This window comes from Strix aluco, chromosome 1 (genome assembly GCF_031877795.1).
Source record: "Strix aluco isolate bStrAlu1 chromosome 1, bStrAlu1.hap1, whole genome shotgun sequence".
NCBI classification, from domain to species: Eukaryota; Metazoa; Chordata; class Aves; order Strigiformes; family Strigidae; genus Strix; species Strix aluco.
Genome location: NC_133931.1, coordinates 155,260,541 through 155,401,937, shown reverse-complemented (window position 1 = coordinate 155,401,937; position 141,397 = coordinate 155,260,541). Strand labels below are relative to the sequence as shown.

At 41.1% G+C, this 141,397-nt stretch overlaps 1 protein-coding gene across 3 annotated transcripts; it reads right to left on the bottom strand.

The window, feature by feature from the left end:
• Positions 1-63,123: 63,123 nt before the first annotated feature.
• On the bottom strand, positions 63,124-125,564 carry SEPTIN7 (septin 7). 3 transcript variants are annotated; one of them, XM_074841450.1, is made up of 14 exons: positions 125,462-125,564; positions 98,777-98,973; positions 89,066-89,172; positions 84,078-84,178; positions 83,356-83,490; positions 80,290-80,407; positions 78,397-78,489; positions 77,072-77,168; positions 74,918-74,969; positions 73,899-74,024; positions 69,474-69,494; positions 66,655-66,790; positions 64,701-64,840; positions 63,124-64,146 (listed from the first exon to the last, which is right to left on the bottom strand). In XM_074841450.1, exons 2-14 carry the CDS (start codon positions 98,817-98,819, stop codon positions 64,107-64,109), a joined length of 1,209 nt encoding a protein of 402 aa, XP_074697551.1. In that variant the 5' UTR covers positions 98,820-98,973; positions 125,462-125,564; the 3' UTR covers positions 63,124-64,106. The 3 variants fall into 3 exon arrangements, with proteins under 3 accessions (XP_074697551.1, XP_074697561.1, XP_074697571.1); XM_074841460.1 differs by lacking the exon at positions 69,474-69,494; XM_074841470.1 differs by lacking the exon at positions 98,777-98,973 and having other exon boundaries at positions 125,462-125,558.
• Positions 125,565-141,397: the final 15,833 nt, after the last annotated feature.

Here is a 141,397-nt window from a genome sequence, read left to right as displayed (position 1 = left end):
GGCGCGGGGGACCCGAACGGGCCGCGCTGCCGTCGCCGTGCCGCCAAGGGCGGGCTTCTCCCTTCCCGCGGGCGGACGGACGCCGGGGCCATCTCCGCGGCCTTCCCGTCCCCGCGGCTCCCGGGACTCGCCTCCCGCCGCTGCCAGGGCGTCACTGTTCCCAGACCCCACAGACGCCTCCCCAGTCACCTCCACTGGCTTTTCGTGCTCTTGCAGGCACTATGCTTTCACACATCTGGGTAAAGTCTGCTATTTTCCCTTTTTTTTCTTTTTTTCCCACATCTTAAGAGGTCTCAACAACCTGAAAGTCCCCGCTTTTGGATGTGTTAGGTCTGCGCACTAGGCCTGCCTCAGCCCGTGCCCCTGGCCCGCTGCGTGCCTAGCCTTTCGCTGGGACAGAGTACCGCCATGCTGACCAAAATCGCCGTCGTGTATCACCCGTGTGCCTGAGCTGGCTTTAACAGACTTCGTTCGTGCCCTGAGCGCCGCAGCAGCCCACGACAGTCCGTGTTGGTAAAGCCGCTGAAGTATTTACCCGGCTTCTACTGCATCGAGTCCCATGCTGCGCTGTCTGCAATGCTATCTGTAGCCAAATTAGCTCATTTGAAACGAGCTTGGCTGTGCCCACACAGGAGTGACTGCAATGTCAATGAATCCAAAATATAATCGGTGGGTGTAACTGAAAGGAAGGGGGAGGAAAACCAAAAGAAAGAGCAACACATGCTTGCAGATGCCAGCTATGCAGCCTGATGCTGCCTGATGCTGACAGTATACATATATTTCTTTTAGCCAGACAGAATACGGTGCATGAATATTTTGAACATCAAGACTCTTGGTTAACCCTCTAATGAAAATTAAACAGCTTGTAATAGTGGTTTATACATGTATTTTTCATGGCAAGTTAATGGAAATTATTTGGGTTCACCTGAAATAAAAAGTTGCATTTGTTCAGCTTCTTGGGGAAGGAGAATGCGATGGGCAAAAGGGAGTACAGGCTGCACTGGGCTTTCAGATTGCACAGGGGCACTGCTGCTTTAACATTTACACTAGATATGCTGCTGCGGATCACACATTTCTCTTCTGTTCCCCTGAGCAATAGAGGTAGCAAATTAACATTACGGGAATAGGTACTGGCTGCATTAGGGTATTGGCTCTCTGCTGACTGTTGGAGTGGAGAAAGTGCTTGCTTAGGTGATTAAATGCTTCCACGTCTACTGGAAAGTGCTCTGTGTGCTGCGATAACAGTGGCCAGTGCAGCAGAAGTCATGCTGGGCCTAATCCTGCTGGGATGATACCAGCACAGAGCTGGGAACAATTAAGCATTGAAATGAGTATTCTTTGAAAGGCAATATTATCATGGGGCAATAGCTCCACAAGCTGTTATCTCAACAGAGAACATACTCTTCTGCTTTCTACAGCAGGTTGTTTCAAATTGCTTCAGGCTCATTAAATAAGTTTTGAAGCTGAAAAGCACCAAAATCCATCCAAAGCATCATCTACGTAGCAGGCAGTACTAGGTTTTCCATGTTTCAGAGAGATGGCAGGAACATCTCCAGAAAGAAAATAACAGATGTCCCTCTCGTCCAGCACTTTCTATTGTCAGCAACTACTCAACACTTTTTGAATCTGCAGCACCAAGATAACTTGCGAGACTGGATGCAGCTGAGGAAACGGAGCTCAGAGGGATGCAATGAGTGTCCCATCACCTAATCCAGAGTATGACCCATGCTAATGTGGGGTGTGGGGAGAAAAAGGGGGGTTACTACTCCATTAGCCCATTACCCTTATTTTTTTTTTTGTCAGCACTCTGAAAATGACAGTTACGGGGAGCTTATTGAGCTCTGAGTCAACTTTTGACACATTTTGGTATTTCGGGGAAGTACCAAAAGCTGTGAAAAGGTACAGGTTTGGTTTATATTTTAAAAGGTTAAAAAAAAAAAAAGATGAGTCGACTGGCTTGACATCAGTGTTAGGCAATCCATTAACATGAGAAAGCTAAAAATGGGGTACCGTCAATAAATGATTGAAACAACAATGGCGCAATTATTGACAGCCAGTGTAGGCAACAGAAAATAAATCGTGTGACACCCGGATAGATACTAGATTTTATCTTCGATCCAATCCCAAACTCAGAGTATTTAAGTTTATTCAAGAAGTGATTGATCGTGGTCTGCTGGTGCTCACTGGCTGGCAGGTAGCCTCCCCGGGCTGCCCAGCATCTAACGTGGCAAGTGGCCACAAACCCGGGATTCCTGGATCTCTGTCAGCCCCAACAGGTTAGAGGCCTCCGAGACGCTGTGGGTGGCTTATTCCTCAGGATCCGCAGCTCGCTGCCTACCGAGCAGCTGGCTGCCTGCCAGGGCTGGCTTAAAAACCTCTCAGCAAAGGCAAAATTGAGTTTTGCCGCTCTGAGCGTGTAAATCTGGGGAGGACCTCACAGGGCCACAGTGAGAGGAGAGGGGAGGACCCCCGCAAAACGGGAGCAGCCATCACCCATCACACAGAGTGTTTTCATGTATCACTGAATAGCAGTACGAAGGAAGCAGCTAGGGAACAACGGTTTTATCACTGCTTAGCAGACATTTGTTGATCTTGGATTTGCTTTGCCACTGTCTAGAGCCCTCCTCGGCTGAACAACTCACACCCCGTCCCCCCAAGCAGCTAGTGAAACAGGTTCCTGGACAGCTGAGTGGCACTGGGTCAAGCAGTTGGCCACATAAGAAACAAAGAGGTAGGGTAGCATCATCTGCTTGCCAGCTCTGGAGGTCTCAAACTCCTCTTTCCTGCAGGAATTGTTCAAAGAGGAAAGAACAAACCAGCTTTTTCCATAGGAAGGAGCTTCTGCAGCATTTAAAGCCTTTAAATGCAATGTGCAAGGAGGATATGGAATTGCTGGAACCCATAACGATGGAGTGGGTGCAGATACTGATGAGCAATGTCTTTTGGCTTTATTCATGCAAAGAATCAGCCTAGAGGCCACTACATTTTAAAGGCGTAACTTCTCAGCATTTTAAGATGGTCTTACAAAAATCTATTAACCTGTTTTCACGTTTTCCAAAATGCACTATCTACGTTGCAGAGACTCTAAACAGATAAGCTCTGTTTCATGATGAGAGCTAGAAGGAGTCAGGAGGTGTTGCTCAACAGAACACCACAGAGTTTGCCTTCAGTCTTCAGGCAGTAATCGCAATTCCTACCAGCCCACCATGTGATAGCAGCGCCTTTTCCAGCTCTCACTCACGTGGCCTTTGGGCTTGGTGCTGAGGAGCAGTCACGCTCCTAGGGACTACATTTTCAGACCTGCTGTACTGGGCTTTTAACGGGCAAGGACTCAAAAAGGCAGCTGATTAACTGCAGTGCCTGTATTTTTATTTAAAGGAGCTGTTAAAATAATTGTTTTCCTTCTGAGAGGACATCTTCAGTAACACTTGTAACCAATGCCTGGGGCAGAAGACAGGCAGTGTCTTTATGAAGACAGGTAATAACAAGTAGGAGTTAGCAATTTCATGAGCGGTGGAACTTATAAAATCTGATTTCTGATGGCTCTTTCATCTGTTAATTTTCTGGTGTATAATAATAATGCTGAGTATCCATTAGTCTCTCAGTGGGGTCACTAATTTGGATGCCTCTTGTTCTATGTGGCCATCAATTTTTGTGGCACTCATAGGAACTCTGCATTTTTGAGACATTTAACCTCTCAAATTTGCTTGAAATTAGCCCACATGCTAATAAAATCCATGGGGAGGGGATGACTAGCAGAATAGCAGAGCACACAATGACATGAGTTTTTTCTTAGGAATCCAGTGTCTATGGTGTGAGCTCTTATTCCTGTAAGGCATTTTCTATGGCTGCCAAACTTGTTGCAAAAAGATTAAGTGATGTCACCAGTGCTGGGTTGCCAAGTTACGAGTGTCACATCCTACAGAGAAATAACAGTCAGAAGGGTGAGCAGAAGTGACTCATCCTTATACCTTGATTAAGGCATAATTTTGGTCAGTGTTGGGCCTGGAACCCGGACCTCTCCCTCCCACAGGAGATCCCAACCACTGGCTCACTGTTTTCTCTCGTTGGTGCATGGTGGGACAGCTCATCCTGGAGGGAAATGAGAGGAACCCGTGCTTCTCCAACAGAGCTTGGGATGTGGTTTTCAGTTTCCTTAGACAGCAGGGGGATTTGATCCTCATCCCCCACATCTGAGGTGACACTTATTTACTCAGATATCCCTTGGGTCACAGAGCTGGAAAGGAATGAAAAAATCTAGTCCTTCCTTCACCCCAAGCAGAGTCACCAAGGCCATGATTACAGAAGCTGGCCTGTTCCAGGCCTCCAGTGGTGGCATCACCTGAACTTCTCAGATGAGAAACATGGATACAGCGGACCTGTGTCACAACTCATGTTTTCTTTGAGGCCTAGTCTAGCAATCCTCTAGTAAAAACACCCACAAATCACTACTTCGTGAATTTGGCAGTGAAAATTTGTGACTTGTGAGCTAGGTGTCTGAGCTATCACCCTGGGCGAGCTTTCTATGGTTCCACCTGATGCGTCTGCAAGCATCAAGTGGATTTTCATGAAAAAGGTATGGGCAGTGAGATTTTAGGCACCTCAGGAGTCAAGCGAGAGGAGAGGGAAGGTAAGCCAACATGCTGGAAAGGGACGTTCAGTACAGTGTTCAGCTCTTCACACGGTGCTTTGGTTATCAACATTTGGTCAGCCAGCCTCTCAAACATTGCCTCTCACATAGGCCTCTTACCTTTCAAATGTCTTTAGGTGATGCCTCTTGGTGGCAGACAGGGATTTAAAATGCAAGCAAGTCAGGTCACTAATTTATAGTGAACCATGGACTTCACAGGGAATGTGTTTATTTGTCCTGTCTAAACATTTGCATTTCAAAAGCAGCGTAACTTGTTGATGTTAAGTGCCAGAAATAGTTATAAATATTGAGGCCTGTCTCCTGATCATTCTGTTGTTTCACTGAATAAATTATTATTTTGCATTATCTGTCATTTATACCTTACTTGTAGTTACTAGGTTACCTTCTACTACATGAAGAGTTAAACATAATTAATTTTATTGTTAACAAATTGTAAAGAAATGTTAAAAAAATCCATTTCATGTTTACTTTTGACTTTTCAAAGAGTTTAATGAACATTAGTTAACTCATGCATACAGCTTTTTAACTCAAAGTGATTCTGCAGTCACTGTAGCAGTCAGTGCAATTCTGCCCAGATTTATATATTACTTATAACTTCTGCAATCTGAGGGGTTTGCTTTTGGGTTTTTTTTGGTATAAAAACTTAAGAGCTCAGTCTCTACTTCTCATTCACATGAGCAGTTGTGCTTCAGACCTTGATATTATTCAGAGAGACAAAACCTGGGCTCAGTTGTCCTAATTTTCTCGGATGTAAGGAGAGGTCAGTCAGGTCTCTGTGTTGTTTACTTGTGCTAAGATTCATTTGTTTCTTGTCTTTGCCTCTTCATGTATGAACTTCTGTTTGTGAAGAAGAAAATAAACCACAAAGTGGAGTCAATTTTTTCCTTAGCCCCAGATTCTCAGAGGAGATCAGCAGAGGACAGAGCCTCAGTATAAAGCCAGAGGTCTGTTGAGGATCTGGTCATTGGTTTATGAAACAGTAAATGTTTTATTTAAGACTTTTCACACAAAACATAGCATCTTGCGTAAATGAGCATCTCTGCAATACTCTCTTGAGAAAACCTGTGTCTCACATTTCAAGTCCTGTACCAACAATTAAAATGGTTTCACGACCTCAACCACTCCCAGCAGACTTTGAACTTCTCTGAGGAACCTCCCTGACAAGTGACACCTAGCTGCCTAATTATTACAACATCTTCTGTGAAGGTTTGATCCAATTCCTATAAAGAGAGAGGAAGGATACCCAGAATGATTCAAAAGGGTTCTCTGCTGACCTACACGAGCAGGTGGACCTGCACTGTTGATGGAACTGACTTGCATGGTTCTCCATCTGAAAGCCAGGTTTGTTCAAATGAAAGCATAAAGGAGGCAGGAAAGCAGGACACTGTAGAGGTCTTCCTCTAGAACCAGGTCCTGTAGGGTGGCTGCTTGGAAGAGACAGGTGAACTCAGGTCAGCAGCATCTGGAGGAACGGGCAGCAGAGCACCTGAGTGATACTGGACCAATAGAGGACAAGCAAGTCCCTAAGCACCTGGAGATGAATAGCACTGAGCTATTTAAAACCGTAAATGAAGGACCCGTTAAACCTAGCTTTGATCCCTGGAAAGACCCTAGCACAAATAAGGATTCTAAGTTCTTGAAAAATAATTACGTGTTCAAAAAATCTACCAGCATGGCTTTACCAAACTCACTTTTTTCTTTGATAGGGCAACTGCTTGAGCGATAGAACAGAAACAGTTGATTAATGACAGAGGGGGTGGAAGAGAGTATACTTACAAAGCTTGTGGGTGGCACTGAGCCGGAGGGTCTGCAAGGACTTGGGCAGGTGGGATCAAAATTCAGACTAAGACTATTCACATAAGATCACATATATATAAGATCACAGGGAAATTCCAAAACCAACAAGGTGAGTTTTGGTAGAGACCTAGGGAGGAGAAATCCACAGCATCTGTTCAAACTGAGGAATAACTGAGCCACAGATGGGACAGGAATGGCTCAACAATGTAAACAGGAATCAGCAAGGTGGCCCATTAGGTAGAGACCAAAGGCTATTTCTAGCTGATCTCATGAATCCTAACAACATGATTAGGAAGATAGCTATGCAATGACACAATTACAGTCAAGAACATGATGCTTAGAGCCACCATACCAGAGTATTGATGAATGACTGCCAGATGTTGTACAAGTTGCAAAAACCAAACAGTTCCCCCAAAACAAAACCCACAGCCCTGCAGTGCTTACTGTTTTAAGCCTAGATCCTAGTCCTTGCTTATGCCAAGTAATATATACTCTGATAAATGGCCTAATTGGAATCACAGGGACTATGAAGTACTGTTGGACAGGAATAAAGCTTGCATAGCCTGGGGTGAGGAGTTTTCTGGCTGAATAAGGGCTTAAATTACGTAAGAAGTCAGAGTGTTCTTTTTACTGTATGTGATGTTATGGCTGAGGTCATGTCCACAGCTCCAAACCTTGTTTTAGCCAAGTATCATCTGCTTTGGAGAGACTTTTCCAAAGCTTGAAGAGCCATGAGGAAAAATAGCTGTCGCCATCTTACACAGGCTTTTGCATTATGTCAGCAGCACGAGCTCCCCATGCTCTGCAGGACATTCATTCCTATTCACGTGGTGTATTTATTAGCGTGACTCAACATGAAAACAACACAGCAGATATTGGTTGGCTGTAATTTCTATGCAAACGTTGTTCTGAATATTGTTCGACTTCTGTTCTTCCTGTGATGGATTCTCAGACTTCACTGTGGTTCAGGAACAGCTCCCAACCCCTCCTGCTTCAAAAACATTCTCACTATGTATCCTGAAATCAGATTTTAATCCTCTCCCAAGTGTCCTGAAGCACGCAGTTGATTAATCCTGATTTCACACCACAGATAGCCATGTCACACTCACACACCCTTGCCAGCCAGTACTCGAGCCACATTCTTCTAGTGTTAGTCATGGAGCATGTCTGCCTTTAACCTACACAGTGGCAGACAATTATGGGACACAGGGTGTTCCTCCCGTGACTCAGGAGACATTCTTGTCTCCTGGCACTGCAAGGTGCTGGGCATCCCTATACTGCCACCAACGAAGTGATGTCAGGGGATGCTGGTGTCTCACCAGTGTGACTCCTAAGGAAGATGGGACACTCAGCAGGGACAATAAGCTCAGAGAAATGGTTGGATGAATGACTTGCTTAAGCTGACTAAGGCTCCATCCCAAAGGTGACAACTGCTGAATCTGACTGTTTCTCATGCGCACACACATGCAGGCTGTGGCAGTCAAACACCTCCAGGAAGACAAATGCTGCTCCTTCAGTATATATACCATACTGCCATCCCAAACTGGATGTGAACTTCACACTTAATATAGGGCTGGCTGTGTGGTGACCTCTGTGCCTTGGGCTTCAGGGTGTCAGGTACCTCTTTTGGATATATATATACTGATTCCCTTGGCCTGTCTGACATCCAGCGCTCCTAGACAAAGTCATCAGGCTGCTCACCACCTCTCAGACTGTTAGATTTGCCAGGTATGAGTTACCCAAACTAAGCAAGCAGTTGATATTAGGTGCACTATCACTTTCATGCTGCACAGGGATGGGGAGACTGGTTTTTGGCAAACCAAGGCATCACTCATACTATTTATTTTTTTTCCCTGCAGCTTTTTCCACTGCATTTCACTGCTTTCAGGCATTACTCCTAATAGCACAGGACAGTAGGGTTTTAGAAAGGCAGGTTGAAAGAGAACCCAGAATGGTCTCCATTTATTTTAGAGAGCTCCAATATAGTAGCTATCTATCATATCAATGGGGTTTGAAGATTTCTAACGGCTGCTGGCCCAGCTCTGTGAGGTCTTTGGACCTGAGCCTGCCATTGCGTGCTGTGCATGAGGATCTGCCATCTGCACTGCCCTCATTGAATCTAACTTTTTGTAGCGTGATTACGACTAGCTGGAGAGCAGGGGATTGCCCAACATGAGGAAGGGTATCAGCACGTGGCCTTCACAGGGTGTGTTTGAGATAGGCAGCCATGCACGCTAACAGTTGGCAGGGACACTAAATTGCATTGACATCAATTGATCTCGATACCATCTGGTTCTGAAAGGGCTAATTCTGCCAAAGACAAACACTTGAGGGTTCTTGCCGTCTTTGCGATCAATTGAAAAGAAATGGGGAAGGAGTTTTACTCCGTCTGTATTCTTTTGTCCTCGCTGCTTTTAGATAAGGCAACACAAATTTGCAGATTCCCTTTGGATTTAAGCTGGTAATTGTTTAAGGCACAATGATGACTCTGTATCACAAGAACAAATCATGAAAGAAACATTGTTGAATCTGGGAAAGCACTGTATTTTCTCCTTTGTTAAGCTCTGAATTTAATCAGGTTTTGCTGGGACGAGGCTCTGGCGGGTGTAATGTGGGGTGCACTGCCCAGCAGAAACATTCCACCAACTTACTGCAGGATCATAAACTGAGGTAAATACTCAGAAGCAAGTTCTCTGTGGTGTTTGCAGGTCCCTCAGCAGAGCCAGGCGCATTCTTTCCCTTGGATTTCAGGAAGCGTTAGATGTTCCCAGGAGATCAGGCCAGGCGTGGTGCATGAAAACAAAAAGGCAAGTCAAGAATTGGTGTTACCTTAAACCAACTGGGGAACAAAAACAAACCAAAAAAGAAAAAAAAAAAAAAACCACAAACAAACCAAACAACAATAGAACCCAATACCTGGTTATATAAAGGCCTAAACAGATCTCTTTCCCACACTCCAGGAAGTTCTCAGTGCATTCTCTAACTCACATTTTTAAATCAAAATGTTCAAAAAGATTATATCAAGTAGTTTCACTTTCCAGAACTGGAACATTCAATAAAAAGTCAAGTATAATCTTGATTTTAAATGTTGAATTAAGCTTTAAAAAATAATACCTTAGAAAATGGTATCTCCCAACAAAATTTCCTTGATTAGAAAAGGCAGTCTTGCGAAAAGTTTCAGACACTTGTGATGTCAAACAATTGTTCGAAGCTCACTGTTAAAAACAAAACAACCCTCAAACTTTTAAAGGGTTTTTTCCAAAAGGGCTTGAAAAATCTGTAATAGTTGACTGATCTACGTTGTGAAAGGAACCAGCTGTAAAGGGGTTCACCTCACTATACTGTCTCACTTTGTAGGGTCAGATATTTAATGCTCACATATTTTAATCTTTGCAGAAAGCACAGGGTCTGCCCACAGATAAGATCCAACACTTTCCATGCTCTCTTCTAAGCTGCCTGTGGATTCGCTTAACAGCTCCCTGACTCATATGATGCCATCGCAAAGAGGCTCATAGTCAGGCCCACTAAGAAGCATTTAAGATCCAGGAGCAAATTATCCAGGAGAAGCTATTTTCTTTGCTTCCCACCTTCTGTACCACCTACTTGCCTTTCTCTTGGCATCCACTCCTACTCTTTAGAGGCATTTGTGACTTGGAGCTAGCAATGGCAGAGGAGCAGCAGCAAAGGCTGAGCTGGGTGAGGAAGCACAGGATGGCACAATGGTTTCTCTTGGCACCCCAGCATCCTCGTGGTTTTATCTCCCCTTCACAGCTCTGTGCATAAGGCTCTGCCAGCCCACTGCTGTGGGTTTTTTGTTCTCCCTGTCAACCAAGAGACCCTTGCCGATGCCTCTGAAATGTTAAAGCTGTGTTAAGATTCAAACTCAGTGCTAGGATTGCTGAGATAGAAGAGAGGGGCTCTCATGTCTGGATGCAAGAGGAGAAAATCTGTCACTCCTAACAATGGCTTAGTTATTAAGACTAATAAAACTATGTTTAATAATATTAAACTCTTGAAATGTATTCAATTTCAGCAGAAAATTCTGAGCAATCTTTCCCCCAGAAATATCCCCATGAGGATGGTGCAGCCCTGGGGCAGGAGTCCAGAGAAACTGAGGAGTCGCCATCCTTGGAGATATTTAAAGCTCAACTGTACGTGGTCCTGAACAACATTGACCAGAAGGTCAAACTAGGTGATCACCCTTCCAATCTAAATTATTCTGCAGCTTTGTAGAAGATGGTGGTCTTGGACTTATTGCCTTGGTAAATAGGAGCTGGGGGAGGATTTGGTGAGCTGCAGACAGCATGGCTATGAGAGGGAGAGGAAGGGAATAGAGACCAGGTAGTATGGGACTAGCAGTGTCGTATCCATTCTTGGCAGATCCATGGGGATAAACATCCCATTTTAAACTGATGAAGTAACTTACAGTTGTATGCTATTTTTGATAGTTAAAGAAGATATGTGATCTAAACTGGATCAAAAAACCAAGCAAAAAATCCTCATCCATCTGCTCTCAAATAATTAATTTTTTTTTTTTTCTGATTCTGCAGGAATGGAGATAGTAGTTTGTTAATACTGTACAGGTAAATCCATGAGTCCTGAGTCAAAGCTCTGTTGAAATGGTCCAGCAGAGAGACTCCCTAGTCAAGGAGAGGTGCTTTCTCTGGGGAAGGGGAAACAAGGCAGCCTTCAACTAGCAGCATCACAAAGCTTTTATTCTGCTGTCACTCTGCATGATATATGGGGTTAATTTTAAGAGAGAAAAAACTGGCAGACTCTTTTTGCCAAATAGGGAGAAGTTCGATCAATTCAGAACAATGGAAGCAAAGAGAACTCAAGGGAATTACTCATCTTGTAAATGGAATTTGATTTTCTAATGCAAAGAGCAGGCTTTAATTACAGCAAATTGAAACAATAGAACATTTCCTTACTAAAAAGTTTGAGGGGATTTTTGTTGCTATGATTACTGTGTGAAGGGGACGTATGTGCTTAGGGTTCCTAGCAATTATAGTAGGCCTTAACTTCAGCAAACTACTTTGTAAAAATTACCATAATTTACAACAGGAATGTTTTCCCTTAACTTACTTCTCTTAAGGACCAAACACAGATACTGTGATGTGCTCATAGTCATTGTGCAATATACTACATCGGCACAGAAAGGGACAATTACTTCTGCTTCAGGAAAGGAACCCTGTCTTCATTTGAGAGCATGGCCCAGAAGAGAAGTAACACAAATGGATCTCCATCTCCCGCAGTAAATAGGATCTGCCATCCCACAGAATAAAGACATCAGATACTAAAATCACATTGAGATTTTGCTCAGTACTGGATGAAACAATCCTTGCTAGGTTGTGGTCCTTATATTTGGTAGCATCTCTAATAAATAATCAGATTATGACTAATTGCATTAATAGGATAGCCCAGAGGTCAACGCGCATGATACGATATAGCACTCTGTCCAGGTTTTCAGATTTAAAATGTCCAGTTTATTCCATAGCTACATAGTTCTTCACTTTCATGGTCACATCACAGGCTGGGGACACTTGCAGTGGTTCCTGGCATCACTTTTGGAAATATAGATTCCAAAACTTGAGGAAACTGAAGGAAAAGAAGTAAACTCCCACACTCCTGTGAGGCTTTCTGAGTATGAAAAAAATGCATGCTGTGTTTGTTAGAGGCTGCAGTCAAATTAACATTTAATTACATTAACATTTAATGCTTAAAAATGTCAGGAAAGGACTTGGGAGGGGCAGGGAAAATAAATCAGAACTCAGAATAGAGACAGATGAGATGCACACAAGTTTAAATACCTGATTTGGATTCGCAATAAAAAACAGTCTCCATTTTTTTTGCTTCATGCCATACTGTAAACAAAAATTTAGTGTGTTCAATCTTAGAATCCTCCCACCTCCAGCTTTCTAAACTAGTTGAAGCTAATCAAGTTTAACTACTGCTTCCAATTCATTTTGTTCCCTGGAACATTGTCAGATAATGAAAATTGTGATGTGGATAAAGCAGATCATGCTCTTCTGAGGTCTCAGGACTATCAACGATGCTCCTTTTAACCTTAGCACTCACCTGAGCAGCAACTTCAATCTTTTGCGGGGAGTAGATGCACTCAGGTCTGACGTAGCAGCTAATACTGTGCCTGAACAACAAGGAGCAACTCTAGAGAGCTGCTGCTCATGTTCAGCACCTTGTTTCTTGAGTCATGTAGCTCAGAAGCTTGCACTTTCGGTAGACCAGTGATCTGTCAGACTGAGAAGAGTCTACACTTATAGTCACTTCATCCAGCTGAGAGAACACAGAAGCTGGATATATGGACAGTCCCTGCTAATGGAAGAAGTCCTATGCTGTCATCCTTTTAATCATGAGATTTCTTCAAGCAGCAGCTGTACGGAAGACTCTGGTCCTGGTTATCTCCTACATAAAGGCCAGATGGAGTATTTTTCAAGGCTCTTCTTGAGGAATATTTTTTTAAATTATTATTAACCCCTCAAATCTCAGTGACAACTCCTATAACGTATAAGCTGTGCAGTCCTAGAAGGTCTAGTAAAGGCCTGTGCCTTTGTGTTGCTTGGGGAATGATAATCCATCGGGATCATGTTGCCAAGAACTTGGGATTTCATAGCAAAGTGAAATTACACACAGAAGAGAACATTCATAACTTACATTCATTTTTAATGAAGACATTAAACAGAGCTTTGTCTCTTCAATTCTATGACCAGCTTACTTTCTCTGTAATGAACCCCTCTAGCCTTGGAAGAACAGAGATGCCTCAGTGTCTCTCTGCTAAAGAGATTTCAGGTTTTTCATCTCTTCACTTAAGAAATTATTTGACAGTAATGGATAATAATGAAATTAAACTGCCTGTAATATTTGAGAATAAATGTTTTTCTGAGTGGGGCAAAGGACTGTGTGACCTTGATGAGTCTTCTCACCATACAGAAAGCCCCAAGAGGGATGTCTCTCTCAGACTCTGAGAGGGCAAGTGGCCTGGAGGCTGAGGCAAATGAAGCAAAGAATGATGGATCTCTAAAAATGGCCAGAGGGGTTAATATAGCATCACACAAAGCATTTCATCTCCTCTCCCTTCTCCTAACAGCGAGGTTCAGACCTGCTACATATGTCTTCTGCATTTCCAGGATAGAACATGCAGGAAGGAAACCCTTTGGGAAAATACTAATGAAGGTATTTCCCAGAGAATTCTGATGATCCTAGGTCACAGAAGAAAAAGTTCAGAAGTACTTGTTCTACCACACTTTAAGAGGATCAGGTCTGAAAAATGAAAAACTAACAATGTGGGATTGAAAGTCATCTGCTGAGGTCCTTTCCCCAGTCTTTCTAATCAAAGCACCTCAGGACCATCATAGAAATCTTTCTTCATAGCATCTTTGTTACAGTTGGAAGTGTCATTAACCTCTTTTTACAACTGAAAAATGAGGGAATAAAATGGAATTCCTGAAATCACAGAGCCTGATCTATTCCAGGCTTTCCTCTTTCTCCTGAAAATACTCCATCACATATGTGACATACAGACAATCCTGTAAAGTTAAGCCAGACAGGACAGAATATTGGGAGAGCAGTTTGTTTTGAGAAACATCATCCAGACGGTGCATGTATACTGTATGAGTCAAAGGAAATATTTTCTTCCTTCGGTACCCCCTCCTGCCAGCTCCCCAGTTTTCCATGGCAATATCCATAGAGTGGAATTTCTGTATGGACATGAAAATGAAACATTACTGTACTGTAATGGCTTTTGGCATAGACATGTATTGCATTTGAATGATTTCTCATGATGTTTTTATTTCCGAAATGTGAAATCTTGGCCACCTGACTCTTAGATTAATATATTAACAAGAGGAAACTATATAACATAAGGCTTCTTAGATAAAAAGCTTAGCTATGCAAGGACTTCCTATTATCCTTTTTATCCTTCACTATGTCAGAGAGAGTTGTAGCATCTAATTCTTCAGCTAAACCCCCTATTCAATACTTAGTGCTCAGCAGAGAGGACAATATTTATTTTATTTTGGGGTTTAATTTTAGATGAGGTGACATGCAACAGAATGGAGCACAGACACTGGAAAACAGTCTCCCGCAGTGTGATAAATGACAGAGTACAACTGAGTAATGCAGAAGCAATTAAAAAATGAATATACCCCTAGAAGTTGGCACCCTATAGCCCCATGACTAAGTAGCCAAGCAACCAAGTGAATGCCAACATCCTCAGCTATGTTTATGCAGTATGCTGCTCACATCTAACCATACTGCAGAGCGTGAGGGGGAGTAGCCCAGCTGAGGAGAACTTCGGGCTAGTTCTGTGACAGTGGTTATTTTTCTGCACAACACAAAGGGACCCTCTATACACCAGCCATATACCTTCCCGTGCCATTATCTATGTCACTCAAGATCATGCAGTGCAGCTGACTAAGTTGGAAGACCTTGTCTTGGATGAGACATCACTCTGTATGCAATTAAGGCTTTCAAGCAGCTGCTCCCCTTGCAGCATGTGCATAGTCCCATTGGCTTTACTGGCTTAGCAGTCCCGCATGCATGCTCGTGTTTCTTTCGCTGGAAGAAGTCCTCTTCAGATGTCTCTATTTGCCTGGCTTTTAAGAGGCTGCATGACCTCAGCAATGTGACCTACTGAGTTACAGGAGCTGGGATTTTCACCAGCGTACTTTAAGCCAAGCAATGCATGCAGCAGTTGTTGGCACTGTCCTCTGGGAGAGATGGTCTACACTGAAGTTACGAAAGGCAGAGGGAGAACTGGGGGACAGGTGGATTAAAATAAATAAATAATAATTTTTAAATGTCCATGATGATAGAGCAAGGAAAATGTTAAGACTCCTCCTAGCTTAGACTGCAGGGTGGAAAAGACATTTGACAAAGTCCATTCCAGAAACACACAAAGAGCTAAGATAGGTCTAACTCCAAGTTTCATATCTGTTACCAAGGCATTGTATAGCCTTAACTGTGACAGCATCTAAGTTATCACACCAAGGCACTGAAATTAGTCATAAAACAGAACACTATAATAATTCATACTGTCAAAGCTATTTTTGTTCACTTGGAGCTGTTTTTACAGACTGACATAATTGGACAACAGGTATGACAAGCCTTTACTGTGATGTTATCTTCACTGAGCCAGAGACTTTGTCGTAGGAGAGGATGAAAAACAGGGCTCTGCCAAACAACACAGCATGGAGAAAGCCTACCTAACCCGGGGAAATCAGGAGGCCGTGTTTTTCTTCCTCTGAAGATAATACCAGTCCCACCAAAGTTACCTCATTGTAAGACTCAAGACCTGTAGTGATGTTTCATGCTGGCACTTTCCTAGAAACCGGTTCTAAACAGAATACATGAGTAATATGGGGGAAGAAAAAAAGGAAAAAAAGAAAGACGACATATTTTTGATCTAAATATATTCACCTTTCATCAAGCTCCTGCCCTAGGCAGCTGGCTTCTGTTTCCACATTCCCCCTCACAATCCCACCTGCAGACCTGGCCATACACCTTCAGAGCACACAGGGCATGAGGTGTCAGCATAACAGCACACATTCATCCCTTTTCCTTATCTGTGAAGGAGAACATATATGATAGCCCACACAACTCATCTTTACTGAGCCAAGCAATACTCCAAAAGAACAAGAATTTGTCTGTACTTTATTATTATTCGTGTGCTTTAGTAGTATCTTTTTCATAGTGCTTCCCACCTTGCACACAGACTAACTTCTTGTATTGCCCTCATCATGGAAATTGTTAACATTCAGCCTCATCTCACCAAATGGGCAGCTCTAGCAGAGAAATTAAGCTAGAGCTCTGTGGCCCCACAAGGCTACAAACTCTACTGCTTGGCACAATAGACTGTGTCTCAGCAAAGCAGCAGTACCTCTACAGACATAAGACAACAAAACCAAAATGAAATATTTACCCCCTCCTGACTTCAGCCTAGTCTGTGCTAAAGAAGCCTTTGCAAACCATTCCTAGCTCTACTCTCAGAGCCTCTGCTCAAAAGGACCTGACAGCTGAGGCTTAAAAACCACATTGATTAGAGATGGCCTGTGCTGAGTTAGAAAACCTGATGCTTAAAAAAGGCAGCAAGTAGCTAGCATCCCATGTCATTAGGAGATGTTTTGCCCATAGCACCTAACAAGCTAGCACAGCACTGTCTTTCAGTAGGAGCTCCTCATCTTGCTGAGATTGCCTGACAAGCTTCCCTGAGCTTAGGCTACTTTGTCATCCTTCCTGTGGTGTTTAGCCCTGGCTAGGAATAACAGAGGCTGCTATAATATGAATAAGAAAAAAAAATCCCACTGTGCTGCTGACACTGGGAGAGCTGGCTGCCTTGTGGCAAACAAGGCGATAATAATTCTTCCAGTCCTGATGGGGATTACTGAAATGTCAAGGCTGGTAGCTGCCCTTTCCTTTCTGACATGATAGTTAGTCCCTGGGAAGGAAATAAATTACTGAGCCACTTATCACCTCATTAGAAGCTAAAACTATATATTCAGCATCTCCAAGTAAATGTTTAAAGCAGCTTGGGTGTTTAACAGCAAGCTGTGAAGTTAGCTCTGATGGTATACAGCACCATCTCCTTAAGGGAAGCTTTTCCTTTAAATGACTAAAAATCCCAGGCAAATAATTGTTTCCATTCTTGCTGCTTAGCTGTCCTGGTTTGGGTTGTATAATCTGTCTGTATTTATAAATAACCCACTTTGTTTACCAATTATTTTAAGTATTTTCAGGAAAGGGAAGGAAGAAAACTCTGGGAATATTGCAATTGCCTGTCTGCCCTCATTAGCCCAGTAATTATTTCACTGTAATTCAATTGTTTCTTGTACTCAGTTCAAGATAAGAAGACTGCAGCAGCAATAATAGCTTTAGAAGTTTCTCTTATCTTTTTTTTTCTTTTTTGCTCTTTTCTCCAAGGCTGTTTGTCCCTGCCTCTGCATCACTCCTCCCTTCTAGTTTATGATATATGGGGGACTTGCTGCTGTGCATTGAATCAGAGCTAAAAATATTTATCTTCCTTTCTTTTTTGTAGGTTTTGGTTGTTTTTAAACCCAGATTGGTTGGCATTTACATGGTGGGTACATTGTGAAAGCTCAATAAGATTTATCTTATTTTGTTCCAGTTAACAAAATCTGCAAACATGGTGTGACCTATTACTGAAAACTAAGATATTTTAATACCCAAATCTGTGAAGACTCAAGACTGCATCAAAGCAAATGGTTTGAACTATACACCAGCTTTTTGATGCTCTTCACTGTAGCAATGGAAGTAGGAGGCAGAAACATAGATCCCATGTGTACGAGTCTTCCTTTCGAAGTTATCAATGGCACAAAATATTCATGTAAGTCTGGAGTTTCCAGATGGGACCAGCTTCCTTCTGCTGGGGGCTTGGACTCGCTGGTTGAGATGAACAGACAACCTGGGCTGCTCTGCAGAGGTGCAGTGTTTTAGGCTGAACATCACCTGCCGTCTTCACGGATTTGCTGTGACCAAGGGTACAACCACAGCGGCACCTCTGAGGGGGAGGGCGCAGAGCTCTTCTTCACTGTGGGTTCACAGCAATGTCTCAACCATCCTCTCCCATAACCCCAAGGCTTTGGCTCAGTTATGAAATCACAGTTGTCATCCACAACTGGGTGTTCTTCTGTCACTCACAGCATTCCCTGGCTCGAGAGAGTATAATTTATTCTCCGTTCAGCTTCACTGGCAAGTTGGATCGTCTCTAAAGATTGTCACCCAGTTCATTTGGTAAGGGGGTCTCCTTTCGCTGACAGATTCAAGAACAGATTTGGGTTGAAGAAAGGTGACTTTATCCCACTACGAGGAAGGTGTGTGTGGGGGGTGTCTAAACACAGCTCCTCCTTTTTTAAAAAGCAAGTCCCTGTCTAAACTTGGTTGGTGCAATTTCCTCAGGATATGTTGGACAAAACTGGTTTAGAATTGTATCTTAGCCCAATTGTAAAGCTAAAATTATTAATCCTTCCACTGCTTGACCCAGAACTGTATTTCAGAGCTTAAGGAGCTTTCCTTACATGGCAAAGAATTGTATATTACTCCTCCTGATGCATGCACTCCAGCTTGCACCTCATCAGAGAAACAGTATGGAGCTGCTGTGCAAGAATCTTACTTTTTCAACCAAATGGCAGCCACCATTCTTCCTCTGCTTGATGTTCAAGTCTGTGTCATTTAAGTTACCCTTTGACAAGTTCCAGCAATCTCTGTGCATGCCTGAGCCCACCACAACAGCCAGGTGCTCAGATTTAACCTGTGAAGGGCAATGCACCAGAGCAGCTAGAGCATCAGGGTCCACGGATCAACTCCAAAATGGAGAAATAGCTCTGGCTTCACCCAGACTAGCTGCATGTAAGGAGCTGTGAACTTTGCTCGAGTTTCTCAAAACATCCGTGTGTTTATCTTGTTCATCAGCATGGCCCTTCTCAGAGAAGCCAGGATGTTTTGGGAACTGCACAAGAAGGAGAAATTTCCTATTGGATCTCACTGATGTCTCCCAGATGGGAACAACGTGCATTTTGGTGGCCCAGTCAAGGCTTTCTGATTTGCCAAATGGTGACTGCCTTACCTCTCATAAACACTCCATATCCAAAGGGGTGGAGAAAGAAGAGAAATAGATAAGGAAAAATTGGGGAAAAAAAGACTGGGAGGCCTCTCCAGCTACAAAGAGTGACTAAGAACTGATTTATGATAATCAGTCTCAGGGCCAAATCTTCCATTAGCATCTGTCTCCCCAGAGGCTTTTCTGGGGGGTTATTTTTAACCCCCATCACTGTTATGAACAGGTAACCCATGTCCTCACAAGCAGCATTACCAGCCCCACCAAGAGGGCATGGGGGAAGTGTAACCTAGAAGAGGAAGAGAGGGTGGTGGATTCTGCTGAGCCTGGCTTAAGCAGACCAGGCCACTAACAAGGACTTCCGAAAGGGGATGGAAATGCTTCTTTAAGATAGTGTTTGGAAACTGCCAGGACCCTTCAAGTCAGCCTCAGCCCTTACTCTGCATCTGCATCCAACATCAAGGTCTGTTCCAGCCAGTGCACATGGCTTACTGCTGCATTGTTTTGGGTGCAATTTGAAGTTCTCCTCAGTGCTATGTATTTTCTTAAGGGAAGGACTAGACCTTGTTAGCTTATTGCAATTGTCTTTTGACACCGTGTTTCCAGAAGGAGTTAACACCCAGCATCAGGAATGGGAACGGCTTATCTTGCAAAGGAACGAGAGGGGCAAGGGCCTGCTGCTGTCCTTGGCTGGGGGGAGTCAGTGCTGTTCAGCTCCTTGCCTTCAGTCCTACCTTGGCAACAATGAAGGAAATTATTCTTCATGTTCTGAAACCGCAAACATCAGCTCAGTTTGCAGATTTTCCTTCATGCTTGGCAGCAAGCACCAAGGCCCGGCATGAAGAAGAGAAACTAGCTCCAATGGCAGCAGCCTGTGCCTTTGAAAGCGGGGAGAGCTGCTTTTCCCCATCTGTCACTGGTGACTTTCTGAATGACCTTGGCATGCAGTGGTGTGATAACCATTAAGACCCGGCTGACTGGTTTGTTACAGCAACGCCGTTTCCAGATTTACTGCAAGGCGAACAGAAAAGTCCAACACAGCGTCCTTCCCAGAGAGGGGATGACTAAAACACGCACCCCCAGCAGCAGGACTGCTGCTGGTTTTCCTGTGCATGGACTGTCTCAATTTAATACATGCCCAGTTCAGTCCTGCAACCATGCCTCCTCTCCAACAGGAGCCTGTAGCATTTGCAGTACATCCAGCAACATTGTAGAGTAGCAGGATTATCCTGTAGGGATGGGTGGACTTGTCTGACCTCATTTGAGATCCCCTCAGGTATGATGGATTGGAAACTTCAGCTCAGATTCCTGCATTTCTAGGTGCAGAATGAAAAAAGTAAAGAGGAAGAAAGGAATGCAGGGGAAAACGGTACTCAGCCTATGAAGCAAACAATATAAAAATTATTTTGAAGTCAGAAGCCGTGAGGGGAAAGAGATACAGTCTAAATAAACCCTGAACAGCCTGTGCCTTGTGGAAAACATATTGGCTCTCAGAAGGAAAAGGGAACATTATTTCATCCCTGGATCATTGTCTGTCCTCTAGCTACAGCACGCTTTCAATCTAGATTAATGCACCACCATAGAAACCCCAAAATATAACATTTTGAAAGCTAGCTAGGTTTGCAAACCTCTTCAAAAAACATGTTGAGAAGTTTGTAAATCCCTGTGTTCCTAAACATCTACTTTCAGTATCAGGATTTTGGGACACCACAGCAGATGAAACCATGCTGTTACGATGAAATACTTACTCCTTTTTTAATGTTATTTTTTAATCAGTATTCCTGAGACTCTTCCTCAGCAACATCTGCAGCCCCGGGCCAGCCTGCTTCCCCATGGTGTCCTGAGTCAGGACACTTACTCACTCTCAAATCACAGATACCTTCTGGGCATTTCTTCACCCCCACCAGGGGATGCAAAACTTGGTCAGGTAGGTTTTGCAGGTGTAAAACTGAGTTATGGGCAAGTGAAACCACTTGCCTAAAGATACAGAGCTGGTCAGGGACAGAACTGGATGTCAAATCCCAGGCTTTTCAAGTCCAGGTCAGTGTTTTCTGCTCTGAAATGGAACTTGCTTCAGGACAGCCAGCTGCACACATCCCTCTGCATGGGACCCTTCGGCAGGGACCCCTCAGGAACACAGCCCTTCCCATCTCACACCAACCCCAGGGCCTAATAGCTCACACAGGGATGGAGAGGGACCTCAGAGCTGCTTCTCTCTCCCAAAGCCGTGGTCTAGCCTCTGGTAATACCCTGGCACGAAGACCCTCTCATCTGTCAGCGTGGAAAAGTAAGATGCTATTTTACATTCCTAGATAGTGGGAAATTCACACACTGCCAAAATTGTCAGCCTGGTACAGCACCACCTAAGTAGACAGCCATCTCCTCTCATGGGAGACGCTCTGAAGCTGTAGCAGGATGCGCTGCTCAGGACTGCACGGTGGCTTTGGTGAGGCTACAACGATGGGCTTTAGCAGTTCGCCAAAGCTGCTCCTCTGGGGACAGAAGCTGAGAAGAAACCTGCTCATTCTGTTCAAAGACATCCATTAAATTCCCATTTTAAAATGTCTTCAGACATAATTCAGCATTATCTGTAAACATGGATTACTGACTTCGTGAATATTTAATGATTTCTATTAGTCATCTATATTTTTAGAAACATAGGCCGTAAAAAATTGAAGTAATTTTGCTTCAGTTCTGCCATGCCAGAGATCTTTTTCTCCAAAATATATTTTGTTAAAGCCTTGTATGTCTGATGAAAGAAATTGGAGTGAAGTAAAAGGGACATCTGTCTGGTCTCTAACACTTCCCTGAAATATGGTCCTACCTGGGCAGATGGCAGTGTATAAAGTTTCATTAGGCAGTAGGAAATTCTCCTCTCCAGATCCCCTCCCAGCACTGACTGTCCCAAATACCTCCCTTTTCACCCAGTTAATTTCCCCAGGGCTTACCCTTTTCCTAGATAAAAACATACCTTTTCATTTTAAGCCATACATTTGTGCTCCATTATATTTAAAGTCCTACTTGCTTTTCTAATCACTCACGGTGCTCTGATGGCTACATGTGTCCTCCTGAAGCCACCCTGAGCCTTATGCTTAGCCCAAGGGCTCCTAACACTGCTCTAGCCCCAGGGGTTGAGCAGGACCACAGGCTGCCTTCCTCCTATGTGGGCACACTGCCCAGAAGCTCCTATGGGGAGCCCAAGTAGCCAACCTGCCTCTGGGTACAGGCTCTGAGGGGCTATAGGGGCTGGGCTGTGACCTGGGGAGCTCAGCAAGGATCCGAAGAGCAGGACTAGGCTCTCTGAGGTCAGGATGATCTGTTAGCACATCTCTCTCCAGCGCCCAATCACCCAGATTTTGATGATGATAATCTCCGAGCAAAAGGATGGCCTGTGTCTGTCAGCATTTGGATCAGCTGTGGCTCTGCACAGATAACACAGTCCAAAAAGCGTGAGCAGCATTAACAATGGAGTCTGAGGGCACAGCATCCCCCCGTGCAAGCTCCAGGGATGAGCTATGTTTGAGCTCACTTTAATGTCCTCAATGTCAGAAATGTTCACTTTACACTAAATAAAATAAATCCCTGCGTTATCTGTGGCTGGCAGCCACACGAGGTTGGGACTGATGCTGCCTGTCACCTGCCGTGTCAGGAGTGGGGAGGCAGGAGAGCATGAAAGCAGGAGCAGAGGGTGTTTCTGCACAGGGCCGTGGGTTTGCTTCCAGCTTTCAGGCAAACCAGACCAATTCTTTTCATCATGTGGATCCTACTCAAATACAATTTATCATGTTTTAAAAGATTTTTTTTTTTTTAACGTGGAATTATAAAATTCAGCACTGACTTTTTTGCAGTTGGTAATCTGCTAGATAGGATTTTTAAATTTATTTCCCCCCCACCCCAGAGCCATGCCTTTGTAACTAGGGTTTGGCTCCTCAGAGCTCTTGGGCTCCATTCGGCATCCCAGTGCTCACAGTCATCTCAAGCATGGTAGGTGTCACAAGATCACCACAGACCTGACCCCACCAGTGGTACCTCACCCTGCCAGACTGACATCCCCCAAAAATACACATTACTCCATTTCTTGTTCATATTTTGCTCCTGAAATTTTAAGGTCACAATGGGAAATGAAAATTTGCTTTTCAAGAGGGGAAAAAACCCAATGCCACTGAAGTCCTAAAATTCATTAATGATGTGAGAATGGGCTCAGAACAGAGCTGCAGCAGTGTCCCTGCTCCAGAGGTGAATGAGACTTTCTGACAGCAGTTGGACTCTTTTGGCAGCATGTGGCTGTACGTTATCAGTACACCCTGCAAATTTCTAGCTGGCCCCTAAGTTGTAAATGAAATTTTGGAGCCGCTGCAATTCTTACCCTGACTGTTCAAAAGCACGGTGCCACTCCAGGCAGGCTGGAACCCATTAAGTCTTTTTTTCCCTTATAATATAATTGCTCACAGCTGCTGGGAGTGCACATACTCTGATTTCCAAATATAGAAAGCTGGGTAGCTTCCACCTCACTCCCGTTTTTCCACAGCTTGCTTTATAGCTTCCAGACCAACATTCTTCTTTGAGCTTTACACAAATTTCTGAACCTCACTGAAAGACCCAGGAGGCCTGTGATGGAAAGTCACCACTTCTTAAGCTCAGCATGTGTAAGGTGAAGGAAGACTCAAACCACTGCCAGTTATTCCCCTGGAGCGCTCCTATTCCTTTCATTTGGCACTGGTAGCCCAGTGAAAGTAGCTGGAAGAGAAAATGTTTAACATAGGAACAAAGGGAAATTAAAAAAATCACGGTCTTTGCCGGCTTTGCCTGATCTGGCAGATTGTCTCCTTTTTTAAATTCTTTATGGCTTACACTGTTTTAAAAGGAATCTGATCTACAAGCCATGGATTGACAGATAATTTTAAGACTCATGTTCATCCTGTAGACCTTAACTTCATGGTACAGCATTAAGGGATCAAAGACAGCACAGAGATACAGGCAGGTTACGATTTCCAGCCATGTGTATCTCCCTCCTGCAACTCCAAGGACCAGACTCAGAAACATGCCAAAAGGTGAAAAGCCCTGCAACCACTGATGTCTTTGCAGTCCTTTTTCTATGAAGCCATATCAAGTGACCTCTCAAGGTAGATATTGGTCCTGCTTGTACAACTACAGCAACCAGACAACAAGAGGGAAAGTAATTTGGTCATTGATGTCAACACTGTGGGGCAGATGCTGTGGGACCACCCCCACAGCCCCTGCTCTCCTTTGCCCATTTTTTAGTCACAAGAGACACAGGGCAAGAAAGCTACTCTACTTTTTTGTTTGTTTTTAATCTCCTGAGTACTGCTCCACACATCCATGAACTAGATTTTACGAATTCTGTTACATCTGACAGAAACTACACAAAAAAATATCCCTGCACTTGATGAGATGCCTGAATGCTGCTTTCCCGTCAGAGCTAAAAAGTATCCGCTGGCTTCCCTACACTCAAGTTTACTCTCATAATTTGTGCCAAAAAAAAATCTAGTTTCAAGTTTTTAGTTTCGGGTTAGCTGGTCAAAACCATGGGGTCAGTCCCTCCAGCCTCTGTCACTCAGAGCCTCTGCCAGGAAAGGTACTGATAACAGAGTTTCTTCATGTTGTTCTTCTTTTCATCATAGTTTCATTGGTGGCCCAAAACATTCGTGTGTCAGCTCCGAATTAAAAAAAAAACTACAAAAAACCCAAACTGAAGGGCAGAGACATGGATGAACACACCAAAAGCCCATCTCTCTGGGAAAGTTTTGCCACTTATACTAAATATGTTTAATTTTATGGATAAAAGTTATACTGGTATAACTGTGGAAAACTTATTCTATGCGTTTCAGAGCAGCCTAGTTATGGTTTTTCTTAACCCCGTTCCAAAACACCACAGACTGGGAAAAAAGCAGTTTCAATTAGATATCAAATAAGCCTATGTGGGTACCTATGTAAGTATGCACATCGCTTCCGTCCGAAGGCAAAACCTGAAAAATGTACTAAATAAGGTCCAGGAAGAAAGTGCAAAAAGTACAGAATATGAGTGGGTGAAAAGTCTTAGATCATATAGGACTTGGGACAAAAGGGCAGAATAAATGGACAGTTCAAGCCTAATCCATTGCTTGCATAAAGTGGCAAAATTCCCCTGGAGTTGAAGTAGCGACAACTGCATGCACAAGAGATTTGATCCACTGGATCAGCCAGGTACATTTTAACAGTAATTTTCTAGTTGCAAAAACCAAAGTGTAATTCATGATTCAGCTGGCCATAAAGGCATCCCAGACCACCCCAGTGCTGGGGTGCCTTTCCCTCCCTCTCAGGCTGAAGTGGGAGGAAAAAGACTCAGTCTCCTGAGGCAGTAGCTCCAGCACTGCCAGGGCTGCAGGGGGACAGGCATTAAGGCTCCTTCCCCTTAGGGCATGTTCATTTTGCCTACCTCACGCTCATCTGTGTTTTTTTTAAAAGAAAACTAAAGATATCTCTCATTTTTATCCAATGTTTATTAATTCGTTATTTAATTTTCCTTGTTGTTTTGCTTTTCATTAGAACATTTCCTTAATTCTTCAAAGATTTTGTAAAAAAAAAAAATGCTCGTTTTAGTTTTTTTGTTTTTAATTAAACCTACTCACCCCATTAGCATCTCACTTTCCACCCTCCCAAACCCGAATCCTTCTCCTCAACGGCAGTCCACAACAGCTGTCAGAGATTATGCCGTTTGGGCTGATGGAGTGCTGCTTCTCCCTGACCTTCAGCAGCAAAAATATCTCACCAGAAACTTTTAGTTCCTTGAAGCAGGGACCTTTTTAAATTACTGGAGAGTAAAAGTTCAAGGACCAAGCCTGTGATGTGGCAAACTGCTGTTATTACCAGGCTGAAATCTGAAAGCTTTTTCCCTCCAAATCTGTCCATTGGAGTATTTTGGTGTATGCTGGATGCATCCCACCATGGGACCCCATGTCTGGCTAGCATGAGGCTCAGGTGGGACTGGTAAGCCCTGCAACATTTGTCCCAGGGTTATGTTTTCCAGATGCATGCGATAAACCTTTTTGTGCCTGTGAGACTGTCCTTACTCTTACCTTTCAATGTCTCAGAAAGCTGCACAATGGAAGTGGGAAGCATCTAACGGAGCTGGAGCTGCTGTGCTGGCCCCACTAAAAACCATCTGGAGGGCCTTAGTCAAAATTCATTGCCTTGTCCTGCTTCAAAGCAGAAAGTATCAGAGAAACCACCTTCTGTTCCCGATTCCTACATCTGCTCTGTGACCTTAGCAAAGGCATTTCACCTTTTACTGCCTCTGTGTCCACATCTGCAAAGATAAATGGTAAAGAAATGCATGGCATATGAACATTGAGTGCTGTAGCAAACTTAAATATCACATCAGGGAGGCACTAGTGGTATCAATCAGCAAATGAAGGCAGAACAAGAAGTGACTGTCTCTGCAGGACTGTTATATTTTGCAATGTTTCTATGCTATTTTTCTTCTCTTCCTGCAATTTCTCTCCCAAGCAGTTGAGCCTCTAGCAGGGAAGTTTGCAGCCCTCCCCCAGCCCACCCATCTCTTGCCTTTCCCAGAGAGAAATTACACGTCTCCAGCAGCAGCCCAGAGCTGCAACAGGCAGGATGCTCGTATTTCACTCTGTGCCTGCATGACCTTTAAAAATATAACCTACCAGTGATAGGAAACAGGTAAAGGAGAAATGTGTTTAACACAAAGCACAGGTTTTCATAGCAGCACAGCCTTCGTGGGGCACATGTGGTGGTGACCAAGCATGGAAGGGCTAGCAAGACAAGCAATAAGAACAGCTGTGCTGTGTGCCCACAGCTAGAGAGACACCCCGACAGAGACCCTGAGGGTGCAGAGTACAAACACCCTCACTGCCTTCCTCATCATGTAGGTTGCCAGTCAGATCTGCCTTGATTGACAGCCCGTTATAAAAGAGGATCAACAATGGGTGGGGTGACATTAGTCAGAAATTACCAGGTGAGAAGAGGGAATATTCAGTCACATACTGAAGAAGAGCCACCCTGGGAACCTGAATTTACAGCTAATAACATCACCTACTATTAATCCCCTCACTGCACAGGAGAGGTTTTAGCAGATAAATCCACCATGTTGTGGGACTTTCATCTGATGGCTTCTTTGCTGCATTCAACAGCAGCAGATAAAAATAGGAAGGAGGTGCAAGAGACATAATTAACACTGTTAACTTTCTCTACAATCAATTAGAATGAGCAACAACTACCTCATCTTTTAGGAAAAAAACTTAACTCAAAGCCTGACTAAGGAGGAGAACCAGAAGGATAAGCAGACCATAATGCTTCTGATGTCCTCCAAGCCACATTCATGGAATTGTGATAAATAGCCACGTGGCCCAGTGCACAATTCCAAGTAGTATTATCTATTTCAGTAGAAGTTATAATACTTTTGAGAATCCCAGCAGCTGCTTTTTGGCAAGTGAAAAATCCTCAAGCCTTAGAAAAGATGTCCTTCAGTCATGGGCTCCTGGTTTTCTCTCTTCATTGGGTGCTATGAGAATCAATTTGGGAAAGTAGCTGTCTGGACAGTGCTCAGGCTGAGATGGGCAGAGCAGCTGCTGACTGGCTATTTTATTCCAATGCACCAGAAGAGAAGGATGTTAAGAAATTAATTCCGTCTTGCCCAAGCTCAGTACATACCCATTTAACCAGAAATGCTGGAGATGTTTTAACCCAACAAGAACAACGTTTTCCACTTACCAAAAAATCCAATTTCCCAATATATGAAAAATTTTGGAAGAACACTTAAAACACCTTGAGTGTTTTCACAAATTATTTTGTTGTTTTTTGTTTGGAAAGGAGATATTTTTAAGCAGCAAGATGTTGCGTGAAAAATTCAAATCGTCTGTAATTGAATCCAGCAGTGGGACTGCTACAAAACCTTGAAAAGAGCTTGCCAAATATGTGTATCCTATCATATTTTCAGTTTATTGCTAGCACGTTTAAGAAATGGAAAGCAAGCAATTACTACAGTTGTATTTGACAAACAATACTTGTGAGATGTAAATTAACAATGCCTGTTTCTGGGATCTGCATCCTTCTTATGCCATTTTATAATGCAGGCAAAGTGCAGCTTGTGCAATGTTGGCAATGAAATATTAAGATGCACCCAGCAGAAAATTGACTTGTCTCTTCTTTCAGCTTTGGCTCCAGATTAGACGCTAGCAGAAGAAGATCATTTTCCCGACAGGGCCAGTCTGGAGAGCAAAACTCGGTCATTGACAGCAGAAGAAAACATCGCTTTGAAATCTGTAGACTCACATGAGCCATCCAGCCCCTTTGCTACTTTTTTCTGGATGTTAAGTGAAGGTGGCAGCTTTAAAATGAAGGAAAAGCAGCAGTCCTTCATGCAAAGCTTTGTCAAGCCTCCTGGTGCCTAATGGTACAGACCCCATCAGTTTGCCCTCTCTGACTACCTGAAAGGAGGTTGCAGAGAGCTGGGGATGAGCCTCTCTAATGAAGTAACAAGTGATAGGACAAGAGGGAATGGCCTCAAGTTGCACCAGGGAAGGTTTAGACTGGATATTAGGAAGCATTTCTTTCCAGAAGGGGTTGTTGGGCGTTGGAATGGGCTGCCCAGGGCAGGGGTGGAGTCCCCATCCCTGGAGGGGTTTCAGAGTCGGGTTGACCCAGTGCTGAGGGATCTGGTGGAGTTGGGAACAGTCAGTGTTGGGTTAATGGTTGGACTGGATGATCTTCAAGGTCTTTTCCAACCTAGATGATTCTGTCAGTTCACAAGTACTCAAGGGATGGCTAGATAGACCGTGAGACAGATCAGTTGAGAGCCATGAACAACCCAGAAAATGCCTGAGCGTACCCTATCCTCAGGCTTGTTGATGGGCACTCATGCCAGAGATGGGGCAGTGCAAATGGGGACCGTGCCAGCAGCCAGCCACTGGCGTGGGCACAAGGAGAGCAAGGCAAACACTGAAACACACACAGCAAGACATCAATGGTTAAATGGACACCAAAACTCTGTGAAGATCAGCCCTGAGCTTATCAGGGGCACAAGAGCTGCCAGGCAGCTGTAGCTCTGGGGGCTGTTTGGGCCAGAGTGACACTGACCGAAAAGATATTTGATTGAATTTTGCTTTGGTGACCTAAGTACCTGGCTGCAGCCCAGTTTTTGACATCTTATCAGCCTTTCTTAAACTAGAAAGGAAATGCTGACCTATGGCCAAAAAGCAAAGCCAGGGGGGACATTGTTTTGGACAGGCATTAAAAAAATAAAATAAATATATATGTATATTTTAGAAGAGTCTTAAGCTACTGGATTAAGGAGACCAGGAGGCTTTCATATTTCATTGAATCACTTCTGTAGTATCTCAGTGACAAACAGGTGGATGCTGGGTCAGGATTACCCTGTGATTTCCAGTTCAATTTCAATGTTTTACTGTTGCCTTACTGCTGGTAAAGAGATAAAGGCATCAGCCAAGCACTGGGATCCTTCTTTGTAGAAGCAGGTATAGGGTCAGAACCCAGGTTTGTAACAAAACCTAAAAAAAGGAAAAAAAGTCCTCAATCAGAGTATTTCTTCATAAAGAAATAAAGCTGACAAAGCACAACCAATTCAAATCATAGTGCATACTCTGCTGCAGATGATATCTGTGCCCCAGTTCAGGATTATTCCTCTGCGGGAGAGCATAGTGTGAGGCATCCCCTGAGCCCCAGCCCCTGTTTCAGTCACTGCTGTGAAAGCATTTAGACAAAACCAAGAATCCAAGTCCCCAGGGCACATCATTTCCATAACCCAGAGAGTGGGTCTTATGGAAAACTTATGGAAAAACTTTCCGTTTCCTATAGCATATCACTTTGTACACACTGGGATTAAACTTCTCTGGGGGTTTGTGGCTCTCTGCAGGTGACATTGCATATACCAGTAAGATTTTTTTACCCTCAGACAAGCTCTTGGAGGTATAAGCCATCTTTTTCTTCTGCTTGCTGAGGGCACTGGCACAGTTCCCACATCCTACTGTGACACATGTAATAAACAATAAACTTTGAATTTTTAAGTAGTAATTTAATACTGGCTTGGGAGTTTCCTTGGATCCTGTGGAAAGGACTCAAATCCCACTGCTTTTGCTGTCCTTTGATTACAAATGGATGTCTGCTCCAGGGCAGCATGTCCCCACTATGAGGGATGCCTTCACCCCTGCTGCAGGGATATCTCTGTAGCGTACACACCCCACACCAGTATTGGGACCCCTTGTTTCACCTTTTTCTAATATAACTCCCTGTCAGCAAACACCAGGAAATATCTGAAAAGTGCATTCAGCCTAGCTAGCACTTCAACGCTTTTTTCGCTATTTTTTTTCCCCAATGATTTTAATTTCTCTAATCCCTAGGAACGCTCAGGTGAACAAGGTGCGCTGCCAGAGAACAGGCTTTAGTGGGGAAGACTAAAGTGCCCAACTAATGTCCCAAATATGTCCTTCTCTCACAAAGTGCTTAATGCAATTAGAGATCTCATCTTCAGAGTGTCCAGAGATAGAGTTGTAAGTGCCAAGTTTCCTCCAGCACGTGCCCTGTAGGGCATCATTCATCTCTCTTCCTATGCAACTTGCTTCACTTACCTACACTACATTTTGTCTCCCGATTTTTGCAAACATTATACAGGATCAACATAAGAGGCTCTGTTGTGCTGGACTTATAGATCAGTACTGGTATGAGCACTGACAAGTACCAATTTCAGAAGTCATTTGTTGCTAGTACATGTGTATAGATACATTTTACTCATTTATAAACTCTTAAGAGACACATTTATCTGTGTGCATCTGTAGGTGTGTCTATATATAGTTCTCTGCATATATCTGTCTAGTTGGCACCTCCATTAATCTCTTCTTAAAAGCATGGTACACAGTTTTGAGGTCCCCATTTCTTTATCCTCCCACCCATACCTCCTCCCTTTTCGCTTCACCTCCCTGTCCTTATCCCCCAGTTTCTCTCATTCGCTTCATCCCTGCCTAGGCTCCCGTCTGTTCACCTCTCGTTCCCCTTTGCATACAGCCCTCAGTGATGTGTGCCCAAAAGCAGCTCCCTACACCTGTGGCAGAGGCAGCAGCCACAAAAGAAAGAGAAAATAAAGATATTGCCTCCTGCCAGCTTGCCACAGCAGCTAACCCGCTTCTCACTTGTCAGATCGAAGCACAGGCTCTCTCACCTGATCCAGAAGCCCTAGGGAAAACTACACTTTGCTATTAATTTTTTCCCATGACATATATTCTCAGAAAGGCCAACAAAAGCAGACCAGACAAGCACAGACATTCTAAGCCAAGCCAAAAATACAGTTGAGCCCCAAACCCAACAACAACATAAGGAATAGTTATATTATTATTTTTCAATCATTATAACTTCAGAATACCTTCCATCATTTTTAATAAAAAACAGATTAACCTGCATGGGTGAACTAAAGAGAAAGAACATGTCTATTATTGGCAGGCAGCTTTGACTTCAACTATAAGAAGAGCTTGCCTCTCTTCTTAACATCTCCTGAAACAGTCACCAAGGGTACAGAGAAGGGGGGCAGTGAAACAGCTCTGGATTTGCTTGCATATGACTCATTCACTGTTGAATTCTTTCCCCCCTCCTGCACCAGAGGTGGTGGGGACATGTGGTCTCCCCTTCTGCCATCACTTCCTTGTGAACCTCTTCAGGCACCCCAAAAACCACATTCCAGGGAGAGGCAGAGTGTGTAGGAGGGCAATATAGCTTCAGTCTTTCCTTTTAAAACTAAAACTTGGCAAGCTTCACATGTAGCAGGCCCTTGCTGGCATAGTGCAGCCAGAGCCAGCTGTGTGCTAGGATGAAGTCCTGGCACTTGATGGTAACAGATACCAGTAAACCTTACCAGCAGCTTGCTGGGAGGACTGGCATAGCTCACCAGGGCAGGGGGGGAAAGGTCTGCCTCCAAGCTATAATTAGCAAGTAATTCAGCATGATAGGAATGGATCAACGGACCAAAGCAGCTGGTGCTCCTGTGCTATAAGTAGTTCAGAGGTTTTATTTCAGATGAGGTCTGGTCTGGTCCCCCAGACTGGATGTCCCCGCCACAAGGACTGAGAATTGGTCTGGGCCACCACTGTACTGGTTTTGATGTGCACATGGAGGTGGCTTCTGGCTTGGTTTCCTCCCCAGGTGCCTGGGTCATGTATGCCAAAGCACCTCACTGATGCATCCAGTGTTCACATCCTGACACACAGCTGCTCTGAACCTCAAGATGAGCGGAAGGGGAGGAGGTGCAGCCCCTGGCTCTCAGGCTTGCACCTCTGCACTGGAGGAAAATGAGAGTCAAGCACAAAGAGAGCAGCCCTGGCTCCATCCGGTTGCTAATACACAGCACGGGCAGATAACGGTGCTTCATCCGCAATTAAACTGCAGGCACAGACGTGCCCTCTCCCAACTGCTGGTCCCTCGGTCCCCCCCATCTCCCAGATAGACCAGGTCTCATTGGGGTGGTCCTGCAGCTCTCCACACCGCACATTGCATGAGACCAGCTGACACCATTGGTACAGAGATGGGGATTGCTACAGACCATCACATCCTTAAACTGGAAATGGGAGAAGGAAAAAGAAAAGGCAGACAAATTGTACAGTGCATTACAAACCTAGGACTTGCTATTGACTTTTACCAGGGAAAAGTCACAGGTCTGGACAGCCTTGTGCCTGAGGTGACAGAGGGACACATTCATCACAGCTTGTGGCATCGCTTGACCTTTGGGGTAGGCTTGGTGGATTTTTCTTTCCTTTTTTTTTTTCTTCCTGCTTATCTGCATGAGATAGTTTTAATTAGCTCTGAAATGCCATTAAGAAATAAAGCAGACCAAGTTCATCAAGGGGGTAAGTCTCCTCAAGTCAGCTGCGTTACTTCATGCTTTTCGTGGTCATGTTATGAAATATGCAGAGTAACAAATAGATGTTTTGACTAGAAATAGATTTCACCAAGGAAACATTCCCCAGTTTTAGCACCCATTTGACCTAGGACAAAACCAGCAGCAGCCATGCCTCCCAGTCAGCCACAGAGCAAAGCAAAGCCAGAGCAAATTCTTGTAGCAGTTTGCATAGCTGAGGCTCCAGATGGCCACTGCCATCCCTGTGCTATTAATAAGGACTATTTTGGAACAAATGATCATTTCGCATGCAACCAGTCTATTTATTAGCCTTATTATTATTACGGCCAGCTGCAAGGTGTTTCAAATCCCTCATGCATTGCAGATGTAGCCTAACCAAGAGACACGATGGTGCAAGCGAGTGTGATGAGCTGGCCTCTTTGTGCAGTTTTAGCACTTGGAAAGCTGATGGCACCTGTCTGCCTGCTTGAATGTTTACAGTAATGACCTGCAACAGTTATTTTTCATTGCTAGTATCAAAAGAGACAGTGCTGCTCAAATTATCTGGGTTAGTCCCCTCAGGTACTGCTGTTTCCCTTCCCAGCACGTGCTCTGCAAATGGAGTTTGATAACTGAGAGTGGCAGAGCTGCTCCCAGCTGAGGCAAGGCTGCAGCGTACTTGTTGCTTTTTATAGATTAAGTTCTTGCAAAATAATGTATTCTGCATGTTGAAGAATAAAACCACGTTAAAAAAAGGGAAAGCAGGGAGGGTGATGATGCAGCATCTGCCTACTGGAGTACCCCAAGGGGATCCCTGCTTGGAAGCTGTCCTGAAACTTTTACTAATTCAACTTTCTGTCACATGAAAAAGCAGCAGTGGGTTGGGGCTTTCTTTGCTATATGCTTTTTTTGCTATATGCGTTTGATTAAATGCTAATGCTGTCATTGACTTCTATTCTCAATTGAGTGTCTTCTACAAAAGGGTCTTTTTTCCCACGTGGCTCTTAGTCCTCCTCACCAGCATTAGGAGGACAAAGGTAGGGCAAAAAGCTTCGGTAGGGCAAAGCCCAATTTTCAGACGAATTTTTCTCCCATCATCATTCTGCACAGTGAGGGGTGTAACATGGGATGGGAAAAACCCATCCCTTGTTCCAGGGATAACAAGCTCTTCCCAGACAAGGTGGCCAGCTTGGTCCCTGGTCCAAGGTTGGTCCCTGGTCCAGCAGCCACCAGAAAGGCACACGCCAGGGAATGATGCTCCCCATATCTGGGCTGCGCCATGCACCCCGCTTCAAAATTTAGCTACAGAAAGCAAAGCAACTCCCATACATCCACCCCTTCCATCCTAAAGGCTGCCTACCTATGGATTTTGCAGCATCTATGAAGTCTTTCACAGTTTTGGAGAGAAGCCAAAAAGCAGACTTACAATGGAAACTCAACCACAGCCTTCAGCGTAGTTTGGCAGCTCTGATCCTATAATAAACCCAAAGCACACGTGAGTCTGAAAACCAGTGCAGTGAATTCTCTATTCCTGTCCTCAGTATTTTTAGCAACCAGGGTCATTTTTAGCCTGTTATTTTTTCTCTTTTGGTGTAAAGATGTCAAAATACAGGCGTTGCTCACAGTGCAAGCATCAGTCAGTTGATTCAGACAGACATGCCTGACATTTCAAAACAAGGAATGCTCAGCAATCAAATTCCTGGCATGCTATAAAATACAAAAATGTGAAACTGTTACCTATGGCAAACATTTCTTCATCGGATGTATCATAGGACTGGTGAGGAAATCGTTGAAAGAGGAGGGAAAAAGTCAGAGTTTATGTTTTGCAGATAGCTTAAGGGAAAGGAATCGTAAATCTTGAGCAAATGTTTGGGTTTGCATTGTGGCAAAAATGTTTGTTTCCTTAACACGGGGTGATTACAATGCAATCTGCATTTTTGTTTAAAAATAATTCTCCCACTGTCTGGACTGCAGTGTAAACAGGATGCACTGAAATGTCAGCCCATCCGCGGGCTCTGCCGTGGCAGATGCATGCAGGGAACCAACATGCTAGCACTCAAATCTGACCTGCTTCCCCAAAATACATCTCCATTACCCTTAGAGTCATCATTGTCTGATTTCAGTTGCCGGGCGTGGGGGAGCACAGGGGTGGGTGACTCAACGGTTGCAGTCAGTGGTACCGAAGGAAAAGCTGGGGTATGAGCTGGGGGGATGCGCAGCCAGAGCCGAGCTGTGTGGGAAGAGGACCTCAGCAAGGAGCCCAAACCTCACTGCTTTTGTTACCTCTCCTCTCCATGCCATAAGATTAAACCCATCCTGGCTGATTCCCAGCAGTTACCAGTACCTGGCTGCCCGTGCATTGTTAGCTGACACAGATCTGGTCCGTTCGTTAGGTGACTCATTACCACAAATGTCAGGAAGACACCAAGATGTTTGTTTTCAGCTGCTATTCATATCAGTACAAACCTAAGAAATAGCTAGGGACTGTCTTATTTGTTAATTTTTTCTCCATTAAAAAAAAGACAGGAATCCTGCAAACCCCTCAGGCACAAACACCATCTTTGCCAGCCTCTAGGCAACAGTTTCCCAGAACCAAGTAAATTAAAATTTACACAGTGAAATGTTGATAGTGCTGGATGCAACCTTTTCTTTTCTGCTTTCCTCCATCAAAAGTTGCACACATTTAATCTTCTTAAAAGACAGGTATGTGTGATCTATGAGAAGCCTCTGCTATTATACAACCAATGTGCAACAGACTGCCTGTGACAAGGCCACTATCCCTTAGGTGACACTGATGTCTGGCCTGCAAGAACTAACATTTTCCTTACCAGAGTCATGAGCTTCGTACAACATATTGCACAGTGTAAGCACCTTCCCTGTAAAAAGCTACTGCAACAGGTCTTTAGTAGGAACAGGTCTTCAGTAATAAAAATGTTTTTTCTTCTCCATTTTCTTGAGCCCTGACACAACACAGCACTTGACGACAAGGTTACCTATAAGGATGCCTGTGATCACACTGAAACCAAAAGGACTGCAGTGGCCTCCCTACAGACAGGGACTCTGGGTTTCCAAAGGTCTCTATTCAGATTTCTTAGAAATAAATGTTTCTTGAAGGCCTCTTTGACATTAACCACAGCCTTGCATATTTTGACCAGTAAGACTTGGGTCAATTATCATGCTCAAGCGCTTCAGCCCTCCAAGACCATACTCAATTCACGAGTTACACACAGATTAACAAACCCCAAATCTTTTCCCATATCCCAAAGCTCTGGCAAGAATAGCAATAGGTAGTTATGGTGGGTGCAACCACATTAAATTGAACTACTCATTATCCCACAAGCTCATGTGTCTGTAGGGATTCTTAAAACTCTGCTGAACAAATTTGTTGTCTCCAGTGATGGTGTCCAACCAAGATAAAACTGGAGAAAGGGTTTGGGAAAGCACATTTAAGTGTCATCTCTTCACAAAAGATTCCCAGAAGACCAGCTGGGCTTTTATGGAAAAGCCATTTGCCATTACCTGTGTTGTGGGAAAATATTTGTCAGCATATCACAACTACAAGGACTAAGGATGAAACTAATTGCTTGGAAAATTACTTCACAAAATGAAATAAAGGCATTTGTTTCAACTCAGTGAGCATACACTGCCTCTTGAATGAACAAACTTCTATTTTGTTTACTTCTTTCTGGTTAACAAATGTCCAAATAGACTTGTTTTTCAGTATGTAGCCAACTATAAACATCATGGTCCCTTGAACCAAATCTTTGCTCTCCATATTTCAGCCCAGAAATCAGTGAGGAGCATAAGCCTACCACTGATTTTCTTACAGGCAGCTGAAAATCCTTTACAAAAAAGGTTTATCACTGAGATATTCTTGGTGTCTCTCCTCTCAAAAGCTGCCTTATACTCCAGAGTATTGAGTAACAGATCTGTTATACTGTCTGCAGCTCAGTTCTGTATACAAAGGTGGTCTGTAACATACACATGCATCTGCTAAAACACAAGCACACGTTGAAGGTGGTGAAGAGGTGAACAGTGCCCATATAGAAACAGTTATAACAGACAAATTTTTAGGTGCAAGTGGGACCCAGATTGCACGTGACAGTTTAGAGCCCTCTTGCCTTGTCCCTGCTGGCAGGGAGTGGGAAAGGGCAATGACACACTGTTAAAAACCCTGCGCTGGGGGCACAAAATTGACCATTAATGCCTTTTCAAAATGGAGAGTGTTGCAATGTTGAACTGTTTCTGGAACTACCAAGAAACTCCTCTTTTCCCAGTGGTGGGGGTTTTTTTTTCCCCAATAATTTTAAGGCATGCACAGGTGTCCCATATAGGCATAGATGTCCTGTCATCAACAGAAAGAGATTTATCTGCTCCGGTAAGCCCTGGATGAAGGTTGACGAAAGCCAGCTGGGATGGCTAGGATGTTTCGGGTGGGCTGGCAGGTCAGGAAGTGCACTTGGACTTCTGCTGACAGATTTTGGTTGAGCTGGCAGGTGCTCGAAACATAAGATGAGGAGGCGGCGGTGGCAGGGAGGAACAGTTGACCAAGCACAGTGTTTACTGCTAAGAAACAAAATACAACAGGGTGGGTAGGCCCAAACACATGAAACCCCCATCCTCATCTCTTTAGTTTTCATTGAGAGCAAAGAGAAATTTTAATACAAAAAACCCACAACCCAGTCAAAACTTGTGTTGGTGTTACTAGCACAGAAGTGAAGCCACATTTCTCCCACTCAACACAGCTTGGAGTAAAACTCTTAAGTCATCTATAGACATACTATGTCAGACTTTTAAGTTGGGGCCATCCAAACCCAAGAAATCCAAAGGAAATGTGGAAGGTCTGGACACCAATGTAACACATACTGCTTGAAATCTGTGCTGCCTCCCCAGCTGACAGGCAGCATCCCGGCAGCAGGGACTTGGTCCCCACAACTGCTCTGCGAAGGCATCAGCTCTCGCTCATCACTCCTGTGTTTCTGGCCCTCTTGCTTGCAGAGCAGTGCTTGAAAACATGCCCCTACCCCACTTCAGAAAGACCCAAGCATTTACTATTGCTTTTTTGCTGAGGAGATTAGGATGCTTTTGTGGTGTAAAAAGAGCTCATGGTTCCAGGCAAAAGATGGGCTTCCTCACGACTTTGAATGCTGGGAGCTGGCAAGGCAGCAGCGAAGGCAAAGAAACTGGCAGCTAACTCTGAGAAATCAGGCTGAATTTTTCCCTTCTCCCCTCCCACTCTTTCCCTGCACCAGATGTCAACTGGGACATGCCGAAATGCCTGCCATACTCCCAACTCCGTGCCTGCTGGCTTATGGCACAGTGCTCCGTGCAGCAAGCCTTTCGCCAGCTTCCCAGCACTACCTGCCAGCTGGTCCTCTCCAGCAGAGCCAGCCACCCGGTGCACACGGAAAAGGCATCTGTGCTCATCTCTCTCCACCCTCCTCCTCTTCCCTCTTTCACTCACCTGATTGTTACATATTGCAGAGTTGCCTTTCTGATGTGGATAGCAGATACATAAAGAGCACATTAAAAACATGCTAAATGAAAATCAAGGCAGGGAGGAATAGCCCCAGAGGAGCTATAGCAGCAGGGGAATATTAATCATTTCCGATTAAATAAAGCCCAGTAAGACTCTGCTTTCCTTTCAAATATGCAGGGTTTCCCCTTATTTCCTTCCCGTTCTAGTCATTGCCTTTGTTGGGTTGGTTTGCTACCAATAGAAATGCAATGTTAAAGGAGACTTTCAGACCATCCCTGTCCCAGATGAAAATGGGTGTGTTCAACAGCATGGGGCAACCCACTACCGTGAGAACCTGATGTTTATTGGGAAGATTTTGGCCATACAGCAAGCTCTCCATGCTCTTCTGGACACGAGAGCCCCAGCAGCGGTTCTGCGCAGAGCCTGTTCAGCCCCACCAGCCACGCAGCACCCAGGGCTGAGCTCTTGCCGCGCTGCATGGAGACAAGCCCATAAGCCCACCAGCCTCGAGCGTTCCCATGACTCTGGGGACCACATGTTCCTCACCATTCTAAGACTGGAAAGGCTTGAATGACTTTCTGTGATGACCAGAGATGCCCACAATGAAGATGGTTTTAAAGGAGTGGGATTTTTCAGAAATGCTGGGCATTGGCCTAACACCATTTCCAGGAAGGTCAGCTGGAGTTTTACACCTGGCTGGTGGGACCACAGTCAAGCCAATGCTTTGTGCTTTCCAAACTCTTCCCTTGAGTTTAGAAACATGCTACCCTCCTGTCTTTATACCCCAATATTGAGACGTCTGCACAGCACGGCACTCAGATAATGGGGGTTTATTCCCTCCCTCCAAGGCAGTGAGAAAAGGAGTTAAACTGCTGAAGTCCTCCAGGACCAAAGCTTAGATTGAAGCTTTGGCTTGTGAAGCAATCCAAACCCAGTACTGGAAATACCAGCAAGGGAAAAACTGAGTTTGACAGATACTGTGGCTGAGGAACTTCAGTTTCTTTGTCCTTTTGTCTTAGGGGAAGAAACCACACTTTGTGCACAGCTCTGAAGAGACAAGGGAAGAATGCAACCTGAGTGTGCTGGGGTTCTGCCCACAGGGAATGCAAAAAAGCCCTAATAGGCAGAGCAGGGGGAAAAAGTCCATCTCTGAGCTCACCCAAGATGGGGGTTATGTTAAGGAGCCTGTCAGCATTTTATCTAGGTTTCCTACTCACTCTGAATCAAGTCTGAAGTCCAAGCCTGGATGGCAATACAGGCTGGGTGAAGAAATTGCTTCCTCATCAGATGTCAGACAGTGACAGAATTGCACGGAAGAGTTCAGCACTTTCTCTTCAGGTATCATCACTGCTACCTTAAAACAAAGCTTCTCTACATTACACAAAGACTTTTCAGAGTTATCTACTGCCACACAACCAATCTCCACCTCCAGCTTTTTTGGTCTTTCTTACCACACAGTTTTATCTGCCCATCAGCCTCTCTGCCACCTCATACCAGAAGAAGCCAAGTGGCTCTGCTCTGTGCCTCAGCTGCGATGTTTTCCCACCAGTGCTTCTCCAGGACTGAATTACTAAAGGGCACCTCCTGAATGTATGGAGGCTGAATTTAGCCTAGGAGACCAAGGCAATGATTTAATCATTCTTGTTAGAGACTATTTTTAGTCATTATTATTAAAGATTATAATTTGTGAAGAGAAAAAAGATCAGAGCATGATTTTGAGCAGGACTCATGTTCAGAAGAAACATCTCTCCATCAGCTAGGGAGGGGACCTGGGTATGCCCTGTGCCTAAAGGCAGCCTGCAATGAAAACATTTGCCTGGGAAATATTGGCACAGGATTAGCAACAGGTATGTTCACTCACACATATAAAGTGTCAAGATCAGCCAGCCACAAAATGCATCAGGGCCATCATGTGGAAGAAATATCATATACTGTTTGCTCCCAAGAAATAAAAATCCCTCACAAGGAAAAAGAATGAGGGAGGGAGGGAGAAAGCCCATCTGGGTTTTGCCATTCTGCTCCAAAAGAGGTAGGGCAGCCTCACTCCTGCAGTTGTTTTTCCCCACAAACAGCAGCTCAAGGGCTTTGCAAGGTGGCACCTCCTGCCTGACACAAGCCCAGTTCCCACCTTGCAGGGGCATGGTGCGCAGGTGGAAAGGCCCTTCATCGCACAGCTCTTCCTTTTGCCAAGAGGAAACTGTCACACTGGAGAGTTGCTCCAAGCAAGGAGGTAAGATTAAACGGGCTACATCCAATTCCCCCCACCTCCATGCAGCAGTTGGTGGAGCAGAGCAAGGAGAAAGTGGGAGAAGCAGAGGGGCCACGGAGGCTCTGGAGGGAGATATGCACCAGTTACCATGCCTGCTGCCGGCCATGTCTGCTAGCCACCACAGCTTGGCCTTTGCTTTCCAAAGAGAGCAGTGATTTAAGACGATGCCATTTTGGGGGGTTCCCAGCATAAACACTGCAAAAAGATCAAAGTTTCAGGGGGTGCTTAATGCTTTGAGAAAGTCTCCAGATGGCTGCCCAAATGGAAAACTGCAGCATTTCCCCTTTTCTTACTTCATCTTCACTCCTGGCTACCCAGCAAGACCAGGCAAGGAGCAGATGCACAGAAAAATGAAAAGCAGTTGGGAAATCACATAAAAATAGCTGCAGCAACCATTTTGCAACACAGAAAGCACAGCTATGTGAAGAATACATTTCAATGCCAGCAGAGAAACTCGGACAATTCTGTTAATTAAGAAACATCAATACCCTGCCCCACTCTCCCACTCCCATGACAGGCAACAGCTGCTCTTGCTTTAGAGCAGCAGTCAGCAAAAGGGCCCATCAGGCAGAGCAGAGGATGGAGAAGTGGGAGAGATGAGTTTAGTGACCCTTGAGCACCAGCTTTCCCACCTGCTTCGGCTTCCATAGCTGTGAAATGCACCTCTTCTTCTGCAGCATCTCCAAGCTCTGCTGCTGCAGAGCTACACATGGCTAGTAACTTTGGAGGATAACCACAGTAGCACTGATAATATAGGTGGGTCTTCCTTGCAAGAGTCTGGTGTGCTCCTAACTTATTGCTCAGACAAGATAGCATGTGGTTTTTGAAATAAGAACTCCTGAAACACAAGCTGGCTAAACCTTGTGGTAACACAGGCATCTGGCTTCCCATGTAGCTTTATACAGCCTGAAGGGCCTTTGCTCCCCCGTATCATGTTTGCAGATCCAGTATCTCACCACTTCTGATCCAGTCCTCTGGGAAGCATGAGCTGTCCAAGCTCTGCCAGCTGCACTCAGAAAACCCTCTCGCATATAGAGCCAGCAGCCACTCTTTTCGGGTCTGTCTCTGCGTTTTTGGTTATGCCAGTCATGCACCACCTTCTGTGGGACTGAACTTTCCTCACATGAATGCTAAATAATGCTCTGGCCGGTCACCAAATGGCACCTTTATCTCCTGAACAGCTCACTCGTCATCTGCAGCTGACCACTGACTGCTTCAGATCAAGGGCAACAACCTCCCATGTTATTGCAAGAGTATCAGTTCTCTGTTCGTTGTTGGGGACCTCGAGCACGGGTATGTATGAGGTAGGGAAGCACATTCCCTGTGAGCCTCAGGGTCCCAGTGATAGCCTGAGCAACCACCTCCATGCTCCCTGCCTCAGCCATTGACAGGGAGCGTGCCCTGACATCTGGAGGCTTTGGTCCTGGAGAGAGGGGACAGCATGGGCTGGCTCTTGCTGCTGTCTCTGTGGGCACCATGCCCCCAGATGTGTCACTGCATTTGCCTTTTTCTTCCTTCTCTAACTCATGTGAGTTTTTCCTCTCTGAAGCAGCACTTTGGGAACTAAACCCCTTTCCTGCTCTGCTGAAGTCGCAAACCACACAGTGTGGTGCTGGCTGGGCACCAGCAGCTCTGCTCTGCTCACGAAGAGGAGTTGAAATACTCGTTTGAGAAATGTCTGATTCCTCTACCCAAATCACACCATAGCTTGTTTTGCCATACAATTACACATAGGAAAATTTGCAGGACTAGATGGCAGCTCATTTCACCACCGCTGCCACAGAGGTGGTGAGTGGGGCAGGTGGATGCAAGTGGCAATTTTCCCTCAGCAGAGCAAGCCTAGTGGTGCTTGCTAGTAAACACCACATGAGCAGATCAGCCTCAGCCTCCCCAAGAGCCCTGCCAGCACATTGCCCCATACGCCACCCCACAGTCCCTGCCAGGACTGCCTGTGGGGTGGTGCGTGAGTGTCCCTGCGTGGGGCTGGAGGTGGACAGATGCACCCCAGCTCCCTCTCTCTTTTTCTAGGAGGGTTTCTAGAAGCCCCAAAGCTGAGTTTTGACCGAAATGATCTAGGGCATGATGTGAGAGTCAACAAATGAGAGTGAAAGGAGTAAACAACATTTATCAAGACAAAGCCAAGGCAGAACAACAGGGAAAAGGGCTGTGCAGGACTCATGATGGGGGAAAGAGTAGGGAATAAAGAGAAAGCCTCAGATCAGACAATAAAATGGTAAATGAGGCACAAAGGACAAGTGAGAACAGCTAGCTTGTTGCTGCTAATCCAGCCACAGTTTTCAAAGCAGGATCATGAGTCACCAGCCCCAGCAGGGCTGGAACAGAAGTCTCAGTTTACCACATGCAAGAGCAGAGCATCCTTTTTTTTCCGCAATGCCAAGGGCTCCCGTTTGTGGCATGTGGGAGGCTGGAGGTCTGGACTCAGGTGCTGCAGGTACACATCTGTGGTACAGAGGCTGCAGGAAGGCTGCCTGGCTGGAACACTCGCCTGCACGGAGGGATGCTCCGGGGGAGTGGGGCTCTCCTGCCGGTTCAGGGCTCACAAATACACCACTGGGCAACATGCCAGGCTGGGGTTGTGCTCTGCATATTGGGGTTTCAGTCTTGCTAGATAAAAATTCCGGGACTTTTTCTGGGGTGGTTGTTGTTCATGTTGTTTCCTTCTTGCACCAGCAAGACACAGCACAATCTGACCTCCCACCCAACCAGTGGTTTGGGCTATTTCCACAGTCCCTGAGTCACACTGGAGGTTCTGATCCTGCTGCTGGTGCCATGGGGAGCTCTGTGCGCTCCCCAGCACTGTCATGGCCATCCTACAAGAGCCATCAGCACCTCCCCAAATCCTCTTTGCCCATTACAGGTGTCTTGTAGGCACTTCCAGAGAGCAAATGAGCCCATGCAGCTTCCGCTGTATTTTAGCACACCCGTAAGGAAGTTGTGCCTCTGTTTTTGTGCCGCTCCATGTGGGAAGCCTAAAAATACATAGGGCATAACACTGCAGTAGCACACAGCCCCAGCAAAGAGGCACCTGCAGAGATGCTGCCACCATGCTGCTTCATGAACCCAAAAAGGATCTGAACTATGAGCAAAGAGTTGTTGGTCAGCTGGGAAGGGCTTTGGGTTTGTTTCTCCCCTGCCATGCACAGCAGGTCCTGGGTCCCAAAGAGGGACAGGGGAGCAGCGCTGCCTGACATGGCGCAAAGCAGAAATTTGGGCTTGCCCCAACAGAAAGCAAGAGATCTGTCCCCAGACTGTTGGGGTGCTTGCTGTTGCAGCAGGCAGCAGGTGCACGTGTGCGTGCATACGTATACATGTGGAAGCGTAGGCGTCTGAGAAAGGTTTCATTTCCCTGCAATGGCTGCTCAGAGATTCACTGAAGGTATTTTTGGGAAGTCCAACGTCCCCTTGGCATGCAAATCAGCTGAGCAGCCTGGCAATGGTCAGGGCAGCCAGTCTTTCACTTTTCAGCCACAGAACACAACCACTAAATTGGGCTCTGCAGCAGGGCTGGAAGGCACAGGGACTGCCAACCCAGCAAACACATCTCTCGCGAGCCAACGAGGTGTATTGCATCATCAAAGCTGTGGGGCTCACTGCCCAGCATAGCCTGCTAGCTTCAGGTGGCTCACTCTTATTTTAAGCCCAGAAGTCATTATCATCAGGGGTCCATTAGTTATAAACTGCAAACAAGTCTTGTTATAAACTGCAAGCAGAAGTCTTGTCTGCACGATCTGAGAGATGCTGTTGAGCTGAGGCAGCTCTTTTTGGGGTGAAAAGAGCAGGATGCTTCACCAGTACCAAAGCTGCCTGATCTCTAGGAAGTAGTAATAGTGCCCAACAACATTAGGAATTATTTATGTATCTATAAATAGCGAACACCCCTGTGCTAGTTGATGATACTTCTATCTCATGGATACAGCCCAATCTCTCACCCTAGGTCTCAGAAAAAGGCCCATCCCAGGTATCCCTATGCACTTGGCAGAGGTTTTATTTCTGGCCTGGAAGATGGGAAAAAAGAGACTTCCTCCAGATTATAAAAGCTGCTGGGTGAGACAAGGAGGGTCACAAGACACAGAGGAAGTCAGCCTTGTCCTGGGAACAAGGAGAGAGATGCTCTGGTCCCGACTCTAGCACAAGCCTCTCCTGCCTGCAAGTGCTCAACAGTGCTGTTTGTTGTCATCTCCGAAATGGTTTTATTTAGAATAAAAAACAACTATTACAGGTCCTCTGGGGACAGGTCACCATGCAACCTTGGACCACAGGACCAGGCTCTTTGTTTGCCCCCCTGCTGCGGGGGTGGGGGGGGTGGTCATGGCAGCAAGGCTCCTGCTGCTGCCTGCACCCAGGGCATGGGCAGGCCAGGGAGACCAGCCTTCATTGTAAAGGTCGCCCCAGAAGTCAGGAGAGATATAAGGTTCATTGACTCGTTAAGCAAACAGGGTGAAGCTAAGCTCATCTCGCATCACCCACGGCTAGCCAATACCTGGGTGGAGGCAAGAGCAGAGAAGATGATGGCTATTCTCCAATCCCACAGCTATTCAGGTTTGGGCAAATGACCCCTCTGAGGGACATGGCTGTAAATTGCTTAAGCAAAAGCAAAGTTCAGACAACTGCAAAGAACTTGTCTCACTTGCCAAAAAAATTACAAAATGCCAATTTTTTTCTGAAAAACAAGTCTGTGCAGCTCGCTTGTAAGAAAGGTGACAAGATGCCAGGAGCCAATGAGCAGGGCAGATGGGCAAAGACTCTGGTTCTTGCCCAAACAAGACTTTTGGCATGCGGGGCTTGTTTTGCTAGTATTGCAAGAAATATTGTAAGAAAACATGCAAGGTCACCTGGAGCCCTACACTTGTTTGTAGGGAAGGAAGGGGACAGCAGAGGTCCCCTGGGCATGGCGGGTGAGGCAATGTTTGATCACAGCCTCCCCGGGCAGGCTCGAGGGCAGCCCATTTCATCACCCGCGAAGTCAGGAGGTGACTCACCTCGGCACAGGGGCTTTCAAAGTGCCTTGTCCTCAAATCAGTAGCAATTTCCCACATCCCAAACCACTTTAAGGAAATGGAGTAATCTGGTCAGCATCTCCCACCAAAACAATTCTTATGTGCCCTTGTCCCCCAGTGAGTGGGGCAGGCACACGAGCATCACCTACCACAACAGTGAGATTTTCCATTGCAATGTTTGAATAACAGACAAACTGCTGCTCCCTTTTCACTCCTTCAAGGGTGGGCAAGGGTCAGGGGGAGGGTTTCACTCTCCACAATACCAGAAGCAGTTGGTAGTTGCTGCTATTCCAAAAGCAGTTTAAAACCATCACCCAAAACCAGCGTCTAGGACCTGTACACAAGCTTGGTGAATGAAAACTTCAACAACCGAAGGGACACAGCTGTCAACACCAACACAACTGCTTGTGTCCAAAGGCTCAAACTGGTAAGAGGATCTCTTGTGCTGAACACTGCAGGCATACCCCATGATTTCCACAAGTGTCATGTAATTCATAGCATGAAGACAGGACCATGCCTTCCCCATACAATCTATCCAAAGATAGGAGACAGTGACCACAGATTACTTTCACTCCAAAATCCCACCCAGGACCCCTCACTCACCCTTTGCCATTCAATCAACTATGCTAGAAGCTGTTCTTTTACTGGTTTACTATGGGGAAAAAAGAAGCCTCCAGAGGACAGAAAGCCACCAGGAGTTTGCACAGCCACATGAACCTTCTGGGCCAGGTCATCAGAGCAGATGAACTCATGGCTTCCAGAGTTCAGCTGCACAGAACTATGCATTCAGGTATGCAGCTTCTCGCACACCCTTCTCTCAGGAGTGCTGCCAAACCCTCTTCAAACACTCCTTCAACCATGCTGAGTTCCTACAGGTGGTTTGGCACATGAAGAAACCTCCCATCCATCCCCAAAACCTGTTTTCTGAACAATTCTTTTCAGGCCCTCTCACAGGCAGAAAATTGTTACTCTTTACATCTGTCTGAAATGGTTTCCTGGCAAGCCACAGAGCACTCCATCACACCCTTCGTGCCTCCCTTCCAATGGCTGCCCAGACAAACCCTTTTGCTCCACGTGGGCCAGGCATGGAGCTGCATACCAGCTGCTCCACAGCAGGGGGGATTTAAAACCTTAGACCTCACTTCTTCATTTTACCACCAAACCCCATAATCTGCTTGTGCTTTGGTTTCCATTGCAGGGATAACAGCCCCCAAGCATATTTAGGGGGTAAAACACACCACATAAGGAGCTTTAACACAACACCTTAGATCCCAAATCTTGCATAAAGAAGCACTTAAAGCAGGAACATAAACATCTAAATTTTTAGGGTTTAATCTATAGGGAATAAACATGGGAAACATTACTTTTGGCCCCAAACCCTCCTTTTCTTCCCCACCCCCACTTGCTGCAGCATGACATACCTGCTATCTTTGCTCTTGGATGTTGAAACATCTCTTCTGATGTACCCAGCACAACAGCATGCTGAGCAGACTGAAAACTTGCCCACAGCACTAAAACAACTTCCAACACTCCCTCCCACCTGAGTGAAGGCCTTCAGGTCCCTATATAACCTGACCCCACAACTGGCAGTTGCTAGGGATTAAGTCCCAGCTGATGGAGGTCAACAGTAATTCACAATTATCACCCCAGAAAGGTGCTGGGATCTCTGTGCCAGGAGCGGATGCCCTAAAACAGAAAGTAGCAGGGGAGCACCCTAGCCTCAGGGGGATGGGATGGGATGGGATGGGATTTCTCCTTGATGTAACTCTGCCCATCCCCTCTGCAACACCTGGAGCAAAGCCCAGCAGGAGGCAAGGTTAGCCTTTATTACCTGATCAGTAAAATCAGATAGATGTAATGGCAAATCATAACTGGCACTGTGCAGAGACATCTGCATGCTGGGCTGGGACCAGGGCTGCTGTGCTGCCCTCCTCACCCTGCCTGCATGCAGTGGTTACCCCAGACCCCATACGTGCCCCAGCCAACCCTGGGGGTAGGGGAGGAGCAGCTGTGGGTCCCCTCTGCTGTGTCCCTGCTGAGGAGTTCATGCCCTCTGGCCCTGAGGAGATGCTCAAATGCCCTGTCATGCCAGGGATGGGTGTATGGAGGTTTTCTAATGGGGCAAGGCTCCTCCAGAAAGAGAATAGAGAGGAAAAGCAGGGGGCTGGGGGGGGGGGGGGGGGAAGGTAAAGCTTGCTATTGCCTGCTGGTGAAGGGAGAGCAGGAGCATAATCCTGCCATGGGACAGAGAGCAGGATGCTGCCTGGTGTGCTCCCTGCCAGCTCTCATGTCTTGAAGGCTTTGCAGAGCCCCTGCCCTGCTCAGATTGGGAAAGGTGATGTACAAGGCTTAGGAATGCCATCCCTTCCCCACTGCTGAGCAGGTGGGTTAATTAAACAGGTTGTGCTATTAAACAGCAATGAAGATGCATGGTCTGGAGCAGCATGATAACCTCCCAGCAGGGCCTAACACATCGGAAAATTATGATTGCTTTTCCACTTGTGCCTAGAGAGAGCATCCTCACAGAGCCTCCCCTGCTGCCGCCTGCCACAGGTGACTGAGGGCCAGCGTGCGAGCAGCTCCTGCAGCCCACACTCACTTTGGCTCACTGCCCCTCACAGACAGGTGGGAATGGAGATTTGGGGACATTGACAGTTTCAGGGGGATAATTTGAACTCTTAGCAAGGTCTGATTTGAAGAAAGCTGCGATCAGCCTCACTGAGGATTAAGCCCTTCAGGCTAAGTGTGGGCACCCAGAAGATGGAAGCAACCCACATCAGTAACCATGCCAGAGCCCCTCGTCCTGCTCCTCCCTGTGGCAATGCAAGGGCTTATTCATTGCTTTTTATCTGCCTGCAGGTCACACTGACCGAAGCCATAACATCACCAAGAAGGAAGTCAACAGGAACACAGAGGAAGAAGAAGAAATTCCCGTAAACATCACTGGCTGCTGCTAAAATTAAATGGGGAGGGTGCTGGTCTTTCCTGTGATTTCCCATCCATCGGGCTCATGCCTGCGCTGTGCAAGAGGCTCTCTGGGATGGACGGCTTTCTGCAGCAGCTGTTCCCGGAGAGCAGTGAGCTGACGTTGCATGGCATGTAGATAGATATTTTTAAAGTTACTTGGCTTCCCCTGTCCTTACACATTAGCTAAGATAACACGTGCAAGTGCTGGTGAGAGACCTCACATCTGAGCGTAGAGGGGGTTGGGGTGCTGTCTCCCCCTTGCCCCGTTATGGGTATCTTGGCTACCTCAGCTGTGAGAATAGACTTTTTTCCCTGTGTGCAGAGCCACCAGCTCAGCTCATAAGGAGGTGGTGGAGGCAGAGAGCGGCAGCACTGATGGGAGCCAAGCACCATGCAGCAGCACTGGCTACACCACCAGCTCACTGAAGGGGAGATGCACACTTGCTGGGTGAGGGTCAGCGGTGGTGAGCAGCCCTGGCACTTAACCCCAAAGCAGGTGACCCAAGCTATGTTTTGCTTCACCTGATGGTTATCTGACGACTGCATTTCAAAGGCGTTTTTCACAGACTGATGCCTCCCTAAGGTAGTAACTCAAAATTCAGAGCTGCCAAGGACACAGCGTTCATTGTGTTGTTTCCTTGGCTGCAGCTCTGCTGCTTTTCCCAGCTGGGGAAGGGGCCAAGCTCCTCTTCCAGGAGTTAACAAGAAGCTGACTACTAAGAAATCAGCCTCCCAGTGCTTCTCATTGCTCTGTGCTCCCTGTTGGGCTTGGGGAAGTGACCACAGAAGATGCACCAGTATCACTGGGCAGGGGCTCAACAGCCATTACTGGTTTTGGGCAGCACTGGTGAGAGGCAACGCCTCTTGCCGATGGCCAAGCCTCTGGGCTCTCAGCACAGCCCAACTGCTTCAGTGCTTATTTGGCCAAGCACCTACCAAATCTGTTTGTGTTTATGCTGGGGAGGAACATGGCTACTGCGGGGCTCTGAGCAGCTGGAGGAAGCATTTGCAGGAAGCCAGGGTTAAGCGAAGCCAAGGCCACACCGGGGTTTCTGCTCTATTTACAGGACTCATCTGACTCAACGCAGGCACCCAGCCTCCCCACCACATCCAGCCCCGGGCCTGAGGGCAGCTGCCTGCAGGCGCTGCCCACAGCCGGGCTCCCACAGGTCCCCCCGCACAGGGGAGCCGAGGAGCTGCGTCGGGGGACGGGGGCTGCAGGACAGCTCCTGCAACTCATCGGAGTGGGATCACGCAAGTCTTTCTGCCTGCTCTTACCCCGTATTTTTCAGAAGCTGGCTTTCCTTCTACTGCCATCTTCATTTTAGTAATGTGGGAAAGTAGTTACAACTGAAATCAACATGGATGAAGCTCGTTGTTTACGAAAGACTATTTATACACCAGGAAGGAAACCCCACAGCGCTCTCAGTTTCTCATGTAAAAGATTTTCCCAAACTTTTACTCTGGATTTGCCTGTAATGGGCATAGCATCCCTCATTTTTACTTGTTTTAGGGAACATCCTAGAGATGCTCAGCCTCTGAGTTTGCTAGGCATCTTTCTTCCCAGGCAGAGCAAGCTACCCCTCACCCCGGTCATCTCCTGGGGGGTGTCCCAAATTGATGTGCTGCTCCAGGAAAGTGCAAAGTACCAGCAGCTCTGGGAGGGCAGAGACTCCCCCACCTCCCCCACCCCATGGGGAAAAAACGCAGCTTTTTCCCCACTATATTATTTCCTTGGAAGTTGCCTTTCATTATATGCATGGGATGAGTCTGTTCAGACCATTCCTAACCATTAAAATGCCCTTTCTCATATAAAACATTGGTGTGTTAGACCAGCTGGGGCTGGTCCAGCCCTGCCTCTGCTCTGCTCCCAGCCAGCCTCATGATTTCAGGGCACCCTTTTTGGCCATGAAGATCTCCTGACAGGATATGTTAAGGCAGCAAAAAAGCTGGAAAAAGGCACATCTCCCAGTGCAGGTCCCTGTACGCAGCCCCAGGGTAGCACTGCTTTTCCCCAGCCCTAACCCCACACCTCTATGCCAGTGAAAAGCCAGGAGGAAGACTGATTGCTGACAGCATTGCCAAGAAACCCGACCTGTCCAAAACAGCCCTGCCGTTTTTAGCATCTTCTATCCAAGAATCTCACAAGTGTGTGACTGAGGAGGTATTTTTACCTTCCTCCCTCAGCATTCCAGGCAGGATAGCTGGTGCCTCCACAGCCTGAGCCGGTCACCGGAGGCTGCTGTGGGCTGGGAACAGCAGCCGGGCTCACCACCTGGGTTGGCAATTTCCAGCTCCCTACGCCCAGGGACCCGGTGGCTGAACCAACCACAGCATTTCTCCACGAGGTTTAGTCTTCAGGGTCAGAGCCGCAGCTGGGTTCTTGAAATCCGTCCCCCCGACCCAGTGCTTCTGTAAACAACAGCAGAGAAGATTAGGAGGGACAGCAAATGTAGATTGAGGACAAAAACAATGCAAAATCATTGTGGTTTTTTTTCAGATAAACAATATGTGAAGACTGGCCACAGCTCTTCTGCTGTGCAGAGTCCTTTCCCATGCAGGCCTGAGCCCCCACACCCAGAGCTGGGCTCTTGAGGACCCAGCCAGATGCAGAGCTAGCTAAAAAAGCAGCAAATGAGAGGCAAGGGGATGGAGTTCTGGCTGCATTCAGCACTCCAAACCCAGCCTCCCCATCCCCATGCTGCTGCCCTCCCTTGGGTGACAGAGAAAACAATGCCTTGGGGGGGTTGCTGCAGGACTGATCCCTCCCAGACAGCCACTGGGGCCCTCACATGCATTTTTCTCTTCTGAGTTGGTTTTCATGCAGAAAAATCTCCCCAGGCATCCCTGGCATGCCGACATCAATATTCAGGGGAGAGCAAGGATTTGCATGCCTGGAAGAGGCAGGTGGGTGCTTGTGGAAGCTGCTACACCTTCCCATGACAATCCATGACCCAATGTGGCCAAGCCTTTGGTGAAAATCACACTTTGGTGAAAACCCACTGGCATTTCTGAACCTGGAAAATCTGTTCAGAAGTAACTTGCTCTAGTAACACGGAAAAGGGGGCAATTGAAACAGAGTGAGACATGTGGCAGCAGTACCCTGCCTCCGTACAGAAAGAAAAAATACCTTCAGCTGACTCCCCACACAGGCAGAAGAGACATCATTGAGACTGGGATTAGGCCAAGGCAATAGTCCACTCCTTTCCTCCTGGGAAAATTAAATAAATTGCTGTCATATAAGAGTCAAGAGCAAGCAGAGCCTTTAGCTTTTCACTTAACAGGTGATTTTGCATGTGACAGAAGACTTAATTTCCAGGCGTTGGTTCAGCTCAGAGTCAGAGGAGACATCTGAAAGTCCGGAGCAACCTGAAAGTCACTGGCACTTCTGCCCCTTCGGTGCCAGTGACATTTTCCCTGAGATCCCACACCACCCCGTCCCTGGCGGCGCTCGGAGCTTGAGCTGATCCCAGATGCAGTGCAGGCAGTGAAGGCAGGTAGTGCTTTAGGCACAGCTTATTCATCAACTCTTGCCATCTGGAAGTAGCCCAGGTCGGAAGGTCCAACTGCATACCTACTCCTCTGTGGGTGCCACATAACTCATTAACTTTCTTAGGAGGCATCAAAATAAATTCAAGGTGTGTGAAATCTCCTGGGGTTTCAATGAGCCCAAACTCTGACAAAGCGATGGTCATCTGAGGAAAAGGATGCAACCTCCTGACTCTCCTTTGGACAAAGCCAAATGCTGGCAAGGCCGTGGTAGGAAGGATGGTGCTTGGCGTGTGGGAAACAACATATTTTGCTAGAGAGCAAAGACCTTTTCAACCTTCAGGACATATTTATAAGGTTATCTCTGTTTTTAAGACACCAGTGAGAGCCACTTGAGGCACTCAGCTTGAACCAGCAGGGAGTTAATATCCCTGACAGAAATCCCTCCTCTGGGAATGCAGCCCTCAATGAAAACCCAGCACGCTGTCCCTTCACAGTGTGCAGTAAATCAGCTCAACACATTGAAAACAAAGTTGTGTGCCCATCTTCCAGCTCTCAGCTGGGGCCAGAGCACAGCTGACACCTGAGGTGGAATGCTGCCGGCTGCAAATTTGGGCACTGCTGCCCCGTGCAGACACAACCAGCACAGCAGTGCCTGGAGATAAGGTGCTCTGCAGGGTCCCGAAAGTGAGGTGGATGCTCCTGCCTCCGGCAGCTGGTGCTCCAGGAGAGCAGAGATGCAGGTGCCAGCCCCTAGATCCTGAATTAGATCAGTGGAGTTGTAACATCTGGCAACATAGCTGCCTTTCCACAGGGATTAGGCACAAGCGCTACTCAGACACTGTGATGTAAATACCCCGAGATGCGGCTCGTGGATGCTGGTGGGTCCAAACATCTGTGCTCTCCCTCCACCCAAGGGACTCAGGGGCTGCTCCGGGGGCCTGGAGAGGAGGGAGCCTGCAGTCACCCATCCCATGCTCCTCTCCCAGCCTCCCCAGAGGGCATTGCCCTCCCCAGGGGTGGCTGCTGGGTTGGTCACCTGCAAGGCATCGTGGTGGTGTGGGAGGAATCGCAGCAGCAAACGTGAGCAAACCTCCCCCAGGAAACCGGGAGGAGCTGCCAGTAATGAGGCAATTATCTGAAAAGGCTGAGAGCTACCCAAGGAGCTCAGGAAACCTGGCTCAGTCACAGGATGAGGCCAGGGCCAGCAGGGACAGCAGCTGCTGAGGCACATTCCCGTCCACCATGCAAAACCAGGGCCTGCTCTTATATCCCACGTATAGGCACATGGTATTTCTACATAAGCTCGTGTAAACAAAGACATACAGAACAACTTGCTGTTTTGGAGACTGGTCTCAACTAGCACTTCAAGCAGCATTAAAAATCCTTGTTTCTGAGTCACAAGATACCTTTATAAGGCAATTAAATTTTCTGTGTGGTTTTTATTTCTTTTAAGGGCACACAGGGGCAGCAGCAACACTCTCAGGTGGCCCCTACTTGGCATTTCATGATGCTCTCACCAGTCTGGGATGCTCCACATGGCTGTGGATTTCAGACCACTTTAGTTCAGGGTTTTGTCCTTTCCACTGCCACTGGAGCCCCCCAAAGGACACAAAACAATTCAGGTGGGAAGGGACTGTGGGGGTGTCTCTTGTCTGACCTCCCGCTCAGAGCTCAGAGCAGGGTGCTCAGGCTGTATCCAGCTGGGCTGCAAAACCTCCAGGGACGGAGCCAGCACAGCCCCCTGGGCACCTGCACGGCCACCCTGTGGCCTCCCCTGAACTCACTGCAGTTCACTGACATCCATCAGGTACTGGGGGGCACACAGTATCCACACGTGGTCTAATGAGTGCTGAGTAGAGTGAGATAACCCCTTCCCTCAATGTACGGGCCATGCTCCTGCCCACTGGGGTGGGATGCTGCTGGTCTCCATCGCTGCCAGGGCACACTGGGGGCTCATGCTCAGCTCCTGCCCCACCACCCCCAGGCCTTTCCCAAAGAGCTGCTCCCCAGCCAGCCTCTCCCCAGGATCACTGTCAGGGGTTAACCCTTCCCACGTGCTGCACTTGGCACTTGTCCTTGCTGAATTGCATAAGGATCCTCTCAGCATTTTCTGAAGCCAGGTGTGCCATTTGCCTTTTTCCAGTCACTGGGACCTCCCCTGATCTCCAGGACCTTCCAAAGGTGACAGACAGCGGTTTTGCAAAGACAGCGGCCAGGCCTCTCCGTGCCCTCGGGTGCAGGTGCAGCCCAGCTGCTCGGGCGGATGTGCAGGGGTCACAATCTCTGCCGTAAGCCTAGACTTGATCCAGTTCCTCCAGACTCCCACCAAATGGGACCACCACATCCAGCCAGGACTATGGATTACAAATTCTGGTGCGGGAAGAGGAACTGCAATCATCAAGTAGGAAGGAGCAGATGTTAAGCTCACGCCTTTTCTGGTCATGGAAAATTGAATTTCTAAGTAAATGGGACGGTTTGTTTGCATGTTTTCTCCATGCAACCGCATTTCTATAGCTTCACATGGGTGGGGATTGTCCTTGTAGATAGAAAGATGGGAAGACACATAAACCTGGTATTTAGGAAAACAATGTTAACAGTAAGAGCAGATTTTAAAAGGAAGAGTTTGAGGCTAATGGAAAACTGATCAAGGAGTAATATGAATCACATGCCAGAACAACAACCGTGACAAGAGCAGAAGATGAAATAGAAAGTGGAACCATGCTTATTGCCAATTCCCATAACGAACACCACTTTGTGACTTAATAAACTGGCCTCCTCATCCATATGAAACGAAATCCCCCAGGCTTTCAGGCATCTACTGCTGACCATCTGTCTTTACGGACAGAAATATTTTAGTATCTTAAATCAGTGTCACGTGTGTCTCTTCCACAATTTCCAGGAATTTCTGGGCTAGCATTTACTGTCTGCACAGCTACAGAGATGATCTTTTGTTGTACCAAAACCTTTTGATCTGACTTAATTTTCTGGCTACTTTTCTCCATAATAGGTTCCCTTATTTCGTTAGTTCTTCTGTGTTTAAAACAATGTAACCTTACCTCTGGCCCTCAACATTATCCATCAATGACCCAAACTAGATGGCTTTACAGAATGTATTTTTTACAGAATATTTTTTTTGTTTTTTAGACCTCAACCTCACTATGTAGGTTTTGCACCATTCCACACAGCAGCTCATCTTCTTCACCATAAGCAGCTACTCACAGATTTGAAATGTGGAAGTTCCAGACAGAATTGCAGTACAGTCAGACGGCAATTTAGTCAGGGGTTTGGGGTTGGGTTTTTGTTTGTTTAAAATCACTGCATTTTTGGACATCACCAGCTGCCTCATGCTTCATACCCACAACTGTTTTGGTTTTGCTAGCCAGAGGCATGGAAGAGCTGGACAGTAGAGATCTCAGAAGACCAGGTGTAAGATGAAGAAGGCAGCACATAAAAGAATGCAACTAGCATTCTCTTTGATTAATTAGTAATCATAGCATTAAACCACTCTGGACACTGGGCCCTTTACATCTACCCTCCTATGCCAGGAGTGCTGTAATTTTAGGCTTCTTCAAGCAGCTTCCATTTAAAAATTTGCTTTAGCCTTTTCCCTTTTGGGATTAGTCCCAGATGTCCTTCCCTATCCCACCAGGCTGAGGCTGAGCAATGCAGTGGATGAAGCACACAAACAAACAGTGAAGTGGCTCAATGAGTTTGCAGCAGCTTTTCCTGAGGTTAAAAGACACCTGAGTTATCAGCTGCAGACTAGCTATGGGTTTGTGGTCCCAAGGATGGCAGTAAAGCCGGAGAGCCATGTCTGGTGCTAGGTCTAACTGCTGTGACAACAGTGGGGTGCCAGGATGTTTCAAGGTAAAGTTTGAATTTATATTTAAAGTGTTTTGCTTGCAGAGACGGCACACAAGACTTCAGGAGGATGCTGAGATTTAGTGGTGGGAAACAGAAAGAAGAACAGCAGCTGCAACATCCTTTAAACCAGAAACTCAATGCACCATTAACGGCAACACAAGCAAGGCACACAGAGCGATGCTTTTAAAATTCACTCAGGATGAATACCCAGCTTGCGATCTGATGCATCCCAAACACATGGGACTACAGCTCTGCTACAACCCATCTCAGCATTGGGACACCTCTCCCTGCAGGCCAGAGCAGTCTCAGATGGGACAGCTGAGCAGTCCCTGTGCCCAACAGCTGGAGAAGGCAGGCGGAGAGCTGGAGCACATGAGGAACTGCCATGAACAGGAGTGCACGAGGGCTGAACGCTGCTCATGCAGCACGGCAATTACCGAGTGGCTTTGCCTCATTATCCCCTTGCTCACCAGATCAATAAAAACCTTGGTACAAGGAGCTTTTGCAGGCACAGGGGGAAGAAGAGAGATGAGGTGAATGGCAGGAGGGGACAATGGGGAGGTGGAGAAGAACAGGATGGGTGGGGAGGAGGCAGCTCTGGGGGGTCTTTTCCCATAGACACATCAGTCACTGTAGGAGCAGGAGAGGCCAGGGCTGGTGGAGCAGGGCACAGACATGGGGAAGGCAAGCAGGAGACTGAGGAAACAAGGGCAGGATGAGGAGGAGGAAAGCCCTGGAGGTCACCAAGCTGCCCTGCAGGGAAATGCTGGGAATGGGAAAGTGGAGATGTTTTTCTAAATTGCCCATTTGAGAAGCCATTAAAATGCACACCCATCCACATCCTGGTATTCAGGGAAAGCTTTTTTCCTGCATCTTCCCCAAACCTACTAAAGCCAGAATGTAGGGAAAACATTTGTCAGTACACGTGAAGGCATTCCCTCATGTCCTCACACACCATCCACTCACTTCAGCTTATGCTCAGTGAAAGCCATTTGACCAAATGGGATAAAAACCATCTTCTCTAAACAGGAACCATAGCACTAAATTCAAGATGCTTCCCCACTGCGCTTCTGAAGACTTTCCTTTGGAGGCACTGGCAAGGTGCTCCTGAGAAAGGGAGAGGTTGCAAACAGAGCCTGAGGTTTCTCCTGCTCCAAGAGAAGGAAAAAAAAAAAAACCTTCATGAAACTGTAAATTGAATTGCATCAGGCAGAGGATGTTGCCACCTGCTGCTTAAATAGGGCAGACATTAGTTCCCCAGTGTTTGGATCATTTCTGGGGTTTGAATTGTTTTATAGCCCAAGAAGCCGGGGTGAGGGGAGGAGGGGGTGGCTAGAGAGGGGTAGTACTGCATGTTCCAGGGACTAACAGCTGGTTTTTGTGCCTGTAACTCAGGTGTCAGCGGCTCCTCTTCCACTGTACTGCTGGCAAACAATGACCGTGAAACACTCCCTCTCTGCAGTTTCTTCACTATAATAAGGTTTGCAAATCAGGTGGGCTACCACAGCAAGCAAACATCCCCTGCAAAGCCTTCAGAGGAGCCCGGGTAGGTACTCAGCTACCACTTCTTCTCTGGTGCCTCTTAGTACAAGGTGCAAATCTTTGGGGACGATGAGGATCATGGCCAGTCAAATCTTGGACACCCAAAAGCAAATTCAAGACAGAGGGGACTTTTAAAATTATTTTTAAACATCTGTAAAAAGTGCATAGCCTGAACACACTAGGAACAGGTGTTGAACTACCCTTATTTGCAATTCAAAGAATTAGATTGTAGTATCAAGGATTAGAGCATACACTCTTTGTACAGGATTAAATAAAAAGGCCTGTGTTTTCTATGAGACAGTGGCTTGGCAGTCAGAGAGAAATGAAGTAAAACTAGCTGGGGTTGCTCTGCAGGCAGAGCTGATGAAGCAGCAGCATTGGGCTGCTATTCCCCCTAGTGAAATGCCTCTGGGGAAAGATCTATTAATTACAACCATCTGGAAGAGAGCCTCAGCTGCAGACACAGTGGTGATGCTGGGGAGGGGTTGACAGGATAGAGCTGGGTTCAGGGCTGAGCCACCAGATCAGTGCTGTGGCCAGGAAGGGGCAGCACATCCATCCCTGGGGCCCAGGGAGAAAGCCCACCAGGGTTTGGTGCACAGGAATGGAGATGCAAAGTCTTGGGAATCCCACTGAGTCGATCTGAACCTACTTTCTGCAAGGTCTCTGGACAGGATGAAAGTACCCTGCTACTTATTTCCCTTCTTGGTTAGTATTCTGGGATTTCAATCAGCTCCACGCAGGGTCTAAAACCACCAGAGCAGCCCCAGAAAGGGAAGGCGAGGAGCTCACACTGCACCAGGTAGCAGAACACTCAGCCACCGAAGCTGGCCAAACCCTTTTCATCCATTTTGCCAAGACTCATACCTCTGCCTCCATCCGCTGGAAGAAAGATATTTTTTCTTCTGTGGGGAGACCAGAATTTATTTTCCAGATGGAAAACTAAAGAAAACTACAATTAAGGTGACTTTCCCAAGTTCTTAGAGGCCTTCACTAGCCAGGTGAAAGCCTGAATGCTGTCAGCACAATTCTCAGACCTGGCACGTACAAAGTAAAGCCTTCCTCTTCATGGGGAACCAGTGGTGTGCTGGTGGTCTCACACTGCTCCAATTAACCTTTGCTAAAGCCCACAGACCACAGCAGCTTTTGCTGGGAAGAAGAGGGCAATATTATATTGTTTCTGAATTTTAACAACCTCTCCTCGGGCATAAGTGAAATTCAAATCAGCAAAGATTTCAAAACTTCACCATCGCACTTGCCTTGTGAGAACCATATGGATAAGTCAAGTTTAGGGAGAAGTGATTCAGCAGCTCCCAAAGGAGAGGAACAAATTATTCTCAAGGTATCTAAGTGAGAAGTCTTGAGAGCAAAAAAGGGACTCCTTGACTCTCAGTAATCTTGAGAAACTACAAAAATCTGCCTTGGTCATTGCGACATGACTGCTTTTTCCATTTGCTTTCATTGGCTTCCATGAAGATTATTGCTAGCAGACTAAGAGGGGGGTATCAGAGAAGCCAGAGGAATAATATCCCTTTAATAAAGCAAAACCGCAAGTTTTATCTTGACTTATGTGGTCTAGCTGTCCCAGGGCAAGCTGAAAGATGATCACCTTCATTAAAAAATTGCTCTGGCTACACAAAGCAAGCATCTCGGCTGCCTCGGAGACCTCTCTGGATGACAGTGCAGAGGTGATATATTAGAGAAAGAACCAGAGCTGCCTTCCCAATCATGAGGGGAATGCATAAAAACTTCTACTTACTTTCTTATGTCAGTCAGCAGTTTCTTCTCATTATATTGCTCAAAAATCCGTTCCCTCAGTCATTCACTTCTAAAAGCTCGCTGGAACACAGGGGCTATTTGCACCTGCAGCAGCACTACCTGCCATCCCAGCCCATGTGCAGGTCCCCGTTGCAGCTGCTGGGCCCCCACCCACAGTCGCAGGTGCCCTCCTGCATCCCCTTGCTCACCTGGGAATGCCCCAGCCCACCGTGGTACCTGATAAACAGATCAAACACTCCAGTCACTCAGCTGCATATCCTGGTGACCACAGGAAGGGAAAGACCTTCTGTTCATGGTGTTTCCTCACTGCTGTCTGTAGCCAAAGATGGCCAATGGCCAGTATCAAAGAACCAAGATGACAGGAACAGGGCTTTTTTCTGGCATCAGCAGGTGGTTAGAGCCAGGTGTAGGGGAAGAATCCCATTCTTCTGAAGACCTCTGCCCTTTTTTACCAGGATATAGCGCACATTTCTAAAGATGAACATTTGTGACTAGTTAGAAGCAAAGGAGCTGCCAAGAGCAACAGCTGAGTAGTTCTAGGGAGAAGTAGCCAAGTGGCAACAGGAAGGCAGGGGTGGGCAAAACCACACCACAGCGCAGAGCTTCAGACCTGCTCCATTCCTGATGGTGCTGGTACAGGCAGCTCCTTCCAGAAAGAGCACCACAGCAGATCCTGGGCTCAGGGGCAAGCTAGCACAATGGCTGGCCACCAAACCCACCAGCCACCTGGCAGAACAGGATACTCAGCAGAACGTGGGATGAAGCAGGCATGGGCTGTGGAGAAGGGAATAACTGCCTTTGCTGAGCCTTAAACAGCATAAGGTCAGAAAACCACGATGTTGGCAGTGGAGAAACGTAAACTGCATTAAGGGAGGCTTAGAAACATTAAGGTTGAGCTGGCAGGAAACCCAAGAACTGTATGCAAAAGCAACCTCAGCAGCGAGCCCTCGGGGAAAAGCATATCCTTACTTCGGGCACCTGACACAGCCTGCCCTCGCTACCCAAAGGCAAACGAAGCTTGACAATGCTGCACAAATAGGAAGATGAACCTTTAGTATACTGATTTGCTCTACAAGTTCAGCTACACTTTCTGCTTCTTTCCAAAGCATGAACTGGTAATCCAGCCCAATTCTTGATTTCCATATTGATTTATTTGTATTGAAACCTTTAAAAGCATTAATATTTCAAGCCATTAATATTTAAATCAGATTGAGGAGTTTCTTTAATCAGTGAAGAGAAAACCAATCCTCAAACAATTAAGAATCTCTTTATGCTTACTCTGGAAATTATGAAAGGGAAATGTAGATTGCCTCATTCCCTGGGGTGCCAAACTGAGGAATGGTTTTGGTATTGCTTGAGCAGCCTGACCACAAGGAGTACTCTAGTGATACAAGGTCACCTGAACTCAAGAGGTCCAACATGTGGCCTTTTGAGGAGTCAAAAGGGGCATCAGCTGGTCCCTGACTACCAAATGGGAAAACCACAGTGAAAAGAACTACATCACCACTCCACCGAAACTTGGCACTTCATATTTCATGCCAAAGGCAGCAACATCACCATCCAGATACTTTGGATACTGAGCCTGAACTGTGGTCAGCCAGATAAGCAACCCAATACAGGAATGTATTTTATATCAGAAGGAAGTCCCAGGTTTGCAGTCTTTATTCACATTTTTATATAAAAATATAGATGCATTTTCATATCTATATATAAAAGTAAATACACCCACACCCCCATATAAACATATGGGCTAGTGTGGTTGCACATTCAGCAGGGCTGTTTGCAGTGCCACGCTTGACAAGACCAAGATTATCTTCCCTTCCTCACTACCTCTCCGACAGAACACACTAAGCGGAATGGAGATCTTCATTCTAAAACAGAGAAGCAGAAGTTCCAGCCTCATGACCTCCTGAAGACTGGACTATATTACAGTTATGCAACAGCTACTTAGCTGTTAGAGTTACGATTATCTAACACCTCCTGTTACAGAAACATGCAGCAGATGTACAGAACAGCTATTGAACACCTCTTGTTTTGTGCCTCAGTAGAGCAGGTAATGTTGCACAGCATACTGTAAGGGAAACAAGAGACAAGTCTAGAGCTGTCCTGTGAGATCTGGATGCAACAGGTTTCTGACCGACTTAGCAGACACCACAAAACCTCTGCTGCATGTTAAGTTGTGACACCAATAAAGGGAAATTTAAGTACCTATTTATTACCAAGTAAAATGAGTTTTGAATTTACAGAAATAACACATTCAAACTATGATTTATTCAGTGGAAGAAAAAAATCCTGGGCTGTATCATAGTACCTCTTCAGTTTATAGACTTTATTGGCTACACAGCTACTATATTGCAAGCTGCACCGGTTCACATCTCCTATTCTCTTTTTTTTTTTTTTAAATTAAAAAAACCCTACAACTACAGGGTACAGAAAGTCCAACAAAGAATTCTAATTTTTGGCAAACTTCTACTCTTCTGGTGTGGCCCAAACTTACATAAAAAGCCAAAGATTTAAGAAACAGATTAAGAGGTGACAAAAGTCTTCCCAAAAGGACAATGCTCCATTTCAGAAGAGAACCCACAACACTTGGTTTCTATATGCTCTAAATTTTCATTCAAATACAAATGCTGTTACAGAGTATCTATGTGCCCTCACACAAAAGATCTAACAAGAACTTATACTAGTTTCTCATTGTCCCAAGTGTGTCTGTGTGAGAGGACAGATAATGGGAGTGGAGAGAAAGACAAGAATGATTAAAGCAAGTTTTCTGATAAATACAATCCCTATTTCAGAGCAAATGGGAATGCTAAAGCACTAAGCATATCCACAGTATCCTGAGTTTTGAGGAGTCCTAAAAGCAATACAGAATCTGCAGTTTCTGGCCTAGATGGTAACTCTTGCCTGTTTTTTACATGATTCAATTTATTGACTTAAACTGAAACCTGAGGGGGTCAAGGGCAGATACAGGCAGTGTATATCCTCCATGATGTATTGAAAGATGAGATTTTGCATTTCTGTTTACTTGAAAGGGAAAGCTATGTCAACTCACTGATAATCAGTGTTTTCACTGAAGAAAGATAGGCAGTATATTTGAGATTAGTTATAAGGAGGCCTTTATACAGACTACTGAAAATGTCTTCATTTCTTTGGGAAGCTAGCTGAATAAAGGATATTTCTGATAAGCATAACTCATGCAAAAGAAAAATTAACAGAAACAGAGTCATAGCAGGGGTAATACAAGGGACATCTGCAAAAAAGGAGACATTCTTCATTGTTTTACAGGCAAAGACAAACATAAAAAGTCCCCATCAATTTTTTAACAATTTATAGGCTGTATTTTAAATATCAAGTTCCTGGCTATTACACTGATTAGAACAGGCACAACTAACTAAAACCAAAGGCAAACAAAAAACCCCACCCTTGTCAACGAGCCTAAGAGAAGTACCCCAAAAAACTGCAAACGTGTTGTTACACAACCACCTCACTGGATATGACACAGACGCTTGCAGAAGGCCCAAGACACAGTGGGAACGGCGTGACTACCGACAGGGAGCCAGCGGGACACAGCACGGCGCTCGGTGCCCTCTTCTGGGCAAGCCACACAGACCCTTGTTTTGCCCATTCGGAGCACAGCCACCGAAACGGGATTTTCTAACAATTCCATAATGCACAGGCATTTTCTATACCTTAAACTAATTCCTTCGGCAAATCAAAGACACAGGTCGATCAAGTCCAGAGGAGAGGAAGTTCAGACGTTTCCCAGAGGAGTACTTGGCTGTTTGACTCCTTTAAAATTTGACACAGCAAGCATGTTACATCACAACATTGTTTATTATGTGACTTTTTACAATACAAACAAAAATACAGAAATGCAGTATATGAATACAGCTAAATGCGAAATGGTGATGTTTTTCTTGAGGCCATATTTCCATTTCTAGTAAAATAAAGAAAGACTGCACACAGGTAGAAACAGGTTGGTAGTTAACTCCACAATTTCGCCTAGAAATGACCTATAAATGCATTTTCCTGCTACTTACCATAAAATGTAAAAAGGGAGTTAAAGGAAAGTTTTACTCACTGGTTCCTACCATATGAAAGAAGCTATATTCTATTTAGGAGGGCCAATATATGGAAAAATATCTAAATTAAATGTTATTACAAAAAATGAAGCAGTAATGAGATCCTTCTGGCTAAAGAAGTTACTAAATGAGAATAGCATATATTTAAAGAATCCAAAACATAAAAGGGTTGTTATAAAAAGCTTAGGTGCACTGTAAGCCTACAACTTTTGTTTTTCCATGTGTACTTTTAAACAATGGAAGTGTCAAAAATAGGGTCAACTGTGTTAGACTAAATTACATTATTGTATATGCTGCACTGAATGGAATTCTTGTATTATAATAATAGAGAAGCATTGTTTGCATCATATTATGGCAATTTATCCTCACTAAAAACCGTCTAGAGTCCTTGCATTTTTTAATATCCTGTAAACCGTCAAACCACCAGAACATGATTGTACAACAGTAAAATGTTTTTCTTTTGCATTAAAATGACATCTGTTTAAAAAAAAAAAAGGAAAAAAGGTACTTAGAGCTGTTATTTTTCCAAGTACACAACACCCTAGACAATTCAAGGCATCTCATTCTCCATCAAAATTAACGAAAATTTGTCATGCTGTTAAATCCATTACTATGGATACAACTGGTGCAAAATTGGTCAAACGGATCCAACAAACACTGATGTCCAGGCTGGCATATTGGCAACTAATACATAACTGGTGGTCAAAATGATGCATTTAAAATATCTTCCCTTTCTTCTTATTCTTTTCCAAGGTTCTAAAATTATATAAAAAATAAAAGTTTGTTAAATAATGCATACTTGCTCCGATTTTTAAAAAAATCACTAACATACATATTTTAAAATATGCATTTTTATAAAGCTTTACTCGTTGCAATACAATGTATGAAACTTATTATGTACACAGTACTTGTACTGGATGAAGTCAAGCAATGCATTTATCACTAGATTTCCCCTTCCAGGACTAGGAGAATTAAGCACTTTCATTCTCAAAGCTTTAATTCTTCATCCCTCAGAAGTCTGATGCTATCTAGCTTTCAAATGCAAACATAATTTTTTTTAGATAGATCTAGTTATATATGGATACAGTGATTTTGCAGATTAAAACCTGCTTTAAAAGCTATTATTAATCTTCCCAATATTTCTGATAGATGCTCATTTATAACTAAAAGCAGTTCAAGATTTTTCTTGGCTTTTAAGTGACACTTCCTTAGTAGTCAACCACCACTGACCATTATTACCACAGAAACTGACTCTTAGCAGGAAGCTACAGAACATTTACTCTGAACTGCAGGGTAAGACTCCAATTTACCTGGAAGAATTCTGTTGTTCCAAAATACGTTGTTGAGCTTCCCAGTTTGCTTTCTCGTCCTCAAACTGGCGGCGCTTTTCCTCTAATTCTTTGTGTTGTGCCTCCAAGTTCTTCTTCATCTGCTCATGGCGTCGCTGCAGCTATAGAAAAAGTTATGAACAGAGTCAGTAAGCACAGAAAACACAGCAACTTTTGGGGCTGTAGTGACAAACATCAGCAACTATACCAATGCAAGAATATATGGTATATTCTCTCTTCAGAAAAAGTAACTCTTAGACCAAAAACTCTAAGGTTACAGGTATTGCCAATAACAGAAACAAAGAAGGTATTAATCCCATGGCCTCATTTTACAGTTAACAGAAAACACCCTAAATGCTGCCCAAGTTACAAATCAGAATTGTAAGCAGCTACATGTAGCAAAGAAAAGGAAATTCAAGAATACTTTGATATTTGATACAAATGTTAAGCAAATTGCAGAGCATTTAAGTATCAGTAATGCATAAATTAGCAGCATCTTTGACTTTGTGTGGGGAAAAAACCCCAAACATTGATTTCATCCTACAGTATTAACTATATTAAGGATCTGTTTGGGAAAACATTATTATTAAGTGGATTAGTTTATTCACTAATTAAACGAATTATTATTGGTATTATTGAAGTGAACTGTCCAAGCTGATGGGACAGGCTGACAATCAAATGTGTTGTATGTGAGAATGGAGACACTGTCAGGAAAAGTGATTCTTTTTGTGTGGCATAACACATTTCTGAACCAAGTTAAATACAACCCCCTCATTCCTTACTCTCTCAAGTCCCTCTCTTACACAAACCTTTCAAAACATATTTCCTTTTACAGATATTTTAAATGCTTTATACTCAGCACTGTCTATTGCCTACTTTTCTACATTAAGAGAAATACCACAGAAATTTACAAAGTCATGAATGGTGAAGAAAAAAAAGAATGAATTGCACGAACATTTTAAAACTGGTATCACAGGATGCACTCAGTCAAAAAGTTATGAGGTAATACATGAAAAACAAAAAACCCCAAAATCTTAGCGTTTATATCCTTATCTATTCACTTCTCCGAAAGGAAAAAAAAAAAAAAATCTAGATTGATATGTTTTTTCCTCTGATCCAGTATGCCTTGGCTCCTTACACTGTCTAGGCTGCCAACTATTTCAACTACACTTCCAAGTTTCCTCACTTTACCTCAAATTAGGAGCCAAACTTTCTTTAGGAACTTTGACAGTTTTGAACTTCACTATTAGGCTTCTTGTGAGAAGCTGCCTTCTTAAAACTTACAATTAATTTTCTGCTTAAATGTAATTTTATAATAGTCTCTTAAAAAGATCACTTCAAGGGCTGCTTGAAGCCCATAAAAAACAGTTTCATTGCCAATACTTTACCTGGAGATGACAGAAACTAAATATCCAATAATTTTTATGTTCAAATGATATCAAAACACTGACAACAATGTATCCCTGACTCTTCCTTAGTCTAGTAATTCTCATGTACGTGATTTCTTATAGACATCATATCAAATTCCTGAGATGCTTTTTTAATATGCAAACCAAATTAATATTACTACATTAGCTTATGTAAACCATGGAAGTCTCAAAAACTTTTTAGAGCACATGGAAGAAAACAGGCATAAAATATTCCAAAGAAGAGGGAGAAAAAGAGGGTAAGAAAGTTAAGGAGTATTTTAACATACTGTGATTGTGAAAATAAAAAGAGAATGCATGTGCACACTGAAATTACATTTTAAGTTTGGGCTTACACCATTTCAGCAAAGACAACAAGATGAGAAAGAATAATTGAGTTGTCTTTAAACATAAAACCTAACTATGGAATAATTCCTAAGCAAAGATTATGTTGGAAAATCTTGGCAAAAAGAACCATCTCTACACTTGTTCAGCCTCAAGCATATTGGGGTTTAAGTCATTTTGATTACCTCAGCTTCAGAGTCCTTCAGTTTCTGAACTTTTTCTTTGACTTTCATCTCAAACACCTGTTCCATTTCCATTTCCATTTTTTTCATTTTGGCTACATGCTCCCTCCTTTCCTCCTCCATCTGTGCCAACGGGCTCCTGCCATAAATCCAGAAGAAGTAGTTAGCTAAAAAGAACTTTTTGTCCTGTCTGTTACATTAGGGCATCTGTAAAAACCAAGAGGAAAATGCTGAAGCATTAAGATAAGTAACATTGCTGTATGCACTGCTAGCTTAAACTCAGTTTCAATTATTACATTAACTGTTCAGTAAAGCTTTCCTCAAAAAGACATTTCATACAATATTTTTCCCTCCCCCACAACCGATTTACATTACATTTAGGCTAACAGAAACTCTTGACTTTCTATCTTTAGTAGAACCTGGTCATGGAAAGAGAGGAAATCAAAGTTACAACAACAACAACAAAAAAAAGAGCATCTTCCAAGTGATCTTCAGGCAGCTTTTTCCTTCCAATTCAAATATATAAAAAAATTAATGGACATAAAAATTTTAAGAGCGTTGCAGACAAAAGTCCCATTTCCTCTCTAAATCTTCATTGTTCAAAGTGAGCCCAAGAAGTAAGTTAACATTACAACTGTGTTGAATGCTGTGGTCATACTGCTGAAGAGATAGCAACTTTGCAAAAAAAGGTTCGGGCAACTGAACATCAGTATTTCATGAAAGTGTTAGTTGGAAAATTTTCCTTTAGAAAGCTATTAATAAACTTAATATAAAAAAATAATGTACACTATTTTTAATTTTTCTGTACACTTTATAGTAACTAATTTCCTGGATTCTACTGAATTTTTAAAGTTGTATAAGCCTGCTATCCATGTTATGGTGATACAGGTTTTAAATATCAAGTTTCACATTAAATACCCAATAACCCAGGATGATTTTGATCTAGTGATGATTGCTACATACAGTCTTGTAAGACTTTGCTGCTCAACAAAGAGCAATCACAACAAATCACCACTCTCTTGTTTCAGTTTTGAGTATGTATGGCTTAAAATGACAAAGTTTGAACTATCATGTTGGCAAAAATGAATAACTGAATATATCTGGAACTGTTACAATCAACCAGCAGATGATATCTACTGTAATGCATGCAAAAGTCACTCAGACTAGCAAATTGTAAAATAGAGGTGGCAAGCCTAAGCCCTATCAAAAAAATATTTTTATTTTCATTTCTTAAAAAAAAAAGCACAAAAATCATGCAGGAAAAGCATTCTAAAAGGATAAAAGAATTGACTAACTTTCAGTGATGACTGAAACATAATTAGCACATCTATTTTGATTCAGAATTTGCTACTCATTCCTACAGGAATGGAGGTTCAATTATAGTTAAGATTTGGTTTGACTATTAACTGTCTCATTTTATCCTTCCTGCTTGCCCATTTTCACCAGCTAACCATACAGTGAAAGTAATCAATATCATATGAACTCAAGGCCATATGAACTTTTTCCACAAATACCATTATTTTAAAGGTGACATTTTGTTGGGGGTGAAGAGGAAGAAAATGGCATTTCCATTAAAAAAATTAAAAACATAAATTGAATCTGAACTGAGATTTGCAAAGCTTGGACTGGTGAGTAAAATGCCATATAGTATATGGAACTGAAACTGATCCTCAGTCTAATGTTTACTTTAGCCCTTTAAAAAGGCCAACTGTTAGCAACTTTTGTCAAGGAAAAAAAAAAATTGTTAAACACAGGTGAGGTACAATAATACACAAAAATAATAAGAAAATGAAAGAAGAGGTGAGTAGCAGTACTTGTGGAAGCTAACCAGCTGTCAAAACAAGACTGTTTTCTTGTTACCTTTTAGAAGTGTAAAGTTCTCAAATGTATTTGCTCTTCAGAAATTAACCTAGGAAGTAGATCTGAGTACTGAGGAATCATTGCTGCAGTTTCTACAGACTTGAAAGGGGAGCAGAACTGTCCCTCTGTTGACAACCTCGTAATCTCATGGGGATGTCATGCAGCTGTATTTGAGGAAGTGGTAAAAATCAGTCTGCCCAGAGAATTTGATAAACTAACAAGTGAGCATTTACAGTTGAGAGCTTTACAACATAGGTCACAACTGGTTTTGTTAGGTCTTAAGTATGTGACATGGGTAAAAGCACATCTTCCTGTATTTCAGGATAAGACTACACAGGGGACTCAAAAAAAAAAGAGCTGAAGGGAAAAAAAAACAAACCACTAAGCAAAGATGTAAAACATTTAATTCATTTAATGGGATGTATGTTAAAACAGCCCTCTAAGTTAATCTGCAAAAACAAAAAATTATTCTAGATATGCACAAAGTGGAACCTCTGCGAGCCAGTAATAAGATAAAACCATGGCCATAAAAAGATTAAAGTAACTAATTCCCCAATTCAGTGGAGAGTTGTAAATTTACAGGTAAGGATGAAATTCCACTAATTTTTTATAAGAATCTATATAAAGATGATAATCTACAGATAGAAACTGGAGGAATTTAATAATTTATGCACTTCTACTCATTGCTGAAATTTGACCAAATTTGTCTTGAGGCTTAGCCAAGAAGTTACTAAGAGGATGGGTTTTTACAGGAGATATTTGTCACTGAAAGTATTTATAAACTCCTAAAATTTACATTAGCACAGCTTTAGAACAAAAAAACTGCTAGGGAAAAAAAACAATGCCAAGAGCGGGATAACAGGAATCTATTTTAAATTTGAAACATTAAACAGTGAAACCCTTTTTGTGTTTATAAAATTTTTGTCTTTAAGTTTTTTGGAAAAATTTAAATGACCACTTACATGCCTTCAACTGTGTCAAATCTAAAAAACAAAAAATACAGAGGCTTAGCTTAGCATGCTTAAATAAAACCACAAAACCAAAAAGCAATAATTTAAAGAGTAAATTCATTATTAATAGATTCCTAAAGCTAATTATGTGCTCCCCCAAAAGCAAATTTTTCACAGTAAAGGGAAAGACTGTTAGTTAAAGCTTGTTATATTTATTTCAAATTCAGTTAGTAAATCACTACACCATGTAATGCAGGTTTGATGTGGAGATACTTTCAGGAATAGTTTCCCTAGAATACGCATGCTTTTAAAGTGATTTTAAATATTTTAGTGACATTAACAACTACTTGCTCTAAACAAGTTTTCAGAAACCAATGACCTATCAAGGCTTATCTATTCATTTAAGAATTGACACTTAGGGTAAAGGACTAAAACCCCATGAATGTTCCTGTGCTACAAAAAGAGCACATGACGTCAGTGGCCAGCAGAGATCTCACCATGGCGGGGCTTCAAGGTCACGTCCCCAGAGCGTGACGCTTAACCCCAGCATGCCTTGGGTTAGCCCTGCACTAATACTATAGGAGGGAAAAAAAGGTCTGAAAACAAGATTCCGATATTGAGCCTCACCACATAGTAAGATAGGCTTAACATTAGAACCATTTCACAGAAATCGCTAAGAAAATAGGCAAAAGGAGTTAGAAGTAGTCTAAGCTAAGCAGAAGGGCCTATGCATTGTGTATTTTGTTACCCTGTGTGACAGGTTATTGAACGGATCAGTAGACGGATAAGGCTCATCTTTACACTGTACAACATGACTTTCAATAAGGTTTTATTTTTAAACTCACTGAAGACAGCAGCTTCATACAGTAAACTGAAAAGATTTCTCAAATTAAAAATTTTAAATTTCAGGGGAAATGCCAATTCTTTCATAAGTCATGTAGTACACGCATGAAATTACAATTACCACAGTTTGAGGAGACCAGTTATCCATATATGTGAGGACCACCCTTGACATTTTATTTTGTTTTTTTAATGGTTGGAATGATGTTGAAAAGTTGAAGAAATCAGACACTAACCCAAAATTCAAAAAGGCTACATAATCATGGAAAATACATGCTTTGGATTGCTCTTAGGTCAACAAGTTACTTGTAGAACAGTCAATTACGAGTTTCACCCAATCAAAGGAGATAAATCAGAGAGAAAATTATCAACTGGACAGAAGAAACTGCTTCAATTCATCTGCACAATATTATTAAAACTTGTAGCACATACTTCTATTTGTTTTCATGTTTGCATTTTTGTTCAAAGAAGTATGTCAACAGTTGCATGAAAAACAAAGATCTGCTAAGATCATAAAAATGCTTTAAAGGTAGAAAAGATCAACCCAGTCCCCAACAGCTATCAGCAGGAGATACTTTTGGAGAAGTGCAAGAACCACTGCATGTGCATCTTCTTACATCTACCCTCCCAGTTTACAAAAGAACAGCGGCTTAGGAGTTTCCAGAGCCAGAGGTTGTATCTGTGTTTAACAGTATGCTTGTAATACCACCAGATAACATCAGAGCATGTCTCCATTCTCATAGAGAGATACAGGATCTGTCTTCCATGAAAGAATCACATTTCCAGAGGACAAGTCAAATATTGCTCCACTTTGAGACATAGACACTTCTTTCAAAAGGCAAGCAGGCAAGCATAAAATTCCTAAGGGGATGCACAGATGAACTGTTAATATCTGGTTTTCCCTCTTTCAATTAATTTCCAGGAATACACATGGTTGTTAGGAAAATTCTTTCTATGCTCTTTCAACTATGCTAGATTCAAAACTACAAAAAACACATTGAAGCCAAAAAAGTGTGTTAAAGCTTAAAAAAATGCTGCAATTCAACATATGGATAAGGTAACAAGACAAGAATAGCATCAGCTGTTTCATAACCAGTATATGCATTCAAGATTTTTATTTACTTACTTAAGTTGCCCTGTGTTTGGAGGAACAAACTAAGGAAAGGTTCAAAATATTTCTTACAAGTTTGCAATAGATTTTCCCATCTTTCAGATGGCTGAATCAAACAAACTGCAATAATTTCTTTCTTCTCTTGAAAAAAAAAAAACAAAAACCAAAAACATGATAGCTAAGAGCAGCAGTTGTATTTATTCACCTCCGAACTGCAGTACTGCAGTATTCTGAGCAGCAGATTTCTTACAGAGAAAATGGTTCCAAAAGGTACGTTCACCTAGAAACGTTCAGGTAGGACAGCACAGTGATCTGAGATGGTAGGAGATGCAAAAGTAAGTGTGTTTCAGGAAGCAGAGTAATTCCAGACCACCTTAGTGTAAATTCTAGCTAAAAAGGAAGTCTCAGCAATGCTGTATCAGCAACTGAAGGCAGAGGGTGTGGGGGATGGCTGGCAGGAGGGGGAAGAATGAAGGACATGAAAAGAGTTCTGAAACTTTCTGCTAGATGCATTTATACAAAAATGCATCTTGTTATGTTCAAATATGGGAATGAAACAATTTTTAAAAAATCACTGCATTATAATATAAAATAACCAATCCTTACTTGGATTAGGTAACAGACTAAGTTCGTAGGGTGCAGACTAACACAAATCTAAGCAGGCACAAAAAAAATGGTAAAGGTATTATCACTAAAACGAAGAGTCTTCAAAATCTAAGGAAAACATACTAAGATTTGGAAAGGTATAAAAATTACTATTAAACAACACAAAAAAAGAAAATCTAAACAACTTCCTCTGATATCCAAAATTGCAATGAGAAAGTTTCACTATTCAGTTCAGTAATAGCAAATAATAGTACAATAAAAAGTATAGAAATAGCACGTTAGAAGTCCTGGAGGAAATGCAGAATTTTCTGTTCTGTGCTACTATTAATACACTATCACCTCAGCAAAGAGAAAGTTGGCTCAAGTTCTTGCACTGAAGCACGTTTTCCTCTCTGATGTGCCCACCTGCGCTGTTTTGTTCTCAAATGTGAAACTACCTTGCATGTCCTCCACCCCAATTTTCCCACAGTGACTACCTCATGCAGGAATTTTAGTTCTTGGAACTCCTCCCTACCATCAACACTGTGCTGTTACAACGACAAGTGTAACTTAAGACATATTTCTAATATACTTGCTATATGCATTCAGAAGCCTTGAGATGCATGTCAATATGATGGCAAGAAATATGACAGTGAGAAGGAACTACTGTGTTAAGGATACACATATTTGAAAACTTTTAAAGACTTGACCTCACTACAAACTTCATCTAAATTTAAATACACTTTTGAAAAGTGATATAACTGACATGTACTATTATATTTTTTGTCAATGCTGAGCAGGGAAGTCTTGTGTAGGCTCACACTAGATTAAACTAAATTATGTCCACTTAAATCATTCCATCACAGCCACTTTTAAAGCATTAAGTAGTATAGAATAGACACTCCCTTATTGAAAAATGGCTTCGTAGCTGTCATATGCATGGGAATAGCAGATATTTCCATTTAATTTCAGGGATCTTTTTCAGGAAGAACAGCTGTAATTTGGCATATCATTAGCTGAACAGAATAGCACCCTGTATTTGGGTTAAGAAATTTGTATTTAAATATAGTACAAATAGAAGAGTGTCACTGATTATTAATTAAACACTACTTTTGATACAGTTGATACATGCAGAGCAGAAAAAAAATTTAAATTTAAGAGCCTAGCTATTCTCAAATAACATTATACAATGCAGAATACAGTAGAGCCTACTTTTATATCTTCCAATAACTTAATCAGGTTGGCAAACAACTTGTCAGAGGTAATTAAAATGACTTATTAGGGTTAAAAAAAAAAAAGCAACAAAACCCAAAAATGCTGCATTGGAATTCTCCTCTCACAAAAGATAAAAATGTTGCAATAATCTCCCTGCCATGATAAGCCACCATAGAAGTAGCCAGGGCAGCACTTCAAAGATGACAGTAGCAGGTCTGGATTTTCAGTTTCTAAACAAATATTAACCCATTCTTCTCAAAAACATGCCTGACACTGAGTATTGAGCATTCATGCCAAAAGAACCAATAATCCCAAAAGTAGTATATAACCCAAAATGGAAACACTAATGCACAAAACTTTGCAATAAGTACCAGTGAAATAAAACTTAAAACGTAAATAGTAAATGTAAGTATTCTCTTCAGAATGGAATCTAACTAAAACCCAGTTATTTAACATGTTCACTTAAACTAGTGTAAATCTTAATGAAACAGAAAGAAACAAATAAATGAGAGGTATACAACATTCAGACCAGAACACAGCAAAGAGGCAACTGACTGGAGAATAAACCAACCACCTTGCCCCAAAAACCCCAAAACCAAAAATCCCACCACACATACACAAAACCAACCAACCAAAAAACAGAGCAAAAAGATTTAAAGCGCAATACAACCTTAACAAGTACTTACTTTGTTAGCTGCCCTTTATTTTTATTGTTGTCAACACCATTGTATGTAACAGCTGCCAGTTTTCTGCTTCTGTAGTTCTCATAATGTACATTGTTAGTGACATCCTTCAGGTCCTGCATATGAGTTCTGTCAATAAGTGTAATTTATCAGCTTAGTGCACAAATACAAAATACTATCTGAAAAATCAGTCTATGTTCGTTCTGCAGATTGACTTAATTAAATCACAGCCCTCCATTAATGTCCCATTCCCCACAATGTTGTCATTCTTCCACTTAAATTAGAGCTGTCAAGGCATCAAAGTCACAGAAATACCAGATTATTTTGCACTGAACTATCTCAAGTTTGCAATATTCCAAACATTAACTTACAGGAAAAATCTTTGGAAAATTTGAGTTGTGGATAAGCTTGAAAGCTATCTGGAGAACAGTTATGAAAACTGTGTATTACTACTGCAGTAGGTGTGCCAAAGCATGTCAGGCAAGAAAAAACAAGCCAAAACTTCCTAATTTCTACCTTTTAGGTCTGCAAAAGCTAACCAAAATACAAACATTAGCTCCCTTTAATAATTTTCCATTGTCAGCCTGGAAAAAAGCAAACTTAATAATCAAACTAACAGTTGTTACAGCAGGTGTCACTAGCTGAACTGCTGTGAGTACAGGACTCAGCACCTAACACAGCGAAGCACAGGCAGTCTTGCTTTAGACAACTGCAGCACTGAAAATTTAAAAAAAACCCACCTACAACTAAGTACATATCAGCTTTAACAGACAACTCGGGTTCCTATGGTTTAATCACATTTTTCAAGAACAAGTAATCAGAAAGTAAGGAGAACTATTTAAAAAAAATCATCACCACCACTGCTTGCTAAATATGTAGTTAAACAAGATATCAAAGTGTAAACTACACTTTATATGGGCATTAATATGAACTCACTAGCTCAAATCTGTTTTTCTCCCATATATGACTTTCCAATCTCTTGGACATTCTAAAAAACTTAATGTTACCTTTAAGTTACTTACCTTATCAACATGTTCCTCAGAATTGTGAAGTCACAGTGTTCACCGTTTTCAACTGCAAAAAGTATTAAATGTTTGTTGAGATGCCAATCAAAATATGTGCCTTACACAGAGGTAAGGCTTTTAGATGTCAGCCATCTCTCACGTTCATTCCAACAATAGATTACTTCCAGTCTTTCCTTACTCAAACAGTATGTGTGTTAACAGTAGGAGAGCATTAATGATATAACTATGTCAATGTATCTTACCAGCAAAGTTCCTGTGCTCCCCTAAGCCATAACGGCAAACTGTACTCCAAGTTAGAACAGCAGAGTAAGCTACTGCAACAGAAACACAGTTTTACCAGTGTAACTAACTTTATGATCCTTTGGAGGCCCTGCCAGCAGAGCTGTATACTTAAGGATCAGACACCTAACTAAAGACCTCAGTCTAGATCCAGCTGTATCCAAAACCTTTAGAAGACTGACTTAACACAATCTATTTCAGCCTGCCCCACCAAATGAGTTGCACAAGTCTTCACTGTAATTTTAATGTGGACTTAGTTCTTTATTAACTAAGCAAAGAAAAGTTGTATATTTAATTTGATGCACCTGTCTATGGACGAAAAGAGAATACTGGCAGTTGTCATTAGATGCCACCTATTGCACCGTGCCTATCATCCCATTACTGGAGAAGAGGCTGATGCTGAGTAGCATTGCCCTGATAGGTAATGGAATGACACTGGAGAAAAATGCACACCCCAGAACGCTGGCGTGCAAACAGAGAAGGCAACACACAAAGCTCCGAGTGCACAAAAGCAAGGCACAAGGCAGGTTCCAAGGTACCCCTGAAGCAGAGATGGACATTTTCATGGGAAGGAGAAAGAAAAACAGGATGAAGGAATTAAAATAACACAAGTTCAGTGAATCCTACAGAAAAATGAAGCACGTAGCCTCTTCATGTCTTCATCTTGTATCTGCACCTCTGCATTATTTTATTCCATGCTTTTACACAAACTGGTAAGTTCCGCTCAGATAGTAGATGAAGTCATACTCCCAAAAAAGCGTCATCTCTGAGTATTCTGTCCTTAGCTGACAGACTCAAAGCCACTTAAAGAGGTTCCTTCTAGTTAGGCTAGCTCTTCGGTTCCAAAAGTTGTACAATCACATGAGTGTGAAACACTTATGTTTGTTTTATAATAAAGAAAAGCAGCACCATTTTGTACATCTCCAAATGCTAACACAAGAGCCTTAAATAAAGCTTGATCCTCTCTTTTAACTTTCTGCCAAACCTTACTTCCTACCAGACACGCACTTAAAAATGCTACAGCATTTCTCTTTAAAGTATTGGTCCTTAAGCTGGTTGTTGGTTGGTGATTTTTTTGGTCTGTTTTACACTGCATCGAATGTATAGTCCACTGCCCTTGGAAGGCAGAAACAGTGAGAAAAAAAAAAAATCTTCTCTTTATTCCATACATGCACACTACAAGGAAAAAGTTCAATCATGGAAAAACAGTTTGATAGTGACTTTTTCACTATACAGCAGAGTGCAAGCCATGCCATGTGCCATTTGAAATATGTGAACAGCATTAAAACACAAGCAGTGGCTGCCAGAAGAACACGCAGTTATCTTCAAGTCTCTATGAAAGTAAATTTTAAATGAATAAAAAAACACCCCCAAAAAAACCACTATCAAAAGTATTCAACTCATTACCAGGTACCTTCCTATTGCTACACCCTAGCAATTAAGACTCAGATGTTTTAGGAAAAAAACAAATTCTTCCAGAAGTTTTAAATTGAATTTATGCTAGTCAAGCTGATCAAATTAACATTTATAATACGAATACTCTAGAAAGAAGAATTTAAGAAATACACAGTTTTTGTATGAAGAAAATTAAAATAAGAATGCTACCGAACACTTGTAGTCTAAGCCTCATCATTAACTGCAATAAGTTACTGCAGGTTTTACAATTCCTCAGTGAGGCTTCAACAGGAATCTGCTTGCAAAGTTACATGTTGCTGAACCTTTGCCTTGTTCCAAAACTGTCAGAATAACAAAATGGTACATTCAATAATTTCCAGACCAAGACACATTCAATTTAAGCATTTCAAACATTTCAAATACAGACAAATGTCTGTTAAGTTTTAAACAGATAAAAAAATCATGACAAAGCCTTACCTTCTGCAACACCCCATGGGTACTGCCTTCCTCGAACTCTCTTGCCATTGACTTCAATGATCGTATTACTACCTACCACAGCAAGAGGTAAACGATCCTACAAGATAAAGTATTACTTTAACAAAAGCAAAGTTTCTGCTGCCAAAAGATACTGAAAGCATACCCATGTATAAACTTGATGTAAGCTAGTCTGGTGCTACAAGACTGCAATGCAGCTTACCCAAAGTGCAAGAATAGTTATGTTTACTGACCTCTGCCTAGTTTAATGACATATATATACACGCACACCCCTCTGAAATTCCTTACACTTGTGTTTTGTAAATCTAGTTAAGAAACAGACATTACTGTTACTAATATTAAACTAAGCAACAGACAAACCATTTCCTATTTACTCAATTGCACAGTAATTATTTATCAAGTCATATTCTCACTGGCTACAAGGACTGTTGCTTTGACTGGATCTTGTACCCAGTTTTCAAAGGTTTGGCAAACTACATAAAGTCCCTGTTTTCAGCTGAACCAAAAATCCCTCCAGTGTAACAAGCAACAAAGGAGCCAAGAGCAGATTCAAATAGTTGAAACTGTGTACAAAGCTAAGTATTTTGGACTTTTGTCCTTGCTTTTATTCTGCTCTTCTCCTTTAGGCTTAGTCCCAGAATATCTTCCATTTGTGCTATTTGTGTTTATCTAGCCTAGGCGATTCCCACTGTAACAAAAAAATGTAAAAGCTCTTAAGGCTGTTAAAGCTAGTGAACAAACAAAAGCAAGGCTCAAGAAACGTATACGAGATGGACTCCAATATAAAAGAACAAACTAAACCCACAAGTAAACAAAGAAAAAGCCTTTCAACAGCCTGACAGTCTTTTTGATTTTCTTCAGTCATTCATCTCCATTAAGGTTTCAGTATATCAATTAGTCAGACAGCTATTAACTGTAATGCACACACTCCGTGTCACTGCACACCTCTGTCTGAAAGACAATCCTTACCTCCTCCAAAGCTCCGAATCAAACAAATGTGGTAGGTGGATAAAAGTCAAAAAGGGTTGGAATAAAAAGAAAGTGATCTTTTAAGAGTCTGTTAAATGAACATGTGATCTTCTGCTCTCATTGTGAACTTCAGCCATTAAAGGACTTAAGTCATGGGTCTAAGACTGGCATTCGTTATTGCCTCTGCTGAGGAACACTGACTCCTAGAACAACTTTACATTTGATTTTTATCTTCTAAACATTTTGGTGGGCTCTTCATTAACGACAAAAAGCTTTTCACTCTCTACCCTTCCCGCCCACCCCCCCCAAGCAGTTTTGTCCAGAAGAAAATTATTTACCTTTATCTTTTTAACAATCTTATTTTCTTCTTCATCATCTGTTTCTGGAAATTCATATATTTTAATTTTGTGTTCTTGGATTTCTTTCATTATCTAAAACAAAAAATGTTAATTGTTTGAGGAATTCATACTTTGTAATAATTCTTTATTTCTTGCTGCAATCTGATCATCCCTCCTTTTGTTTGATATGCAAGATCCTTGTATATTAAGTTGACTAAGTTACATCACAAAACTTGCACATGTTTAACACCATCAGGTGACCCCAAGGGATTATTAGCATGACCATCTCTCCTTAGCCAGGAGAAGACAGGATCAGAGCCAGAACCCCACAGCTAACAGAATACTATCCATCAATACAAGGCAGCAAAAGTGAACATCAGTTTTCTACAACAGGACAAACAGATTTACACTAATGGGAATTCTACCCGCACACGCAGAAACTAATAAAATACAGCTTAAATTCTGAGACTCGCAATTGAGTCCCTTAAAAAAAAATATTTTAATAGATAACTGCAGGCACACTTCAGCCCTTTGAGTTCCCACAACAGCTACTGCTGTCACTCTTATTCTTCTGTTTCTAGATCACCTGAGCATCAGTTGCTTGAAGCAGGATCACCTGCCTATTTTAATAGAGCTTGTGACCGATAGACTGACTCTAGAGGTTAGGTTGTGTTGAAAAATATTTGCAAGCACTAAAGAAAATGTAAGAATAACTGACAGTGTCATCAAAAATGAGACTGTACCATTTCGGTGCTTGATTTGTCTGAAGGGTATTTTTAAAAACAAACTGATTAGTTTTCCAGAATTTTAGAAGAGAAAAATATTAGAGCATTTAGCTGACAGCTACACTGCAGAGCCCTGGGGAATATTTCTGGTTCATGGGTTTGCAATCTTATAAGAACAGTTTCCAATTCATGCAAGGACTTATTTTCAAAGTTTGTTTTGGGAAAGTCTCCCCTATTTAACATCAACTCACTGATAAGACTGCTTATGTATTAAGAAATATTCTGTGTTCTACCATTTTTTCCCCTTAACATCAAAAAAACCATGAAATGCAACCAAAACAGACTTCAGGTCTATAGCACCTTGCTTAAGTTTCTCCAAGGCAGAAGATGTGTCTCAATTTTTAGTCTTAAATCAGTAGTTTTGCACCCAATATCTCTCAATGCCACCTTCTTTTTCAGAACCTATGCTCTTCTGCACTAGGACTGGACACAATTCAATAAAACAATCTTCATGCCTTGTTTTGTCCTGTCCTGGGTCCTCCTTACTCTCCTCATATGATACAGCAAAGCCTAAATGTTCTACTCTCATCATGCAGTTGAAATAAAACAAACCACTTGGAGACAATAATGCCAAATTTATTCTATAAATAGAAAGAAATTATATCAGTTGTATCAATGTCAAAATTATCTCACCATCTTTAAAATGCATTACCACAGACCAAGACTGAACAGGTATACTGATTCTCATCTAATACCTGAGACCTCTTTAATAAATATAGCACATCAACGTGAAAGTGAATACCACAATACAATCAATGATGCTGTGATACTGTTAAATACCTTTTTTTTTTTTTTAAATACACAACTTCTGTTAGGCACATAAATCTTGAAAGTTCCCTTCCTCCCTTACTGATTTTTATCTCAGCAGTGAATTATTTCACTTGCCAAGAACCATACTACAATTGAAACCTCTTCCCCTGAGGACAGAAACAAGATTATTTCACCAAGAAATATAATTAAATCTAGAGATATAAATTACTTAGCTTTGCTGTCTCAAGTCATTGCTTCAGGGTTTAAACTTTGCACGTAAGAAGTTAAATCTCACCATTTCCATAGGGATCAACTTACTAAATTACCCCATGTTGTAAATATTAATCTTTCAACGCACCTGTTTTTTAAACTGTTGGCATTCCTCAGGTGTAAGTGTGTCTGCTTTGGCAATAAGTGGAATGATATTCACTTTTTCATGCAGGCGCTTCATAAACTCTATATCCAAAGGCTTAAGTCTGAAAGACAGCAATACAGCTTTGCAATTTATATTACTTAAACAAGAATGTACAAATGATTTGAGATTTGTCCTGACAACTACTCTTAAAACACTGATTTATGAGTGATAGATGCTTGAATGAAATTCAAAAGGCTACGTGCAACTGCTACAGGAAATCCCCTAGAACTGTATAATACCAGAGGAGTAAGTCATAAGTTAATATTACTAGCAGTCATGAGACTTCTGCTAGGTGAAATTACATTCATTTAATCAAGTGATAAGAACTCTCCTAGGAAGGTAGTAAAGCCTGTGTCATTTAAAGCCTGACTGTTAAGAGTTTACAGTTGTGCATCATGCTCTGTTCACATACCTAGTTTGAGTTTCTGAAAGTCATGTTTATTTGTATGCTTCTTCCTGAGAGTGTGCTGTGAGATTTTTTTTATACATTAGATTGCTGAAGACAGTGAACTGTGGCCTGTGTACAAATGAAGTAGAAATATCTCATCTCTAAATCATTATGTATAACAAAAAGACCATTATGAAAGTGTATAACAATGACACAAAAACACCCACCATATGGGTATATGAAACAATCAATCTGGATCAAAGTGATCAATATTTCCTGCTTGCTAAAGTAGAACCACAGAGGTTTTGATGCATTAACACTTCAGCATTAAGCACATTTAGTTAGGTTTAAAGTATTCACTTAAAGGATTTAGCAAGATTATGTCTCATATAAAAGAAATTAGGATTAGGAACATCAAAAACAGATACATTCGGTACTCAAATTTAGCTTCTTCTCCAAACCATATATAAAAGAATGAAGAAAATGTTAAACAACATATACTTCACTTTGACATTTTCTACCTTCCACTGAATTTCTCAGCTTATCACATGTTTCCGTTAAATAGCCAACACTAAAGCACGTCTACACTAATAGCACCGGTTTGGCTATCCATTCACCTTAACATGCTTTCCCTCTCCTCTCCTCAAAAAGCTACCTAGGGCTACACCAGGTTGAAGGGCAGTTGCCAAAGCAGAGTAGTTCAGAATGACAATACTGCTAGCCTCAAGGTCTTGAGTTTATAGTGGAGACTGAAGCAGGAAGCCTTTACATAAAGATCCTCCAACTGCAGAAAGAGGCTGCAATTCATTATCACCCCCTTCACTTACCTGGAAGGCTCCTCCCACCCCTTCACTCTCTCCCCTTACCCCCACACAAACTAACCCATCAGTTCAGATGTTTATGGGGGTATCAGCTAAAAATGGTGGGATGCGTTAAAAGTAATGCGTTAAATGGAAGGCCCCAACCTGCATTTATAAATTGTAACAAGCTGGCTTTTGTCAGAAGGACAAACAGAAGTAAGTTCACCTACAAATGCTTTCATTCCGTGTAAATACAATCATGCATTAAGAGTAAGAGTACCCTACTCGAAGGGTTACACGTGCTGATGTCTGCACAGGAAACCTGACCGAAGACTGCACCACCACAAAAAACAGGTAGAAAGTGAGCAATGCCCTTTCAGAGAAGACAATTTCTTAAAAGAGGAAATGAATGCTACCAGCAGCACCAGTTTGCTCTGTGCTCTATCCATTTACTTAATTAGATGACAATTCCAAGCATTTATTCCAGTACTTGAAAAACACTATGCAAACCTAGCTTAACTTTACACTCCTTTCCCCCAAGAATAATGTGAAATACCTGTACAAGGAACATACTTTTCCAGCTTTTAGCTCTACAAATTTAGTGACAAAACTTAATTTATCTGAAGCATTACTTTTATTTTTCCTTACAATTCTGCACCTCCCACTGGTTTAGAAAGTTTTAATGGATGAAGGGGTATGTGGAGGGAAGACAAACATTTGTTGAAGAACCTGAAAGTTAGCTCAAAAAAAGATTGACTAACACAAGGAATGGTTCATCTTCCCTTTATTTAAATGACATTTTGATTTTGTACACTAGTGAAACAGTGTATGCCAAGGATTCAAGTGTTTGCATTTAAAATTGACATGTTGAACAAAAAAAAAGTTTAATTAAGACAAGTCTACATAAGAAAAAACTTTTCTCCACCCAATATTTCTTTCCAAATTTGAGGAGTCTGTATAGTTCAGAATGATTAGAACCATTCCAATGCCAGCTCCAGAAGCCAAGCATAATAGTTAGCATTTTTCACTGCCTGAGGAATATTCCTCAGAATTCCTTCATTACTCCCTTCAAGTTTTACTACTTTTGATCCATACAATAGAATAGGCTACTTATTTTCTCCTCCTTGTGGTTCTTAAGGTATAACTTAAGACTGACAAATTTAATCAGTTATAATACAACAACGATAAAATGCTAAGCAACCAATTACAGATATAGTCAATCTACATCTAATACACCCTGAAAATGCAGTTCTCTCTCTCTACCACTAGATAGAAGTCTGATCAAGTTAAAAACTAAGCAGAGGTGGAAGATTGCATAATAATTGAAAAAATCCAGAATGCCTATATTGGAATTGTCACTAGACAAAAGATTACACTCCAGGTGAATTAAAACATGCTTATAAAGAAGAATGAAACTTCCCATCTTCAACTTATCATTAAAGTCAAAGGGAGGGAGGAAAAACAGAAAGGAAAGTCCTGTTGCTTGAAGCATGAACCAGTTTCTCCTAATGTGAAGAAAAGACATACTGACCACAAATAGACTTGGCACTGCTGAACATACGTGTATTTTTAATTGTTCTAATACTATGTTGCTTGTTACGTAATTAATGTACAATCCTGTTTTCTGGTGTTCTAACTTAATACTTGTCTGGCTTGCTGATGTTTGACAAACCAAAGTAAGCTCATCTTTGAAATTAAGCATGGTCTCCAGGCCATTAAGAAAATCCTATTTGGAACTTTACATAATTAAGAATACCAAATTTGGATGTTTATCTGAGATAGGAGACAGAGAAAGGAAACATAAAATACACTAATACGAACCCATGTCCTGAAGGAGCAATGAAGTATAAACAACACTGCACTCTATTATCTGGCATCTGGCGTCTGTTCACTCGAGATTCTGCATTCAGGTAGTCCTCAAATTTACTGTCAATGTAGTCGATAACTGGCTGCCAACTGCAGAGGTTACATGAATAAAAACCTGTAAGTTACATCATTTATGTAAAAAAGTCTGTTAAGAAATAGATGCACACTATTTCCCCATGGGTTGCCTTTTTTTTTTTTTTTAATTAAGAGACTTCAGCAGAGCACATTTTAAGTGACCAGCTCCTCAACATACAACCGAGTTACATAGCTCTGAAGATACAATCTGTGAGTTCACCGAGAAGCCCTTTCAAACACAATTACCTTCATTGTAATAGCATTAAATAGAACACTTAACAGTAGCCAAAGGAATATGCTTTACCCTTCACACATCTTGTGACAGCAGAGAAGTTGGTTCTGCACACTGCATGTGTGGATAAAGAACCAAAAGCTCCATTCGCTTTAAAAAGGGAAAAGCTGATAGCGTTTCAATTGAGTTATAAAGGTACTTGCAACTACAGTCACTAAAATTTTCAGCTAACTGAAAACTTTAAAAGCATTAATATTTTAACTGAAGATCAAAGCATGCATTTAAAAAGAAGTCACAAGGTATTATCTCTCTCACACACACAATACACAATTTGGAATTATTGTGGGAAAACATTCAAAGAACGTCTTACCAATTACTATTATCCACAGCATCTCCAAATCCTGGTGTGTCAACTATTGTAAGTAGTAGCTGAACACCACCCTCTTTGATTAAAACTTTTGACTGCTCAACCTGTAAAATGAATACGGTAAGATTAAATTTTTAACAGTTTAGTCACCCATCTTAAACACTGGGAAAATCATTCAATGAATAAGAACTCTGAGAAGGAATTGCTAACTTTTCTGCTTCAGAGGGATACTGGGTCTGTGTTTTCCTTATAAAATCCCAAAGATTTGATAACCATTATATTTGATGAAATTGTGAACTTTGGTCATTTCAAAGAAAATTACACTTTTCAAAACTAATCCTCCCCCCAAGCACCTTAGACACTTCATTTCTAGTCCTGTTAATGTATTTTTAAGAATACTTTTATTCTTCAGCTAGTATAATGCTTGGGAAAGGAATCACAGAAAGTGATGGTTTCCTGTTACAAACAGATTGATATTGGAAAGTAATACAATCTAGCCGCAATCTGCTGAGCTAGACCTCACGTGACCATAATGGATTGGCTCCTTGTTAGCTCAGGTCACTGATGGAAACCTGGCTCAGAAGGCAACTGCATCAGCACAAGGCATGACGCAAGATCTGGGTGTGGGAACGCGCGCCTTGAGTTGTGACCACCCAGCTGCAGCAGAGCTCAGCCAGCTTGCAGTAAGCATGTCATCAAACAGATTAAGCACGTCACGACACAGAAAATTTAGGCTAAACAGCAAATGGACTGCTACCCACTTCCTTCTGCTAATATCTCAGTAATTACCGATAATGCCAATGTCAGGCATATCTGTCTGAGGAAAGTGCTGTACACCACTGTCCTATCAGTCTGATCCACAGCAGTAAGAAATGACAAACTCATGGCAGCATGTTGACTCTTTCCAATTGCTCACACATTTATTCATAGGTTTTTCACTGATATTAAGACCATTTCTATTAAATCACTAGTGATGCCATTTTCTAGATAAGGATTCAAGAAATCAACCATGCAAGCCATTTATTCAGAGCCACACACAAGTTGGCAGACATTGATGCCACCTTATTGCTCATTGCTTAACATTTCTTAAGCCTCCTTGAACCCTAACTGGGGAGAGAAAAGAAAGTTACATTTAACTAGGTGAGCATCTGCAAAAGCATTCAGTAATGAACTTTCAGAAAGGCTGGAAACCTCAATAATAAATCCTATCTGGATGGTCTCTTGACCAGTTCAAGATTTGAGAGAGATCGTATCAATGCCGCTTAAGCGCTTGCACATCCCTAGTTATATAGGTGAAACACGCTCTCTCACAGCCACACCTGAACATTGTTGTAAACACTTTGCAATCACTGGTTATGTGATGCAATGTAAATCTACAAAATAAATTTAACGTTCTGCAGGAAGTCAAACTAAATACCTCTTGCACAAGCAAAACACTGATTCTAATGCAGAAGAGAATATACAGAAAAACAGAAAACAGTAACTAACTGCAAAGAAATCTCCACATTTAACCTGTGAGTATGCAGGATGCTATTTTTATCTCCTCATCAGCAGGGATCCTATCCAAGCCAGATCAATCCTTTTCACTTTTAGGACACAATGAATTAACTTGGCTACACTACAGCTGTCTATAGCATGCAATCATCATGAGCTGGTTCCTCACCTAACAAAAAGACCAAAAAAAACCCAACCCCAAACCAGTAAGGCAGCTTCATAAAACAAGACTCCCCAGCACTTGGCTACCTGGATGCTAGTCACAGAAGAACCCAGGTTGGGGTGGACTTCAAGGCCAACCCAATTCAATCTCCTACTTCAGCAGGCCATACCACAAGGTTAGAAAGGTTTAAGAAAAAGAAATTTAAAAAGACGGGAATGCACACACGCCTGCCTAAGATACCACCAAGCTACCCTTTCACTAACTGTACAACTCCTATCCTTCCAAAAGCATCCAGTCCAAAGACATGAGAATCTAGGAATACATGCAGTGCTTTAGAAACTTACATTTTGATTGTGGTAAATGTATTTTTTCTCCCCCTCAGGAGTTCTACAGAGAAACTTTATTGTACACAATCGATGCCAGAACTCCAGACAGTAATCCCTAGCCACACAGTCAACTCAGCCAAGAGTTTACTACTCACAAGCTTTAGCACACAGGAGATTAACTTCTGATTCCTCGCATTCTTTTTGCTATCTTGCATATAGTAACCACAAAGTCCTCCTATAACCAAGCTCTCTGCAAGTATAAGAAACCCATAACACTTTCAAAATACTAGAAATGATAATGTTAAGAGCCGTACTCTTGCCAAGAGCTACAAGGTATCAGCTTTATTCTCCAGAACAAAAATTCCCAGCAAGAACCATTAAATTATTGAGCATTCACGGTGGAATGCTTTTACAAAAGCAGCAATTAATAAAACATTATCTTGTACATGTGTTTATAACAAAGGAAAAGGAAGGTCAGGAGACCCTCAGAAATGCCACGCCAAACATTCTTCCTGATTCTGTATGCTCGTAAAATGTAAGTGAGGCTGAATTTGTGAAGTCATCTTCTGATGAATGGTCTGCAGTAACTGAATCTCTGCACACAGTACTAATACCTTACTGGGTGGTGAGGATTTAAATTTATTCTTACTTTTCATAAATTCATGTAAGTATCTTGCTATCAGAGCAGGGTTTTCAAAAACCTACAGAACAAGAAACATTAGTTGATCAAATTAAATGTCCTATGCTTGTGTTGTGGACAATCAGACCGTATCCACCACATATTGTAAGCAGTAGAGACTACTGGTAAGAGACAGTGGGTGAAGAACCTGCCATAAAGCTTCTGTAAAGTTGCATTTTTCTAACCTAAATGGATGTGTCCATACATGGTCAAAGGCACTGAAAGCAGCAGCATCTGGAAAAGATCCAGAAAATCACTGTAAACTACTGTCATTCATAGTTAAGCATCCAACTGCATCCTATCATCCGATTTACAAGTATTCCCAAGGGATTCATGGAAAACATTAGTTCAAGTCTTGGAATTTAAAACTTTTTAATAAAAGTCTCCTCCAAACTGCCATTTTCCCATGCACTCCAGTCAACTGGGTCACACGGGTCTCCTTGGCAGTTACTACACAGCATTCGTGATGTGATGCTTGTTACAGCTTGACTACTTTTAATGGATTAAACAGGGCTTTACTATACTCCACTTAAGATAGTGAAATAGTGATCAGAGAAAACATATTTCATACCTGATCATTTCTGAAGAAGTTTCCTTTGAATTCTGACATCAAATCACTTACTATTAACAGTTTTTCTGTGTTTTCCATGAAATTAATACAAGGGACCTGCCTCACAAAACAACTTTAAACTGCAATTGTTTTCAAGCCCAAGCCACAGTTTGTATTTACCTACCCGAAACTCTCATACAACTCCTGATCAGTAAGTTATTCCCACCATATAAGAGCAGGTGATTATTACCACCAAGATTTTAGAGTGCTCTGGTGGTCTGTCTCATCTCTACCTACAAAACCCTTGACATCCTCAACCTAGAAAGGTTTACACTGACAAAGAGTACAAATCCCATGGATCCAAACAGCAACTCCCACTTTTAAATCTTTGATTTCATTTTTGACTGGAATCACCTCCACATCATATACATAGTTGCTCGCATACACAATTTTAGGTTGCAGGGGGAAACAATTTTATCCTCACTTAGACATTGACACTGAAAATAAGACAGTTTGTTTCCTTCTTAAAATGCTACAGTTACTGATTTTTCATTGTCACAGCAAGTAACTGAAAACAAACGTTGCACTACAAGTATACTCAAAAAAAACCCCTCATTAGATAAATTAAGCAACAGTTTCTAAGGGTAAAGGCAGTCTTCAGATATATTTTATTCCAATCACATTATTTGCTAAGTCATGATAGACCCCAATTCACTGCTGAAAATAGTTTTGGCTAGATCTCGGCCACCCTCAGACTTTAGCCCACACAGTGGAAGCAGGAAAAAATGCAATAGATTTTCAGCCAGAGTTCTGTTCAAGCCCTCTTTCTCTTTTTCAGCTTTACATGCCAAAAAAAAAAAAAAAAAAAAGAAAAAATTAAGTGAGGCTTCCTGAAAAGTATGGGGCTTTTTCTTCAACCAGTAAATTAATAAACATCAAACCATCTCTGAAGAACTCAAAAGGTCACAATGAACAGATCATCTAATCTTACCACCTAATACATCAAAGTACTTAATTCAGATTCCAGAAACTCCACACACACAGTTTTAGTTTAAGTTTTCTTACATTGATCCACCTTTAGCCAGGGTGGGACTGAGTTATCTTTGAAAGATGTTTTGTAGTAGCTTTTTTGTTTGTTTATGTGTAAATTCTTCCCTATGATTTTTCCCAATTAAAAAAAAAAAAAAAAAAAAAAAGAATCTTCCAATGACAGGGCATCCAACCCACTGTTACTTAAACTTTAATTCAATGAACATAACCTGAATTGGTTTATCTTTTGCTAAACCAATGTGTAATCAACAGTAATGAATCACACTATGGCTCTCCAATTAAAAAAAAAAAAAACACATCAAAAAACCACCCTTCTTCTTAGTTTTCCAGCAGTCACTGATTATTTCATTAGTAAGTACATTATACCAGAGCTTAACTATTTGCATACCTTTTCCAGCCCACTTAACATCTCTTTGAAACAGGTACATTAATTCAACCCTTTTCATCCCATTTCCAAACAGGACTGCACCCATATGAGGTTTCGAAAGTACAGGCAGCACACAAAGTATTTCACCTCAGGGCTCCCACACTTCAACAGGCTACAGTCTCAGAACCTGGAAGTTTTGAATAGCTAAAGTACACTGAAAGACACACTAAATATTTCTTAGTGGTTCACATCATGGCTAAACTTAGTTGAAGTATAGGTGCTTATGTGACAACTGTATCACCTTACATTACTAAATTGCAAGTTATATTGTTCATGCTGCAGTTTTTTCCCCTCTGACATACCTGTACAGTCTTTTTAATTCTGTGTGAAGGACCTGGATACTCTGGGGAATACAATTCTGTTAAGAATAATGAGTTGATTAATGTTGATTTTCCCAGTCCAGATTCACCTGGAAGAAAACAGAACAGTTTCAGTACAACCTGGAGTATCACACTGAGTACAAACATTATATCTACATTTCAAATACTCTTGAAACACAGTACCTGAAAACACGCACTGTGCTCTAAGGCTTTGTGAACCTATCATCTTTTCCAGCTCCAAGGAAAACCCTGCGAACCCAACTGTCACTGCTGGATTCTACAGACATTCATTTTTCTGATCACATTAAGTACTGAATGCATTTAGTACTTCTCCATTGCTCCCATTACAACACACAAAGATGATATTACCCCACATTAAATTTTATAAACAAGCTGTCTTCCTGGTATGACTTCCTATCATAATGCCAAAGCAGACTAAGTTATTCCTTTATTTCAAGTATTATTTGAGAGTCTTATTGTCAAGGAGGAGAAAAAAGAAGGGGGAGGGGAAGAAAGAAAGAAAAAAAAAAAAGAGAGAGATGGACATTAGTTTGGTCTAACTACTAAGACCACAAGAGCTAAAAAGCTAAAATGAAATTTCAGAACTACGTGGTTTGCCTGGGAATTTTGTTGTTGAGGCAAGGAAGGGGGATTGGATTTTGTTTGGTTTTTTGGTAATTTGTTCATGAACAACAATAAGACAGGCTTGCTAAAGAATCTGGAGACACTACTGCCATGACAATCCAATCAAATACAGTTACAATTCCCACAGCAAAGATTACCCCCCATTTACAGCTCTACAGAGACAGGAGCAAGAATTTTGGATCAACTATTTATTACAGTATTTAAAAAGACAAGGCTTTTGCTTAGCTTTCTGTTGTAAAGAAATTGCTTCAACACGGCAATTCACACTGGCATGAGAACTAAAGAAAAAAGTAAACCAGAAAGCATCATTTTCATAAAGTATTCATATGCTGCGCTGTTAGTGCATAGACCTAAACAGGAACAGTCACACAGAAATTTGCTCTTAAGCTAATGAATTTGGGTGCAAACTACATATTTTCACTGAGGGAGGAGAACGAACTGCACTGCCCCCACACTTTAAAAAGAAAAAACCTAACCCGCTAATGCCTCCACCCACAGTAAATAACGGTTGATTTAGAGACTAAACTCAGAAAGCTTCGAAACTTGTCTTGAGACAAGACCTGGGTTAATGCAAGTTATCGAGAGTTACAAACCAGAAAGTAGTTACAAGCCCCAGTAGACGAGACCTGGTCCCCACTGTACTAGCCGGCTGGGTTTCATACACAATCTAGCTCATACACATCAGCGGTCTCGATTACAACGGTGTAGCACAAAAGTCTCTGCAGTCCCGAACAGAGCGATCTGATTAGCTATACTGTAAATGGATTAGCAGCTGATGAAACATTGCAACCAGAGCTCCTGCAGGCTGGCTACATTATTAGAGCTGCTTGCTCTTCAAACCCCACCCTGTCTGACAGATGAGCTAACCTACGCTGCAAGCAGGGCCTGGCTACAGCTGGAAGATGGGCTAAGGCAGCCAAGAAACAAGGAGATACTCAAGTTATAACCTCAAGATATTAGTGCTGCGAACACTAACCCTGACACAACCAGCTGTATGTGAGCCAGAAGGGACAGGCCTGCTGACAAGCATTTCATCACTACCGCCGCAGATTTTGCCTTTTTCTGTGGTCAGATGCATTAGACATTTCAGAACTACACAGTAAATAACAGTGCCTAAAAGCTTCTGGTTGTAAGGGACTCACATCTTCTACTCTGCACTTGCGAGATCTTTAGGGCAGTGTCAGCTGCAGCCGAGAGGCTTCCCTACCAAGCCTGCAATAGAAAGAAGCTCTGAAAAGCACAGCTTTCCAACCTCATAGCTGCTGCCAGTTTGAAGCTTAACCTTGTCCATCTCCCAACTTTGCTCAAGATACACGTATCATTCCAGTTAAACTGAAGAGTTTTTATTCCACCCTACTGAACCCATCAAGAGGAGAGATGCAATTTTGCAAAGTACAACTCATGTCCTTTCAGTGAACATCTTTTAGTTGACCGTAATCTTGCAAGAGGCTCTCTACCGCACTACTGAAGAAAGATTTGTGTATCAGATGCTACTTGAATGATAAAAAAAGGGTTATCCCTTCCCCCTTCTATTAGGATTATTGCTGGTCTTAACATGCTACAGAATTTAAAGTGGAAAACACTCAGAACAACCACTTCTCCCCAAAATCACAGCGCTTATCAAGTTGCCATTGAAATTCAACATATGGAAATAAGATTTTTCAGCTTTGAAAGAATGTGATGGAAAACCAGCAGCTCTCCCTACATGGTTCCTGCAGCTGTGGCACTCTGTACCAAGCAGTTCCTGAGCTGCTGAAGCATTACGCCCTGATTGATTTGAGGTTTGTTTCCCCTCCCCACCTCCCTTACAGTAGCAAGGATGGGAAGGCAGTTTTGAGCTGAAATTAGTGAAGAAACTAGTATGCTAAGGATATTTATGCACCACTTTGTTCCCAAAGGTGCCCAGTCTCCTAGATACCCCTACCCGTGCTAACTTTAATCACTCAGTGCAGATTGTAACAGTTCAGGCTGCCACCAGTAATTGAGGTATTACAGGTAAGGGTTTGCATCAACACACCAATCCTGGATGCAGTTACGTGCTTAGACTGTGTAACAGTCAACACTTATGATGGTAGTAAAAGGCTATAATATCAAATAAAACAATTACACTGAAACTGCAGGCAAAAACAATAACTGGAAGATTCAATATTGTACTATGCGGAGTCATGCTGCTTCCACTGTGATCAAACAGGAATTTATCTGCTGACTACAGGTGAAGCAAAATTAAAGAAACCAAATGTATTTGAACAATTCTAGCAGCCTTTTTGGACACATTAAAATATTCTGACCTTAGCTAGAAATATGATAAGTAAAAACCAACCACAACCCCAAACAAAACCCTCCGTTCTTCCCATGTAGGAACCTGCTCAACCCAAGTTCACCTGGAAGAATTGCCTACTGGAAAGGCTGGGAATGCAGCTTCCAAGGATGCAATGGGCTATGAATATGATAAAACACAAGAGAACAGGGAAAACAAGTGGAATTTACTTTGCCTTAACATGAAAAAAAAAAAAAAGGTGCATCCCAAATAAAAAGCGTCTTCTGACTCTCAGTAAGCATTTCTGATGAGACTTTGCCCTTTCACCATTATATGAAGTGGCATAAGGATGTAATGTAAGAGAACTGTTTCATCAGTAAGAACTGCCAGTCACTCAGTGCATCACGATGCAGTTAGATCTAGCTGCCTAATTTAGATAAGTGAGTGATTTTTAGAAATATCCTCTCTTCTGTTTTCAGCATGAAATGTTTTCTTTCAAAAGAAAAAAAATACTTTGACTTTGCAGGGTAATCCTGAATCCAAGAGTTTAATTATTTTTGGTATCCAGCTACTGCTTTTACCTTGCCCTCATTCTCCCACGAAATGTTTCATATATGCTTCAAGTTCTTCTGAACCAACACACGGTTTTCTTCATTATTTTGTGTCTTATGTTTATCAGCAAACTAGTGTTTTAAAATTTCAACATCTTCTCAAGCTATTTTTCCTCTATAATCATATTCAAATACATGGAGCTGGCCACTCTTGGTAGAAATAAGCATGTACTTTTGTTAGTAAAAGGACAATCTTTTGTCAGACCTTACAGGCTTGGCAAAAGTTCCAACTCTTCTCAAGTTTATGAATTTCTAAATGGCTGCACAACTACTGGATCTTTTCTTATACACTTAGGTTAACAATTACCTGTCAACAATTAGCATCTTTACACAGATGGCCCATGGCACATCATTTAAAGTTAACCTTGGATAGCAAAATTTCTTCTGTGAACAAAACACTGATCGAGTACTTCCCTTTTTCTCTCCACAGATGAGACTAGCTGAGAGATAAGAAGGTAGACAAGAAAACCCCCAACATATTCGACTTTTTCTTTTATATCTCAAACACATTTTTGGGGGTCAGGAGAGACTACTGGCAACCACTGGAATGGCTTGTAAACTATGGTAAATAGTCTCCAGAAAAATATTAAAGCAGATAAGTATGGAGAATTAACAATTAGAAAAGAATTAACAATTAAAAAAACTGGAAAAATGAACTGCAACCCATGGGAATGGGGGAAAGCAGTACTCCAGAGATGGAAAATAAAATAAGTAACTCAGATCGTTCTCAACAGAGCTACATAAATCTTTCACCTTCATTTTCAAATCACTCCCTGTAAATGAAGCTCATTTCCAAATCACTCCCTGTAAACGAACCAGAAATCCCAATCTGTGATAACCAGTTAGAAAATCTACTCACAGCTAAATTGCAAGTGTTCAATACATGGCTTTTTTTTTTTTTTTTTCAGTTCAACTTCTATCCATCAGCTCTTGCTATGACTTTAGTACTACAAAGAAACTTAAACTGCAAGCATCTCCTCCCTATGATAATTGAAGGGAATTGTTATCCTTAAATCTTAACGATGCTGCTCTTTTCACCGTTCATTGTTGTGGCACATTGAGAATGTGGCATATTTCCAACCTCCTCCAACTTTTCAGCCTCCGCCATTCTTACTCAAATGCCTACAACAGAAATGGACACGCAGACCAGTCCAACCCAGCTTCTAGCTTTCTATGTAACTCCTATCGGGGACTCTTTATTTTCTCATTCATATATTACATCTCCTTATAACGCACCACACTACATCTTCTAGCTACCACATCACTCTGAAAATCCAGGATGGATTTTCTACTGTATTTCTAGGATCTTGTTTTCTAAAATTCAAGCCATGAACTTAAAAGCATGACTTACATTCTTAGATTTATGACCCCATGTGGAAGTTCATTAAACATACCAAGTGATCAAGATCACTAACCAACACTGAACATTCTTAGTGTGCACTCTTCATTTTTTTTAAATCCTACATCTTCATTAAATAAGAAAGAAATTACTCTTGCAGAAATCACCAGAAGTTTTTCTACTCTCCACTAACAATTACTTGGCTATCTACTAGTCAAACAGTATTTCATGCCTGTGCCCTGGGACAGTCAATTGCACCACTGGGAACGTGACCACACATGTTATCTGTACTTAGGAATTTCAAGTTGCTTTCCCAATCTCCAGGTGGGACTACAAGATTGCCTAGGAACCACCCACCTGCAAGGAAAACGCTTTTGGTGATCGCAGAATTGAAAAAATGGGACTTCAAACTACTCAAAGAGCTATGTTTCATGTATTGTCACCAAGAAGGTGACCCAAGTCTCCATTGCTGTGTCTCTTCACTGAGAATGGTAGGAACTGCAGATTCGGAAGGTGCATTAACTGCTAACAACTGCGGTGGGTGAAAGAAGGTAACTCATGCCTGTGGGGCTTGTACCTTATTAGAGACAAGCCACCAATGTCATACATCCCAGGGTAAATTGCACAATTTTCTTCAAAGCTTCCACTGCATTCTGAGTAGAAATCTGTATTTAGTTACTTCATACAAGCAGTCAAAAACAAGCTGCAGATGCTTTATCAGAATGAAGATATCCAACAACACATTTCTTCTCCAATGTGAGTGGGCATGGATTTTTAGTGCATTTGATAGCCCCAAAGAGTTATTACAAAGGGATCAATTTCAACAGAAAAATGATGTACTCCTCCACAACTTATATATACAGAATGTTTACATCAAAGCACATTTTATTTTTAGAAGGTGAGCCAGTTTTTTCCATGGCATTTTTTCCATTTTATAAATTTTAATTACTGTGACAGCTTTTGCTTAAAACACAATCCCATCAGTTTGATGCTGTTGACTCAAACAGGGGCAAAAAGCTTGTCAGAAGACATAAAAAGTAACTCATTTAATCTTCTTTCATCCTTGTACAATTCAGTTTATGTGCACGACAGCACCTGCAGCTTTATGCAAATACAACGGCTTTGATAGCACTGTAACACACAGGTTTTGGCTTTTATACAGAAGGGAAGCTACATGAATGATCAAAGAGCCTGAACTACACCAAATGGTATGATGGAACCACCCTCTCACCAAGGGGGAATGATACTCTGCCATGTCATTATAGATGGCCACAAAAACAGACACTACAAGATGCTTTTAATTTTAAGTCTGATTTTAGAAGCTTTCGTAAAGGCTAGTTCCTGCCTTCAGTGCTCTACAAAATACAAACCAACATTTCGATAAATATACAAGAACATCCAAATGAAACTCATCAGAAAGAGGGGTGGGAGCAGCACGGTGCTGCACAGCTGCTCCCATATATCTACAGTTCCATGTAGAGTGGTGCCATGTGAAATCTTGCAAAAAGTTCTACTTTGTATTTTATAGACCTTTATAAAGGAAAGAAAGCCAAAGCTCCACCATTTCACAACTTGAATTTGGAGCATGAATTATGGAAGTAACATCTGTTAGAGCCACAAAGCTGATCCTAGCAAAACAGAGTAACAGGGAAGTCTACCAGCAATTTGCCTATCAGCAACTGCATCAACAGCAACCAAATTTCTACATTCAGGATATAGTAAGACAACTCAATCAATTTTCTTACAGCAAAATTTAAGAGCAATAACTGAGGACAGACTCTTGGCATATCATTCTTGTCACAAATGTCATTTAAATAATTCAGAAAAGCCATTAAAAGCAGGTAGGGAAGTACTTCAGAATATTGCAACAGATTCTAGATAGTGTTTTTCAAGTACTATTATTTCCCCTCAAAGCAGAAGCAGTTCTAGCTTTCTACAACTGACAGATTAAAATGGCCACAAAACAACAGCTTAACTTCACAGGTGAGATTTTGGCTGCTGCTAAAAGAAATGGTCCCAACTCACCACTTGCACTAGAATTCATCATGCAGCACAGTGAGGCAAGAAGCAACCCAGTAAACCAGGGCATTAGGGGCTTGAGAATGGGAAAATGAGGGAAAGAAGACACCAGACAGATGAGGTAAATCAAACCTACAGGCTTCCAAGAAGAGGGGAAGGTAAATGTAAAGATCTGCATTTAAAACCAGACCTTTTCTCTGCAACAAAATACCACCAACAGTTCACGAGTGAAAGCATTTGTGACACTTCATGAAGAAAATCATATTTTCTCTAATTATGTATATAGGCTTTGCTCCTCATAAATAGCATGTCTGCAAAGTAGCCATTTAAAATAGGATATGTTACTTAAACATGAGGCAAAGGAAGCAAATTTTCAGTATTTAAAAAAAAAAAACAAACCAAACTTTCTAGCCTAGTAAAACCAAGGAACCAAAATCACAAGTTTCTCTTCATTTTCAGTTCTTCAGCATGACTGCAGATGAAAAAAACACCCCACAACATTGGTTCAACCCTATCTAGTATCAACAACAGCTGAAATGTGACAACCTGGGCTTCAGCATCCAAGCTTGCATGGAATTACAAATACGCAATTAGCAGCTGCAGCCCAGGCTTGCCAAAGCTTACCCCGCTTTTCTAGATTAGTTAAAGGAAAACTCCTATGTCTGATCAAGCTGTAGTCATACTGCAATGCAGCTTCAGAGACATTACAAGCAAAATGTTGTCACAAGTGACCTACATAGAAAATCTGAATGCACAAGCTATCTGTGAAATAACTGGGTTAAAGGATTCAGCTGGAAATGACAGAAGCTGCAAAGCTCAAGGACAACAAATCTTCTATGGTTAAACCCCATAACCAGTATATACCTTGAGACTTCACAGGCTTTGACAAAGCCAAAATAAAGAACCTTCATGAGAGAAGAAAAACCCCATATTGCTTCAAAATGAAAGCAAGAGGCACAAAAACTGTTGTGAAAGATGCTAAAGAAGGATGTTCTCTTTAAGATTAAGAAATCATATGTCCGAGACCACCTGGTCTGGAAGAATTATGCATCTAGAGAAAGCTGCAAAGCTGGACTTACTCTCTGGAGACATATACAAGTATAATTGATTAAACTCCCCAATTATATGAACTTCAAAAAAAGAGGAAAAAATAAAGAAAGATGACAGGAACATGAAACTTGTAATCTATGCATTACTATTGACTACTAATTTTGCAGAATTTCCAGTACATAAATTCTAACATTTGCTGACTCAAGAATGAAAGGTTGTTAATCAACAGATCACAGATTAATTAGTCACAGTAGGATCTTTCATTACTGGGGCAGAAATAAAACACACAGCTGCCTACATGCTGATGAGAAAATAACAAGAGTGATTGGGTTTACTTAATTTTTAAGACTAAAATACTTGGTACAGATAAAGGGTCAATACCTTAAAGACAGTATAGCTTGCATTACTTGTATTCTACTTGAGAACAAAAAGTACTACAGATCAACTCTAGCAAAAGGAGAGAAAGATGAAGCACATTAGGCAGGATGTTACTCAAAAAAACACCCAACTGACACATCTAAGGCAATGAATATCACAGAAAATTTCAAAAGGGCTAAGAAGAAAATTATTTTTATTTACATGGAAGCTAATGAGTCTCTACAGAACTCTATGAAAGAGCACCCAGACTGACTCAACACCGCATCAGCTCTTCCCTTGAAAATTTATGCATGAACACAATAAAAACTACTGCAAGTAAGTGTTGAGTGCTCCCAAAATACCCCAGGTTGGACATTCTGCTATCAAGTCAATCCACAAAAATCTGTCAGAGGACTGACCTTAGAAGATTTCCAGTGCTAGTCAAAATTTCTTTCAATACTTTACACCTTGTCTCTGATGCCTTCTCTCCTTAATGTCTTTGGAAGCACTTGTTATTGCAGGCAGCACAAGGGAAACTATGTTAGGACAAGACACTTAACTGGCACAGTGGCAAGAAAAAGATACAGATAGCTTGAAAGAATTCTGCAGATTTACCTCAGTGATACTATTTTGGGGGCAATAAGGAATGAAAAGTTAGGGCAATGTCCTTTGCAAGTCAGGATAATTCAGCTTTTTGGTATTTGGTCTAGTGTTAGTCAAACAAGGAGCAAAAGGATGGCAAAGATGTGCCCTGCTGGATACACTGCTGTCACCCCTAAGCAACCTTGGCAAAATACACAAATTTGATACCTCAATTAACTTGGGGGCAGTTACACGCTTTTGTTTCCATAAAACAGCTTACACTGTAGTCGTAAAAATGGGTATTTTATCTCTAACAAAGGCAAAGGTAGGTTGGAATAAGCTTGTGCTGTCAAGACTACACTCTTTTTAATATGGTGAGAAGAACTGTTTTGCTTAAGTGCTAAACCATTGCTTCCAAATTGCTGCTGCCACTATTTAGTTTTCTAATAATTACTTGGAGGAAAACTGAGCCGCTTTTGTAGCCAACAATAGAAGCATACATTTACAAAGCTGAAAGGAAAACGGATAGGTCTGATAAGGTGATATCCTAAGACCTGTCTAGCGTGCTTGCTATGTTTTGTAGCAGATGAGCGTGAAGAACAGACACGGGAGGTGGACCAGGACTCCTGGAATTCCTACCAGCTAGGGACGACACAGCCCAGAGCCAAGGAGGCAGAATCGGGTAAGTCACAGGCTTGTCCTTTCCAGAAAGTGAGGATGATATACAATGAGTTTAGACAAAAGAAATACAAAACATAATTCTTAAAATATTTTCTCACATAAATTCTTAAATCATTCAGCCAAATGCAATGTAAAAAAGAAAAAATACTGACTTGGTAAGTTAGTGAAAATCTGACATCCTCTTTCCTCTCTCATCGGCTGCTGAGTTGTCAGCTATTGGTTTCTGCTATGCCTGGCACTGATGTAGCAGAAAAGTGGTGAATAAATACTTGCCAATAGTCAGTTTCCTCTAAGTTAGCAACTTTGTATTATATTCCACATTTTTGTCAGCAGTGTATGCCTCCAAGACCTAAAAAATAAAGAAATCTCGCAATTTCTCCTCCACTACAGTGTAATGGTAGCTCTTTAAGTTAACTTTTTTAATACAAAATATCACAAAATCTCCCCTTGTCTCCTATTTCAATATTTATGCTACTCTAAGGCTCTGAGTTTCACAGTGGATTTTAGTTACTTGCTTTTGTAGGGCTTGTGGCACATAAAATACTGTAGTAATTTCTACATTCCATGAGTTTGAATATGAGGATACCACCTTTGCAGTTACTATGGGTTTTCATTTTACGTGAACTTCAGAATCCGAACTGAAAAAGTCTCATGTTGCTCTCCTACAGCAAAAAGCTTCTCACGTGACATCTTTAAGAATTTGCTTGAGTAATTGTCAGATTCCTGTTCAAGTTTGTTGTCGAAAGTGGTATATCATATACTTGTTCATACTGAAATAGTAATTCTACTAATGAGACTTCATAAAAAAAAATTAAGAAAAGTTTTAGTGATGCATAGTAGTCCAAATAAGATACATCTAAGTAACTTGTAGTAATTTACAGTTCAACATATGTGAAAGCTCTGCCTTTAATAAAAACTTGGGGAGTAATTTGAAAAGACATACAAATAACATTTCCATAGCCCACAAATGTTTTGTTTGAAACCTAAACAACTGATTTAAAGCCAAGGCTGTATGTACGCTAAACAATGTGTCATTTAGAAAACTTCTAGTTGGTCTGTTTAAAATGAGAAACAAAGACTCGCCTTCATCCTACATCATGTCAGGCAGCTGCAACAACCAGTGCTTCAAAAAAAGTGTCAACTCAAAAGCACGTTGCCAAAGTGTAGAGTTATGCATCCATTAACACCAGCTGATGCATGACTTCACCTGAGCAGTGCTACAGTTGTGCTCCTCCCCTGAGCTCTCAAAAAATTTGACACATACAGAATCCACAAAATACAGTTTCTAAACATTTACCTAGGAATATTTTTCAGTTGTATCCTACAAAACTGACTTGTGAATAGCTTCATTTAGTATTTTTAGTATGAAGGTATCCATAGGATAAACTGCTCTTCCAAATACAGAAAACTTAAAATTCTTCAAAGAAAATATCTCAGACATAAATATAGATGCTTCATTACAATCACCACAGTATAGTCAGTAATTATACCGCTGAAGATTCTTAGCCAAAAGCAAACATTAGTTCAATGCAACCAAGGCTCATTTTGACAAGTTACTTAAACAAATGCCTAATCACTGTCATATCAACTAGTACCACCACCAAAAAAAAAAAAAAAAAAAAAAAAAAAAAAGAATTCCCAGTCTCCATGCCAACCCTTCTTTGTGCTGACACAAGATTCTTCTTTTGCCACGCTGCAAATGGGCTGAAGACTAACCTTCCTTGCAGCTCCCAGAAAATCTTCCAGCTGGATTTGAACACTAATCTAATTTGGGCCAAGTGTTACTAGTTCTTTCAGCAGCAGCACAGACTTAGGCCAGGTTAAAAATCTGAACTTCAGCCTAGAGGAACAGCTGCTATTGTTGGACCACAGTTTTTTCCAATTAAACCAGAATGACACTTCATAAATGCCACTGAGGCCAGTATGCCTCTTCAAGTGCTTAAAATGGATGGAGAATCATTTCCATACTCTTATTCATGCAACTGACACCCTCTACATCAACCAAACTTTCTCATCCAAGCACCTTCAAAAGGTTGTCCACTATATTAAGAAGCAGCATGAAAAGGGAATTCCAGAATCTGTAAAAAAGGAAGACGATAGTAAAAAAGAAAAAGCTCTACAGGAAAAACAGTCAAAAAGAGGCTGACCGCATATGGAATGCACAGTTTAATTTTTTCCCCCCTTCACTTTGTTCTGTTTTTCATTAAGCAAGAAAGCCCTTCAAGTTTGGGGGATTTTTTGAAACAAAAAGTTCTCAAGTCTTATTTTCCTAAAAGTCACTGTAACCTGGTTTGGAAAAAGAAGCTGACAAGTGCACAGTACTGAAATGAAAATACTTACTTAAATTTTACAGTTTTAAAAGATGTGCAATTTCTGAAAAGCTAGGAAAAAAAACGAGAAAAACACAAACCTTGAAATAAACAAGTTAATAGTGACTCCAGTGCCACATTAAAAAAGTGGTTTTCTGTACAGTGTTTTATCCATTAACATCTGTGACGCCAATCGTCCTTGCCACGTTCCGATGGGAAACCTCTCAAAGGAACCAGCTATCTTGGACACAGCAGTTCTAGTTATTTTCCAGTGGTAACTTTATGCTGGTCATGTTACAGATCCACCAACATTAAAATGGTCAAAGGAAGACTAGAAAAAGAAAGTTTGCCACATCACACTGGTCAGTGGAAAAAGGGCTGTGTCCAAGAAATCCACTGATATTGATATGAGGTAAAGAACTGCAAAACAGAGTCATGGCTAAGGCAGTGACTGCCAAGGAATTTGCATTGATTCTAATATTTTTGAAAAGGAAGATGCAAGTCTGGATTCTTCCTAGCTCTTTCCAAATGCTGTGGTTAAAATAGGTCATTGTGTAGTAAAACATCCTTGTAAAAGGGGCAGGGTGGGGGAAGAACTTTTACAGTTTCAGTACTGTCAGTTATTGTACAAACTTAGTATGATTAAAAAAATGGCAAGTTTTTGTACTTGAATATCCATAGTGTTACCAGGAACTCTGTTCTCAAAAGTAAAGGCAAGACAACAGCCAGGTCAAGATCACAAAAGTGAAGGCCTAGATGAAGCAGCCTAAAAGACAGGGAATTAAAAGGATAAAGCCAGCAGGCTCAGTAGTTACACTGCACTGTAAGGCATCTCAAACATCAATACTCATCAGATGGCGAGCCAGCATGCAAACACACATCAGGATCAGGAGAAAACCTGACATTGGGAGGAGGGAAAGTGGGAGAAGAGAAAGTTGGAAAGTTTAAGAAGTACAAGGTAGTTTGAATAAAATTGAAAAAAACAAAAACTGCTAGCTATATCTGAAAATAATAGCTATACAGAGGCAACCCAAACCGACGCTGCTTCTGAACAAAACTTTTCAACAGTGAAGCACTTAAGACATGCAGACTAACCAGACAGAAAGCAAGGACGGAGTCCTAAACTGAGTATCGTACTGGGAGAGCAATACTAGTCACCCCAGCATCCAATTATGCTAGAGTGACAGTCCTACAGAAAAATCAATCAGAAAGCTGTGGAAAATGGTTTTAGGCAAGATCCAGACTTCAGCAAAAAATCTGTGCTGCACTGAGCTGTTACAATGTACATCAATAAGCCCTCTGCTCTCCCAAGAATATTCCTTCCAAAAATAAACTCACCATAAACAACCACAACAAACTGCCTCTTTACAGTATGTGTCTCAGCTTAACTGCTTTTTAGTTTGATCTAAACTCATTTACACTGTAAAAACAAAGATCAAGGTTGTCACTACCACCCCTCCAAAACATCGTATTTTATTCCAAATTTCCATGAAGGTTTGTTGTTTTGGGTTTTTTTTCCTCTCCCCACTCATCTTTAATAACGTTTCATTTGAATTATAGGCCTAAATTGGTCCAGAGATAATTCAGGTACTGAAATACCAACAGACTTACTCGTAAATGGATATAACTTGCTGCTTTTACCAGAGTTGTTTCATAACATCCTCCACCCCCTCAGCTGGAGATGCAGCACTGCAATCTCTATCAGGACGCTATACTTTCTTTCAACTATATAGGTAAGTTAAAAAATAATAAAAAAAAAATCCTTCTCTACTAGCTAACTTCCTAATTATGAAAAGGAGCATCCTCATGCCTCTAGGTCCCTGAAAAAATAATGAGATGCATACTCTTGTCTCTTCAGAGATTTAAGGGCTTCTCCTCTCCCAGTCATGACCATAAGCTGTGTCTTTTCTACTGCTTAAAATAATCCTGAAGGACTGGACATAAAGATAGCATATTTCTGGGTTAAAATTTTTCCTAAAACACACCTTAGCTATGATTCTGAAAGGAGTCATTTAAAGCATACTCAAAGATTTAAGTTGAAACACTTCTTTAAAAATAAAGTATGTCAACCAGCCACTCCTGAAGTCCTTGTACGAGGCCTACTGAAAGTATTTCAGCAAAAAGTATATGCCGAGGTTGGGGTTTTTTTGTTTTGTTTGCTCTGGTTTTTGGGTGGCTCAGTGTTTTTTAATTTGAAAAGCTTCACTGTAACGATTAAAAGGGCTAGGATAAAGTGACCTGGATGGCTTTTTCCAGTCCCAAAGTATAGATTTTTAAAAAATTATTATTTATTTAAATATAAATAGCCCATAAAGAATGACATTAAGTTCTTTAAATTGATTGGACAACAGTAACGTCTGCAGCACAGAAGAAATATAAAGGTCATTTTCAGCTATAGTGCCTCTGACAGCAGATACAAGATACTCTTCAGCATTACATTTGCTATTTCAAATCACGTCAGATTTGTTCAAAGCTACACTGATTTCACAGCATTTGTATAGAACACAAAAAAACCCTGATCACATCTTTATTAGTGACCAGATTTTAAAGCTATTTCACTGGTTCCTTTTTGCTGTTAGGACCAATTTCCTGATCTTAAAGATCATTACAACTATTGGCCTTTACTCAGCAAACTTGAGGAAGCTCAAGTCTACTACAGACATACTATACCTATGCTCCTGCCTGCTTCTACATGCTTAACTGACCATCCTGAAATCTCACAAATGGGAACAAATGGGGTGGGGGAGATGGGGGGAAAATATCAGTAAGACCCCACCATCCATTAAAGATGGATGAACAATCTGCTAATTTCCTCATCAGGAAAAGCTAACACATCAAAACACTGCAGATCCTCAAGTGCTACCTGTCAGTGCTAAACACTTTGACATTTATGGAATTAAGATGAACAAGCTTGAAGCTTTTACCACTGACAAGTTTGCAACAGTTGACAAAGCAATCTGTCGGTAAAAAGCAGCCAGAACTACCCTGGCTACTTCAATTTAACTTGAAATATTTAAGTTGCAGCTTTCAGCCTGCACATTATGTGCACACGTTATGTGCTTTTATGGATTTTCAGAGTTTCTACACACAAAAAAACCCTCAGACTTCTAAAACTTGCTACTAGACACCTTTCTGATTTTTCTTCTTTTAAAGAAATCAGCATCACTTCACAGAAAATATGAACTACTTCCTACATACAAGAAAAGCCAAACACTGCAAAATTTGCATAAAAGGTTGTACTGCGGGAACTAATTAAGACTTGACTGCACCTAAGGCCACGTTTACACTTTTACTGAACAAGAGCTATGCTTAGAAAAATTATCTTCATTTGTAAACAGTTAATATGGGCTTAATTACAAGTATATACTTACAAAAATGCTTCTAAGTTTTATGCATTATTATTGTACAAGTTGTTCTGTAACTGGCAGAATCCAGTTTGGTTTTCTAGACACCAGTGGCCATCACTTCCTACCAGGCAGTTAGTGCAGGTTCCTCTTTCAGCCTTCTTGCTTCTCTGTCTTCCTGAAAAGCATCCTCAGCATAAACCTGAAGGCAGAGGGACTGAGTGCTAATTAGCAAATGGTCCCTATTAGATGTAATTGTAGACAGAATCTTCTGATTTGGTATTTTTTCTGAAAGAAATCAAGTTCACATGCTGCTAGACTGCCCCACGATGTGAATGAAAGCCCAGTAAATGGGAACAACTGGGAGATTCACTTCAAAAATGGAATTATGATCAGAGCTAAAACTCCCTTGTAGATGCAACCATCTAGTACGCTGTTTCACCAGACCAGAAACACAAGTGAGACCTGCTAGCCAGTAACAGTTGTGCTAACTAATCAGCCAACTACTGTAGAATAGAAAAAGCTTATTTATATTGTTCCCCAGAGAAAGTCAAACAATCCTATAAACATTTTACAAAACCAACATCTATATATTTATATGACATTTCTAGTCTTCAGCACCTTTTGAAATTCTTCAAGAGGTCCCAGTGTCATCTAGCGAGAGGTGGTGGAGTAAAAGGGAACTGACAACAGGCAGCATGATCACTTAAGTCTTCCACACATAAGGAAGAAAAAGTGTTCTGCTGCCAGACCAAAGGCATGGGGAAAAAACAGCACTGATACTTTACAGAGACATCTGCAATCCTGAGTTAGGCTATAAAAGCACTAATTTTAAAATCTGAATGCAGAATACTTCCCCAGTCTCAAGGGGCTCTTTCACATGATCACTGCTGGCCTTAGTTACCTAAAAGCTTTTTTCTTAGATAAACTATCCAATTATAGGGGTATATAATTTATATTCAACCTAGAAAGGAAAGAGACTTCCCTTCTCCCCTTTTCCTCAGAACTGAAGGGTCTGTCTTCCTATACCCACAGATGGAAGTAAGGAAGTAAGCTTTTATTCAACCAAGAGAGGAACACACCCAAAACAGTTTTTTCCTTTAGTTGTATTTCATATACATCTGTATTAATGCTTTTGGACTCCAGTTTCCTTATCCAGAGCCTCGGTGTTGGTCTGTTTACTCCCTCTCCCTTCAAGTGCAGAAGCAAGATTTCCTCCAGAGCAGAGCAGTACTTTCTAGTCCTCATCCCCTCAGACTACCTAAAGCAGCGCCCATCGAGTCAAGAGCCACTTTTGCTGACCCCACCAAAACACGGTGGTGGTTTGCAAACCAAGGCAGCAGGATCCACACAGAATAGCAGGGATGCTTCCCCTTCAAGAGTCAAAGGTGAAAGTTATTATAATGTCAGTGTTTTGGAAGTGGAATATAATTATTGGAAGCAACCAGCTGACTCCAATATCAAACAGGGACTAGAAGTTAGTTCCCTTATCTTTCTATTCAGGAATCCTGCCCAAGAAAACAAAACTGAAATAGCCTATGTAAGACCATGCAACTTTTGCAACCACACTCCTACTCTCATATTTCATAACCCCCTGAATACATTTTATTTACAGTTCTAACTTTAGTCTATTGACCCAGGCAGCAACAAGATGGAGAATATGGTTAGACTATTTTGAGTAGTATTTTGGCAAGTATATATGAATATCTTACAAGAAAATGAATTGAGCACCTTTGGATCATAGGGGAGAAAAAAACTTAATGCACTCTTTTCCTCACAGTTCTGAAAACGAAGGATGGCATAGTACATAGCAAACATACTCCTACCTGGAATGTATTATTATGTAGCAGATCTCATAAGACTTCATAAAAACCAACATATTTAAAAACCTTTTTGCATACAAGCTTTATGTAAAACTAAGTAAATCAGTATTACTGAAAAACAAAACAAAAAACCCCACACCACTGCAGCTTTAAAGTTGTCCTCATCTTTTTCACTCACTTCTTTCCAAAAGCACTACTGGACCCAAAGCATACATAAAATACTATTTTAGAACTTCAGTGCATTTAACTGAGAAGGATCAACACTAAACTACTACTTTTCATATACCCTCAAACAAAAAGTGCCAAGAAAAACATGTATGCAACAAAACAAAAAGCTCTATTAATTCATCTGGTTCATACCATACACAAACAGTGCTCAGTTTTGATTTATGACCAATGCTAACTACTAATTAGCCGGCTTAGAACTGAGATATTAAGAAGTCTGTTCTGAAAGGCACGCTAGAGTAGTTTTGACAAGCTGAAGTAGTTAAACTATCAACATAGTACAAGTCATAGTCACTATGCATAAACTCACATACAGCCAACAGGGAATATAGACATGGTAAAAATAACAAAAAACCCCACACCACCTTTCAAGAAAAGCATTACACGACAGCTTTTATACACAAATAAAAAAAGGTAGAATTTTACTGCATTTTAGCAAAACTTCTACTTTGTTGGGAGCTTTTTTTTGATATGAAGTATTTAAAGTTTTCTTTGCTACTTTGCAAGACTCTTACAAAAATAGCTAAAACACAGAACTGTAATTTCCATATCCAGGTTTTATGAAAAAATATAAAATCTGTATTCCTATACTGAAGGTCTCTATAACTAGCTTAGAGTGAAATGAAATGTCTCAAAATAGCTGAAGGTGACAAAGAGCTTAGGAATAGCTTCCATGTATCCTTTTATACTCTCTACAGCCATACTGGACTCTGAAAAGAAAACCAGTATGTTCTGCTGTTCTGGATGCAGCTGATTTATTATGACCTTTACTTTTAGACAGAGACTTCAGATTAAAGTGTTATGCCGAACACCCTTGAAGCCAGTAAACTGACCCAGCTTGTTAACAAGCTGCAAGGCAAAAAGCAAGAAAACCCTTCAGAACAGCAGTAGTCAATAGATCCATAGCATGATTCAGACCATGAACAAATGGATCATCACATCTGTGCAAGAACTAATTCTGCACTTAACCTTTAAGGTGCCTTTTTTTTTAGACACAAATCATGTAAATTAAAACAAAACAAACCAACACCCAGAGGATTACTAAATGTATTTAGTGATACTTTGACGACAGAAAGGGCAGAACCAAAAGACATTTAAGCCTTCAGGAGGAAACACCCAATGAGCTCACATGTTACACAAATGGCAAAAAAGCTTCTGATGAAAGAGGTATGGAGAAAAATTTAAGCTTATAAAAAGGCCCCACGATACAATATTCAGACCAGTTCCAAAAGTTTAAGTGGAACATCAGCAATTGCATTCATTCTGAACAGTGTCTATGCACAATGTCCCGGGCACTGTAACCACCTGACTCAACCAGCGAGACAACAAGTCTCTCCTAACAGATCTGCTTTGTAATAAACTGTGTTAAGTGGCAACTCATTTACCCTAACTTTTTAGGGAAACACTGTATACCACCTCTACCCCACTCAACTGCAGGATTCCAATGTGTCCTCTTATCCTCATTTGCGTCACCTCAAAGAAGGATCACAAAAAGCTGCGGTATTCAGCAGGTTTGAGGCAAGAGAAATCCTTGGGGGTAGCAGGGTACCGTCTGACAACCTCTCATGGCATGCTGCAAAGAGGCTGAACAAAATCCACCTTTGTTAACCGATCTGACCAAGGAAACTTCTCCATGAACCACAGCTTTCCGCAATCCCTGCCCACCTTATCACCAGTCAGCCACCCCGTTTCCACTTCTTCAGCAACACCCAGTGCTAAATCTGAAGTGTGTGATTCGAATCAAGGGTAGCACACAGCAGGATATCCGTCTCAGTCACATTTTTCCACTTTTTTATCCACAGAAATGCAATTACTAATTATTTTTGTAGATCAAAATTTACATCTCAAGACTAAGCAGCAATACAAGAAGTTTCCTTTGTCTTCTGTTTTCATCTTCCCCTTCACACCTAGCATATCAAGCCCTCACTTTCTCCCAGAATAGCTTCAAGAACCACAGCTTTTGCTTACTTCTAGAATCAGGTAACTGAAGCTATACATACGTTTTGACATATGCAGTCACTTTGTTCGAATATGTGGAAAGAGCTAAAGATGTTTTTGAACAGTAAATAATAAGAAGACTTCCAGAAAGGGTCCAAAGTACATCAACAAAAAGGCTGCAGCCAAAATCACCAGAAACAAGATCTCTACAATTTGCTGGACATGAAAGGATGCTAAACATACTCAATAGTACTGCTATGACACAGCAGCTTGAAAACACGTAGAAAGACATATAAGATATGGCCCTTGATATTCCCTTCTCAGAAGCATAAACATAATCAAGGTACAATTTAACTAAAAAGTCATATGTAATCATCTACAGAAACAAAGATAGCCTTTTTAGTTATCTTAGTCTTCTTAGCAGGAAAATAAAAATTTCTCAGTTGCTTATTTCTCCTGGTTTTTTGGTGTTCTGTTTTTGTGGGGGTTTTTTTGTTTGGTTTTTTGGTTTTTTGGGGTTTTTTTTGTTGTTGCGTTTTTTTTTGTTTTTTTTTTTTTTTAAGACACCTAATTTAAAAGCTTCTCACTGGATCAAGAAAACCCAGCTGAATTTTTTAAAATCTTTTTCCTCTATATGTAACAAAACCTATCATAAAACTTCAGCTATGAAGAGGGTTTATATAAAAAGCCAAAGGCTAGGGGGGAGGGGGAGAAATCTTACACAGCAAATTGAGACTGCAGTTCATTACAAGTAAGAGAAACTGAGTATTTATGCCTCTTCATAATGAAGAGGTAACATTTATTGAGGTGTTCATGTCACTCAGACAATACTGTCAGTACTAGTATATGCACCAGAAATATCTTCTGTGAAAAAAGAGGTATTTTAAAAGATGAATACTTCATGGAGAAAATTCTCAGGAGGGGAAATATACAGCAACTACTGTCAACCTAAATTTGGCATACACACCCACCTCTCTAAAAGATACCATGGTCTGCAATATTTTTAACTGTGTCAAAGCCAATCTTTTATCTTTTCTGTAGAGTTAAAAGTGCTAGAGACTCTCAAATTCTTATTCAGTAAGAGCCAGCCTCAAGCTTCATCTAAAGAACATTGACAGTGGGTGTTGTTAAAAGAATGTGTCCACCTGAAGAAAACAAACAGCTTTTAAGATGTGACACATTCTTCTAGGAAGTACTGACTCCTCTAGGATACATGCAAAGGTCTAGTTCTAGTAGCTGGTCAATTAGCAAGCAGCTTTCTCTTCCTTATTAAAAACCTACAAAAAACAAGAAAAAGGCAAAACCAAAAAAAAAAATATCCCACCACTTTATTACTGATTGGATAGAGAAGGTGGTTCTGGAGAGTAAGTAGTTTTACAGACAAGGATAGATGAAAATGCAAATTAAGCCTTTAACCACTTACCTGGGGAGAGAGGGACTTCTCAAGAGGGAACATTCCATAAAGCACAAATATGAACAGCATGTAGAACAAGTTATGAAATGCCTCCCCAAAACCACGAAACGCAGTCAGTAAAGATTCATCTTTACTGAGGCTAGGGCCCTATCCTTAGTGCTTATGTCTGCATTTGGCAAGTTGAGGATAACCCAGCCTTAGAAAGATGTATCTAAATTAAACCACTTAGAAATATGAAAACAAGTGAAGAACACAATATCTTTAGTGAAGCATGGTTGTTGGCCTTATTTTATTATCATTTCATTGTTCCAAACTATTTATTTAAATATTAATCATAGTCAACATTCATTAAATTGATTTTACTATTTTTTAAGCTGACAGCAGCAGTCAGTTAAGGAAACTGCTAAATACAATGTTGACAAGCATAACCTTATTTGAATAAGCAGAAAAAAAACTCTCTGCATCTGCCATCAGCTCACCTCACTAGTAACAGGGAAGACTTTCTTGCCCTGCTTTCCAATGGCATAAAAAATGATGCAACAACATATCAGTTTTAAAATGCTAAAGGAACAAGATAAATGACTACAGGTTTGCTCATTAATTGTATAATCATTTCTTTCAGAGTTTATTAAAAATACATACATTGACAAAGGTCTTCACACTCTGCATATTCAAATTAGTATCATTCAAATAAGAACTGTCATTATGTGCAACTGAATGTTAGTTTCTATCTGAGGCAACCCTATTGAATCTTTGGTTAAAAAACTACTACTTAATAAAATATTCACAGTATCTGCTTAATGAGAAAATGAAAACAGCCTAACTTCATCTAATTAGCAACTACAAAGCATGTCAGGAGACAAGTTTAGCCAGAGAAAAATTCTAAAGGGTATGAGATTCACAAAGATTTCAGAGTCCTTTCAAACTATCAATAACACCTTCCACCTTACTGAACTCTACTTCTGGTTGAAATGGTATAAAAGTATTTTTGCAGTTTAGACTTTTTTGACGCAAAATGAAACAGCCTAAATGGTAAAATGAGAAAGCTGAATGGTAAAGACTCCTACGCAGCATCTCATCCATATGATGAACTTCTAGACTATAATGTTGTCTGTCTCTAGAAATGCTTGGAGTACCAAGTTAACATCACAAACCAATTTGACAGAAACATCTGTCAAGTAATTTTAATAATCAGACTGGAGAACCTATGTTTCATCCAAAATTCAAGAATGTAACAGATACCAGACCACTGTATACGTTAATTTATTCAATAAGACATATGTAGGCGCTGGATCAAATATGCTCTACCATACCTAAAATATTAAAATTGACTGTGCAGTGACCATTAGCAGGACAGTCCTGCTGGATTTGACCCCTGGCTTTCCAAACAGTGGTGTACAGCAATAAAATAACCTATAGAAAAACGAACCGATGTTGTACACAAACTCAGAATTTTTCTTTCCTTGCCTTCCTCCACTTAAAACCTACATTGCTTCCCCAGCTATTACACAGCCATAGGTAACATACAAAAGACCTTTCAGAAAACTCCAGTATTAAGTGTGACCCCACGTACAAGGAAAATTTAAAAAAAATCTAGCCTGAAATACAACTGCTCTTTCAGCATGAGCACAGTCAGACAATTTAACATTTTAAAAGAATTCAATAAGCCTTTTCAATAAAAGCTATGTACAGAACTTAAAACCTTCATTCTGACCAAGTGCTCCATACCAGCACCTTCCTGAAACGCGCAAACTGCCACCAACTGTGACTTCAAAATGGGACCTAGCTTATTTTATCTATCCCCAGTATCTTTGTCCTGCTAGAGGACAAAAGCAGATGTCCAAGAAAAAGTACATGAAAGTGCTTCCAACAGGGGCTGGACCAGACATCTTTGAGAGATTCCATCCAACCCGAACTACTTCATAATTCTGTAAAAAGGCATGCAATCAAGCAGCGGTATTTCCTTGAAATACCATTTATCTCCCAAAGCTTATGGTGCTATTTGACAGAGATCTTTATTTTGACCTCTTAACAACGCGTGCTTGTGCGAAGTTACAAAGAGTGAATGAAAAAGCAAACATCATCTACAGGCAGGTCCTGATGCTATTCAACTCAAAATTCATTTCTCAAAAACCAAAAGGCACTGACTTCAGTTAGTCACAAACTCTGAGCAAGAAATGGCTGCTTAACACTTAGCAGGAGCAGGGCTATTCTGAAGCCTTTTAAAAGAGCTCTACAGATGCACAGTCAAGAAACTACAGGAGGCATGCAACTGGAGACCTCTTTATCCATCTTTACAGACACCTGCTTTCTCCAAATAGTACCATGTCATGATTTCAGTTACTGTCATTATGCTGATCCTCCTTGATTTCCTGTATCTTCTACTTATTCTGCTGTCTGTGTCCTTGCCTGGTCTCAGTCAACCACTTAACACAATTTAATACACATTAGAAAATACAGTTACAGCATTCTACACTGTGCCCCAAAAGCAAATTACTTCTAAGAAATTAAGTTTATTTTTAGCAAAAAACCAGACAGATAGAAAACATGAGGTGTGCCAAAACTGAGGAACAAGAAGATTTACATATATATATACATACACACACACTGCCTAGAAGTTTGTCTGTTGATTACATAGTGCACTTGATGCTTTGAACTTGCAGGTCTCAAGTCCTTTCTAATTAGACAGGTGTATAAAAATGTTTTGCAATTAGCTGTAGAAGAAATGCTTTTGTTGTTACTTAAAGCAGAAGCTGGTTTTGAATAGAACCTCAAACAGTCCAACTATCTGCGAAGTTTATAAAATACTTCCTCTGAGTCAGTTTTATTTTACTCAGTTATCTGAATGCTTGCCATTTGACATAAATTGACCAAAGCAGATAAATTCACTGTCAAATACAAATTTGGACACTGCCCTCAGTTCAAACCACAGTCTAACAGTGTATAAAAATCCTTTTACTTATTGTATAGACTGAAATAGCTGTGATAACTCAAGCCAAATTGTTCCAATTTAAGGAATACTTAAGGCTAAAATCTGGCCCAATCATCCAAGTCTCAGATACTGTCTTTGCATTCAGTCACTAAAAGGGTTTGATCTTACAGTGACTTCACTATTAAACAGTTCAACAACAGCAAGTAAAAGGACCAAAATGTACAGAGCAAGAAACACAGTGTATATATTTCCTCATAAGAAAAGTTCATGGATTTAGTTTCCCAACCACTAGACTGTGTTAGTTTATCAAGTGAATTAATAAGTAACATGCACTACTGGATTAAGCTCTACCTGTACTGTAGCAGAAGCAGGTACTGATTTTGCAAAATCACAGAGAGAAGACATTTCCCTGCAGTGGTAATTGGTTTAGTTTTTTAGCCTCAGTTACTCAGGAAGGAGGAGACAAAATATACCCTTGAAATATTGTTCAAATAGAAGTTTTATGTACTGTAAGCACCCCAGACCATAAAAGAAAAAAAATGGAAACATTTCAGCACAAGTAAATGTAAAATGGTATTTTTACTGATAATCTACATACAGGAGGGAATTTGGTGCAGTAGGCAAGATTGTGCTCTTCAAGGTCTGACTTTGCTAGGGTTTCACTAAAACAGGCAGTGCTGTGGAACATACCTGGGGTGTGGAACAAGAGGCTTCACCTATCCTGCTCAGGCTAAGCCCTGCATTAGTCCCCTCACTAATGCATTAGTACCCTCAGAGTACATGGAAACAAGGTGATTAGGATTTTGTTTAACACTATTTCTTTCTCCATCAAAAGACTCATACTAACAAGGCTACCTTTGGCATTTTCAGAGAAAGGAGTGTCATACACTAAATGTCCACAAAGAGATGATACAATTTATTTTCACAACTTCAGTTCTGTTGCTAGGAGCATGGAAGAATGGTTAGCCACAAACTCATGCAACAATCTAAGGTTTCTACATCCCCTGTGCCTTTTGCCAAAAGTCTTGAGATACAGGACTAGAATTCCGGTGACCAAAATGCAGTAAATTCAGAAGGGAAATCCCTCTAAAAATAATTACAATAGAACTCCAACACTATTTTATGTTGCTAATCTCTCCATAGGTCACTCAGCAAGACACCATCACACATTACCCAAGACCCAAGAAAACTGATGTTCAGACTCAAGCTTGTCCTCAAGATCTCCTTCTGTTATTTACTTGTGCCATCCTACATGAAGACAATGGCATTTTTACTTCAGAGTATTACAAACTGCTCAAAGGCCTCTGACAGACTGCCACTGTAAAGCATTTTCTGGGGGTGAAAAAAAGAAAACAAACCAAATCCTCTTCATCAATGGCAGATGTGAATAGTTAATAAGGAAAACAGTGAAGCAAAAATAACCAGAAGCTTTCTCATACCTTAAACCAAGGAAGAACAGATGGCAAAAAAGAACTGACTTTCAAGACAAACAAAAAAATTTATTCTCAGAAAACCTACAGCTCCCTTTTAACTCTACAGCATGGGACAAACTAGAACAATACCTCCTCATGAGAAAAACCATGTAGATGTGAAGGCAGATCATAGTTTTATACAAAGTAAATGTTTTACATCATAGGGTTTGAAGAGATATTTATAGATGAAAGCTCAACTAGCTCTTCACCACAATATTATATCACAGGTGAACTATTCAGATCTTTCATGAGGCAGCTTTAGAATATTCCTGAGATTACATCATTTGTAAGAAAAATGAGATTATTCCAAAGAATACAAATCCAACTACACTTGGTGAAACATTTCAATATCCTTTAATTTAGTGAACTGCTGGCCTGACTGGCAACAGCCAGAGCCTTGATAACTGGCATTTCCATCACAGTAGAACAAGATAACACTTTGTTGTATCACTGGGCAAGTAACATTTAAGGTCAAAAAATACCCGTCTTAAAATGAGAGTAGTAGATCAAGGACAGTGAGTTCCAAAACACTGAACAAAACAAGATCAACGTTACTTGCTTCTAAAACACACAGTTCCCTACAATGCTTTTGATTACAAAGCATAGTATTTGTATCTTGAAAGATAGAAGACATGGGGGATCAAGGCAGTAATAATAATCGATGTATGTGTGCAATGAATCCCCTTTGCTGCTCCATGCCATTCGAGCTTATCAAGTGTCACTAACTGCTTATCTGATAATTGTATTTTTCAGCAGCGGTTTGTTTCACAGTTCCTCATTTATCACAATGCTCATTAGCCTGTACTGCAACGCCTGTACTGTGATCCACAGACAGCCAACAACTGCTTTCAGACCACTGAATTACTGTTTTTTCACTGACTTAGTAATAGAAAATGGACTCAAGATTCAGAATTAGCCCTACGCTGGGTTTGTGTGGTGGCGTTTTTGGTAGCAGAAGAGGGGGCTACAGTGGTGGCCCCCTGTGAGAAGCTTCTCGAAGCTCCCCTGTCTCCAAGTCACACCCGCCTCTGCACCAAGACTGAGCCAATTAGCGATGGTGGCTGCACCTCTGCAATAACGTATTTAAGAAGTGGAAATCTGACGAGGGGGGACTTGTGAGGAGGAGTTACGAGAAGGTCACCTGTGCAAACACCGAGGTCAGTGGAAGGAAGGAAGAGGAAGGGGGGGAGATGTGCCAGAGCAGAGCCCCCCCCATATCCCGTGGTGAGACGTCAGGGTGTCCTCCCCCGCCACCCATGGAGGCCACCGGCAGAGCAGAGATTCGCCTGCAGCCTGTGGAGGGTCCCCGGGACTCTGTGGGAAGAAGCAGCCCCTGTGGTTGTAGTTTGGCGCTGGGAGGACTGCAACACGTGGGGTGACCCACACTAGAGCATCTTGAGAAGAATGCATCCCGTAGGGAGGACTCACAGCAGAAAGACTTCGTGGAGGACTGTCTCCCATGAAAGGGATGCCATGTGGAGCAGGGGAAAGAATGCAGAAGAGTGCTTCCCCCCACTTTTGCAGGAAGAAGTGGCGGACTGACTGCACCTGCCATACCCTGCCTCTGCACCGCTGGAGGAGAAGGTACGCTGGAGGAAGAGGAGGTATGGAGATTGGGAACAAAACTGAGCCCAGAAGGAGGGATTTTGTTTTCTTCCCCCAGAGAGCCTGTCTTTTGCCTGTGACTGTAATGGGTGAGACACCCCTCTCTGTCTTTATGTCCATTCCAGAGCCTTTTGATTCATTTTTCTCCTTCCCAGCACTTGGGGGGAAGGGGTGAGTGAACAGCTGCGTGGTGCTCAGTTGCCCTCTGGGCTCAAATCACGACAGCCTATAAATTCGAAACATGACATACAATGACTTCAGACTGCAAAACTACTGTTTTAAAAAGCACTGTTGTTTGCAGTTAGAGATGTCACCTGGGAATGCTTCAGATTCTTCTCTAATAATCAAGCTGCCACCTCACATCGAAAGCAGCACCACTTCATGCATCGCAAGCAGTAAAATACCAGAGCGAGATGCTGTTAGAACTGACACTTGCTGTCCTTATCCAGCCCACACTTGGGTCCTTCCGTTGCACTGCTTTTCAATTCTGTGGAAGGTCAAGAGTTTAATGCCCTGCAATTGCAGATCATTTCTGCCCTTCTGGAGAAGCATCTGCCCTATGAAAAATGCTCATTTAAGCTTCACTGCAGAAGTTTCATGAACAGAAGCATCAGAATGATGCACTTTACATTAGCTTTGACACACTTGTAGTTTCAGTTTTAAGATGTCAGCATCATTTCTGGCTTAAAGCCTCATCAGTGACAGAAATCAAAACTTTAGTGATACAAAGACAGAACCTGCTTGTGAAATTAGGAAGTCAGCACCCTCCGAAAAACTTTCACTTTGAGCTTAATAGAGGGAAGGAACTACGTTTAATGGCATCATTACACTCAACACAGTTTCTATCTTCTCTGACAGAAACTTAGCACCATTCCACGATAGTGTAAGAGTTCTTACATTTGTGCTCTTGGTACAAGTAACAAAACTACCTATAGTGATAAACTGGGATGAAGTAAAGGCTGACAGGAACTCAAAAAGGAAAACTAATCCGATGAAACAGCTTCATCAGCCTTTCTCACCTCCAACCACTGGTAAATCTAAATATTCTGCCTTAAGTATTATGTTATGGTAAATGACTGGAAAGAACATCAGACTACAACACCAGAATAGAAGTGAGAAAAAATTCTTCTTAGAAGATGTTTATTCACTTTAATAAAAGAAATTCTATACAAGACTATGGAATAAACTCTGATTTGTCAGTTAATGTGCTCAGAACCTCAATAGAAAAACATCCGAAAACCAAAATGGAACAGCTGCGTGCAATAGCTATACTACATACAGAAAAACACTAGAAAAAGAAACAAAATTTAACAGCTTCAAATGGATTCACAGCGAAGATCTGAACTGACTATTGCAAAATCAGCCAGGGGGAAAACATGCATATTGAATCAAAAGAGCCACATTCAATGGGTCACAGTGGCTTTACTACAATTGGATATTTAGACCACAAATACTCCATCCAAGAGTACCACTTCAGTTACAATATTAACCTATTCATTCATGAAAATGTCAGCATTTCTTGATACAGCAGGCAAGCCTAACATTTTCAGCCAACAGGAAAAAAGAAGCAGTTTTCAACTCATGTAGCATATTTATCTATACAAAAACCTGACTTATTAGACAAAAATCTCACTCTGAACTTGTTGCAAAGATGGTCCCCAAAAGAGTCCTGCAGTAAACTGGCACCTGATTATCCAGGGCTACGTAACTGCAAACAGTAGTAGCATGATGTGCAACATCTACCTCTCAACCTACCAATGCACCATGACAGCTCAGGACCATCTGCTGACTTTTGAGGGTAGAATGAAAACAAGTGCGGGCCACCTGATAACCAATTTAAGTGAAACATATCCATTAGTTAGGTACCTTCTTTAAGATGTGTTTAAGTTTACACATTACAGTAAAAACCATTACACCTGAGCATCTACAAAAGCATAACTAGAACATCAGGCAGTGACTATTCTAATATAAAAAAACCAGATTCATTCATTTCAGTTAAACTGTGACCTACAAACCTGTCACAACAGGAACAAGGGCCAGGTTCAAGTGCTGATCTCACCATAATGAACAAGCGTACTGTGATATATGAAATACCAACAGAGTAACTGTGTGTTTGTGTGCATGTGCACACGTATTTAGATGGGTAAAATCAACAAGGACATTTTTATTTAGAAATAAAATTAAAAACAGTAAGCTAGGATAAGAAAAACCACCTAGAGCAAAAAAAATTATGTTTAGCTAGAAACATCAAAAAAGTTGCAACTGGCCTGAAGACAGCTAATACCGTGAAAGGATTAATTATGTAGGTAAGTACTGAAAAACTCCACAAAGCTTAAAAAAAAGACAGTGAAGATGACAGCTACACAATGCAGAGCACAGTATCTCATGATAGTTTTCATTAAATTCCCTGAATTTATCTATTAAAGACACAGTTTTAAATACAGATAGAAGTAAAAGAATTCATACCCTTTGCTATGAGGCTGACAAGGAAATTATATAGGAAATAGAAAAAAATGTTTCCAACAGAATCATTGCTTGTTTAAAGAAATAAAAGCCAATTAGGTTACAGGCAAATTTTTGCCAAATTATGGGTTCACATCCACGCACTTCGGTAGAAGTCTGTTCCCTTGAAAACCTTTGCCAGGAAACAAACCAAGAATTTTAAAAGATAAATTAGGCTCTGACCAAAATGCTACCACACAAGAAACAGTTTAGTTTAAATACAACCACCAAAGCTTTACAAAACCTTTCCTTAATTTTTCAAAACAATATTTTAATATAATAATACTTGGTATTTAAGGTTAGTTGTCAGAACTCATGATTTGTATGACAGCAAGCATGCAGTAAGAGATACAATACTGAAGTTGGCTTTCATACAATTTACTCAAGGAGCTTTCCATCCAAACAATTAATAAAGAAAATAATAACCCAAAGGCTCTTTAGAAGTTGTCCAGTAAGCACTACAATTCCAATCAATGTTGTAGTTGCAAACAATGAAAATTTGAGAATTGAAGAACAATCGCTTTAAATACCACCTTCAGTTCTTGTCATTAGTCCTTAACCATCCTTCAGTACAAGTCTAAGCTATTGCACAGTGAGGGAAATGTTTAAAGTGAACTTAACAAAAATTAAGATTTTAAAATGTGGGGTTTTTTATATTGAGTGATTAAAAACCACTATGCTATGAGAGTATTTGAAGAGCTACGGTTTCTAGATAAGCTCAAATAGGTAGATTAGCTGACTTTCCCCAACACTTGTTTCAACAACAATACACTGTAAAAAGTTTCTCTTCCTCCATCAGGTTTTAAACCTAGTGCATGTTTTTCCCCAACACTAGAAAAAGGCACAGGAAAATACCACAAAACAGGCAAGCAGAATAAGCACACTGCAAACTGTATTTCATTGCATTACCAAAAAAAAAAAAAAAAAAAGGGGGGGGGGGGGCAGAATCAGAGTGGAAACCCACCCATACAACCAAACAAGTATGAAAGAAGATTTTCTAATTGAGGCAAAGTAGTCACATGAATCTATACTTCAAGCTCTCACCTGAAATTAACTCAGTGGAAAAAAAACCCAAAATCACGCATTGCAGGCCAGTAAACTCATTGTTAGATTACTGACCTTTCACATCTTAAAGAGACATTAACTTCTTTCCCACAGGAAGATCTTCAGAGTTCACCTATTTTGCCTTCTCAAAAAACCTTTACCAACTTCCTTCCACAAAAAGGAGTGATATGCTATTGGTGAGGCATTACTCCATCAACAAGAGATTACTTCAGAGGAATGTGTCATCTCTAGGAATACCTGGCTCCGTTCTGAGTTCCACCAGTTTTCTATTTCTTTCATTTTTATCTCTGCCAATTCTCCAGAATTCAGCATATTTTGCTTTGGCATCCCCACCACGTACATGTAAGTATTAAACTATCAATTTTAGTACTCTGTAGACATCATCGCTGGTGCACATATCCACAGAACCAGTATATGAAAAGCAGTAGATTATGGTTTTTTTTAAGGTTACAAAATTCTTCAAAGAACCTTTCTTATTTCTGTACTTCACTGAAACCTCATAATCCTGTCAACAGAATACCTGCAACTTAAAATATCTTTTTAGGTTTTTTTATCTGGTTTCCTAAGGGAGCCATATCTGTTACACAACAGTTGAACCCAGACTACTACTTTTCTTTACAGAAAGAGTACTCTGGGAACTGAAAGCGTGCTGTCTAACCCGGCCCTAGCCCACTGGCACAGCAGTACTGGACAGGCTGTCAGCCCTCGTGCAAGTAGCTCAAAATGGGCTGCAGCCAAGGCCATAGCACAGAATATGGGACAATTTTTAGAGGATGAGAGAATTAGAGGAATTGAGGTATTCAGAAGATGTGAAGTTACAGGGGAAAAGGAGGCAGGACACATTCAAGAAATAAAAAAGGCTTTACTAGTTCTTTTCCATAATATGTTGCTTCTTTCTAAGCTATGTGTGTCAGTGTACACCCCTGACTGTATACATGAGGAAAAGCTCCATAACTGATAATGCAACAGTACAGCCCAGGGAAGCTAAGTACTGATTGGGAAGGTCAAAACTCACTTTTTTTCCCTCCAGTCGGTTTAAAGGAAATCATGTTTTAATTTAAGCTATATTTGTATGGTAGTAGTGCCTAGAGGCCTCTAAACTAATGGCAAAGTTAGGCAACAAATACTCAGCAGTGATACTTCACCGATCTTAAGAAGCCAAGTATGAAGGTCACACCGAAGGCCAAACACATGCTCAGATACTGTGGTGGTATAGTTTAGCTTATAGTATAGTTTTACACTACAGAAACCTTAATTAAAAGGATTTCAAATCACAGCAGTCAACAAAAGCTGGGATCATCCCAAAACTGTTTTTAAATTGTACTGCCCAACCACAGATTATTTTTCACTTAATTATTCTTCCTATCCTGCTATATGCTTAACGATTTTGTTCCTGGTTTTAAAATTTGCGGGGGGGGGGGGGGGGGGGGGGGGCAGCAGGGAAGATATCAGACTAGCAAAGAACAAGTAGCTGTGGGCATCTGAGGCTCTTGGTTTGATAAATAAACTGCACTAAAAAGTGAACAAATGAAAGGGGTAATTCTAATCAGAACATGATCCATCACAAGATGCCAGTACTAAACCAGTCCAAGTTTTCTTCAGTGAACAATAAAAGCATTTTAAAATCAGAGTGTGCTTTTTCTTTAACTTCAAGTCTTGCAAAATACAGCCCTTCCCTTTTTGTCTATGCCAAAAAGCCATGTTTAAACCAAAACATTTGAGTATGAGTATAATTACAAATGAAACACTGTGACAATACTGCATGACATTTTCCTTTAAGTTGTAATCTACAGGTGATCTACAAGGCTAAAGCACCAATTAGAAAACAAAACAGACAATTTCCTATAGGAGAGGTTTCAAAACTGCTTTCAGAGACTAAGCTACCAAACAGTTGTCCAAGAAACAGGACCTGTGTAGAAAGGTCCTCTAGAAAGTCTCTTGACTAAGTGTTCTGCACTTGGCAAATCAGATGATTTAAAAAAAAAAAAAAAATCAAATTTAAGAGTCCAACCTCTAATAAGGCTCATGAAGCCTGAACACCTTCAAGCATATAGCTCTAGGAAAAGACACTCCAAACAATTATTCTTCAGTACATAAAGTCTACAGGAGAAAAGATTTTTTTTTTTTAAATTATGACTTTGCATCTACTTGGGTGTTGGTTCAAGTCACACGTTAACAGTGTAATTTCAATACAAGAACAAAGGAGGGATTTCCTGATTCAGTGTTTAGAAAAAAGACACACTGAAAAGCAACTGTTTGTTCCACACCTCATTACACTAAAACAAGAAAAACACACGCCCACTACTTAAGCAAGTGTAATTATATTAATGAACAGACAGAACTACAATTTCACAATTAAGATTTTCTTTAACTGTGAGCTACTAACCATGGTAGTATTACTTCTGGAAGTTTTATTTTCTTAAGCATCTGACTTAAGCATGTACTTTCCTCCAAAAAACCTATACAGCAGAGAAATACAAAGAATACACTTTGGATTTCAAACAGACCAAATATTTATGTCAGGTTCTCAAGTGTTTCAACAGCTCTCTTCTACTTGAAGAGATTACAGAAGATTATGAAGGAAGCAGCCTACTGAGGCAAACTTGACAATTTTTTCCACTGGTGAGCTTCAATATTTCAGATGTAGAATCAGTTGCTTTAAACCACCATTTAAATGTCTTCCTTTGAAAGCATGGAGAATGAAGCTCTGCTTAATGCATATTTCTGCCTACTTTATGTCTTATCCTCAGAGGAGGTGCTTGTTAGTTTTTATTCTACAAAACCAAGTCATTTCAGATGTAGTGCAATTTAAACTACTGATTAGCTTTTTAGAATATGACTAATATGAAATTCGTGAAAATTTTAAAGACAAATCCATGTCCAATGACAACTGATCCATAAGGAAAACAAAGGGCTATTTCAGTCTTCAGTTTCTTAAGAAAAGTTTAGAAACACTACCAAAAGAAACAATACAACTTAGAGAAAACTTAAATACAGTTAATGAGATAGAAATGTTAAAATGTTTACTATGGCTAAATATTATAAAGTAACCCCAGTTCCTATTAAGGTTAGCTTTTCAATGATTCTTAAATCATTAAATATAAAAAGGATACTTTAACATCAACTTTTTATACTTACATGTGTGCAGCTCATAAACACTCCAGTTCCATTTAATGTAAACACCAGAACACCCACAAATTAGCAACTATATTTACAGAAAAGACTTCACTAGCATTACAAGCCTCAAATAATCTCACCACGTCTTGACTCAAAGAGCAAGTGACAGGACAGAGCACTGCCTGCATGGCTGAAACAGAGACACTTCCAAAGCAATGCTCCCAACCACATAAGGGGCTCACATAAGGAGCACCTATGTCCTAAGTCTGCTTCAGAACCATGCTCTAGGCTATTCAACAACTACCCAGCCAAATTTAAAAGTCCTCTCTCCAACTTCACCAGCACAACAGAAGCACAGGAAGCTGCCCCACACTGCTATGGGCAGCCCCATCATCTTCAGGGCAATGACAGTAACTCACTCAGCAGCCTGAGGAATACATTTTATGGAGTACGCTCACACTTTATTCACTAGAGAGGTTCTGTAAAACTGATCTATCTTCCTGCAAAAATTCTTACTGGGAACAACGTCAGACCTGTTGGATGCTGTACTTACTACTTCCTCAGTGACAAATATCTTACATGGTTAAACTGAAAACTGAACCATTTCTACAACAGTCAGTACAGCCATACAACCATATTGACAAGTCCCTCCAAAACACTGATCCAGTGACTTTTTATACTGCACATTTCAAGACAAAGCAGCCAGATATCACGCTATGTGTATCTCTTAAGTTTAACCGATAATTCTAGACTAAATGGACAACTGGAAAATAGTTTCTATACAAATGCATTAGCTGCAACATCAAGCCTCACAGATGCCTGGAAATAGCTGGACACAGAGATCACAGATCCCAAACATCTGTCTTCTTCCTTGTACCTGTTTGGCAACCACAAGCATTGTTTTCCTCATTTTTCATTTCAGAACAAACAGGCAACAGACTGACACTGAAGTATCTATAGCCATCAGACTAGCAACTGTGCTATCTACAGTAAAAGACAGCCATGTGCATACCATTCTCAGCAGTAAAAAGAGCAAGAAGGTATTTTAGATTATCTCTAAGAGATGATACATGCAGTATTCTTATTCAGCCAGCACCGACCATATACAGATTAGCACTACATTTTCAAACTTAAATTTTAATGAGATTATAGATAATCCCATTTACTATCACAGAACTGTATCATGATGTCAGCTAAAGACCTCAAACCAAGACAGAGTACACTATTTCAAAGGATGAACACAACAATAAATAATTAAAATTCTAAGAATCTAACGTAACAATGTTTACCAATAGAAGTGATCACTAATATACAAACTATTTAATCTTCATATTTAAAAGATATATTTTTTCAGGGCATACTATTACCAGACACATCACTTTGAAACAAAATCATTTCTCCCCACCCTGTCCCTTCCCAGATGTTAAGAGTACTAAAAGATCAGCCATCATTTTGTTTAAACACTCACTTTCAAGTATCTGATTTCTATACTTGGGGGTTGGAAGGACAGAATTAGATGCATTTTTAATTTAGAAAACTACTGCCAATTCCCCCAATAAACTTCCAGACAATGGCACAAATTTGCATGCAAATGAATTAAGTCTTAGTAGTAAGTACAAAAACATTAGAAGTAAAACTAGTAATGAAATTTCCTGATAAACACCTCATTTTCAATCTAATTTTGGACCAACTTCTTGACAGCCACAAGCTTCTACAGTTCTCCTAAATGCAATTGCATTAGACTGTACTAAAGGCAAACGTAAGAACACCATGGTAATTTTACACACTTTCTCTAGTCTAATACATTGCTACATCTACTACTTGTGCTTTAAATTACTTGCTTTTTGCAAGAATGAAACTTGGAAGTACAAATTATGTCCCATTCTGAAATAATACTTTATTATTCCTTCTCTTCTTCCTTTTTCCTGTAGATAGCAGAAAACCACCTTTTATTTAAGATTAAACAGTTTTGTACCAAATAATGAATTATGTACTTGGATGCTAGATTACAAAGGAACCTGTAATCAAGGTCCAAAAGAAAAAAGCAACCCTCAAATTTTAAAATTCTGACTCACTTTGTAATCAAAAAAAGTTTTAAGTGATCTACAATGATTTGTCACCAATTTGACCTTGATTTCTGACTCTATCAATAGTACTATTATGTAACATGCTACATGTACATGACTGCACAAGATATCCATTGTATTGATGACAAAACATCAAAGCATTACCAAGCTAGCCAAATTACAAAAGATAAAGATAGACATCAACAAAGAGACAGTTGTCTATTATAAACCACTTTTACTAGTATTATTTTAACCATTAGCATGTCAAAACTGAGTCACATATCCAGTATATACGCACCAGTTTCACACAAATGTACCCAATCTTAGTAACAGTCTACTAATGTACAAGTACTGAAAAGAGGGGCGGGGAAAGGCAATCAGACATCCTAGCAGGAGAGATGACAATTTGGGTCATCACTGAAGCCTAAATGAACCGTTCTGCACAGCATTATTCATCCATACTAACTACAGTTTCCCACCCTCTGTAGTCCATAAGGAACACACTGTTTACATTTGGTTTTCTCTGCAACCATACAAACTAGAAAGGTTTGTTTAAATTAAAGCTTTGATTTTGTAGCACAGTTTTGTGGCCACAGAAATGCAGGATATACAGGATCCTGCTGCCTGGTTATGTGCAAGGAAAGATTCCAACTTTACTTTTGGATCCTAGTTTGCCATGTTGCACTCAACTGTAAAAGCAGTTCAATTCTTTTATTCAAATGAAAATTCAAGTTCAAATTACTCCTATTATGCCATACTGGCAAGTCACATTTTAGACTAGATCCACACCAAACTTTTTTCTTAGACTATATGAACTATACGGTTCTTATTCTTTATTCTCCTCATCTACTTGTGTATCAGACAACACGTACTTTTTAAACACTCTACATTTAACAGTCTAAAAGAGGAAGATGCACATTTTCTCATCACATCATGCAAAACATATTTACGTCATCATCATAGACTTTACAAGTACATCGATATACTTCTAACAATCACCACTCAAAACAAAGAAAGAAACTTACCTACTACCATGAGTGTGAATTCAAATCCTCTCTTCACAGACTTCCGGTAAACTTGATTTGGAAGGTTTGCAAACCCCACATATCCTTCAAGGTTCTTCTGTTGCTAAGGCAAAAGATATTTAGGACAAAAAGGTTAAAAGAAAAGCTTGTAATTTCTTACTTTGCTTGTGGGGATTTTTTTTTAGTTATTTAAATGTTCACTTCATTTTCACAGTTGTAGAAAGGTGCTATCATCTATCCAACCTCTCAACAACCTAAGCTATCTACATCAAAGACAGTGCAATGAACTGCAACAGTAAGTAAGAAAAAATGATTTTTTTTTGGACTGCATAGCCAAAAGACTGGCACAAAGTTTGCTATGCTAACAGTATTTTGAGCAAACACAATTACCACATGACTGTGCAAGCATAAGAACGTACAAGTGCAAACAGATTAAAATACAATCAACTTTGCTTCAATGCCCATTCAAAACACAGGCAAGTAGTGTGAGTGTAGCCTTCCTATACTCCCAAGAGTCATGGTGGTACTGCCCCAACATGATGGGGATGAACTTGACGTCCTCTACTTCCAGGTCACACGATGGGAGGCCTTCATGTTAGATATAGATCTAGATCTACACTAACGGAGCATGCATTGCAACAAACCCTCCATAAAGGCAAAACTTCAGTTGCCTTGTACTGTGAATAAGTTATTCAAAATATTGCCTACTATGAAAAGAGAGGAGAATTCTGGACATAGCCGTTACTTCTTCTCAACACATTAATGAAAATGTTGAAGGTACTTAAAATGCCTCTCCCTCACTGTACTAGACCTGGCAACCCTCCAGAGATCAGCCACGCTGCTTTTAATGCTTACTTCCAGCAGAATCCTAGAAATGTATTTGATATCACAGCAGGTCTGAGGATTGTCTATGAGACAAGACAGTTGTTCTACAGAGAAGCAGAAAATACTTTTGGACACAACTATCTACTTAAAGCACCTTAAATACAAGGTACTGTTTCTCGTGGAGCAATGACTTCAGTCTTTACTCTTCATGTCCATCCAAAGTTGAGAGGATGCGATCTGATACCACCTCAATGTCAGAGCTTAAGAGAGTTTAGTACACCCACACAGCTGAAGCACTGCCTACAAGTTTACATTCCCCTCTCTAAGATTACCTTCAAGAGGATAGAGGAATTCTAAATAATAATTTAAAAAAAAATTGTTCTGCTACAGGCACTATTGCCTCAGAACTTCTCTGTATAGGATAGAGTATGGTTAATTTCAGTTTGGTATGTGGTTGACTCATGCTTATTTGGATGTCTTTTCTAAAAATGACAGAACAAACTTATTACTGTAATAACTCCTAGAATACAAAAAAAATTTGTTTCTTAATTAAAGCAAACGTTCCTTGCAAGGTTATAAAAACACTATCCCTTTTAAAGCATTGAATGCAAGAAAAACTAGCTTCTTTGCAGTCCAACAGCACTAGTCAATGAACTGACTCTCTGCTTTAAGTCACATAACTGATTTCTCCATTTGACAAATAAACCACTGTTCTCCATCAATGCTACACCACTACAGAGACATATTACACTGGTGCCATCATCAAATTTAAGTCAGTCTGAAAAGTCCAAACTTAGCTGGACTACTTAGAAAAAGATAGATTTAATCCTACTGCAAACAAGTATCAGCTCTCATTTAGTGATAACACTGCATCAATTCTCCTTCAAGTTTAAAAAAGAAAAAGGCAGTATCTTTGAACTTATTAACTCATACAGAATAAGAGTGGGACATCTAATGACAGTCAACTAAAGCTAGGTGTTATAGCTTCAAGTTCAAATACACACAATGCAACAAATGTTGTTACTTCTCTAAATGTAGGAATATTTGACTTGTGTAATCAAGAACCTTTTTTTAAGATGCTTTTTGTTTCAATTTGGCCTTTGGTGCAGCAATAGTCTGAAAGGTTTCAAAAGATTAAAAAAATCATCCAGAAACTTAAAAATCCAAAGACTGTTTTACTCTTCCAATCTATTACTACAGCTACATGTGACAAATTTCAATCTATCACAATCTATCACTAACCCTGAATAGGAGCCAAGGCTTCAGAGATACTACATGACATGCAAGTGGGTGTTCTTTAAGATATTAAAGAGCTCCTTAACAGTGCAGGTCCTTAATAACTATTAAGAATATGCAATTGTTATTCATCCTACCAGACATAAAATATCTAATCACAGTCAGACACTCCTTATAGTTCTAATTGTCAACCACCTGCATCTTTTAATGACTACATACCTTTTAATGTATGTCACACTTACCAGAAACAGCTCACCCCCTCATTAAATCTAGGTAATACTTTTGCTTAAAAGAATGGGTTTACATGTAATTCTTGTTTTAAATCATTTTCATATCTCTTTCCTCCCCTTTCTATATAGCTCCACATAAAATAGTTTTACAACTAAGAACTTTAAGAATGCTGAGTATGAGGTGTTGAACAAGAATAGATGGCAACTTTTGGGTTGTTTGCTGTTAAGTGCATTTACACCCACAATTTTAGATAATGAAATATAAACGTTACCAACCAGAAAGATGTATGAAGTGTTACACTTGGCATTAATGCTGTATTTAATGTGAGCATTTATATTCCATAGGAAAAAGCCTTTTAAATAACTAAAGTCGGATGCCAGATTCAGATTTCTGGGATACCAATACCAATTAAAATTGAAGCTTTCAACATACTTATTTTCAAACGGTTGCATTTGTTCATAACTTAGTACTTCTAGACAGACTGAAACAAACTAGGAATTGAGTTTCTTAGATATTTCTAACACTTACAATAGCTTCCCCTTAACTTTTATCCCTTCCTGATTTTCAGTCACCTAAGCTCAGTTTCAGTTCACCTACTAAAACTCTAATGTATCTTGTATTTCCACAATAGCTGCAATACATCTGTACCAAAGCAATACTTACAGCTACTTTGTAAACAACACATTTCCATCATTTCCAGCGTTGAAGGTACCAGTAGAACACATCCAGAAGTAGTCCAGTAAAACGATGAATTTGAACCATTGCAGCAATGAGTCCACACAGGTGGAGCAGCAGCAATCCAGAAAGAGAAACAGGGGCAGTATGAGGAAAGAAGGAAAAGGAAAGAAAAAGTTACTTACATTTGACCAAAGTTACCCGCAATACTTTCCATCTAGTATGCTTAGTAGACAGTGTTTTACATAACCTTAATTTAGTTTGCTTTCTATGTATGACAGCTTCATTTCATAATACACTACATGACCTCAACGCCATTTAATGATCAACACAGCTAGTTATTCCATAGTTCTTTTTACTCTAGTTATTCAATGTGCTTTGTTTACAATATGCTATCTGAAACTGTAAAAGGTTCAAGGGTATTTGTTTTCTTCAGAGGTGTTCAACAGAACATGTGATCTCATTTCACCACATTACTGAACAGTATTTTCATTTTAGAGTGGAAAAGGTACGAAGATCAAAGGCATCATCTTTGTAAACGTCTCTCAGGATTAAGTATTTCTATGTCACTTTACACATTCGGTGAACAGTGTCAATGCACTTCATTTGCAATACTGAGCATTAGAGCACTGCTGCAAATTTGGGCATAACAGTCATGGTTGAACAGCCAGAAAATAAAGAACAAATTAGGGGGCACAAGTTCGGTGTCTGTTCAGCATCACCTAACTCTGTGGATGACAGACCTATGCTAGTTCTCCAACATGGCACTTAAAGTACTTTTAACTACAAACCCATATCACAAAGACCCTTTAAATTTCTGTTTTTCACTAAACATCTTCCTCTGCTTGAGTATTTCAAGACACTGATACAAAGAAGAGAGGGAAAAAAAAAATCTCAATACCAAGTTCTACGCCAGCAGTCCATTATTCTTCTGCACCTTATCAACCCATTTTTTAATCAATCCCATACTCCCAGAGGCTCAGAGCCTATTTTTAGAAAACTTACACTGTGATGGAGACTACAGTTCAAAATGGCACTGGGGTCCCCTTCTCCTTTTCTACCTAAAGGGATATGAGCCTGCTGTTTTCACAGACCTTCTCATATTCTATCAGTGTCCAGAGTCACAACAATTCAGCACATTGGGTACTTTGCTGCTGCACTCAGAGGACAGAAAAGCAAAACACTGCCCATAAGTTCCAGTCCCCTTCTGCGCCCTGCAGAAAGGTGACACAAGACACTCCATGTAGCTTTGGGAGGAGGATGGATGCATACGCAGCAGAACTAGAGCAAGCTCTATAGGCCGGAATGCAACTAATATTGCAGATCCTGCAGCAGGATGAATGCCCAAAGGTTTTGATATCAACCTTCTTAAGCACTATATTACTATCATTTATCATGTTGCACATCACTACTTTCAACTTTGAAAGAAGGTAGCGTTGTCAAGCAAACGCAGGCAGCTTCTACATCAGCTCACCAAGTGCACAGGAGGGCCTGGTTGCCTCAACTAAAGCAGTATTACTCAACAGTGCGATTTTAAAACCATCATTCAGCAAGAACAGCCACATGGGTCAGACTAAATTTCCTGCCTTCAACAGTGTCCAAAAACATACATCTAAGGTAGCACGTACAACTGAGTGAACTGACAGCAGTATATCTCTAAAGAACCCTGTAGCCACAAAAAAAATAAATACCTCTCACGCACTTGTTAAGATGGGGGTATTTTTTCCACTTAAAGAGCATTTGACTGATTTCTCTTCCATGCACTCATACACTCTTCTTAGCATCACATCAACTGAGCATCCACAAAGGCCCCTGTAGCAAGGACTCCCTCTGATTACCTGTATATTGACTTTATGATTTCAAAATCACCACCTGTTAGCTTAAATGCTGCACAGTACTACTGATGTTGGAAAACAGACTTAATAATCTAGTTTACTTAATTGAGAAGCCATTTTGTGCCTCTGATCACCTCTTCTGCTCTTCTGTAACACTCTTCTAGCACTGTATACTCTTCTGGAGAGGCCAGAGCAAGAGCTACGTACAGCATTCAAGGGGCGTAACAGTCACAGATCCACAGTCTGATCATCGGGTACCTCACGTTCTCTGATCTTTTCTTACTGATTCCCAACATGCAGTTTGCCTTTTTTGACTACTTCTGAGTACTGAGATGATAATACAGTGAACTCTACACAGACCCAAGACCTTGCTCCTGAGCTTTAACAGATGTTCACAGCTTATCACTGAGTGTACAGCACAAAAGCAGTCTCCGTGTATATCACGTTACGTTCACCTACACTGCATTTCAGCTATCAGTTTATATCAACTCTTCTAACATTTTTAAGTCCTTGTAACTGTCCATCATCTCCGCTCTAACTTAGCACAAATGAAGGCAAGCCATACAATTGTAAATTTGGCCTTAGCTGACTTATGATGCATCCACTCTCTGCACTCAGTGTTTCTTTAATGTAGGTCTCCCCCAAGCAAAATGTCAAAGCCCACATAAACGAGCTGCAGAGCTGGTGGTTTTAGATCCATCAGCTGAACTGATGGATTAATAGCCAGCAGCAAACTGCTGTAACTACACAAATGCATGAAGAGAGAGAAAGGAGGCACCATCAGTGGCTTTCCAAGGAGTTTTAAGGAAGAACACTGACAATCAAAAAAAATCCTCTTTTCCTTGTTTTCTATCAAGTCCTTCTATCATCTTTGTTATTGCCCAGACACCATAATTCCTTTATTCTGTGCTGACTGCGTCCAGGAATGATAAATCTCAAATAATTCTTCAGGTACTACCATCTAGGCCAAAAGATGACAGTCTCTGGCATAAGGTCCACTGCCTGACAAAAGAGCATACTTTATCCTTCTGATCAAGAGGAGAGGCAAGTCCAAGGTGAGCTAAAGCCATTTTTTACCTCTACTACATGCAGCTTGAGAGCTCAGCTCACACTCTACACTGGTAAGTGCAGCTGCTGTGTATCAGTAGTAACCAGCAGCCTTTACATGACGTTATGAAAACTCTTCAAGGATTTATGACCTAGCCAAACTAGCAGGAAATATTAATGAAGACAGCTGGAGATGGAAAAAAAAAAAAAAAAAGACAAAACAGAAAAGCAGTTTGACATCAGGGGAGTCACTGTCCTTTCCAATCAAAGCTGGCTTTGGAGCTTCTCAAACTTATTCTAAGAGAAAGAAATGCAATACTTTTTTTTCCCTAGTAACCTTCTAGGAACCATTATTTTAAAAAGTCTTCAGAAGTATCACAGAAAACCCAAGAATTGTTGAAATATGATCACAACTATAAACAATATAAAAGACTCCCAGAAAGGACACAGATACCCACTGCATTAGGTATGTGATAGCAATGTTACTTGTCACCAGCAATGAAAATAGAAGGTGATAATTTTTAACTTATTTCACACATTTGGAACAGGGCGCACATTCTGAACGTGGTATTTTTTCTACATTTCACGTTTGCTATGGAGTCAATTTGTTCTTGTAAGATATCTAGACATAGGGCAAGTTTCCTTTATACACAGTTTACTTTGAAAAGATGTCAGAGCTGCCAAAACATAAGAATTTGCACCTGCTCTAATACTGATTTCAACAAAGCTAAAACCATCTTTTTTGAACTTTTAGCTAATTTCTGCATACTCTTTAGCCACAACATTTCTATTCAATTTCCTATCATCATGCTGTGAGTAAGATCAGTTTAACAGGGTGTCTAGTTTTACATAGAAAGACTAGTCTATAAAACACCGTGTACTTACATTTCCTCCAATTTAACCTGATATGGTAACTTTTTATTTTCTTCTTTCTAACAGTGTCAGTTGTTTGAAGTTTCCACACCAGTATCTAGAAGCCTCTGAAACCTGTGAGAAGGCCTAGGGATTTACCTTACCAACATCTTCAAAATCCCTAAAAGCTTTTTTTTCCAGTTTAACAAAGTCTGCATTTTTAGCAGTTGTCAATATGGAAACAATACATAAAACATACAGCTAATACATATCCCCATCCTGTCCAGCCATATCCCAGAGGCAGACAGCACGTGTCTTGCAACTGGCAGTTTTTGTTACTGCATTCTTAAAATAGAAGCTTTAGGTAGCAGTTTTTAGTGTAGTAATGCTTCTACAAGCCCTGAGCACTTGTTAATATAACAGTATCTCAATTTTTTTTCCCAAAAAAACATTAAGCTATACACAACCCATATTTTAAAAAACACTGAATTTAAAAAGTATGAAAATAACAATATAAAAGGGGGAAATTAATCAGCTCTATCTGTACAGTTAAACTTATGCTGAACATTTACAAACATGTTTGTCCTTTCACTATTCAAAGTAAAATATAAACATCTGCCAGGTCAATAATGTCTGCTATAATCTGCACAGTACAAGTCCAGTACTGATGGAAAGGAAATCAGACTTTTATTCCCTCAAACAGGCATCAATGGCAGACAGCACAAACCTATTAGAAGCCTTCTTTTATAAGACAGCTTGGCTTCCAAGAGTGAACCTAGGGTCTTGACTACATCAGAAAAAAATTAGAACTATTTTCATAAAGTATCCAAAAAAAGAAAATCCTTTTGATGCATAATCACAATTAAGGAATGAGGATCTTTCAGTCTCTAGGAGCAAGCTGATTAAGTCAGTAATCAATTACCTCAATCACTGATCCAGTGAATCACTTACAATTCAACTGTTCCTCAAAATCTCACTGGCCATAGTGAGTGAGTATGGGTGAAGAGTGAGGTTTAGACTCTCTTTTCCTGTGCCAGACACTATCATCTGGTTTATTAAAAGATAGTGCTGAAACACGTGATGTCTAAGAGAAAAGGATTCTGCAAGAAGGATTCTGTACTGTAAAGATCAGAAAGAGCAGACACCATAGTCCATCTGTTGAGCTACAGGCAGCGTGTGCAGAGGAAAGCAGAAAACTCTGAAGAGAAACAAAGGGAATGTGGCAGGCACACTAGTGAGCCTTAACTTGCATGTTAAAAAGAAAGTTGCCAGCCTCCAGAGCCAGCACACAGTATACAAGGGCATGTCTGAGCAAACTGTTCCCAGACCGCAGCAGCTGTAGCAAACGCAGCCAGTGCTGTAGTTCTTACAGCAGCCAAAGAAGTACAAGAAAGCAGACAACTACAAGAAAATTAAGTCAGTTAACTACTTAGAAAAACAAAACTAATTATAGATAGATAGGGGGGGGAAAGAAAGGAAAAAAGAAAGAAAAAAGCAGGCCTGTAACTAAAACATACAATATTAGAAGTTCTACCCATCATGACTCTACAAAACATTGAGGCCAGCCACATATACTGACAATTTTTATGTAATAGTTCATCCTTCACTAGAATTAGCTAATTCCTTGAAGAAAAAGTAAACCTTTTTCGTGCATTTTTACATACAATTTAGAAGTACAGGAATACAATTTTAAGGCTGCTTCTTCTTTTTGTGCATCTTTCCCTTTATTCTGGTTTTTCAAAAAAGCCTTGGTCTGCCTGCAGAAAGCAGCATGTAAACCACCATCGCAATAGCAACTTTCATCTAATCGAAAAGACCAACTCGAAATCAAATTTGACAGTAAAGTGACTGATTATCCACTCCATAAAGTGGGGATCAAAACGACTGCAGCAAGAAGCAGCACAGGAGACAGGAAAGCTTACAGAAAGAGGTCACCAAATGGCAGTTGAGGAACTAGTGTCAGGAACAGATCAACCATCAACCACACATCACTCGGTGTGTCTATCACTACTTTTAACCTTCCTTCCTAACTCCTTCTCCTCAGTTTTGCTATCACTGAATGTTTATGTTTATTCCAATACAAACACTGAGCCTAGGGTTGAAGATGAAAGATGCAAAGGAAAAATATGAAAGATTCCTCGATATAAAACCTTCAAGGGAAAGAAAACAAAAAAGCCCCCAAACAAAAAAGCTACTGTACTCCACATTTAACATGTCTCTTGTCTATTTAGTTTGTGGAAATTTCCCAGAAATGTAAATAAAATTTTTAAAATAATTTAAAAAAACCCCAAACTGGTGGGAACTTTCAGGCAGTTTTATTTCACACTACTTTCATCTCCTATGAAATCAGCTAAACTGTGGGTTTGAAAAGAGCCATTTTTAAGAAAACAGAAATTCTCCACAAAGTAGGTTAGTGCCTCAACCTGGAGACCATTTCAAGAGTCTTACTTAGCACTGGATACATAGTAGAAAGAAGTAACAAAGCATAGTAAGTATTAAGAAACACATTAAAGTATCATACTGTAATGTATCATTTAGTTCCTTTGCCATTTCCTTTTAATCTAAGTTACTGTTGAACATTGTTCAGTTCCTTCTGGTTCACCTTAACATTGCATTTTCCTTCAAAGTTTGTATACAGACCGGTTAGTTAACACAAAGACTCAGCAGGCGATGATAAATATGGTTTATAGGTTTAGACCTATTAAAAACCAACAAAACCAAAACAACCGATTTCCTCCCTCTCCCACCCCAAATCTCTGGGTGAAGCAACAGCATCTTACATTCACCCAAGCACGGGAGTGAATGTTTCAGGAAGAGTAGATTCCTGTAATCCAACTGGCAGTATTTCAACCGAAGGACTTTGAAAAAGGCATTTGCACATATGCTTCTGTTCTACGCCTTGAATACTGACAGAAGTGAACTAACTGTCCAGCAATATCTCCCACTCCCCTCATCAAGCAGCCATAAGGATGGCAACACAAGAAACTGTACTGTTCCTTCTCTAGCCTCAAGGGCTACTATCAGATCTAGTAAAATTTCTTAAAACATGTAGGTGCAGAAATGCTAATGAGAGGTGAATCACTCATGCAGAAATACTCAAGTATGTTCAACACACTCTAAGTGAAGTGTGTTCCTCTTAAAATCATGAGAGAAATTATAGTATTTCATTTCTGGTGCTTCTGTTAATGTGAGGAATTCTCATTTAAACTAACTAGGACGAAGGGGCTTTTACCATACATTTCTGTATGGCGGATGCAACTCATTCCCATATGGAAGCCATCTGTTTTTCTGTATATTCTCTTATTTTCCTATACTAGTTTTTATGCTGAACACCTCAAGCTCTTACAGAAGCCTTCAGAAGCTCTGTAGGTTTCACCAAGAAAGACATTCTGAGCTGAATTTTTCTAAGAGACACGTCCCTGTCACTTGTCTTTTAAGGTTTATAGTATTTTTGTGCTGCAGCAAACTAGCACCCCTGAAAAGTAAAACCCAAGTACTTCTGAAAGCACCGATCCTTGTGTCTCAGACAAGCAACTTCTTTGGAAAAGTTAAAATATACCTTGAGACTATTTCATCATTAACCAGCTGTTACCAACTGACCATTTAAAACACATTTTTATGGAAAAAGCATAGTGGCAGTTTAAAGATAAGTTACTGTGGGTTTTTTTTAATCACCTGAATGCTGTGGAAAAATACCTTACCTGTTTCATTTCCCCCCCATTCCAGCATATTTTAATGACATTAGAAGACAAAAGTTAGACTTATAATTATAAACTGGACTTTCAGGATACTCTGAAATCACATTTATTTTTATGTTTTAATACTTCTACTACAAGGTTCATCAAACGCTATCAGGAGAGGCCCTTAAGGATACTATGAAATCACTAATACTTAGAGGATTTTACTTGATAACTATTTCCACAGTCTGAGGAGTTCAGTAGTTAAAATATAAAGAACTCTAATGAAACCAAGAAGATAAAAAGAGACACAGGTGCTATTTTAAAGAATTATGCCAACTAATAAAAACATCTCCATGTGTTAAACTTAGATGTTTTGAAACACAGCTGGCTGGCTGCATTGTTTTTAATTGTCTTTATTTTTAAGTTAGAGAGATACCACAGAAAGATATCTCCCATTATAATTACTGTGTAAGGAAGATAGCAAGTAAAACTTAAGATTGTTTCCCTGCAGGGTGCAATGGCAACTGATACAAAAGAATGGTCCATACTGATAATAAAATGTATCAGCCAGCTTTAACATTAAAACTATTGCAATACATAATTGGTACAATTACCACTCATCTGTCGTATAAGCTGGCAGTTAGAAACCCTAAATTTTAATTTCATTTATTCCACGTCAAGGAATTAATTTTAACTTGCCATTTACTGCAAAGAGGAAGGTAACCCCTTTGAGAGCATCCAGAACACCAGCGCTGTAATTGCCTTGGTTGACAAAAGTAAAGACTGCTGGGACTGAAGCCACAGCTTGATACCAAACCACCCCAGTGATCAACAGCACCAAATCTGTCCACTTCTCAACTTCCCAAGTACTTTTGGTTCTGGCATTAGTAAAAAGCTGTCTGTGAAGAGCATGCATTACATGGTCCAGCACATATACCAGCAGAGCAGTTATCCTGCATGATTAGCCCTGCTAAATTTGAGAGCGGGAGTTAAGTCCTCTCCATGCCTGGCTGCCACCCCAGAGTACTTGATGGCCAAGATTCACAACCAGCAACACAATTCAAAAGAACAGGAAACCCAGGATCAGGATGGTTGTTGCTACCCACAGTGACAAATACTGAACATCCCGAAATAGAGCCCCCTCTACCCAAGGGGCTACTGGATGCCTTGCAGGCATATTGCTAGCCAAGAAGGCAGAGACTAAAAGCTAGGGCCAAGTGAAATTCATTCACCAACCAGGTTAGAGGCCATCCATTGAACATTTCTTTGGAGAAGCTGTGTCTTAAAGTCTTCTCCAAAATCAACTCTTGCATACATTTGCACAAACAAGATGCCAGTGTCCCTTCATTACTAAGGTATCAACAGTCACATAATTTAACTTGGTCTGAACACTGATACAATTTTGAACTTATCCACTGAAAATTTCAACTGTCTAAGGATTCAGAACACAACAAATCTTAAAGACCTTTTACAGAGGCCCTGTTAAACACCTAAAGAGGAACAAACACCGACCAGCTCAAAAATGGACTAGATAACTACATTTGAAACTGCTGGTAAGGAAAAACTCCCTGCTGAAATTCCCAGCTTTCACTGCCAAATTTTTGTAGGATGGGGGCTCATTACCCCTACCTTCTCCTCCTTTCAAGCATCTAGTCTTCAGTATTGATTTGACCTTGTAACATTAAGACACTTTTCCTAAAAAGGTGATTCCTTTTATTCACAATCCACAACTTCACACCATCTGAAAAAGGACTGAACAACGATATTCTCCAGTTTTTTGCCCCAGTCTCTTGAAGGTCTTGTTCCCCATTGCTTCAGTCTGTCACTTACAAACTGCAGGTTCCTTCCACTGCTCTGAAAACTTACAGGTTTGCAGATGCCCACAGAATTGCAAGTAAGAGCACTGAAGGTCAATACTTGGCACATCTGAACAGCAAGAGATGACCGCAAGCTTCAATAACTAATACTGTAGCAGTCTGCAGACTATTCTCCTCTAAGTTCTCCCTTAACTAAGTGCTAAAAAAATAAAGGACACAGAAGAAGGCAACAGGATCCTTTACCCATCATCAAGAGATTACTCAGACCTCAATTTCGCACCATCTGGCAAAGCCTCCCAAGAGGGAACTCATTTTATCTTGAATCTCTTGGTTTGTTAGCACACCTTTACTAACTACAATTAGGAAGCATTTGTTTCCAGAAAGTTGGTGGGGGAAGAGGAGGGTAGCATGGAGAAAAATAAGAAGATGGGTTTCTTGGCCTCATTCTACTTTGGAAATTTTCACTGTGCCAAACTTGCAAGTATTCAATTACATTTAAGCCAGCATCTGGAACTCAGATTTTGAGTCATATACTCTGAGTTTTGCATTCTTGTTTTAAAAAGCTACAGTGAGTATTGGTAAGATTGCACAGCCAGAGGAATCTCTGCTGTCAAAAAGCTTCCAGAAAAATTACATTTCTCCAGCAACAGCTTTTAATGCCTCACAACTGCTTTGTTTTTGACAAGAAGTCAGCTAAAACTGGTATCTCAACTTACTTAAAATACCATCACAGTTAGGATCTGGTCAGGACTTCAAGACCCTCTGCACTGGCAGATTTCTGCAGCCATCATTAGTCAGGGCTTTAGGTTTGCACATCACTCAAGTCCTAATGCTAGTATTAGTATTACCATAAACATCGTAGGTAATGATGCAACAGCAGATAATAAAAAGCAAGTCACCTCACCCATTCAGAGCTGAGAGTAAACGATGGCAGCTGAAACAAGAGCCATTAAACTTTGCCCACTTGTGTTTATCCTCAGCTAAGTCACCAGCTCAGCACCGAGGGGAAAGTACTACCTTCTTAACCACTAGCATTAATTCCTCCAACAGGATAGGGTTTTCCTCTTTCCCTATCTTAACCACTGGTAGAGTGGAAATAAACAAGTTGTACAACTAGATCAACTACCACGTATCTCTTGCTGCCTTGGGCACACTACCACAACTTTCAGCCTACTTTAAGATTCAGTGTTTGGGTGGGAACAGAAAATCAAGGTCGCTTCTCTTTGCAGCGGTGCCCTGTTACACCAGTCTAAAACGGGCACTAAACCAAGATTGTGCCTACCCGTCTACTGCTGAAATGGTCGGTTGAAGTTCCATCTCTTGCCTAGAGCACACTTGCATTTCTTTTTTCATGCCAACACTTCTGTGATCCCATGATATGAAAGGTTCAGGGAGCTCAACTGATAGAAAAATAGTCTTGAGGAAGAAAAACGTGGCAGTTCCTGCAAGTTGAGCTTCATGAACTGACTCACTGTCGGGTCGAAGAGGCACCACTGCAAGGGTGGGGTGAGCAACAGAATTGCCTCCTTTCAAGCAGCTGGCCAACAGATTCACCCAGCATCAGCAACTGTACCATTGGCGGTGAGTTCAGGCTTCCCTTCTATCAGTCCTGGGAACTGTACAGCTAGGGAACAAGCCAGATTAGCTCACATAGCCAGCTGAAAACTTCTCTACCATAAGGTTAACTTTCTGTTACGTCACCAAACTCATCATACCAGTATATGAACATTAAAGGTAACACAAAGGAGAAGAGAAAAACACACAAGACAGTACTTTTCAGCTACAGTCCAGTTATACCAGCATAAGCTATGAAATCACATGATAAGGTTCTTAACAAAGAACAAAAAGGAAAGCAGAGGTTCCTGTTTGAAAATACTTCTGGGCATACTAAAATTTCCTACAAACTGTGAAAGAATTACATATAAATGAGATTAAAACACTCCAACTGCCCAACACTGGAAAAGGTTTGATTTAAGCTTTATGTTAACATTAACTTAAGCATTCTTGGCAATTTTGACCACCTCACTAGGTCAAGTTTCATTTTATTTAAAGTTCAACTTGAACCATTACATGAATGGTCTTTTAATGTATAAGATACAAAAAGAGGTAGTATTTCATACATTATTCTTCTAATAATCAGCCTGCCCATACTACAGTGACAACCACTGGCACCAGTACCAACATTCATGTCATCTTACATTTATCTCAGCATCAACTGTGACCCACAATGCTTTTTCAGACAAAAGCCACACCAGAAATTTTGCTATCAATGACTTTGGCTGCCTTTCTGAAAGGTCTCTTTGCAATAACATTACTGTATGATAGACTGATTTCTACATATAATAAGACTATTTTGATTGGAATTTGATAAACTGCTACTTTGTAGCTCAACACTCGCAACATTAAAGAGTATGCCTTATATATCCAGTTTGCATTTCTCTTTTTCTGGTCATTGTTCTTGTCATGTTTTACCCCAAAGCACTGGAAAAATCTTAGTATGCGATATTCTCTCCTTTGAGAGCATGCTTCTAAGACCACTGTCACCCCTTGGTCTTTTTTGTGGTCAAATGAAAGATGACTCTAAAGTCAATTTTTCTTTTTTCTTTCTTCAGGTCTATCTTCTGTGAGTATGACGCAACCTTTCCATTTAAAAAGCTTTATTTTAAAAACGCTGACACCAAAACCAGGTGCTGTATCTTAATATTGATCTCCCTAAAGCTACAGTGGGTCAAAGGAGGGTGAAATCTCCCTTATGTTTTAACCAGTCCTCCTCCTGCTTGTAAGTCCTACCATCTTTACTATTCAGGTTAAAAATAACCAACCAAACAAAAAGCACACAACTTAAAACAGGGAAAAAAATTTTTAAAAAAATCTAAATCTTGAGATACAACGTTCAGTGTTGACAAAAAAATTTCTAAATCTTCTGTGCTACTAAGAAATAATTCAGTTCTATTTTAGTTGCTTAAGTGCTTCTGAACGTAACACCCATAGCGTTATTGTTCTGTAGTACTGCTTCCAAAATTATTTGCAAATGCATTCTCAACTACCATTGCATTAAATGACAGAAATCTGGCACAAAAATGGCCACACCAAGAGCCATTTGAAAATAAGATCCCGAGCTAGAGCCACTGAAGAACTGTGGCGTTAAGCAGGGCTCCCCGGCAGTGCACCGCTCTGTGCTGCGGCACTACCAGTCCACACACCAAAGCTGGCATGCGACTGGCAGGTTTCTGTAAGGTACATTTAGAAGTGCGGAACAGGGCTGACGCCCAAAACAGAAATAAGATTAAATGGCTTTTGTGGGAAGGAAGTCCAGGATGTACATCAGAACAAGGTTTAGTCAGGTGTGTGCTTTACATACCTCCAGCTCAAACTCTATCAAAAGGAAAGTGGATACATACTGTCGTCTGAAGCGCTTATGAACCTACTGGTTACTTTTTGATTTTTAACACAAAGGACATCTTAACTTACAGCAGCTTCACAGCCAAGCTCATGCGGCATGCCGCAAATACCTGGTTTTGCAGGGCAGCTGCATTTAACTAAAGCAGAAGGCAAAACTACAAGTTCCATAAGTAAATATTGATTTGATTCTTTCCTATAAAAAAACCACAAATAGAGGAGAGCTACCCAATGGTATTATAGAGCTATCATGATGTGACCATTAAACCAGGGCTGGAAAGAAGTCCAATTTGACTCACCACTGACATACGTGAAACTCACTCTGGCAAGGTAAAAAGG

What these genes read in the sequence shown, in the direction of transcription:
- SEPTIN7 (XM_074841450.1), bottom strand. Translation starts at nt 98,819, where the DNA reads ATGAGAGAGGAAAGAGGATGTCAGATTTTCACTAACTTACCAA. An exon ending in TGAAGGACTCTGAAGCTGAG is followed by an intron (nt 64,841 to 66,654) that starts GTAATCAAAATG and finishes CTTTTTCTATAG; the next exon opens with CTGCAGCGACGCCATGAGCA. An exon ending in GAACAACAGAATTCTTCCAG is followed by an intron (nt 64,147 to 64,700) that starts GTAAATTGGAGT and finishes ATATAATTTTAG; the next exon opens with AACCTTGGAAAAGAATAAGA.